At 52.7% G+C, this 122569-nt stretch overlaps 3 protein-coding genes, 1 long non-coding RNA gene and 2 pseudogenes across 7 annotated transcripts; 4 read left to right on the top strand and 2 right to left on the bottom strand.

Moving 5' to 3' along the window:
• Positions 1-5485: 5485 nt before the first annotated feature.
• On the top strand, positions 5486-37954 carry KCNN1 (potassium calcium-activated channel subfamily N member 1). 2 transcript variants are annotated; one of them, XM_037992506.2, is made up of 9 exons: positions 5486-5831; positions 12649-13131; positions 13952-14047; positions 19890-20308; positions 23540-23681; positions 26658-26768; positions 28587-28714; positions 32432-32501; positions 37396-37954. In XM_037992506.2, the coding sequence occupies exons 1-9, from the start codon at positions 5664-5666 to the stop codon at positions 37648-37650; spliced, it is 1872 nt and encodes a 623-aa protein (XP_037848434.2). In that variant the 5' UTR covers positions 5486-5663; the 3' UTR covers positions 37651-37954. The 2 variants fall into 2 exon arrangements, 1 of the variants encoding a protein (XP_037848434.2); XR_012093232.1 differs by having other exon boundaries at positions 5667-5831; positions 28587-28689; positions 37396-37495.
• LOC140711895 (uncharacterized) lies at positions 28682-37400 on the bottom strand. The gene is made up of 3 exons (XR_012093233.1): positions 37296-37400; positions 30511-30630; positions 28682-29347 (listed from the first exon to the last, which is right to left on the bottom strand). It is a non-coding gene; the product is annotated as an uncharacterized lncRNA (long non-coding RNA).
• Positions 37955-40180: 2226 nt separating the features above from the next.
• ARRDC2 (arrestin domain containing 2) lies at positions 40181-52698 on the top strand. Of its 2 annotated transcripts, none has more exons than XM_007995756.3 (8): positions 40181-40872; positions 47005-47071; positions 47265-47412; positions 47878-47980; positions 48069-48325; positions 48482-48644; positions 48861-49018; positions 51527-52698. In XM_007995756.3, exons 1-8 carry the CDS (start codon positions 40614-40616, stop codon positions 51578-51580), a joined length of 1209 nt encoding a protein of 402 aa, XP_007993947.3. In that variant the 5' UTR covers positions 40181-40613; the 3' UTR covers positions 51581-52698. The 2 variants fall into 2 exon arrangements, with proteins under 2 accessions (XP_007993947.3, XP_007993946.3); XM_007995755.3 differs by lacking the exon at positions 40181-40872 and adding an exon at positions 44531-46893.
• A 24647-nt stretch (positions 52699-77345) lies between these two features.
• Positions 77346-82833, top strand: LOC103234163 (NAD(P)H-hydrate epimerase pseudogene; annotated as a pseudogene).
• Positions 82834-84966: 2133 nt separating this feature from the next.
• On the top strand, positions 84967-85796 carry LOC103234164 (small ribosomal subunit protein uS13-like; annotated as a pseudogene).
• A 9394-nt stretch (positions 85797-95190) lies between these two features.
• IL12RB1 (interleukin 12 receptor subunit beta 1) lies at positions 95191-121141 on the bottom strand. Of its 2 annotated transcripts, none has more exons than XM_073016806.1 (17): positions 120968-121141; positions 119160-119219; positions 117551-117665; positions 116600-116769; positions 113214-113353; positions 111987-112017; positions 111441-111560; positions 109709-109791; positions 108295-108532; positions 106416-106583; positions 105245-105382; positions 103014-103169; positions 100921-101055; positions 98950-99046; positions 97858-97933; positions 96594-96785; positions 95191-96315 (listed from the first exon to the last, which is right to left on the bottom strand). In XM_073016806.1, exons 1-17 carry the CDS (start codon positions 121029-121031, stop codon positions 96310-96312), a joined length of 1989 nt encoding a protein of 662 aa, XP_072872907.1. In that variant the 5' UTR covers positions 121032-121141; the 3' UTR covers positions 95191-96309. The 2 variants fall into 2 exon arrangements, with proteins under 2 accessions (XP_072872907.1, XP_072872908.1); XM_073016807.1 differs by having other exon boundaries at positions 96607-96785.
• Between the last annotated feature and the right edge of the window lie 1428 nt (positions 121142-122569).

Genomic DNA, 122569 nt, shown 5'->3' with positions numbered 1-122569 from the left:
GCCGAGGCGAGTAGATCACTTGAGGCCAGGAGTTCGAGACCAACCTGGTCAACATGGTGAAACCCCGTCTCTATTAAAAATATAAAAATTAGCCGGCTCTGTTGGTGCGTGTCTGTAATCTCAGCTACTCAGGAGGCTGAGGCAGGAGAATTGCGTGAATCCAGGAGGCGGAGGTTGCAGTGAGCTGAGATCGCACCACTGCACTCCAGCCTGGGCAACAGAGTGAGACTCTTGACTTAAAAAAAGAAAAAACCCAGAAACCAGTTATTAGATCAGAGCCAGACCTAACCCACTACGACCCCCTCTTGATTTAACTACATCTTCGAAAACCTTATTTCCAGGCCAGGCACAGTGGCTCATGCCTATAATCCCAGCACTTTGGAAGGCCAAGGTGGGAGCCTCATTTGAGCCCAGGAATTTGAGAGCAGCCTGGGCAACATAATGAGACCTCATCTCTACATTTAATAACAAAAAGAAAAGAAAAAGAAACAGGAGGATCTCTTGAGCGCAAGAGACAGGCTGCAATGAGCATGATCGCGCCACTGCACTCCAGGATGGGTGAGAGAGCGAGACCCAGCTTCAAAAACAAAAGAAAACAAAACCCTATTTTCTTTCTTTTTCTTTTTTTTTTTGAGACAGAGTCTCGCTCTGTTGCCCATGTTGGAGTGCAATGGCACAATCTTGGCTCACTGTAACCTCTGCCCCCTGGGTTCAAGCAATTCTCCTACCTCAGCACCCCCTAGAAGCTGAGATTACAGGTACGTGCTACTATGCTCAGCTAATTTTTATATTTTTAGTAGAAACAGGGTTTTGCCATATCGGCTAGGCTGGTCCTGGTCTCAAATTCATGACCTCAGGTGATCCACCCCCCTCAGCCTCCCAAAGTGCTGGGATTACAGGCATGAGCCACCGCGCCTGGCCGAAAAACCCTTATTTTCAAATAAGGTCTGAGGTTCTGGGGAGGACTCAAATTCTGGGGGGACACCATTCAAACCAGTCCACCTGTGTAGCAAGACATTGGGCTTTGGAGTCAAACCTTTGCTCCTCTAGGGGGCTGCCCCAGTCGGGAGAGAGGGGTGCCCTGGAGCAAATTCATGGGATTGGTTGAACCCACTGGATGTGAGCAAGGTAGAGAAAGGAAGCTAGAGCCTTCTAGCCTGAGAGTGAGGAGGGAGGGGGCGCTCATGTCTGAATGGACAGGACAGGACAGTCCCAGGGTGGGGCCCCTGATGGGCATGACAGAGCCTCTCTGACAGCCTTGGATGCTTTTAGGGACTCCTTGCTTAAGATGGAGCTGCTACCCTGCCTGCCTGTCACCCCTGGGCTCCCACCTCCTCCTCTAGGGCTGAGAACACAGCAGGCAGCCCATGGGGAGGATCCGGAAGGATCAGGCCCAGTCCCTCCCCTCCCATCCTGGGGCCCTTTTTCCTCTGTGTTTGTCTGCAGAGCCCTTGTGTATTTATCATATCAAAGCTGGTCTTGTCTTCTGGCCTGAAACTGGGAGTTTGGGGGACTTTATGTGTTTTATCACCACAGTGTCCCTGCCTTAGAGTACAACTCCTGCATACAGGAGGTGCTCAGTAGATGCTGATGGAAGGAATCCCAGGTCCCTGAATCCTGAGAACTCAGGAAGAAACCCTCTGCAACACCTACCCCAGCTCCCACCCTGGTCTTCCCATTTCCCTTCCTGCCCCTGCAGTTCCCAGGAGCCCGAGGGAGCCAGCACTCCAGATGTGGTTTTGTTTTGGTTTGGTTTTTATTGAGATAGTGTTGCCCAGGCTAGAGTTCAGTGGCATGATCTCGGCTCACTGCAACCTCCGCCTCCTGGGTTCAAGGGATCTCCTGCCTCAGCCTCCCGAATAGCTGGGATTACAGGCGCCCACCACCAAGCCCGGCTAATTTTTTTGTGTTTTTAGTAGAGACAGGGTTTCACCATGTTAGCCAAGATGATCTCGATCTCCTGACCTCGTGATCCACCCTCCTCAGCTTCCCAAAGTGCTGGGATTATAGGAGTAAGCCACTGCGCCCGGCCGCCTTTTTTTTTTTTTGAGGCAGAGTCTCACTCTGTTGCCCAGGCTGGAGTGCAGTGGCACAATCTTGGCTCACTGCAACCTCCACCTCCCAAGTTCAAGTGATTCTCCTGCCTCAGCCTCCCAAGTAGCTGGGATTATAGATGTGTGTCACCACGCCCGGCTAATTTTTTGTATTTTTGGTAGAGACAGGGTTTTGCCATGTTGGCCAGGTTGGTCTGGAACTCCTGACTTCAGTTGATCTGCCCTCTTTGTCCTCCCGAAGTGCTGAGATTATAGGCATGAGCCAGCACACCCAGCTCCAATGATTTCTATTCTAAGACACCTCCCCGACCACCCTAACTCAAGTCTCCCCATCCTCATTCTTAGTTCTTTCAACTTTATTGAATCTAAAATTTTTGTACAGACAGGGTCTCGCTATGTACCTAGGCTGGACAGTACTTTTGTGTCTCTAAAATTCTCAGTTTTATTTCTCTTTTTAGAGAGAGTTGTCCCCCTCCTCTAGAAAGCCAGCTTCAAATGGGGCACGGTTTGTATCTCTCTAGGGCGCTGCATTCCCCAGCACCAGGCTCAGAGAACGGGCTACCTGGATATATGAATGAATGAATGAATGAATGAATGAGTGAATGAATGAATGAATCACTGAATAAATAAATGGCTGAATGAGTGAATATCTTACTCACCCTTGCCATCCTTACACTCACTGGAGCCCAGGTTCCAGCCTCCATCCAGGCAGCCAGGGCTGGGTCCAAGATTTCGGTAGATGCACATGTGGAGGGGTGCTGGGGATGGAGGTGTAAGGAGATGCTTGTGTGCCCGGCCACTCCCTGCTCAGGCCACTACCTTTGTGTCCCTCAGCTCCTGTAAACATCTTCCAGTTCTCCTGCACCCAGACCCTCAGCCACTGCCCAGAGATGAGTGGCCCAGCCCTCAGGCACCCCCCAGGTCCCCTGTGGAGGGGCTTGCTGTCCAGCCGCCTCCTCCCTGCCTGACGTTTGCAGAGGACACAGCCTGTGCGCAAGGCAGTTTCCCAGGGCATGAGTCCCGGGGGCGTCTTGGCTGGCTGACAGGCTTACTTGCAAGCTTCTTGGGTCTCTTCCAGCCAACCATGGGCTGGTGAGAGGCTCTGCCTGGAACAGAGACCCAGACGGCCCCCACCAGAAGCCCCACCTCCATTCCAACCTTGATTCCCATTCACACTGCCTGCTGCCGACCTTGTCTCTGAGGGGTGGGATTCCAGCAGGTGGCAGGACTGACTCAGGTGGGAGGCAAGGCCGTTGATCACCAGATTGACTGTCCAAGTTCCACTTGATGGGGGCAGTCCCCAATCCCTCAGGGCAGGTAGATGCACAGGAGAACAAGCAGAGGTCTTTTCAGAGGGAGAAGGTGGGTACAGGGGCTTTAGGGCATGGGCAGGGATGCAGGGGATCGGAGGCAGTGGTGTGCTGTGGCTGACGCTTTTGTGAATTTCAGGACAGTTACATGTTAGACTTGAATTCAAAAAGCGTCAGGCCGATCGCGGTGGCTCACGCCTGTAATCCCAGCACTTCGGGAGGCCAAGGCAGGTGGATCGCTTGAGGCTAGGAGTTGGAGACCAGCCTGGCCAACAAGGTAAAACCCTGTCTCTACTAAAATTACAAAAATTAGCCAGGTGTGCTGGTGCACGCCTGTAATCCCAGTTTCGTAGGAAGGCTGAGGCATGAGAATTGCTTGAACCCAGGCGGTGGAGGTTTGGAGGCTGCAATGAGTGGAGATTGTGCCACTGCACTCCAGCTTGGGTGACAGAGTGAGACTCTGTCTCAAAAAAAAAAGAAAGAAAGAAAAAAAAAGCATCTGATGCTGCAGCCTGTGCAAGCAGACCAGGGTCAGCCTGTGGGCATGGTATGCTTCTCGCGGCTCAGGGACCTGTGTAGGGGCTGGGTTGGGCTGTCAGGGACCAGGAGCATTGAATGTGGTACAGGGATGTGCCCGATCCTGAGGGAGCTGTGGGTGGCTCCAATGTTGTGCTGTAGAAAGGGCTCCTGGTGGTCCAGGCAGGGGAACAGCAAGTGCAAAGGCCTGGAGATGGGAACCGTGGTGAGGGGGGACTGAGGAGGCTTGACTAGAGGCCGGAGTGCTGGTGAGTCAGCAGAGAGATGCAAGAGGGGTGGTTGGTTCTCAGGCGTGGCTGAAAACCCACCGCTTCGGGGTCCCCATGACCCCTTTCTTGCTCTGCAGTGACTCTCAAAGCTGCTTGTGTCTGGTCAGGTCACTTGTAACAGCCCCCTGTTACGGATCCTATCCGGCCCTGCCTGGTACCTCTGTGGATATGACTGGGACCACCCAGGCCTCTATTTCCTGATTGTCACAGCCCTGGGCATTGCCACCACGGCCAGGCCTTGTGCAGAGCAGTCTGGACAGGCCGGGATGAGGAACAGGCTCTCCGGGAGGGAACAAAGGTCCTGTCTCCAACTTTGAGCCATCACCTGGCCCCTCTGTGACTCACCGCCATCCCCAACCCATACAGCTATCCCTCATTCATGCATTCCTTCCTTCCTTCATTCATTCGGTCCAACTGTTTTCTGAGCTCCGCAGAGGAAACACAGAAGACCAGCCTCCCTCAGGAATAAACACTCAGATGTTCCTGACCTGGGCCAAAGCTCTGGGCTGGGAAGAAAACAGATGGAGGGTGTGGGAGAGAGATAGGGGGGTGGGATCTGCTGGCTCCAGGAAACCCCCAGGCTGGTGGGGGACAGAACTGAACACAGTCACCTCAAGCCTGGTGGGAACACAGTGAGGCAGAGGCAGAGGCAGTAAGACTGTCTGGAAGAGGAGGAAGGAAGAGCTCCCTACCCACTGATTCCCCAGGCTCCCTGGAGCCGCCATTAACTTTAATGAATGAGTCGGCCAAGTTCAGTCTGGGTGCTGGGGGAAGGAGCACTGTTTTGGGGACCCCTAGCCCTGGTGATCCCAAACTCCCTGGGGCTCCGGCTTCCTGTCATCCTGGGCATGGGTGTTGGGGGTTAGGACTGGGTGGCCTGATCCAGACGGGCATCTCTCCTTCTAGAGAAGGTGGCCTCTAACCGAGTGCCCCAGCATGTACCCAGTCCCACCCCTGGAAGCCCCTACACAGGGCTCCCAGGCACCGCCCGCACTTGCAATCACCCTAATCCCTCCGAGCCTCCCCTGTGCAGACCTAGACCCCGGAGGAGGTCGTTTGAGGGGCAGGCATTGAGTCGCTTTCTAAGTTGTCTTACAGCTGATGCTAACAGGGAGGACGGTCCCAGGCGTGCAAAGGTTGACAGAGCTGCAAAGGTTGACAGAGCGCCTGAAGTTTGGGACCTAATTTTGGGGAGGGGGTATAGTTAGGAGGTCCGGAGGGCTGTTGGGGGCGGCGGTTGGAGATTCACCAAGGTCCTCTCCGTCGCACGGGGCAAGAGGGGGAGTTCGAGGTCCAGTCGCACGCTGGGGGATTGCAGGGGGCCCCGGGGAATGTGGGATCTTTAAATATGGGCGGGGCTTGCGGGGTCGTCGAAGGCGGTACCAACCCGGGCTCGGCCAATCGGCGGCGGCTCCCGCGTCGCACCGCCCCCTTCTCTCCCGGCCCGGGCGGGCGCTCGCCCCCCGCCGGGCCCGTGGACTGGGCGGCGGGGGATGCGCCTGCTGCCACCGCCCCCGGCCCCGCCGCCCCCGGGCCCCGCGCCCGCTCGCTGCTGCCCGCCCCGTCCGCGACCCCGGCTCCGGTCCCCGACCGGGGGTCCGCGGCCGCGCGGGACCCTCTCCCCTCCAGCCTTGTCCGCCCGCCCGGGCCGAGCCCAGCAGGTACTGGGTGGGATGGGTGAGGGTGCGGGAGGATCCGGGGTCTGCAGCTCAGTGCGCCCAAGGAGGGAGGCACGTCCCGGAGGGGGACGCGGTTTGGGGCAGGGGCCAAGAGGGAGGGTCTCCGTGCGGTCCGGAGCCTAGGGAACAAGGAAAGGGGGGGAATGAATGCATGTACATTGCCCGAGTGAGTGAGGATCCACGCACCCTCATCCTGGGAGGGGGAGGTTGCAGGGTTCACTTTGGGGGAGGGCAGAGCTGTGAGTCTCCAAACTCCATAGATAGGGTGGGAGGTCGGGGAGCTCTCAGGGATGGACAGTGACCCACAATGACTTAGGAATGGGAAGGAGGTGACCCACCACTGGCCCCTGGATCCAGGGGTTGGGGCACTCAGGGAGGGGTCAGGGAGCCGGGTCTTCCAGTTCTCCCCGGACAGAAGTCCCAGACCCAGCTCGGGGCACTGCCCCTGCTGTTCTGGAGGGCTGGCCAGCAGATGGGAGTTCCCGAGGCTGGGGTCTGAGCGGAGAGGCTGATGGAGATGCATCAGAATGGAGGGGCCCCGAGGGAGGCAGCCTCCGGGAGGGCAGGCTAATTGCACCCTGCTGGCTGCTGGCAGGCTCCTGGCGGGTGGTGATGGGGGGATCGGGCCGGCAGCCAGCGCCTTGCTGCACTGGCTCCTGGGCGGCCCATGGGACAGGAGGGCAGGCAGTGCCTGTCTGCCCTGCAGAGCTAGGGCCCTAGGAGTATTGGGGGAGGGGAGGGGTGGTGGTGATGAGGAGAAGGGGGATCCTCGGAGACCTTCCTCAACCTCAGCAGGGACACCCGGACTCTGGCTGCGCCCGCTGGGGACCCACAACAGGCCCACATGTCCCAGAAGTTTCTGTTGTGTGCTGATCTGGTTGTGGTACCCGGAAACCCCTGGGTGTGCATCTGGGGGCCAGGGGCTGTCTGCCTTGGGGATTGAGGGGCAGGGGGCACCTTCTGTTGGTCCAGTTCTGAAGAATAGAAATCAATGGCACTGAGCTCTTACAGTCTGCAAAGCATTTGCCAGGCAAGATCTCACTCTGTTCTGGACACCAACCCTCGTCGTGGGGGTGGGGGGGGCGGCACCATGGGGAACCTTTACAAAGTAGGTGGCTGAGGAGTGGGCAGTAACTTGCTCCCTGGCAGGGGTGCCTGAGGGCCCCTCCTCAGTGGCTGCCTCAACGAACCTGTCATTTGTAAAAATACTCACTGGAGGGCTCTGGAGGCTTGGCTGGGATTCTGTCTCTTCCCATGTCCTGTTGGGTGGGGAATCTAAGGAGCCATCAGCCCTGCTCCCTGCTACCCTCATCCTCTCCTCAAGAGCTCTCTTGGGTCCCCCCAGGCCCACCAGATTCCCCCGGAAGTGTGTGTCTCCAGGGGAAGGTGTGGAGGGGGGTATCTGCTCATCCCCCCTACCCCAGGCTTCAGGGAAGGGAGATCTCATGACTGGACAGAGTAGTCAAAGTAAGGCAATACTTTCCGGCCCAAATACACCCTGTAGGATGTTTTGTTGTTGTTGTTTGTTAGAGATGGGATATTCCTAGTTGTTCAGGCTGGTCTCGAGCTCCTGGGCTCAATCGATCTCCTGCCTCGGCCTCCCGAGTAGCTGGAACTATAGGTGCATACCTGGCTAATAGGGTAGTATTCCTCACTTGGCAAACCCAGGACTGTTACCCAGAAAAACATACGCTTTCATGGACATCCAAACCTTGGCTGAGGGTTCCCAGGGGCTCCTGGGTCTCTGGGAATCCCTGAGGGTCCCAGGGACTCCAATGTTAGGCCCAGATTGCAGTGGGGGAGGGGATGTATACCCAGGAATGGGGAAGGCCCAGGCACTCATCAGTTCTGTGCTCCAAGCTCGTGGCTTCTCAAGGGCAGGACCAGGCTGGTTCCCCTCCCAGAAAGCAGACCCTGCCACCTGCCACACCTGGATGGCACTAATTTAGTCCCTGCCTTTCCTGGCTGGATGACCTTGGGCAAAAGGTGCTGAGCTTCTCTGAGCTCTGTCTCCCGTCTGTAAAATGGGAACGGGAATGCCACCTTGCTCACCAGTGGTGATAGGGATTAAATGTGATCATCCTGATCTCAGGCTCAAAACACAGTAAGAGACCCGTCCACGATAACGTGCTAGATGCTGGGAAAGCCCTCCACCCCTCCACCTTCTTGGAAGCCACCTGCCATTTCTCTCCTCCTCCCCACCCCCTCCCTGCCCAGGGCACCTTAGGACGCGGCTGCCAGGCAAGGAGGAACATGGCAGACACACGGCTGAATTTGGCCCATGCGTCGGGTGGCTGAGTCACATCCCCAAATTGCATCTTCATTGGTGCGTTTCAGAAGGTCGTTTGCAGAGGCCCTCAGAGGCCCACACCCCCTCTGGGTTCTGTCTGCCCTGCCACCCGCTTCTCTTCCCTGTGCCCCCCGTCCCCGGCCGGGGAAGTTTTGCACCCTCAGGGGGATGGTGGAAGGGGTACCTGGGTTTTCCTGGGCTCCCTGGATGAGGGCACGATCTAGGGTCCCTGTGTGCACCCTAGTGCAAGTTCCCAGCCCCACCTGGCAGCCAGCAGACATTTAGGCAGTAGGCAGGGGTTTGAGCCTCGGAGCAGAAGCCCCACCTAAGTATATGTGAGGTTAGGGAAAGATCAGGGCCAAGGTCACAGTTTGAGGCTTCACAAACTGTCAAATGCTGGGCCCACGGGAGGCCAGGTCTTATAAGCTGTAAAGTGCTGGGCCGGCAGGAGTTCAGGCCTGATAAACTATGAAGTACCAGGCCACATGAGGCTAGGCCTGATAAACTGGGAAGTGCTGGGCCTGCAGGAGGTCAGGCCGTATAAGCTGTGAAGTGCCTGGTTATAGGAAACCACAGCCTGATTGATATGATGGATGAGGGTGGGAAGGGGCGGGACAAGTTCTGAGACTTATGAGGTCACCTGACCATCAAAGGAATAACTTTTTTTTTTTTTTTTTGAGACAGGGTCTCACTCTGTCACCCAGGCTGGAATGCAGTGGCGTGATCTCGACTCACTGCAACCTCCACTTCCCGGGTTCAAGTGATTCTTGTGCCCCAGCCTCCCAAGTAGCTGGGATTATAGGCGCCCACCACCACGCCCAGCTAATTTTTGTATTTTTAGTAGAGACAGGGCTTCACTATGTTGGCCAGGCTGGTCGCGAACTCCTGACCTCAGGTGAGCCACCTACCTTGGCCTCCCAAAGTGTTGGGGTTACAGGCGTAAGCCACTGTGCCCAGCAGTTTTTGCCATGTTGGCCAAGCTGGTCTTGAACTCCTGACCTCAAGTGATCCACCCACCTCAGCCTCCCAAAGTGCTGAGATTACAGGCGTGAACCACCACACCCGGCCACGAAGGAATGATTCTTGCACTCCTGTGTGCTGACACCAGTATCTGGAGACACATGGTGAGGGACAGACACAATGTAGGGGGTGCGGGACAAAGGCACAGGTGGTCCTGCAATGTGTGCGGTGACCAAAGTCATCCAGCAGTGTGGCTCCTTTTATGTTTTTTTCTTTGAGACAGAGTCTCACTCTGTCACCCAGGCTCCAGGTTGGATTGCAGTGGTGTGATCTCAGCTCACTGCAGCCCCCACCTTCTAGGTTCAGGTGATTCTCCTGCCTTAGCCTCCCGAGTAGCTGGGATTACAGGTGCCCGCCACCACACCTGGCTAATTTTTGTAGTTTTAGTAGAGACAGGGTTTCTCTGTGTTGGCCAGGCTGGTCTCAAAACTCCTGACCTCCAGTGATCCGCCCACCTCGGCCTCCCAAAGTGCTGGGATTATAGGTGTGAGCCACCGCGCCCGGCCAGTGTGGCTCATCTTGCTGTGTCCTTGAATGACGGTCTCTTAGTCTGTCACCCCCAGTGGGGGTGGGAAGTGTCCTGCCTGTGCACACAGCTGCCCCCCCAACCCTTCTCCCAGGCCTGGCACACAGGGGACCCCCCAGCGCACGCTGTTGTGATCATTTCAAAGGGGATAACACTTGGCCTTCCACGCACCCCTGCCCAGCTTGTTGGGAAAATCTCACTAAACAGCCGGGTCCAGAATCTTCCTTGCAGGGAGAAGATGTGTCTTCAGGCAGATTATTTTATTTTACTTTCATTTTTATTTTATTTTATTTTATTATTTTATTTTATTTTATTTTTTGAGATGGCGTTTTGCTCTTGTCGCCCAGGCTGGAGTGCAATGGCATGATCTCGGCTCACTGCAACCTCCACCTACCGGGTTCAAGTGATTCTCCTGTCTCAGCCTCCTGAGTAGCTAGAATTACAGGCATGGGCCACCACGCTTGGCTAATTTTTTGTCTTTTTAGTAGAGACGGGGTTTCACCATGTTGGTCAGGCTGGTCTCGAACCCCTGACCTCAGATGATTGCCCACCTTGGCCTCCCAACGTGCTGTGATTCCAGGTGTGAGCCACCGTGCCCGGCCCAGGCAGGTTTTTTCTCTCTCTTTTTTTTTTTTTTTTTCTCTTTTTTCTTTTATTTTTTTCTTTTTTTTTGGTGACAGAGTCTTGCACTGTCGCCCATGCTGCAGTGCAGTGGCGCAATGGCTACTCACTGCAAGCTCCACCTCCTGGGTTCAAGTTATTCTCCTGCCTCAGCCTCATGAGTAGCTGGGACCACAGGTGCCTGCCACCACACCCGGCTAATTTTGTTTTTGTATTTTCAGTAGAGATGGGGTTTCATCGTGTTAGCCAGGATGGTCTCGATCTCCTGACCTCGTGATCCGCCCACCTCGGCCTCCCAAAGTGCTGGGATTGCAGGCGTGAGCCACTGCGCCCGGCCCCCAGGCAGGTTCTTTCACAACATCATGCCACAGTTTCCCCATCTGTAAAACTGGCCAAATCCCAGGACCCACTTCTTGGCAGTATTAGGATTCAGGAGAACATTTACATAAAGAATGGAGCCTGGGACCAGGCGCAATGGTCCATGCCTGTAATCCCAACACTTAGGGAGGCCAAGGAGGGAGGATCACTGGAGCCCAGGAGTTCAAGAGCAGCCTGGGCAATGTAGCAAGACCTGATCTCTACTAGAAATAAAAATAAATCATCTACAGCCATACCACCCTGAACACGCCTGATCGCATCTGATGTCGGAAAAATAAATCATTAGCTGGGTGGGGGGGATGGTGCATACCTGTAGTCCTGGCTACTTGGGAGGCTGAGGTGGGAGGATCCCTTGAGCCCAGGAGTCCGAGGCTGCAGTGAGTTAGGATCGCCTCACTGCACTCCAGCCTGGGCTACAGAGCAGGTAGGGAGTGCATTTGAGGGTCTGAGATACTGGGCTGGGCAGGGCAGGGGAGAATCTAGCAAGTTGGATCCAGAGACTCAGACGGCCTCATCAGTGCCTTGGTGAGCATGACTGTGTCACCATCAATTGCGGTCCCTGCTCTCACACATGATGCCACAGGGCATTGCTCTGTAATCACACAGGATGCTCTTCAAACAGCCTGGCAGGGAAACTGAGGCTGGCCTGAGGTCATAGAACCCAGCCAAACATGTCTTACATCTTACAAAACCCTGCAGAATCGCTTCCAGATCTTGGAGTTAAATCCTGCATTGCCACACTGGTCCTGGAATCTGTTTAGAGATTATGGATCCCCTCCTGCCCAGGCAGGAGGGAGCCTCAGAATCGCTGTAGCCACAGCCAGGGTCCCTAATATCCCATAGGCCACAGTGCAGGAGCGTACAAATGCAGCAGGCACAGTGAGGTGAGGTTAACTCATCCAGGAGTCTGAATGTTGGAAGAGGATAAGCGCAGATGAAAACCACTTTCTAAGCATACCATTGACGACCCTATCCTCCCAGGCAAGCCCATTGGTAGATTTCATCTTCCAGCGTTCAGCAAGTGTTTCCTGAGTGTCATCTGTTTGCTAGGCATTGTTCTAGGTACTTGGATACACATAAAGTCAGCAGGTAGGGGTCTGGTAGATAGAGGGGGGCGTTCCAGGCAGAGGGCACAGCCTATGCAAAGGCTCAGAGAAGGATGAACTTGGAATCTGGTGATCGGGAGACCATCGTGGCTGGAGGGATTGGGTCTGGGGAGAGTAAGAAGGATGAGATAGGTGGGAACCAGACACAGAGGGCCCGTTGGCCATAGTGAAGAGTTTAGTGTTTTATTTGTTTTTGTTTTTGTTTTAGAGATAAGGTCTTGCTATGTTGTCCAGGCTGGATTTAAACTCCCAGGCTCAAGCAGTCCTCCAGTCTCAGCCTCTAAGTAGCTGTGATTACAAGCGTGCACCACCGGGCCCAGCTCTGGAGTTTCTTTGTTCTGTTTGTTTTTTTTTTTTGAGACATAGTCTCACTTTGCCACCCAGGCTGGAGTGCCATGGCATGATCTTGGCTCACTACAGCCTCTGCTTCCTGGGTTCAAGCCATTCTTCTGCCTCAGCCTCCCAAGTAGCTGGGATTACAGGCGTGTACCATTACGCCTGGCTAATTTTTGTACTTTTAGTAGAGACTGGGTCTCGCCATGTTGGCCAGGCTGGTTTCAAACTCCTGACCTCAAGCAATCCTTCTGCCTTGGCCTCCTAAGTAGCTGCAATTACCAGAGCTGCACCACCGTGCCCAGCTCTCTGGAGTTTATTTTGTCAATGAGATGGCACTGGGGAGCCATGGGAGGGCTTTGAGCAGGGGAGGGATTCAGGCTGACTCAGATGTTTCTGGGATGGTAAACCCACGTGCCAGCACTCTGGGCCACTCCCAAACTTAGAACGTTCTGGGATGGGTCCTTGCCTTTCTGGTCAGTAAGCTGGACCCTGCTGTGACCACGTCCCTCTGTCCCCTTGCAGGACAGTGCAGGAGCCCAGCCGCTGAGCCATGCCGGGCCCCGGGCGGCCTGCAGCGAGCCCAACCCCTGCACCCAGGTAGTCATGAACAGCCACAGCTACAATGGCAGCGTGGGGCGGCCGCTGGGCAGCGGGCCAGGCGCCCTGGGACGAGACCCTCCGGATCCCGAGGTTGGCCGCCCCCCGCAGCCCCCGCACAGCCCGGGTCTCCAGGTGGTAGTGGCCAAGAGTGAGCCAGCCCGGCCCTCACCCGGCAGCCCCCGGGGACAGCCCCAGGACCAGGACGATGACGAGGATGATGAGGAAGATGAGGCCGGCGGGCAGAGGGGCTCCGGGAAACCCTCAAATGTGGGCCACCGCCTGGGCCACCGGCGGGCGCTCTTCGAGAAGCGGAAGCGCCTCAGCGACTATGCCCTCATTTTCGGCATGTTTGGCATCGTCGTCATGGTGACGGAGACCGAGCTGTCCTGGGGGGTGTACACCAAGGTAGGTTCGGTCCTCCCCCAGGCGCTCCAGGGAGGTTCCACCGGGCCCGCCTGGCTTTCTTGACATGGGGTTGGGGGTGGCAGGGCCCCCCAGGAGGTAGGGAGTGTTAGGGGGCTCCTGGAGGTGAGGGCTCCCTGGCCTTCTGCATACCCACCTCCGGGAAGGTAGCAGGGAGGCTGCACGTGGGGAGGGAAGGTTCCAGCCCATTCCCTGGCCAGGTGGCTTAAGGTGGAGGGGGCTTCCCCCCAGGACAGGGGGTCCCCAGAGTGGGCCTGCTCTGGAGAGCAACAGAACAGCTTCCTCCCCTTCCGAGAGTGAGTGCGTCCAGGTCACAAGCCTGGCTGTGGGCTCCCTCCTGCCACCTGGAGAGAGATCAGGGCTGTGTCAACCTATAAACTGTGCAGTGCTGAGGCTGGATGAGGTCAGACCTTGTGAACTGTGACATGCTGTGCCCATGTGAAGCCAGGCCTTATAAACTGTGATGTGAACTGTGAAGTGGTGTCCCCATGTGAGGCCAGGCCTCATACACTGTGAAGCACTGGACACAGTTTGCTGTCAGCCTGGTCCCTAGGAATAAGGACAGGAGAGCACCACTTCCTGAACACAGCACCTGCTGCACGCCCAGCCCTGATAAGCTGTTTCACACACAGTGGCCCCAGGACTGGGGAACTAGCAGAAATTCGGGGTACAGTGGGAGAAGCCACTGGGAAGAGCCCCATTTGGCTGACTCCCATGCCCAGGAGCCAGGGTAGGGGGATGGGAGGGTCCCCCGCCCGCCGCCTCCAGCATCCATCCAGTTGTGTCCTCTCTTTTTACCCAGGAGTCTCTGTACTCATTCGCACTCAAATGCCTCATCAGCCTCTCCACGGCGATCCTGCTAGGTCTCGTTGTCCTCTACCATGCCAGGGAGATCCAGGTCAGTGCTGAATGCTGCCAGGAAGCAGCTCCTCTCTTCAAACCCCCGACACCAGCCCACCTTTAATTTTCATTGATTATTTACAAAAAAGAACAGGTAGTGAGAAAGTGAGGGGCCGAGCTGGGACTCTGGGACACACGGGTTGTTTCCACGCTGGAGTGCAGTGGCGCGATCTTGGCTCACTGCAACCTCCGCCTCCGGGGTTCAAGCGATTCTCCTGCCTCAGCCCCCCGAGTAGCTGGAATTACAGGCACACGGCACCACACCTTGCTAATTTTTGTATTTCTAGTAGAGATGGGGTTTCACCATGTTGGCCAGGCTGGTCTCGAACTCCTGATCTCAAGTGATCCACCTGCCTTAGCCTCCCAAAGTGCTGGGATTGCAGGTGTGAGCCACTACTCCTGGCCTATTTGTTTAGTTTTTGAGACAGGGTCTCACTTGTTGCCCAGACTGGAGTGCAGTGATACGGTCATAGCTTTGACCTCCTATGTTCAAGAGATTTTCCTGCCATAGCCTCCCGAGTAGCTGGGACTACAGCTGCACACCACCACACCTGGCTAATTTTTCTATTGTCTTGTCGGTGACTGGCCATATTGCCCAGGCTGGCCTTAAACTCGTGGGCTCAAGTGATCGGCCCACCTTACCCTCCCAAAGTGCTAGGACTTTACAGGCGTGAGCCACCATGCCCAGCCGCACATGCATGTGATAACAGCACTGTTCAAAATCGCCAAAAATCACACCTGTGATCCCAGCACTTTGGGAGGCCGAGGTGGGTGGATCACTTGAGGTCAGCAGTTCAAGACCAGCCTGGTCAACATGGTGAAACTCCGTCTCTACAAAAATACAAAAATTAGACAGGCATGATAGCGGGTGCATGTAATCCCAGCTACTCGGGAGGCTGAGGTGGGAGAATCACTTGAACCTGGGAGGCGGTGGTTGCAGTGAGCTGAGATTGAGCCATTGCACTCCAGCCTGGGCAATGGAGCAAGACTCTGTCTCAGGAAAAAAAACAACAAAGTAGCCAAAAAGCAGAAACAACATCCAAGTGACCATCCAGGCATGAATGGATAAATAAAATGTAGTGCATCTATACAATGGACAATTATTCAACCTTTTTTTTTTTGAGACGGAGTCTCACTCTGTTGCCCAGGCTGGAGTGCAGTGGCACGATCTTGGCTCACTGCAACCGCCGCCGCCTGAGTTCAAGTGATTGTCCCGCCTCAGTCTCCTGAGTGGCTGGGATTACAGGTGCCTGCCACCACGCCTGGCTAATTTTTGTATTTTTAGTAGAGATGGGGTTTCACCATATTGGCCAGGCTGGTCTTGAACTCCTGACCTCAGGTGATCCACTCACCTCGGCCTCCCGAAGTGCTGGGATGACAAGCGTGAGCCACCGTGCGCAGCCTATTCAGCCTTAACGAAAGAATGAACCACCACAACAACAGAAATGTATTGTCTGAAAGTTCTGGAGTGTGGAAGTCTGAGATCAAGGTGGGAGCAGTGTTGGTTCCTTCTGAGAGCCATGAGACAGAATCCGTTCCAGGCCTCTCTCCTAGCTTTTGGTTGCTGCTGGCAATCTGGGGGGTTCTCGGCTTAGGAGATGTGTCACTCCAATCTCTGCCTTGATGATCACGTGATGTTCTCCCTTTGAGAGTGTCTGTGTCCAAATTTCCTCTTTTTTAGATAAGAACACCAGTCAGTATTGGATTAGGGCCCACTGTAATTAGATGATTCCACTTTTTTTTTGAGACAGAGTTTCGCTCTGTCACCCACACTGGAATGCAGTGGCTTGATCACGGATCACTGCAGCCTCGGCATCCCGGGCTTACACAGTCCTCCCACCTCAGTCCCCAAGTAGCTGGGATTACAAACACTTGCCATCATGCCCAGCTAAGTTTTAATTTTTTTGCTTTTTTTTTTTTTTTTTTTTTGTGGAAAGGGAGTCTTACCATGTTGGCCAGACTGGTCTTGAACTCCTGGGATCAAGCGATCCTCCCGCCTCAGCCTCCCAAAAGTGCTGGGATTTCAGGCGTGAGTCACTATGCCTGGCCTGATTCCAGCTTAACTTCATTTTAACTAGCTGACCTCGTTACAATGACCTCATTTAACGAGATGACTTCTATAAAGACCTTATCTCCATATAAGAGCACATTCCAAGGTACCAGAGGTCAGGATGCCAACATGTCTTTTTCAGCAGAACACGAATCAGCCCGTAACAATTTCTGATACTGAACATGGACGAACCTTAGAAATACGACGCTCAGTGGAAGAACCCAGGCATAAAAGGCCACAAATCTTATGCTTTCATTTATGTGAAATTTTCAGAAGATGCAAATCCACAGAGACCAAAAGGAGAGTAGTGGTTGCCGGGGAGTGGGAAAGGGAGCGACCGCTAATGGGGACAGGGCTCCCTTTTGGGGTGATGGAAGTGTTCTGAAATTAGATAGAAGTGGTGCTCGCACAACACTGAATGTACTAAATACCACTGAATTGTGCACTTTAAATGGGAGCATTGTAGGGTTTGTGAATTTCATATATGTATACTTGCGGGGATTTTTTTGTTTTGTTTTTTGAGATGGCGTCTTGCTCTGTCACCCAGGCTGGAGTGCAGTGGTGCAATCTCAGCTCAGTGCAACCTCTGCCTGCTGGATTCAAGTGATTCTCCTGCCTCAGCCTCCCGAGTAGCTGGGATTACAGGCACCTGCCACCACACCTGGCCAATTTTTGTATTTTTCGTAGAGAAGGGGTTTCACCATGTTGGCCAGCCTGGTCTTGAACTCCTGACCTCATGATCCACCCGCCTCGGCCTTCCAAAGTGCTGGGATTACAGGTGTGAGCCACCGCCCGGCCTTTTTTTTAAAAAAAACAAAACAAAACAAAACACAGGATCTCGTTCTGTTGCCCAGGCTGGAGTACAGTGGTGCAGTCAGAGTTCACTGCAGCTTCCACCTCCTGGGATCAAGCAGTCCTTCTGCCTCAACCTTCCAAGTAGCTGGGACCACAGGCACAGACCACTATGCCCAGCTAAATGTAAAACCTTATATATATAGATATATAGAGATATATAAAATCATATATCTATAAAGACAGGGTTTTCCTGTGTTACCCAGGCTGGTCTCAAACTCCTGGGCTAGAGTGATCCTCCTGCCTCAGCCTCCCAAAGTGTTGGGATTATAGGTATGAGCCATGGACCTGGTTTTTTGGTTTTGGTTTTTGTTTTTAACTGTAATGCAGGCTGGATACATTGGCTCATGCCTGTAATCCCAATACTTCGGAAGGCCTAGGCAGGAGGATCACTCAAGCCCAGGAGTTTGAGATCAGTCTGGGCAACATGGGGAAACACCGTCTCTGCACAAACATTTTTTAAACAATTGGCCAGGCACAGTGGTACACATCTGTGGTTCCAGCTACTTGGGAGGTTGAGGTGGGAGGATCACCTGAGCCCAGAGAGGTCAAGGCTGCAGTGAGCCATGATCGTGCCACTGCACACCAGCATGGGGGACAGAATGAGACTCCCTCTCAAAACAAAAACAAAAACAAACAAACAAACAAAAACCGGAGGCAGTATGGATGGCAACATAGCAAGACCCCCTCCTCTTGAAAAAAAAAAAAAAAAAAAAAAAGGAAGGAGTTAGAGGCCGCAGTAACCTATGATCCCGCTAGAGCAGGACCACCGCTCTCAAACAAAAAGGCGGGGGGCGGGGGAGGGGGCGTGGCCATATTCCTGATGATACCTTTTGCCTCCAGCTCCAATATGATTGGTCCCGGCTCCGTAACTGACAGATGTTATGTACTTTGGCGCTCGCTCCGCTCACCTCCCTGGACATGGCCAGGGTACCCTATGGAGGGTCCGGGGGAGCAGTGGCGCTGCAGGGTGTCCTTTATGTCAACGCTTTGCGGATGTGCGAGCGGAGGAGGCCCCTAGAACACGCGGCCGCCACATTTTAAGGAAGTGACTTTTTTTTCCTTTTTCTTATTTTAGAATGACTTTATTGCTTCTTATTTTTAAAATGACACGTGAAAAAGGAAAAAAAATGATACTTAGGAGTTATACACACGTTCAGAAGGAAGAGAAAAGTACAGTGAAAGGCTGGGTGCGCACACCTGGAATCTCAACACTTTGGGAGGCTGAGGTGGGAGGACTGCTGGAGCCCAGGAGTTCAAAACCAGCCTGCGCAACAGAGCGAGTCCCCATCTCTGCATAAATTTTCTTTCTTTCTTTCTTTCTTTCTTTCTTTCTTTCTTTCTTTCTTTCTTTCTTTCTTTCTTTCTTTCTTTCTTTCTTTTTTTTTTTAACTCTGTTGCCCAGGCTGGTGTGCAGTGGCGCAATCTTGGCTCACTGCAACCTCTGCCTCCCAGATTCAAATGATTCTTGTGCTTCAGCCCCCCAAGGCTGAGATTACAGGCATGCGCCACCACACCTGGCTAACTTTTTTGTATTTTTGGTAGAGACGGGGTTTTGCCATGTTGCCGAGGCTGGTGTCAAACTCCTGGCCTCAAGCAGTCCTCCTGCCTGGGCCTCCCAAAGCACTGGGATTACAGGCAGGAGCCACCGCACCTATCCTGTTTCCACTTTTGGAGGTTGTGAATAGTGCTGTTGTGAATGTGTCTGTCCAACGGTTTGCTTAAACACTTGTTTTCATTTCTCTTGAGTCTGTCTAGGAGCAGGGTCATTAGGAACTCTATGTTGAACTTTTTGGGGGAACACTCATCTGATATTTCGTTCGAATTGTGGCCAGTGCTGAGAACTACAGAGTTTTGCATATGAGGTCACATTTCTGACTTCTCTTGGAAAAAATTGAAGCTGGCACGGTTGCTCACACCTGTGATCCCAGCACTCTGGGAGGCTGAGGCAGGAGGACACTTGAGGCCAGGAGTTTTAGACCAGCCTGGGTAAAATAGAGAGACCCCATCTCTGCAGGAAATTTTAAAAATTAGCCAGGCGTAGTGTTGCATGCCTGTAATCCCAGCTCCTCAGGAGGAGGCTGAGGTGGGAGGATCACTTGAGCCCAGGAGGTCAAGACTACAGTGAGCTGTGATTTCGCCACCGCACTCCAGTCCAGGCACAGAGCAAGACCTTGTCTCCAAAAAAAGGAAAAAGAAAAGAAAAATCCTCTCCAGGCACAGTGGCTCACACCTGTAATCCCAGCACTTTAGGAGGCCAAGGTGGGTGGATCACTTGAGGTCAGGAGTTCAAGACCAGCCTGGCCAACATGCTGAAACCCCGTATCTATTAAAAATACAAAAATTAGCCGGGCATGGTGGCAGGCGCCTGTAATCCCAGCTATTCGGGAGGCTGAGGCAGGTGAATTGCTTGAACCCAGGAGGCAGAGGTTGCCAAGATCGTCTTCATGGCACCTGAGCCAAGTGAACCAAGATTGCACCACTGCACTCCAGCCTGTGCAACAGAGTGAGACTGTCTCAAGAAAAAGAAAAAGAAAGAAAAGAGGCCAGGCATGGTGGCTCACACCTGTAGTCCCAGCACTTTGGGAGGCCGAGGCGGGCGGATCAGGAGGTCAGGCGATCACGGTGAAACTCCGTCTCTACTAAAAATACAAAAAAGTTAGCTGGGCGTGGTGGTGGGCGCCTGTAGTCCCAGCTACCCGGGAGGCCGAGGCAGGAGAATGGCGTGAACCCAGGAGGCGGAGCTTGCAATGAGCAGAGATCGCGCCATTGCACTCTAGCCTGGGCGACAAGAGCAAAACTCCATCTCAAAAAAACCAAAGAAAGAAAAATCCGAGCCTGTGGGGTTTCAGGCCAGGCTGACGTCACTCTCTGGGGTTGGGCGGGGAGCGCCGCGCGTGTCTGACACCCATGGCTGGTTCCCTCCTGCCCTCCACAGTTGTTCATGGTGGACAACGGGGCTGATGACTGGCGCATCGCCATGACCTGCGAACGCGTGTTCCTCATCTCACTGGAGCTGGCGGTGTGCGCCATTCACCCGGTGCCCGGCCACTACCGCTTCACGTGGACGGCGCGGCTGGCCTTCACGTACGCGCCCTCGGTGGCCGAGGCCGACGTGGATGTGCTGCTGTCCATCCCCATGTTCCTGCGCCTCTACCTGCTGGGCCGGGTGATGCTACTGCACAGCAAAATCTTCACGGACGCCTCGAGCCGCAGCATCGGGGCCCTCAACAAGATCACCTTCAACACGCGCTTTGTCATGAAGACACTCATGACCATCTGCCCCGGCACGGTGCTGCTGGTCTTCAGCATCTCCTCCTGGATCATCGCAGCCTGGACAGTGCGCGTCTGCGAGAGGTGCGACCCCGCCCCGGGAGCCCCCCATGCCCCCAGCCCCCGTCTCCCTGGACCTCCGTGCCCATTCATGATTTCACTGACCCTGGGCTACTCCCGACCCTGGCCATTGCTTCCGTCTCCCCGATTGCAAGACACCCATGGTGCCTCCTGTCTCCCAGTTTGTGGCTTCAGTAATCATCCTCTCTGGGGACCTAGTCCTGTGTCCCCAGCTGCCCTCAACCAGGGAGGGACCCCAGCTCCCTCTCCCTCATCCTCCCCGCCGGGGCCTCCCAAGCCTCCTTCTCCCAGCCCCTCGGCTCCCTGGGAGGCTGACTTCTGATCTCTGGGAGGCTGACTTCTGATCTCTGACCCCAGGGGCGCAGGCAGCAGGCACAGGGGTGCCTCCCCTTCCCCTCTATCTCCCACCTCCCACGTTTAACCAGCTTTCATTTTCCCCTCTGCCCGCTCCACCGGACTTTAGGGAAAACATGTGAGTCCCACCCTTGGCTGAGCTGTGTGCGCAGAACAGCCGCTGCCACCGCTGCTGCCATCCCCGACCCACCAGGAATTTAAGATTAGCTGCCGCAAGGGGAGGGAGGCAGGGAGAATGGGCCAGCAGGGTGGGTCGAGGTCAGTCCCCCCATCTCAGGGACAGGCCGCTCCACTGGGCTTCCTCTCCGAGCCTCAGGGCCCTTGTGTCCGAATGGCGGGGGTTAAGGAAGGGCTTGGCTCTGGTGTCGTGTTTGGGCAGCTGACCGCTGGGAGCTCCCATGTTTCCTCCCAAGACTTAAATAGATCTGGGGTGGGCTGGGCGTGGTGGTGGTGCCTGTGATCCCAGCTACTCGGGAGGCTGAGGCAGGAGAATCGCTTGAACGTGGGATGGGGAGGTTGCAGTGAGCTGAGATTGAGCCACTGAATTCCAGTCAAAAAAAAAAAAAAAAGATAAATAAATGGGTCTGGGGTGAAGGAAAACCAGCTGCACCTTCGGGACCTCCAAACAGGAGAGTCTGTTGTGAATACCCCTAGGAGGTGTTAGGCCATCAACCCGATTTACAGAGAGGGAAACTGAGACTCTGGCAGGCAAAGGGACTTGCCCTGGGGCCTGAGTCTGGCGGTCTCAGAGGCAGGAGGGGCTCCGCCAGGCCTGGGGTGTGAGGGTGCCTTATCTGGGAGAGGGTCTCCCTGCCATGCGCCTAGCTGGTGGAAGCCCCGGAGGGGTCCCTGACTGGACCCCTGCTTGCCCTCAGCACCCCATCCTCATCCCTTCACCCAGCCCCCACCCCCCATGCCCCCACGGGCCCTGCCTGGGCCTGAGGTCTGGCGCTCAGGGATGAAGGGCCCAGTTTCTCCGGCTGTCAAGGCTTCTGGGCATCTCCTTGGGCCCATGATGTTCCCCCATGCAGCTCCTACACACCCCTGATGGATGGGGTCAGAACTAGAGTCAGGGGTATGGGGTGCCCCTCATCAGGTGTCCCTGAAGTCCAAGCTGGGTCCTTGCAGGACTCTGGGGGGGTGGGGCACGGGGCAGGGCCGGCAGGCAGCCAATCCTAAATTCTGAGCCTGGCGACCATGCTTGAAGCTCCCTTGCCTGCCTCGCTCTGACCCACCCCCGCCTCCCGCATGTCCCTCAGCCCTGCTCCTGGGCGGTCCCACGGCACCCCCACCTTATTGCTCTGTCTGGATCTGGGGCTCACCCACCCACCTACTAGAGGGCCCCCCCCGCCCCTCCTGCCCTCTGGGGATCAGGCAGCTTGGGGCTCAGATGTTTTGGTGTAAGATGGGGGTCAGTCAGCTGGGTGCGGTGGCTCACGCCTGTATATCCCAGCACTTTGGGAGGCTGAGGCAGGTGGATCACGAGGTCAGGAGATTGAGAGCATCCTGGCTAACATGGTGAAACCCCGTCTCTACTAAAAATATAAAAAATATATATATATTAGCCGGGCGTGGCGGCAGGTGACTAGTCTCAGCTACTCAGAAGGCTGAGGCAGGAGAATCGCTTGAACCCAGGAGGTGGAGGTTGCAGCCAAGATCGTGCTGCTACACTCCAGCCTGGGCGACAGAGAGAGACACTGTCTCAAAAAAAAAAAAAAAAAAGAAAAGAAAAGAAAAGATGGAGTCAGTCCCTGGGCCTTCACCCATCGAGCATCCTAGAAGCCCAGACTGGAGGTGCCTGGAGTGGCATTCAAGCTCTGCAGGAGTGAAGACCCCCAAATGCCAATCTTTGGGGAGCCTCCATCTCCTTCCCGCTGGAGCCTCTGACTCCAGCCCTATCCTTGGGCTCTGTCACCCACTGCGTCTGGCACAGGCCTCCCCTGAAGATCCTGCTCTGTCCAGGCCACTTCCTCGGTGCTACCCCAGTTGACCTCTGACCTTGAATCCCCCAGAGGCTGGCTTGGGGCTCAGATGATCTAAACCCTGCAAAGGAGTGGGTTAGCTGGAAGCCAGGTCAGAGGGGGCCCAGCCCCCAGAAAAAGGCCAAGGGGATTCAGGGACTCAGAGCTGAGCGGGAACAGATCCTAGAGCCACCCCCAGACCCAGAGAGCCAAGCCCTCAGCGCCCTGGCATGGCTACAGGCAGAACCTCTTTGCAGCCTCTCTGGCCGAAGTCCCCAGCCCGGCTGTGACCAGGACTAAGTTCTGTCAGTTTTAAGGCCTTGGGGCCTGTCTCCCTGGGTCCCAAAATGTAGCCCCAGGCCTCTCCCCAGTGCCAAAGCCAATGCCCCTCTCCTCCCAACCCCCAGGTGTAACATGGGCCTGGAGTTGGGGGACTCATGCTGTCCTCCAGTCTATGTCCTTCACATATGGGCGTCCCTTCTTGCTCGAGCCCCAGGTCGTGATCCTCCAGCCTCCCACCTCCTCCAGTCCTCCTACCTCCTTGGGGCCTCGCTGGCTGGGGAAGTTCTTCCTGGTGTCTGACCCAAATCCTTGCCTCCACCTCCTGCCGCTTCTGGTGCTGTGGTCACCCGTCCCCCTGTCTGTGTGTGTCTGTCGTTGGGAGGGGGATTGTATGTTCATACAACCTCACCTGGGCCCCTCTCTGCCCCATCCAGGGAAGCAGCTTGGGGGGCAGGTGAAGGGAATGTGGAAGGGCTATAGGGGAGATGGTGCACCTGTTCTATACCCATAGGACGTGGCCCCAACACAGCCAGGTGGACTCAGGGCCCTGCAGCTCTGGCGCTGCCCCAGGCAGTGTGATGGAGGCAGAGGGGATGGTGTAGACTGAGCCCTCCCTCTTCCCACTCTGGCTCCCCAGGTACCACGACAAGCAGGAAGTGACCAGCAACTTCCTGGGGGCCATGTGGCTGATTTCCATCACCTTCCTCTCCATCGGCTATGGCGACATGGTGCCCCACACCTACTGCGGGAAGGGCGTGTGCCTGCTCACTGGCATCATGGTAAGGGCGAGGCTCCATGTGCATGATCCTGGGAGGTCTAGCCAGCCGTCCATTCCACCAGCCCTTGCATACCTCTTGCTGACAGGGTGCTCACCCCATCACGAGCTGTGCCTGATCAGCATCCCTCCGTCTGTCAGTCCACCCCTCCTCTGCTCTGCTCTTTTCCTCTGACATCACGTGGAAGCCACACCCACAGGCTTCCTGGGACATCTCCCTGTGGTCCTTCCAGGCCTAGATATGCAGCTCCCACCATGCCTGCCCAGTAAGAAGCTGTGGTCCACTCTGACCAGAGAGTCATTGTCACCCCTTTATTCTCTACAGCCCGATTTATTCACAGCCTTTGGATCCAGGGCAAGGGGCTTGATGCTGAGGTGCCTTAGTTTCCTTGGCTGTGACCAGTGCTACTTCCTCTGCTTTGCAAGGGCTGAGTCGGTTATTTATGTGAGAATCCCAGAACCGTGAATGCCATGGACACGCTATAAATACCTGCTGGGGGCCGGGCGCAGTGGCTCACGCCTGTAATCCCAGCACTTTGGGAGGCCAAGGTGGGCAGATCACCTGAGGTTGGGAGTTTGAGACCAGCCTGTGACCAACATGGAGAAACCCCCATCTCTACTAAAAATACAAAAGTAGCCGGGAGCGGTGGCTCACACCTGTAATCCCGGTACTTTGGAAGGCCAAGGTGGGCGGATCACGAGGTCAGGAGTTCCAGACCAGCCTGGCCAACGTAGTGAGACCCTGTCTCCACTAAAAATACAAAATTAGCCAGGCGTGGTGGCGGGCGCCTGTAATCCCAGCTACTAGGGAGGCTGAGGCATGAGAATTGCTTGAACCCAGGAGGCAGAGGTTGCAGTGAGCCAAGATCACGCCATTGCACTCCAGCCTGGACAACCACAGCAAAACTTCATCTCCCAAAAAAAAAAAAAAAAAAAGAAACCTGCTGAGCTGTGTCCTCTGCAGCCCAAACCCCCTTCCTTGGCTGACTTTCAGGGTGTTCCCTGAGTCCCCATAGTGCAGTTTGTCTTTCGTGACTCGGTGGGTGCAGGCAGCACCCCGTCTCCCCGAAGGATTCTCCAGTCTGCCGTGGGTGCCTGTAAACATCCTTTCATGATCACTGCTTTCTCTTTTCCCTGATTCAATCATCGGGGGCCCTGTCCATCCCCTCTTTCCAGAACCTTCTTTCTCTCCAGACATGTTTTATGCCCATGCCAACAAATGCTTTTCCATGTTTTACTTTATTCAATTTTATTTTTATGTTTTTATGAAGGTGGGGTCTCACTATGTTGCCCAGGCTAGTCATGAACTCCTGGGCTCAAGTGATCCTCCTGCTTGGGCCTCCCAAAGTGCTGGAGTTACAGGCCTGAGCAATTGCACCTGGCCCATGTCCGACTTTTTTTTTTTTTTTTTAATTGAGATGGAGTCTCACTCTGTTGCCCAGGCTGCAGTGCAATGGCGCGATCTCGGCTCACTGCAACCTCCACCTCCCGAGTTCAAGCCATTCTCCTCTCTCAGCGTCCTGAGTAGCTGGAATTACAGGCGCCTGCCACCAGGCTCGGCTAATTTTTGTATTTTTATTAGAGATAGGGTTTCACCATGCTGGCCAGTCTGGTCTTGAACTCCTAACCTCACGTAATCAACCTGCCTCGGCCTCCCAAAGTGATGGGATTACAGGCGTGATGCCAGCACGCTGGCCCCCCTTTTTTTTTTTTGAGATGGAGCCTCACTCTGTCGCCCAGGCTGGAGTGCAGTGGCGTGATCTCAGCTCACTGCAACCTTCCCCTCCCAGGTTCAAGTGATTCTCCTGCCTTAGCCTCCTGAGTAGCTGGGATGACAGGCACCTGCTACCAGGCCTGGCTAATTTTTGTATTTTTAGTAGAGATAGGGTTTCACTATGTTGACCAGGCTGGTCTCGAACTCTTGACCTCAGGTGATATGCCCACCTCAGCCTCCCAAAGTGCTGGGATTACAGGTGTGAGCCACTGCACCTGGTCCATGTCTGGCTTTTTACTGGCAGCCCAGCATGGGTCCCTCCCTGCAGCGTCTGTGCGGTACATCGTGCTGTTGCAGAGCCTTTGTCCATTCCTTTTCCTTGCTGTCTAGTATTCTAGGTGGAGGTTTCCAGCAAGTCACTCTGTCCCAGTTGACAGGGCTTTTCCTGAGAACAGGCTTCTAGGTGCTCTCAAAACCTTTGTCCTGGCCTGGAAACTGAGACAGGGTTTCCTCCGGGAACCTGTGCTTGTGCTCTAGGCCAACCCTGCTCAGGCTCAGGGTGTTGGCATCTGAACTTGCCTGGAGCTGGGCATACTAATGGCTCACGCCTGTAATCCCAGCACTTTGGGAGGCTGAGACAGGTGGATCATTTGAGGCCAGGTGTCCGAGACCAGAGTGGGCGACAGAGTGAGACCCCATAGCTCTACAAAAAAAAAAAAAAAAAAAGGTGAGGGGAGGGGGCAGGCGCAGTGGCTTACACCTGTAATCCCAGCACTTTGGGAGGCCAAGGCGGGTGGATCACCTGTCTGGAGTTCGAGACCAGCCTGACCAACATGGTGAAAACCCCTCTCTAGTAAACACACACACACACACACAATTAGCAGGACGTGGTGGTGCGCACTTCTAGTTCCAGCTACTCAGGAGGCTGAGGCAGGAGAATCACTTGAACCTGGGAGGTGGAGGTTGCAGTGAGCCGAGATTGTGCCACTGCACTCCAGCCTGGGCAACAGAGCGAGACTCCATCTCATAAAAATTAAAAAAAAAAAAAGAATCGTCCTACCTCCTGGAGTTGCTGGGGGTCAAATGAACTAATGTGTGGGACATGGTGGGAAACAAGTAGACCTGGAGTCAGTGAGCTCCACAGATGGAATCCACTCACACTGCTGACTCAGGGAATGGGGAGGCTGCAATCTGGGCAGGCTTCATGGAGGAGGGAGTGACCTCAAGACGGGACGCTGATGTGCCCCCACTCTGCCCCGCACACAGGGAGCTGGCTGTACCGCGCTCGTGGTGGCTGTGGTGGCCCGGAAGCTGGAGCTCACTAAGGCTGAGAAGCACGTGCACAACTTCATGATGGACACTCAGCTCACCAAGCGGGTGAGGACCGCGGTTCCCATGGAGGCCGCCTCCTGGCCTTGTCAGTGAGCGTAGAACTTCCCTGCTTTCCTTCTGTATGTGCCAGGCACGCGCATGTGCCCATGGGTTACCATGCAGCCCCATGTGCTGGCTTTGGGAGGCCGAGGCGGGTGGATCACCTAAGGTCAGGAGTTCGAGGCCAGCCTGGCCAACATGGCGCTAACCCATCTCTACTAAAAATACAAAAACTAGCCTGGCATGGTGGCAGGTGCCTGTAGTCCCAGCCTCTTGGGAGTCTGAGGCAGGAGAATCGCTTGAGCCTGGGAAGCAGAGGCTGCAGTAAGCCAAGATGGCACCACTGCACTCCAGCCTGGGTGACAGAGCAAGGCTCTGTCTTTAAAAAAAAAAAAAGGCCGGATGCGGTGGCTCACGCCTGTAATCCCAGCACTTTGGGAGGCCGAGATGGGCGGATCACGAGGTCAGGAGATCGAGACCATCCTGGCTAACACGGTGAAACCCCGTCTCTACTAAAAATACAAAAACTAGCCAGGCGCGGTGGCGGGCGCCTGTAGTCCCAGCTACTCGGGAGGCTGAGGCAGGAGAATGGTGTGAACCGGGGAGGCGGAGCTTGCAGTGAGTGGAGATTGCGCCACTGCACTCCAGCCTGGGCAACAGAGCGAGACCCCATCTCAAAAAAAAAAAAAAAAAAAAAAAGACTGTGCTTGACTCTGCCACCACACACCCATCTGTGAATAGTGCACAGAGAGACATCATGGCATCTACCCTTGTGCCCAGTCATATCCACCCATGGGCATTCAGCGAGAGGCTTGGGCCAGACTGCAATATGTAATTTGAGAGCTGCCTGACCCTAGCAGGTTGACTGCTCTGTACCTCAGATTCCCCATATATAAAATGGGAGATGGCCGGGCGCGGTGGCTCAAGCCTGTAATCCCAGCACTTTGGGAGGCCGAGACGGGCGGATCACAAGGTCAGGAGATCGAGACCATCCTGGCTAACCCGCTGAAATCCCGTCTCTACTAAAAAATACAAAAAACTAGCCGGGCGAGGTGGCGAGCGCCTGTAGTCCCAGCTACTCGGGAGGCTGAGGCAGGAGAATGGCGTAAACCCGGGAGGCGGAGCTTGCAGTGAGCTGGGATCCGGCCACTGCACTCCAGCCTGGGCGGCAGAGCGAGACTCCGTCTCAAAAAAATTAAAAAAAATAAATAAATAAAATAAAATAAAATAAAATAAAATGGGAGAAATAAAAACACATGCCGATTCACTGAATTAACATCTGCATCATGGCTAGGTGCGGTGGCTCACGCCTATAATCCCAGCACTTTAGGAGGCAGAGGCAGGTGGATCACTTGAGGTCAAGAGTTCGAAACCAGCCTGGCCAACATGATGAAACCCCATCTCTAGTAAAAATACAAAAATTAGCTGGGCATGATGGCAGGCGCCTGTAATCCCAGCTACTAGGGAGAGTGAGGCAGGATAATCACTTGAACCCGGGGGGTGCAGTGAGGCAAGATCGCGCCACGGCATTCTAGCCTGGGCCACAGAGCGAGACTCTCAAAAAACAACAACAACAAAAATACCATAAAAAACATTTGCACGTTTGCAGAGAAGCGGCCTGGCCCATCGTGAGTGATGTGTGTTAGGTATACACACATTGCACAGACGTTGCTGTGCAAGCATGGCCCTGCCTTATAGCCCAGGGACCCTGAGAGGCATTTCCAGAAGTTTGTAGAGGTTTCTGGAAGATTCTAGACATTTCTGCAGCCTTTTGGAATTTCATGCCAACCCTGAGGCATGAAATTGTTCTTTTTCTGGCCCCAGGTAAAAAACGCCGCTGCTAACGTTCTCAGGGAGACGTGGCTCATCTACAAACACACCAGGCTGGTGAAGAAGCCAGACCAAGCCCGGGTTCGGAAACACCAGCGTAAGTTCCTCCAAGCCATCCATCAGTAAGTCCAGCACCTTTCCAGCTCACGTTTCTGTGTCCACATGGCGCGGAGGCAGCCCTCGCAGCTCAGTGTGGCCTCTTCACAGCTCCCTGCCAGGGATGGGTGGTCAGTTGGTTGGGGCCTGTATCTTCTGAGCTGGGTGGATGGGAGGATCTTCAGAGGGAGGCAGATTATGGGTTCTGCTAAGTCATGGACACTACTCAGTAAGTGGCAGGATGTATATTTTATTCTCTGGAATAACCAGGATGATTCTAACCCTTTAGACTTTGAAGAGATTTCCTCTTTTTGCTTTGTCTGCCAGGAAGCTCATAATTAAATCCGTGGTCTGATCCATGGGATCATGTGGGGTAACTAGAAATGAATTGGGCCAGGTGTGGTGACTCATGCCTGTAATTCCAGCACTTCGGGAAGCTGGAAGATCGCTTGAGTCCAGGAGTTCAGCACCATCCTTGGCAATACAGGGAGACCCCATCTCTACAAAAACTAATAACTTAGCTAGGTGTGGTTGTGTGCCTCTGTGGTCCCAGCTACTCAGGAGGCTGAGGTCGGAGGATCACTTCTTGAGTCTGCAGGGTCAAGGCTGCAGTGAGCCATGGTTGTGCCACTGCACTCAGCCAGGTTACAGAGTGAGACCTTGTCTCAAAAAAAAAAAAAAAAAAAAAAAAAAAAAGAGAAAGAAAAGAAAAGAAAGGAAGAAAGAAATTAAGAAATTGCTTGATTTCCTGTGTTGCTTCTTTGCCCTGAGAATTATTTAATAAAGTAACTCTAAATCCTTAGCTGCTCATCGAAGTCACCAGGGGGCTTTTTAAAAATCCCAAGAGCCGGCCGGGCGCGGTGGCTCAAGCCTGTAATCCCAGCACTTTGGGAGGCCGAGACGGGCGGATCACGAGGTCAGGAGATCAAGACCATCCTGGCTAACCTGGTGAAACCCCGTCTCTACTAAAAAATACAAAAATCTAGCCGGGCGAGGTGGCGGGCGCCTGTAGTCCCAGCTACTCGGGAGGCTGAGGCAGGAGAATGGCGTAAACCCGGGAGGCGGAGCTTGCAGTGAGCTGAGATCCGGCCACTGCACTCCAGCCTGGGCGACAGAGCGAGACTCCCCCTCAAAAAAAAAAAAAAAAAATCCCAAGAGCCACATCACATCAATTACTTAGTAGAGTCTGGGTTGCAGCCTGGAATTACATTTAAATTCCTCAAATGGCTGCTTGGTTGGGCATGGTGGCTCACGCTTTTAATCCCTGCACTTTGGGAGGCCAAGGAGGGAAGACTGATTAAGGCCAAGATTTGGAAACCAGCCTGGGCGACATAGTGAGACCCCACTCTATGTAAAAATTAAAAAATAAACCTGGGCGTGGTGACTTGCACCTTGTAATCCCAGCACTTTGGGAGGCTGAGCCAGGAGGATCGCTTGAGGCCAGGAGTTTGCAACCAGCCTGGGCAACAAAGTGAGACCCCGTCTCTACAAAAATAAAAAAATTAGCCCAGTGTGGTGGCACGTGTCTGTGGTCCCAGCTACCCAGGAGGCTGAGGTGGGAGGGTAACTTGAGCCCAGAAGGTCAAGGTTGCAGTGAGCTGTGATTGCGCTATTGCACTCCAGCCTGGGCCACAGAACAAGACCTTGCCTTAAAAATATATATATGGCTGGGCGCAGTGGCTCACACCTGTAATCCCAGCACTTTGGGAGGCCAAGGCAGGTGGATCACCTGATGTCAGGAGTTCGAGACCAGCCTGGCCAACATGGCGAAAGCTTGTCTCTACTAAAAATATAAAAATTAGCCCAGCATGGTGGCACACACCTGTAGTCCCAGCTACTCGGGAGGCTGAGGCAGGAGAATCGCTTGAACCCAGGAGACGGAGGTTGCAGTGAGCTGAGATCACACCACTGCACTCCAGCCTGGGCGACAGAGTCTCAAATACTAAAAAATAAAATATATTACAATACGTAAATAAACAAAATTTCCTCAGGTGACTCCAATATGCAGCCAGTCAGCAAATTTTTTCTGTAAAGGGCCAGATGGTAAATCTTTTAGGTTTTATGAGCCAGTTTCGTTCCACTCTTCAACTCTCTGCTATTGAGGCAGGGAAGCAGTGAGGATAACCTGGTGTGGCCATGTTCCAAAGAAACCTTATTTTCCAAGATAGGCGGCCAGCTAGATTTGACCCACAGGCCATAATATGCTGATGACGATGCTGTCCACTAGAATATCATGTGAACAACTATATAATTTTAAATTTGCTAACAGCCACATTAGAAAAAAGTACAAAAGGCCGGCACGATGGCTCACGCCTGTATCCCAGCACTTTGGGTGGCCGAGATGGGCGGATCATTTGAGGTCAGGAGTTCAAGACCTACCTGACCAACATGGTTAAACCCTATCTCTACTAAAAATACCAAATAATTAGCCAGGCCTGGCGGCACATGCCTGTAGTCCCAACTACTTGGGAGGCCGAGGCAGGAGAATCACATGAACCCGGGAAGCTGAGGTTGCAGTGAGCCAAGATCACGCTGAGACAGTCCCCTGGACTGGCTTAGGTACAGAAGGGATGGCCAGCGGCCACGGTGGCTCACACCTGTAATCCTTTGGGAGGCTGAGACGGGTGGATCACCTGAGGTCAGGAGTTCGAGACCAGCCTGACCAACATGGTGAAACTCCATCTCTACTAAAAATGCAAAAATTAACCGGGTGTGCTGGTGAGCACCTGTAATCCCAGCTACTCATGAGGCTGAGCAAGGAGAATCGCTTGAACCGGGGAAGCGGAGGTTGCAGTGAGCTGAGATCGTGCGATCTCACCACTGCACTCCCGCCTGGGTGACAGAGTGAGACTCTGTCTCAAAAAAAACAAAGGGGTGACCAAAAGGGGCAAGGGCATACACTAACCAACTCCCCCTGTGGCCAGCTGTCCAGAGACCAGGGTCACCAGTGCCAACACCAACACCAAGTAGCAAGTGTGGGTTCAAATCCTGCTGGGGTGCGGGGGGCAGTGGCTTTACCCCTCTGAGCCTCAGTTTCCCCCCAGCAGATGGCGTGGGCATAGTTTTCTGAATGAAACACCACCTCCGGGACAGGAGAGAGGACAGGCGTGTCCCTGAGGGGCTGGCACAGAACCCTCAGAGGCTGGGCACTTCCCCAGAGCAAGGGCAGCCCCTCGGCCATCTGGGAACCCTGCGCAGGGCCCTGGGGTGGCACCCCCGGGAGTTGGGCAGGGTTGGGTGCATGCCGCACAACTGTGCTGAGGTTAAAATTGCCTTGTGATTTTTCTCCTGCTCTGCCTGGTCCTGCCAGGGCTCAGAAGTAAGTCTTCTCCCAGGGGCTTGGTGGGGCTGGAAAATCGGGGGTGCATGGTGGTCACAGACAGGGGCACACCTGGGGTGTGCCAACCCCAGCCTCAGAGGCAGGCAGGGTTCACATCTGCCCCATGGATCGGTGCAGGCTTCACCTTGGTCTGGGATCCAACGTCCTGGGGTCCCGAGTTGGGCTGGAGACAGGACCAGCCAATGGGTGGTGTGGGCGGTGGCCAGGCTGACTCCTGGCCCTGCCGCACCCGCTGTGTGCTGGGAGGGAATAGACCACAGGGAATCGGCCGCCCAGCTCCCACCTTATCCTCTGATGCATGTCCCATAGGTGACCCCAGGTGGATGCATGAAAGTCCCTGCCCCCACTGCAGCCTCCATGGGAACCTGCCTAACCCCCTCTCCCCAACCCTGTGTCCCCACAGGCTCCGGAGTGTGAAGATCGAGCAAGGGAAGCTGAACGACCAGGCTAACACGCTTACCGACCTGGCCAAGGTGAGTGGGTTGGGGCAGGGTGGGCCGGACAGGGCAGGTGGGACCCTGGAGCAGATGGGATGGGGCTCAGCTCCTGCCAGAGGAGGGCACAAGGACCCACAGCGGGCTGAGTGCAGTGGCAGGCAGATCTCTTGAGCTCAGGAGTTTGAGACCAGCCTGGGCAACATGGTGAAACCCCGTCTCTACAAAAAAATACAAAAATTAGCCAGGCGTGGTGGCGGGCGCCTTTAATCCCAGCTACTTGGGGGCTGAGCGGGGAGAATCGCTTGAACTGGGGAGGTTGAGGCTGCAGTAAGCCAAGATGGCACCGCTGCACTCCAGCCTGGGTGACAGAGTGACCCCCTGTCTCAAAAAAATGATAATAATTTTTTAAATAATAAATTTAAAAAGAGTATATAGTTAGGGGCTAAGTGGAGGAAGAGGCATTTCTAGATTTAGGCATACTACCTCAATTCAAGCTCTGAAATTGAAGAGAAAAAAATTCCTTTGCTGTGGGTATAAATTCAAATGATAGCCTTGGGAGAAAGCTTATTTGTACAGCAATTAAATATCTGTTAGGAAATTTAAATTGATTGCAAGAGAAATTGGGGCCAGGTGCCATGGATCCTGCCTGTAATCCCTGTACTTTGGGAGGCTGAAGCAGGCAGATCACTTGAGCCCAAGAGGTTGAGACTAGCCTGGGCAACATAGAGAGACCCCGTCTGTACAAAAAGAATAAAAAAATAAACTAGGCATGGTGGTGAGTGCCTGTAGTCCCAGCTATTAGGGAGGCTGAGGTGGGAGAATCACTTAAGCCCAGGAGGTCAAGGCTGCTGTTGCACTCTAGCTTGGGCAACAGAGCGAGACCCTATCTCAAAACAAAAAAAAAGCAAGAAAGAAATCAGTTTGTGTTATACATGGATCTGTGTGTTGATTCTAATATCAAATCATTTCCCACTTTTTTTTTTTTTTAGCTTTATTTATTTTTTGAGACAGAGTCTTGCTCTGTCGCCCAGGCTGGAGTGCAGTGGTATGATCTTGGCTCACTGCAACTTCCGCCTCCTGGGTTCAAGCAATTCTCGTGCCTCAGCCTCCAGAGTAGTTGGAACTACAGGCATGGACCAGCATTCCCAGCTAATTTTTGTACTTTTAGTAGAGACGGGGTTTCACCATGTTGGCCAGACTGGTCTCGAACTCCTGACCTTAAGTGATCCGCCCACCTCGGCCTCCCAAAGTGTTGGGATTACAGGCGTGGGCCACCGTCCCCAGTCCATTTCCTGCTTTTTGAATTCTTCCACTGGAAGATGTGTTATTGGACCAGCTGCAATTAATCAAGTGCTTGAGATCTTTGCAACACTGATTTGAATTCCCTCCTGACCAATGACATAGTTTCAGAAAATAGCTTTTGCTTAGTGGCTACATCCCCTGATCTACCAGTCAGCCTGAGGCTGATTTCATGTTATCTTTAGAAAATGTTAAGTCCCATTTCTATTTTATTTCTTGTCCCCAGTGCATTTTGGACTCACTTCCCCCATCACTAGGAAGAGAATGCAATCTAGCTTAATATTAACCTACAATAAATTTAATTTGGAAGGGAAATTTTTTTTTTTTTTTTTTTTGAGACAGAGTCTTGCTCTGTGGTACAGGCTGGAGTGCAGTGGTGAGATCACGGTTCACCACAGCCTCAACTTCCTCAGGCTCAAGCAATCTTCCCACCTCATCTTCCCAAGTAGCTGGGACTACAGGTGCACACCACCAGGTCCTGCTAATTTTTGTATTTTTTGTAGAGATGGGGTTTCACCATGTTGCCCAGGCTGGTCTCAAACTCCCGAGCTCAAGTGATCCTTCCGCCTTGGCCTCCCAAAGTGCTGGGATTACAGGCATGAGCCACCACGCCCGGAAAATAATCTTACAGAGAGAAAGACATATTCTAGACCCCTGAAGATATACAGTTAACTCTCGAACAACATCAGGGTTATGGGGTGCTGACCCCTAAAAAGTCAAATATTCCCATATAACTTCTTTTATTCTTTTTGAGACAGAGTCTCACTCTATTGCCCAGGCTGGAGTGCAGAGGTGCGATCTCAGCTCACTGCAGCCTCTACCTCCTGGGTTCAAGGTATTCTCCTGCCTCAGCCTGCTGAGTAGCTAGGATTACAGGTGCATGCCACCACACCTAGCTAATTTTTTTTTTTTTTTTTTTTTTTTTTTTTGAGACAGAGTCTCACTCTGTCGCCCAGGCTGGAGTGCAGTGATGCAATCTTCGCTCCCTGCAAGCTCTGCCTCCCGGGTTCAAGTCATTCTCCTGCCTCAGCCTCCTGAATAGCTGGGACTACAGGCACCTGCCACCATGCCCGGCTAATTTTGTGTATTTTTGGTAGAGACAGGGTTTCACTGTGTTAGCCAGGATGGTCTCGATCTCCTGACCTCATGATCCACCCACCTCAGCCTCCCAAAGTGCTGGGATTACAGGTGTGAGCCACCGCGCGCGGCCTAAGTTTTGTATTTTCAGTAGAGATGGGGTTTCACCATGTTGGCCAGGCTGGTCTCGAACTCCTGACCTCAAGCAATCCACCTGCCTTGGCCTTCCAAAGTGCTGGGATTACAGGCATAAGCTACTGTGCCCAGCCTCATATAACCTTTGATGCTCTCTCATCCCAAATTGAACTACTGATAGCCTACCATTGACCGAAAGCCTTATTGATAAACAGTTGATTCACATGTATTTTGAATATATATTATATACTGTATTCTTACAATAAGGTATGGTAGAGAAAGGAAAATACTAAGAAAATCAGGCCAGGTGCAGTGGCTCATGCCTGTAATCCTAGCACTTTGGGAGGTTGAAGAAGGAGGATCACTTGAGCTCAGGAATTCAAGACCAGCCTGGGCAACATGGCAAAACTCCATCTCTACAAAAAAAAAAAAAAATACAAAAAGTAGCAGGAGACTGAGGCAGGAGAATTGCTTGAGCCCGGGGTTCAAGGCTGCAGTGAGCTGTGATTGCACCACCGCACTCCAGCCTGGGAGATAGAGCAAGACTCTGTATCTAAAAAATAAAATTTTATGGCTGGGTGCGGTGGCTCATCCCTATAATCCCAGCACTTTGGGAGGCTGAGGGGGGCGGATCACCTGAGGTCAGGAGTTTGAGGCCAGCCTGGCCAACATGGTGAAACTCTGTCTCCACTAAAAATACAAAAATTAGCCGGGCATGGTAGCGGGCGCCTGTAATCTCAGCTACTCAGGAGGCTGAGGCAGGAAAATCGCTTGAACCCAGGAGGTGGAGGTTGCAGTGAGCCAAGATCATGCCTCTGCACTCCAGCCTAGAAGACAAGAACGAGACTCCGTCTCAAAAATAAAAATAAAAATAACAATTTTAAACCTCAGAAAAGGCTAAAAAGAACCACCCGAAGGTTGGACGCTGCTCTGGCCTCCAGGTGTCACCCTCTGGCCCTAGGGACTGTGGTGCCTGAGAGAGGCCAAGGTGAGGTCAGTGGTGCTAGGAGGGGCGTCCCCCACGAGATGTCTGCACTCGGAGCGGGGTCTGCCTTGCAGTGATGGAGGGAAAAGGGTAGGGGGCACAGTGGGGGAAGCTGGGAGGAAGAGGCTGGGGGTGAGAGGACAGAGGAGCTGGGGTGGGCACCTCTCTGTCCTGTCTTCCTTCCACCACTACCTCCATCCTCCCGTGGAGGCCGCCGCCACCAGGTGGCAAACCGGTGTCCTCACCCAGCTGCGCTCAGAGCCGTGGAGTGATGGTCTAGTGCCACCTGGTGGCCAGAGTGGCATCTGCACCCAGGGCTGTCCCTGTCTGGCCGGCCTCCCCTGCCCACAGTGGGACAGCGCCAGAACTGGGCAGTGGAGGTGGTGGGGACGCCCCACTGGCTGCTGTAACAGTAATTGTGGCGGTTGTGTTCCCAGTCTGTGATTGTGTCAGATTCTCAAGGCAGTCACCTTACTCATCAGAGCCCTGTCCCCTCCCCAGCCTAATGGGAGGGGTGGCAGTTCACGACCCAACGGGGCTCCCCCTCCTCTTCCTCTTAGGTGGCCATGTCCCCAAGCTCCTGCTGTTCCCCAGCCTGGAGAAACATCAGCCCAAAACAACATCCCCCAGGTCTGTGGGTACCACTTGAGCACCGCCTCTGGCTGTGTGTGCCCTGTGGCCACTGGACCCCCCCATGGCAGCTCTGGCCATGTGCTCCCCACCCCAAGACCTCATTAGGCCTTTCCCAGGCCTGCCAGCCCTGAGCTTGGCTTTCTTTTCTTTTTTTTTTTCTTTCTTTCTTTCTTTTTTTTTTGAGACAGACTTTCTTTTTCGTCACTCAGGCTCACTGCAGCCTCCACCTCCTGGGTTAAAGCGATTCTCCTACCTCAGCCTCCCGAGTAGCTGGGATTACAGGTGCCCACCACCACGGCCTGGCTAAATTTTGTATTTTTAGTAGCGACAGGGTTTCACCATGTTGACCAAACTGATCTCAAACTCTTGACCTCAGGCGATTCGCCCGCCTCGGCCTCCCAAAGTGCTGGGATTACAGGCATGAGCCACCACGCCCGGCTGAGCTTGGCATTGAAGACCTGTCTTTTAGGCTGGGCGCCTCCCGGGAAGAGGAGGTTGTAGTGAGCCAAGATTGGGCCACTGCACTCCAGCGTGGGTGACAGAAGGAGACTCTGTCTCAAAGAAAAAAAAAAAAAGGAGAAGACCAGTCTCTCCCCTCATCCATTCTCTAATCCTTCCCTGGGCCCAGCAAGGGACCTCTGGGGCTGGGGGTGTCCTCCCAGCCACCCCTCACATGGGCCCCATTAGCAGCCGCCACCCACCTGGAGCATGTGAGCTGTCCCTCTGTGTCATTGTCGTGGTATCGTCCTTCTCTCTCTCACTCAGCGGCACCTCTCTCCTGCCCCTCTCTGTCTCCGGCAGACCCAGAGCGTCATGTATGACCTTGTATCGGAGTTGCACGCTCAGCACGAGGAGCTGGAGGCTCGTCTGGCCACGCTGGAAAGCCGCCTGGATGCGCTGGGTGCCTCTCTGCAGGCCCTGCCCGGCCTCATCGCCCAAGCCATACGCCCGCCCCCACCGCCCCTGCCTCCCCGGCCCGGCCCCGGCCCCCAAGACCAGGCAGCCCGGAGCTCCCCCTGCCGGTGGACGCCCGTGGCCCCCTCGGACTGCGGGTGACGGCCCTGCCCGCCACCAGACCCCTAAATCTTGGCCATCGTGTGGCCGCCACCTCCGGGAAGCCTTGTACAGTGGCACCTCTTGGAGTTCAAGAAGCCGACGCTGAGTCAGGCTGAGTGGACTGAGGCCTGCCCCGCCCAGACTGCCCGGGCAGAGGGCAGGGCTGGACCATGGGTGAGGGCAGGGGAGCCCGGAGCTTCCTCTGGTCACCTGGTCCCCCGACTCTCCCCAGGCCCCCGGCGGGCATGGAGCAGCCCCGGGAGGGGTCCGTGCTGGTTCTGAATAAAGCAGGACCCGCCTAGTGGCTGCCTGTGTGCGTGGCTGGGAGGCACTGGTGATGTCCCAGGAGGTAGAACCCCAGCCCCGGGTACCAAGATAAATATGGGAATCAAAACACCTGTTCCCATCACTGGCCTAGCCTAGAACCTTAGCCTAGAAGCCCCCTCTCCCTCTGGGCTGAAGCTCAGTGAAGGACAACTCTCTAGGGACACCTGTGCCAGCCCCACCTGGCGCTGATAATGTGATCCCTCAGAGGGCGTGGCCCAGCCCTGGCCAGAAGCATCTCTCCCTTCAACCAGCCTCGCTGATGGACACCCACTGTGTGCCCGGCCTCAGCAGAGCCCATGGGGGAGGTGACCTGGGTGAGGAAGGTCTTTTGGGTTTTTGTGAGATTTGTATTGAGTACCTGCTGCCTACAGAGAATGTGATGATGTCAATTACCACACTGATTCCTCATCAGAGCTTGATCATGGTGGAATGAGGGGAAACTGAGGCCCAGAGAGGTGAATCTACCTGCCTGGGACCACACAGCGAGGAGGGATGGTGCCAGATTCGAGCTGGAAATCCCCTAGGCCAAAGTAAAGAACCGGACTGGCTGGGCGAGGTGGCTCACACCTGTAATACCAGCACTTTGGGAGGATAAGGCGGGCGGATCACCTAAAGTCAGTTCAAGACCAGCCTGGGCAACATAGTGAAACCCTGTCTCTTCTAAAATTTTAAAAATTAGCTGGGTGTGGTGGTGCACACCTGTAATCCCAGCTACTCGGGAGGCTGAGGCAGGAGAATCGCTTGAACCCGGGAGGTGGAGGTTGCAGTGAGAAAAAAAAAAAAAAGAACCTGGACTTGGTGAAAGGGACTCCATGGAGGAGCCATGGGGACGGCAGGAGGAGGGGGTATTTGGTGACATCCAGGGGTCAGAGAGACCCTTCAGGGGAGGGTTCCAGACACAAGTAGAATCAGAAAGGTCCCTGGAGGACGTGGGCTTGGGTGCTGGGAGCAGCAGGCACTTACTTGACAGATGCTGAGCCCTGGGTGGGACAGGGAGGCCTGGCTCCTGGGGAGACCATGCTGTGCCCAGCCAAGGAGCCCCAGGTCCTGGCAGCCTCTGATAAGACCATCCATCGCCTGGCTCAACGAGATAACTAGGCCATTGCTGGTGCATGAATGACCAGCTTGGGCCCAAGCACAAGAAGGGTATGAGGAGTGCTGGTCAGACCAGGGTTCGAGTCCTGACTCTGCCACTGCTGGGTGACTCTGGGCAGTGGCTGCCCCTCTGGGGCCTCTGTTGTTTCATCTGTAAAATGAGGGTGACAGTCTATTTAACCAGAACTCCCTAAAAAGGGCCAGGCAACTGGTAGGTGCCCAATAAATGCTCCTTCCCGCCTGAGGGATCACATCGGAGTCTTTGGCAGGACTCATCCTTTATACCCTGTTGTCTGGCTGGGGAAACTAAGGCCTGAGAAGGAAGGGGGCCGTCTTTCAGGGTGAGAACCCAGGGTTCAGTTAAGGAACATCCGTGGGTGTACCTTCCGAGCCCAGTGGTAGCTCCCAGGTCTGATGGCAGAGGCACAGTCAACCCATAGTAGTTTAAAAAAAAAAAAAAAAAGAAAAACACCAAAGCCATAAAGTTGTAAACAGGCCGGGCGTGGTAGCTCACGCCTGTAATCCCAGTACTTTGGGAGGCTGAGGTGGGAGGATCAGTTGAAGTTAGGAGTTGGAGACCAGCTGGCCAACATGATGAAACCCCGTCTTTACTAAAAACACAAAAATTAGCTGGGTGTGGTGGTACACGCCTGTCGTCCCAGGTACTCGGGAGGCTGAGGCAGGAGAATTGCTTGAACCAGGGAGGTGGAGATTGCGGTGAGCCGGGATCACCCTACTGCGCCCCAGCCTGGGCAGAGCAAGACTCTGCCTCAAAAAAAAAAAAAAAAAAAGAGAGAGAAAGAGAAAAGTAAACAAGGCAAGAAAGAAAGAGAGAGAGAGAAAGAAAGAAAAGAAGGAAAAAGAAGAAAGAAAGGAAAGAAAGAAGAAAGAGAGAGAAAAAGAAAGAAAAAGAAAAAGAAAGAAAGAAAGAGAAAGGAAAGAAAGAGAAAAGTAAACAAGGCCAGAGGTGGCTAGGGGACTCTGAGGAAATGGCATTTGGGCGTGGGCGGGATGGGTGGGAGAACGGATCTGGCAGCGGAACAGCGCAGTGCGGAGGCGAAGAGGGCTACTCGAGGTGGATTTTGTTTGGGGGACAGCCATGAAGTGACAATGACGGGGAGGCTGAGGCAGTGCTGGGTTCGGGGCGGGGGCGAATTAGACCATAGGGAGGGCTGAGCTCTGCGGCCGCCTTGGTGCCTCCCCAGCCACCTCCGCCCCTGCCTGCCTCTTAATTCAACAGCACCCACCCTACAAAAACAGGGCCCGCCCAGCTCCGAGGATGGCAAAGTTAACAGCGCGGGCACGCGGGCGGCCCGTCCCCGGCGGCCCGCGCGCGTCACAGGGGCGGATGCAGAGGACCAGGAAGTTCGCCGACGACGCGCCCGCCCTGGGGCACCGGCGCCGGCCCAGGTTCGCCGGGGGCGCCCGGAGGAAGCTCGGGGGACGCGACGGGGGAGCGCGCAGACCCCGAGGATCTGCAGGCGCGCCCCGGCCGTGCGCCTCCTCGCCGCGTGTCCAGGCCGTGTCCACCGCTGCGCGCCATGCGCCCTGGGGGCGTGCGCAGCTTCGCGCTGGAGCTGGCGCGGGGCCCGGGCGGCGCCTACCGCGGCGGGGAGCGGCTGTGCGGCCGGGTGCTGCTGGAGGCGGCGGCGCCGCTGCGGGTGCGAGCGCTCGAGGTGAAGGCGCGCGGTGGGGCGGCCACCCACTGGCTGGAGGGTCGCAGCGTGGGTGTCAACGCCTTATCCAGCGACTACGCGGCCGCCGAGACCTACCTGCGGCGTCGGCAGCTGCTGCTCCGAGGTGAGACACTCGTCGCGCCGGCCCCACAGCAGCCGGGACCCCCTCGGCCGGGACCCTCTTCGGGGCCGGAAGCCTCTCAACTTAGAACCTCTGCGGTCGGGTGATCCTTTTCAAGGAGCGGGAACCCCCTTCCCGGGGTCCTGACCCTCCCACAGGTCAGGAGTTGAAGACTAGCCTGGGCGACATGGCGACACCCGGTATCTCCAAAAACTACAAAAATTAGCCAGGCGTAGTGGCGCGCGCCTGGAGTCCCAGCTACAGGCTAAAGTGGGAAGATCGCTTGAGCCTGGGAGGTAGAGGTTGTAATGGGCTGAGATCGCACCACTGCACTCCAGCCTGGACACCCACCCCGCCCTGGTCAGGACCCCCACTAACCGGGAACGTCTACCCAGGGTCTGGGCGTTCCCTTCTCTGGAGTCAGACGCCCTCGACTTAGAGGCTGTGCGGTGGGGAGACCCCTTTCAAAGCAGGGGGACCCTCCTATTAGAGTTCAGGGAACCCCTGGGAAGTGGAGTGGGAGATCTCCCTGGTGGACCCCAGGGTCCCTGTTGATCCCAGGCCTGGAGTCCCTGATTCTCAAAGAAGGCCCCCCAACTCGTGTTACCCAGGGCCCCACCTCAGTTTACCCCACAGGGTCTGCAGCGCTGAGTTCTTCCCTGGGGTAGGGTTGGGGGTCTAGTGGTATTTCCCGGTGAGGAGGTGGAAATGCATCCCAGAGGGGAAGAGATGAAGTGGGGTCACATTCTCCTGGGAGTCTGGGTCTTGGGCAGGTCTCTACTCTTCCCCGAACCTCAGTCTTTCTCGCACCCCAAGCGTCCCTAGGATACACAGCTGGTTACCAGTGAGCCAGGGGCCACAGAAGGAGGCAGTCCATACCCTCACCCCCTACTGTGTGGCTATGGGAGGGCATCATCCTCTCTGGGCTGCCCTGGCTATTCCTCCGGGCCAAGCCAGACCTCACTATATCCGTCTGTAAAATGGGCCAGGAGGGAGGCAGACCAGATTCCCGACAGCCCCACTTTTTCCCAGCACTGCGGGCAATAGAAGCTTTCAGCATGCAAGAGCCACAGGTGCGGGGGACCCTTCCCTCCCCAGCAGTGGAAACAGAGGAGCAAGTGCGGTGGGGCGGGGCAGGAAGGAGCCCAGGAGGCACTTCCCTTCCCTGGCAACTCGGAGAACTATTTGGGGCCGCTTTCACCTGAAGGCTGCCTGGACACTCAACGGCGACTTCCTTAAAACGCTGGAGAGGCAGCCTGGTGCGGTGGCTCATGCCTGTAATCCCAGCACTGTGGGAGACCGAGGAGGGCAGATCACCTGAGGTCAGGAGTTTGAGACCAGCCTGGCCAACATGGTGAAACTTTGTCTCCATTAAAAATACAAAAATTAGCCGGGCGTGTTGGTGGGATCCTGTAATCTCAGCTAGTAAGACAGAAGAATTGTCTGAACCCGGCAGGTGGGCAGAGGTTGCAGTGAGCTGAGATGGCACCACTACACTCCAGCCTCCGTGACAGAGCAAAACTGTGTCTGAAAAACAAAAAAAAACAAAAAACACTGGAGATGCGAGCCTGGTGGGCCTGCCTGCCTGTGGTTCCAGCTACTACAGAGGCCGAAGCAGAACGATCGCTTGAGCCCAGAAGTTCGAGGCCAGCCTGGGCAACATAGCGAGACCTCCCACCCCCCGCCCCATTTTTGTTTCTGTTTGTTTTTGTTTTCGAGACAGGGTCTTACTCTGTTGCTCAGGCTGGAGTGGAGTACTGCGATCTTGGCTCACTGCAACCTCTGCCTCCTGGGTTCAAGTGATTCTACAACCTCAGCCTCCTGAGTAGCTGTGACTACAGATACTCGCCACCACACCCAGCTAACTTTTGTTTGTTTGTTTGTTTGTTTTTTTTTTGAGACAGAGTCTCACTGTCACCCAGGCTAGAGTGCATTGGCACTGGCGCAATCTCGGCTCACTGCAACCTCTGCCTCCTGGGTTCCAGTGATTCTCCTGCCTCAGCCTCCTGAGTAGCTGGGATTATAGGTGCCCGCCAACATGCTGGCTAATTTTTGTATTTTTGGTAGAGACGGGTTTCACCATGTTGGCCAGGCTGGTCACGAACTCCTGACCTCAGGTGATCCACACGCCTTGGCCTTCCAAAGTGCTTGGCTTACAGGCATGAGCCACCGTGCCGGCCCCCATCTCTTAAAATACATAAAAATCGGCCAGGTGCAGTGGCTCACGCCTGTAATCCCAGTACTTTGGGAGGCCAAGGCGGGAGGATCATCTGAGGTCAGGAGTTCAAGACCAGCCTGGCCAACATGGTGAAGCCCCGTCTCTACTAAAAATACAAAAATTAGACAGGCTATTTTTTTTTTCTTTTTTTTGAGGCAGAATTTAGCTCTTGTTGCCCAGGCTGGAGTACAATGGCGTGATCTCAGCTCACTGCAACCTCTGCCTCCCAGGTTCAAGTGATTCTTCTGCCTCAGCCTCCCAAGTAGCTGGGATTACAGGCATGCGCCACCACACCCAACTAATTTTGTATTTTTTTATTTTATTTTTTTTTTTGAGATGGAGCCTCCCTCTGTCGCCCAGGCTGGAGTGCAGTGGCGCGATCTCCGCTTACTGCAAGCTCCGCCGCCTCCCGGGTTCACGCCATTCTCCTGCCTCAGCCTCCCAAGTAGCTGGGACTACAGGCGCCCGCCACCACACGTGGCTAATATATTTTTTTTTTTTTTTGTATTTTCAGTGGAGACCGGGTATCACCGTGTTCGTCAGGATGGTCTCGATCTCCTGACCTCGTAATCCGCCCGCCTCGGCCTCCCAAAGTGTTGGAATTACAGGCGTGAGCCACCGCGCCCGGCCAATTTTGTATTTTTAGTAGAGACAGGGTGTCTCCATGTTGGTCAGGCTGAATTTGAACTCCCGACCTCAGGTGATCTGCCTGCCTTGGCCTCTCAAAGTTCTGGGATTACAGGCATGAGCCACCTCGCCTGACCAATTTAAATTTAAAAATTTTAATAAAAATTTAATTTAAAAATTAGCTTGGGAGGCTGAGGCGGGTGGATCACGAGGTCAGGAGATCGAGACCATCCTGGCTAACACGGTGAAACCCCGTCTCTACTAAAAATACAAAAAATGGGCCGGGCGCGGTGGCTCAAGCCTGTAATCCCAGCACTTTGGGAGGCCGAGACGGGTGGATCACGAGGTCAGGAGATCGAGACCATCCTGGCTAACACGGTGAAACCCCGTCTCTACTAAAAAATACAAAAAACTAGCCGGGCGAGGTGGCGGGCGCCTGTAGTCCCAGCTACTCGGGAGACTGAGGCAGGAGAATGGCGTGAACCCGGGAGGCGGAGCTTGCAGTGAGCCGAGATCCGGTCACTGCACTCCAGCCCGGGCGACAGAGCAAGACTCCGTCTCAAAAAAAAAAAAAAATACAAAAAATTAGCCGGGCGAGGTGGCGGACGCCTGTAGTCCCAGCTACTCGGAGGCTGAGGCAGGAGAATGGCGTGAACCCGGGAGGTGGAGCTTGCAGTGAGCCGAGATCAAGCCACTGCATTCCAGCCTGGGTGACAAAGCAAGACTCCGTCTCAAAAAAAAAAAAAAAAAAAAAAAAAAATTAGCCCAGCTACTCAGGGGGCTAAGGCAGGAGAATCTATGGAACCCAGGAGGTGGAGGTTGCAGTGAGCCGAGATGGTGCCATGCACTACAGCCTGGGTGTCAGTGTGAAACCCTGTCTCAAAAAAAAAAAAAAAATTAAATTAAAATTTTGGCTGGGTGCAGTGGCTCACATCTGTAATCCCAGCACTTTGGGAGGCTCTGGTGGGCAGATGGCTTGAGCTCAAGAGTTCAAGACCAGCCTGGGCAACATGGTGAAACCCCATCTCTTCAAAAAATACAAAAATTAGCCGGGTGTGGTGGCGCGCACCTGTAATCCCAGCTACTCTGGAGGCTGAGGTGGAAGGATCGCTTCCTTCCACCTGAGGTGGAAGGGAGGCAGAGGTTGCAGTGAACCAAGATCGTGCCACTGCACTCCAGCCTGGGCGACACAGTGAGATCCTGTCTCGATAAATAAATAAATAAATAAATAAATAAATAAATAAATAAATTGTTAAACATTTAAGGAAAAAAACAGTGACACTGGAGGCCAGTGGAGCTGCTGTGTGACCCCGGGCAGTGCCCCGCCCCTCTCTGGGCCTCTGGGGTCCATCTGTGAAATGAATTGAGGGAGGCGCTGGCTCAGTAGTCCCTTCAGGGTAACGTCATCCCGCTTCTCCTCCCGGACTTAACGGCCTACTGTCTCCCTTCTAGTATCCACTGAAACCTGGCCTAAGGTCCCAGACCTTCCTTTCAACTCCAAAGACCCATCCTCCCAGGCAGCCTTCCAGGCTGATCACTGTGCCTCCAACCCCTTCGTTCCTGTTCTGACCCCCGTCACGGACTGCGGGTGACCGTGTTTGTTTATGACCGCCCCCTCCACACACACACACCTCACTGAGGTGGTGGAAGTCTCGTGGTCTCCTGAACCGAGCTCAGAGGCGGACAGTCAGGGCAGGGGATGGGTTCAGCAGCAGCGCATTCCGCTGCCACGAGAGGGCGCCCGCGTCCCGCAGACGACGCAGAGGCAACTCCCGCTGGAGAAACTCCAAGCGACTTTTCTTTGGGGAAACTAAAGCCCAGAGAGGTGTCACGTAGTCCCGAAACCACACCGCAGCCGTGGACCTGGGGGTGCCCGAGCGTCCCCTGCATTCAGCTCTGTGAAGGGAAGGGGGCTGAGGATGACTGGAGCAAGCACAAGGGCTGCGGGGAAGGTAGGGTTTGCCAGAGGGTGAAAATTGGGAAAGGAACATCAGGTCGTAGGTACCGCTCCTGGGCGAATGCGCCGAGGCGCGACCGGGTGACGGTATGACGGTATGTCAGGAGCAGGTTGATCACCCGGGAGCGAGGCTCTTGGAGGAGTCCGGCTGGGGCTGCACGATGATCCATGCACAACTTTCTGAGGTGGGGACTGATTTTTATTTTCTCCCGGCTCTACAGAGGTGGAAACTGAGGCTCCAGGAGGTTGTCATTTGCCCAGAGCCACCAGCTGAAAGGGACTTGAATCAGGGAAGGGGTGCAGCAGGCACCAGCGGGGAGGGCAGTCCCACTCACGTCTTCCACTTCTCCCTTTGCATAGCGGGGGGAAAAAGCCTGGAACAGTCATAGGCTCTAGGGCCCTCAACTGGGGCGAGAGCCCCCCGCCCCAAATCGGGCTGGACATGCCTCGAGTCACGTCTACGAGTGGCGGCTGGTGAGCGATTAAGCCGAGAGGCTGAAAGCTCTGCTAGGTGACCTCAGGCCTGGGCCCTGCCTCTGGAACTCTTTTTCCCTCTTTGCTCCCGGGGTCCGCGAGAGACCAGCTTTGGCCGCCTCAGGGCTTCAGTTTCTCCCCGGGGTCCGTGAGGGAGTGGGGCAGCGTGGGGCAGCCGGCGGTGAGCAGGGGCGTTTGTTATTTTGCTCCACGCTAGGGCAGAGCCACGCCCCTTGTCGCGCTATTGGTGGAGTCCCTTCAGGGGGCGGGGGAGAGACGGTGACCCCGCCCCCCGCCCTGCCGTATAAAAGCGGCGCCGACGCACGGCGCGGGGATTTTCTGCTCGGGCTGGTGAGCGCGCCTGCGCGTTGAGGGCGATTTTGCGTTCTGAGGCTGCAGCGTCGGCACCTTGAGCTGCCGGTTCACGGGTTCGAGGCCAGGTTCCGCGTGTCGTGGGTTCGCACCCCGGACGCGATGCTATTCGACAAGGTGAAAGCGTTCTCGGTGCAACTGGACGGTGCAACCGCGGGCGCCGAGCCCGTGTTCAGCGGCGGCCAGGCCGTGGCGGGCCGGGTGCTGCTGGAGCTGGCAAGCGCCGTGCGCGTGGGTGCCCTGAGGCTGCGTGCGCGGGGCCGCGCCCATGTGCACTGGACCGAGTCGCGCAGCGCCGGCTCGAGCACGGCTTACACGCAGAGCTACAGTGAGCGCGTGGAGGTCGTGAGCCACCGTGCCACGCTCCTGGCGCCAGGTACGGATGGGCACTGGTTGTGTGCCAGCCACCACCTGGATGGCGGTACCTTTGTCAGCCCTGGGACGCCAACGCAAGCACTCAGTCGCCTCCTTTTGCTTCTACCTGCAGATACTGGGGAGACCACCACGCTGCCTCCTGGGCGCCATGAGTTCCTGTTCAGCTTCCAGCTGCCCCCGTAAGTCCTCTGAGGTGCAGGGTTGCCCTAAGCCTGCAGCCCCTTCCAGATTTGTACCTCCAATACTGGATATCTGGGCACCTCTGAGCCCCAAGACCCTCCCCCTGGGAGGCCCCTAGAGTGTCTGTGTCTCCTTCTCCCTGCCTGTGTGTCTCTGTATCTTGCCCCCTGAAGTCCCATCCCTCCACCCCAGGAACCTGGTGACATCCTTCGAGGGCAAACATGGTAGTGTCCGCTACTGTATCAAGGCAACCCTGCACCGGCCCTGGGTCCCAGCACGCCGGGCAAGGAAGGTGTTCACTGTCATCGAGCCTGTGGATATCAACACGCCAGCCCTGCTGGTGAGTGGCCACCCTTGGCGGGGTAGGATGGGAGTATAGTGGAAGGGACCTGGCTGCTAGGTGACACCAGTCGATAAGATGGAGGTCATAGGTGGGCCCTGGCAGGGAGGGAGGCAGGTGTGGGAATGCGTGTGGAATCCACTGCTATCTGCACCCATTTGCCGTGTGACTCTGGGCAAGTGTCTTGCCCTCTCTGAGCCTCAGGTGCCTCGTCTGTGAAACAGACCAGAGCTAGGGCTTACCAAGAGCGAATTACACACCAAACACTTGGCTTGTACATTTCATTTCTGGCTTTATAAGATGGGTTGTGTCCCTGGCTCTATTTAACAGATAGTTCCTGGATTGTTAAAAAGACACCAAGCCCTGCCCAAAGTCCTCCCTCAGCTGGGGGTGGTTTGGAAGCTCCACAGCGACTGTGGTTTGCACAAAGTGACTCATCCACGTCACTTTCCTCTACACCGACAGGCACCTCAAGCGGGGGCTCGGGAAAAGGTTGCCCGATCCTGGTACTGTAACCGTGGCCTCGTCTCTCTTTCGGCCAAGATCGACCGGAAGGGCTACACCCCAGGTAGCAGGCGGACGGGACTGGGTCGGGACGGGAGCTGGTGTCGGGGCTGCAGGAGGGGAAACTGAGTCCCCACTGCTCCTCGCTGCAGGAGAGGTCATCCCTGTCTTTGCCGAGATCGACAACAGCTCCACCCGTCCTGTGCTGCCTCGGGCAGCCGTGGTGCAGACACAGACGTTCATGGCCCGAGGCGCCCGAAAGCAGAAACGGGCGGTGGTGGCCAGCCTCGCAGGAGAGCCGGTGGGCCCCGGGCAGCGGGCGCTGTGGCAGGGCCGGGCACTGCGGATCCCCCCAGTAGGTCCTTCCATCCTGCACTGCCGTGTCCTGCATGTGGACTATGCACTCAAGGTAGGGCACCCTGCTGGCCCTGGGGGACAGCGACCACATTCACCTTGTATTCCCTCAGACCGGGGGAAGCTGAGGCCTCAGTCTCCCCAGGCATAGGAGGGAGGTGGGAGTCGGGGAGGTTGCCTGGGGACCCTCCCTCATGGATCCTTCCTCCAGGTCTGTGTGGATATCCCGGGAACGTCCAAGCTGCTGCTGGAGCTGCCACTGGTGATCGGTACCATTCCCTTGCACCCTTTTGGCAGCCGTTCTTCCAGCGTGGGCAGCCACGCCAGCTTCCTGCTGGACTGGAGGCTGGGGGCCTTGCCGGAGCGGCCTGAGGGTAAGCTCCCACCCTGCTTGCGTGCAGAGGGCGGGTGGATACAGGGAGAGGTGGACGCCGGGTCAACTCTCTCACCACGAGTCCCCCCGGAATCCCAACCAAAGGACACACACAGCCTGGCAGCCCCAGAGCTGGCACAAGCCAGCTCCTGGCCCCTGGTCCCTTGGAGGAGGGCTCTCTCTTGCTAAACTCACCCGCCCTGTCTCTCACTTCCAGCTCCTCCTGAGTACTCGGAGGTGGTAGCCGACACTGAGGTGGCAGCCTTGGGACAGAGCCCCTTCCCACTCCCGCAGGACCCCGAAATGAGCCTTGAAGGTCCATTCTTCGCCTACATCCAAGAGTTCCGCTACCGCCCACCACCCCTGTACTCTGAGGTGAGCTCAGGGGTCGGAGAACCACCCACGCCTCTCTGGGCCCTGGGAGGCTCGGGGTGGCAAACATAGTAGATGGGTTTGTTTTTTGTTTTTTTAGACAGGCTCTTGCTCTGTCACCCAGGCTGTAGTGCAGTGGCATAATCATAGCTCACTGCACCCTCAACCTCCTGGGCTCAAGCAATCCTCTTGCCTCAGCCTCTTTGAGTAGCTGGGACTACAGGCGCACGCCGCCACATCCTGCATTTGTGTTTTGTTTTATTTTGCTTTGCTTTTTGAGATGGAGTTTCACTCTTGTCACCCAGGCTGAAGTGCAATGGTGCGATCTCGGCTCACTTCAACCTCTGCATCCCTGGTACAAGCGATTCTCCTGCCTCAGCCTCCTGAGTAGCTGGGATGACAGGTGTTAGCCACCAGCCCAGCTAATTTTCGTATTTTTAGTAGAGACAGGGTTTCACCATATTGGTCAGGCTGGTCTCGAACTCCTGACCTCAGGTTATCACCTGCCTTAGCATCCCAAAGTGCTGGGATTATATGCATGAGCCACCACGCCCAGTCAATTTTTCCATTTTTTGTAGAAATGGGGTCTCACTCTGTTGCCCAAGCTGGTCTTGAACTCCTGGGCTCAAGTGAACTCCTGAACTCCTCCCACCTTGGCCTCCCCAAAGTGTTGGGATTACAGGCGTCAGCCACTGCACCCAGTTGGCAGTGGATTTTAATTGTTGACAGAATTTCTATACATACAGTCGGCTTTCTGCATTAGCTGGTTTGGAATCTGCAGATTCAACCAAACATGGGTCAGAGACATTTGAAAAATAAATACATACATGGATAATACAGATTAAAAATATGATAGGCTGGGTGCAGGGGCTCACGCCTGTAATCCCAGCACTTTGAGAAGCCAAGATGGGAGGACTGCTTGAGGCCAGGAGTATAAGACCAACCTGGGTACCAGAGCAATACCCCCATCTCTACTGCAAATAATACAAAATTACCCAGGCGTGGTGGAGCCCACCTATGGTCGGGAGGCTGCGGCAGGAGGATCGCTTGAGCCCAGGAGTTTGAGGCTACAGTGAGCAATGATTGTGCTACTACACACTCCAGTCTGGGAGACAAAACAAGACCTCATCTCAGTGCTACTACTAATAGTAATAATGCAGCATAACAGTGATTAAATAGCATTTATATTGTGTGTGTGTGTGTGTGTGTGTGTATATATATATATATATATTTTTTTTTTTTTTTTTTTTTTTGAGATGGAGTCTTGATATGTCACCCAGGCTGGAGTGCAGTGGCACAATCTTGGCTCACTGCAACCTCCACCTCCCGGATTCAAGCAATTTTCCCTGTCTTAGCCTGCCGAGTAGCTGGAATTACAGGCGTCCACCACCATGCCCGGCTAATTTTTGTATTTTTTAGTAGAGACAATTTTGTATTTTTTAGTTTTGCCATGTTGATCAGCCTGGTCTTGAACTCCTGACCTCAGGTGATCTGCCTGCCTTGGCCTCCCAGAATGCTAGGATTACAGGTGTGAGCCACCACACCTGGTCATAAAATATTATAGGTAATCTACAAGAGATTTAAAGTACACGGGAGGGCTGGACACTGGTTTATGCCTGTAATCCCATCACTTTGGGAGGCTGAGGTGAGCAGATCACTTGAGGTCAGAAGTTTGAGACCAGCCTGGCCAACATGGCAAAACCAGGTCTCTACCAAAAATACAAAAATTAGCCAGGCGTGGTAGCATCCACCTGTGATCCTAGCTACTCAGGAGGCTGAGGCGGGAGAATCGCTTGAACCCAAGAGGTAGAGGTTGCAGTGAGCTGAGATCATGCCACTGCATTCCAGCCTGGGTGACAGAGCGAGACTCTGTCTTGAAAAATAAAATGAGACCGGGTGTGGTGGCTCACACCTGTAATCCCAGCACTTTGGGAGGCCGAGATGGGCCGATCACGAAGTCAGGAGATTGAGACCGTCCTGGCGAACATGGTGAAACCCTGTTTCTACTGAAAATACAAAAAAATTAGCTGGGCGTGGTGGCGGGCGCCTGTAGTCCCAGCTTCTAGGGAGGCTGAGGCAGGAGAATGGCGTGAACCCAGGAGGCAGCAGAGCTTTCAGTGAGCGGAGATCGTGCCACTGCACTCTAGCCTGGGCGACAGAGCGAGACTCCGTCTCAAAAAAAAAAAAAAAAAAAAAAAGAAATAAAAATAAAGTACACAGGAGGATGGGCTTAGACTATCTGCAAATATTATGCCATTTTATATCAGAGACCTGAGTATCTGTGGATTTTGGTATCCACGGGGTTCCTGGAACCAATCCCCTGTGAATACCAAGGGACAGTATACGCTCCACTCCAAAACCCTCCTTGCACCCCGTCTGCCCTAGACACCACCTCCGGATCGCCTCTTCCCTGGTCAAGGGTGGGAGTTGGGAGATGGCTGGATGGGGAGGGGTATTTCTGAATTTCTGTTTCCAGTGTCCTCTCAGGCTTAATGGTAACATTTCTCTCAGGAGGATCCAAACCCACCCTCAGGGGCCATGAGGCCGCGCTGCATGACTTGCTGAACGGCACAGGGACCCCGTGAGGAACAAGGATGCACACCGGCTTTCAGCCATCGTGACTGTGGGGAGCGGCTGGACCAAGGGCTGACCTCCCCGACTGCATTTAAGCTGGAAAACCACGTCTCAGAGTGAGGCGGGGCCTCTCGGATATCACATGGGACAGAGGAAGAGCCCAGCCGGAGTCTGACTTATCTGAACCGCCACTGTCCTTGTGAGGCGTGGAATGTCCAGCGCAGTATCCCAGGGACTGTTTAATAACCTGTCTTCCCAGCCTGTCGGCAGTGCTGGAGTCCACCAGGAGCCTTCAGTCTGGGAGAAACAGAGCCAGACATAGACAATTCCAGCATCACGAAACCAGAAGAAGAGACCTGCAGCTGTGAGAATCCAGACAGGAAGCAGAGATGGCATCCTTGTGGAAAGGGCATTTTAGCTGAGGCTTTGGAGTACACACAGGAGCTCAGCAGGCAGACGAATGAGGAAGAAAAGTCAGAGACGGTCAGAGCTGAGTGACGTTTGGAATCCACCCCGTTTATTGTAGAACTGGGGGTTCGGAGGGCAGGTGCCTCAAAGTTGAGGCCACACAGTGAGGTCCGGTGGGCGAAAGGACCCAGGAACGAGGTGTTCAGGAAAGCAGGTTGTCAGAGCTATGTGGGGTCTGTGGGTGGCAGGGGCAGCCGCTCCAGCCTTTGAAGACTTTGAAAGCCAGAGATTCCTGGAGCAGGCTTGGACTTCCTGGGAGCTCCTCCAGGTACCCAGGAGCATCAGAGCTGCCTGGGTGTTCCATGGCCCAGGGAACCCAGGTTCAGGGTAGGACAGGCAAGACCAGATACCTAACGTGCAAAGTGAAAACACTGGGGTCCCCGTTAAATGATGAAGAATTACGTCATACCTGGGGACAGAGGTCAGCCTAAGGTGACAGCCAGGGACTACTGTGCTTCCCGGAGGCTCCTTGTGTCCTGGAGGAGAAGAGCACTCGAGGGGGCCGCTGGACAAGCTCCCAACTGCAGGGTGCCAGCGCTGGCTGGGGCAGGGCCCTGACCTGGGACTCAGCATTTCTGATATGCCTTAAGAAATCATTGTTTTGTACAATTTTTTTTTAAAGTAAATGTGTGGAGAAAGAATCCGGGCTTCTTGGTTTATTTTCCGCCCCCGTCCGGCTGCTGAGGGAACTGGGACTGCCATTCCTGGTCACTATCTTGGAGACTAAATTCCTGGCCAAGGAAAGCGGAGGGGCCCATGATTCAGAAGGGGAGACTGAGGCCCAGGACTGGGAGGGGGTTGGCCCAAGGACACATGAGGAGGCTGAGCTGGGGTGGGAGCCAAGCCCTGGGCCCCTTACCTGCACTCCCTGTGGGAGTCTCAGAGGCTGGTGGAGGCTGAACAGTAGAAGCCAAGCAGAGAACTCCTCTATCCTCAGAGAGTGGCGGGCTGGGGCTGGGAGGAGCCGCTTGAGTACAGGAACAACCTGTTACCTGAGTCTAGGTTTGGTTTTTGTAGGTTTTTTTTTTTTTTTTTTTGGTGGTGGTTTTTTGTTTTTAGAGGGAGTCTTGCTGTGTCGCCCAGGCTGGAGTGCAGTGGTATGATCTCAGCTCACTGCAACCTCTGCCTGCTGGGTTCAAGCGATTCTCCTGCCTCAGCCTCCCAAGTAGCTGGGATTACGGGTGCCTGCCACCATACTTGACTAATTTTTGAAGTTTTAGTAGAGACGGGGTTTCTTTTTTTCTTTTTTTTTTTTTTTAAGACAGAGTTTCATTGTGTCACCAGGCTGGAGTGCAATGGCTTGGTGTCGGCTCACTGCAACCTCCACCTCCCAGGTTCAAACTATTCTGTTTCAGCCTCGAAAGTAGCTGGAATTACAGGCATGCGCCACCACACCCGGCTAATTTTTCTATTTTTTAAATAGAGACATGGTTTCGCCATGTTGGCCAGGCTGGTTTCAAACTCTTGACCTCAGGTGATCTGCCTGCCTCAGCCTCCCCAAGTGCTGGGATTATAGGCATGAGCCACCATGCCTAACCCTGGATTTGTTTTTATGGAGGTGAAATTAACATATTATAAAATTCACCATTTGAAAGTGTTCAATTAAGTACACTTTACAATGTAGCATGTAGTATATTCATAAAGTTTCTTTTGTTTTGAGACGGTCTCACTCTGTTGCCCAGGTTGGACTGCAATGGCCCCATCACAGCAGCCTCAACCTCCTGGGCTCAAGAGATCAGCTTGCCTCAGCCCCCCGCAAGTAGTTGGGACCACAAGTGTGTACCACCATACCCAGCTGATTATTTTTTTGTAGAGACATGATCTCCCTTTGTTTCCCAGGTGGGTCTCGAACTCCTGGGCTCAAGCAGTCCTCCTGCCTTAGCCTCCCAAAGCGCTGGGATTACAGGTATGAGCCACCACAACCGACCTGGCTATTTACAATGTTATGCAACCATCTATCATCCATTTCCAGAACGTTTCTATCCCTGCCCAAGGAAACCCCGTCCCCACTAGTGATTAATCCCCATTCCCCCTCCCCTACCTCTGACAACCACTAATCCACTTTCTGTCTCTATGGATTTGCCTGTTTTGAACATTTCACATCGATGGAATCATGCGGCCTTTTGTGTCTGGCTTTTATCACTCAGCATGTTTTTGGGGTTCATCCACATTGTACCGTGTATCATTCCTTTTTCTGGTTGAATAATATTCCATTGTCTGCATAGACCACATTGTGTTTAGCCATTCATCCGCGGACGGACATCTGGGTGGTTTCCATGGCTTCGCTATAGTGAATCTTGCTGCTAAGAACATGCATGTTCAAGGATTTCTTTGAAAACCCATGGAGTCGTTAGGTGGCCCTAGTGGCATGGGGCTGTTATTCTTCTGGAGTTACAGGTGGGGATAGTGAGCTCAAGAGAAAGAGACTAGCCTGGCCGACATGGTGAAATCCTGTCTCTTCTAAAAAGAATACAAAAATTAGCCAGCTGTGGTGGCAGGCACTTGTAATCTCAGCTACTCGGGAGGCTGAGGCAGAAGAATCACTTGGACCCGGGAGGTAGTGGCTGCAGTGAGCCGAGATCGTGCCACTGCACTCCAGCCTGGGTGACAGAGTGAGACCCTTTCTCAAAAAAAAAAAAACAAAAGGAAAGGAAGGAAAGAAGAAGGAAAGGAAAGGGAAAGGAAGGGAAAAGAAAAGAAAGTGGGGCCGGGCGCGGTGGCTGGCCGGGCGTGGTGGCTCACGCCTGTAATCCCAGCACTTTGTGAGGCCAAGACGGGCGGATCACGAGGTCAGGAGATCGAGACCATCCTGGCTAACACGGTGAAACCCCATCTCTACTGAAAATACAAAAATTAGCTGGGCGCGGTGGCGGGTGCCTGTAGTCCCAGCTACTCAGGAGGCTGAGGCAGGAGAATGGTGTGAACCCGGAGCTTGCAGTGAGTGGAGATCGGGCCACTGCACTCCAGCCTGGGCGACAGAGCGAGACTCCGTCTCAAAAAAAAAAAAAAAAAGAAAAAAAAGAAAAGAAAGTGGGGGAGGGAGGCAGAGAGAAAGAGGGAGGAAAGAGGAAGGAAGGAAGGAAGGAAGGAAGGAAGGAAGGAAGGAAGGAAGGAAGGAGGAAGGAGGGAGGGAGGGAAGGAAGGAAGGAAGGAAGGAAGGAAGGAAGGAAGGAAGGAAGGAAGGAAGGAAGGAAAGAAGGAGGGAGGGAGGGAGGGAGGGAAGGAAGGAAGGAAGGAAGGAAGGAAGGAAGGAAGGAAGGAAGGAAGGAAAGAAGGAAGAAAGGAAGAGATGCCCCACCCAGGGTCCCACAGTCAGGACTGAGACAGCCAGCACTCAAAACTGCCCCTTGGGCCAGGCACAGTGGCTCACACATGTCAATCCCAGCACTTTGGGAGGCCAAAGCAGGAGGATCGCTTGAGCCCATGAGTTTGAGACCAGCCTGGGCAACATAGCAAGATCCTGACTCTACAAAAAATATAAAAAATTAACCAGGTGTGGCAGTGTGGACCTCTAATTCTAGCTACTCAGGAGGATGAGGTTGGGAGTATCACTCGAGCCTGGGAAGTCAAGGCTGCAGTGAGCTATGATCGCACCACTGCACTCTAGCCTGGGCGACAGAGCAAGATCCTGCCTCAAAAAATATATATAAACACTGCCCCTTAGATTCCAGTGTCCATGCCCCCCTCAGGCCACATGATACTGTGCCCCTCAAGCTCCCGCTGAAGCTCCACCTGTCCCACCTGAGCCCTCATGCCCCTCCAAGTTTGGGCAAGGCCCTATTGAAACCCTGGTCTGGGCCAGGTGCGGTGGCTCACGCCTGTAATCCCAGCACTTTGGGAGGCTAAGGCTGGCGGATCACGAGGTCAGGAGATCGAGACCATCCTGGCTAACATGATGAAACCCCGTCTCTGCTAAAAATACAAAAAATTAGCCGGGCATGGTGGCGGGTGCCTGTAGTCCCAGCTACTCAGGAGTCTGAGGCAGGAGAATGGCATGAACCTGGGAAGCGAAGCTTGCAGTAAGCCAAGATCATGCCACTGCACTCCAGCCTGGGCAATAGAGCGAGACTCCATCTCAAAAAAAAGAAAACAAAACAAAACCCTAGTCTGATACCCCAGGATGTCGCAGTCAGCCTGCCCAAGGCAGCAGAAATTAACTGGCAGGCTGGAGTGGCCATTGTCGGGGCCAGGAGCCAGGGATGAGGACTGGGGGACCCAGGGACTGGACACGAGGAGATCTGCGTTAGGACTTGGCTCTCTGTGTGATTCCAGGCAGGTCACCTTGTGTCTGAGCCTGTTTTGTCATCTGAGACTCTGGGAGACACCCACCCCTCACACCCTGCCACAGTCGTCAATCACTTCCTTCCTCTGGCCTGAGGGTGAGCCCTCCTTTCCTGCTACCCCTGGTCCTAAGGTCCACCGAGACCTCCTTTGACCTGGCATCGAGCTTGGAGCATGCCATATGTGGGAGGTCCCGGAGGCCCGGCGGAGGGGAAACGTTCCCACAACACAGTCACTAGAACCGAACTGACAGTCTCAGTAGGAAATGAGTTCTTTGTCACGCGGGATGTGCAAGACATGAGATATCAGTTTCCAGATCCATGTTCCCAAACACAGGAGAGTCTACGGTATTTATTCCAGCAAGGGATGTGGGTACAGTGCGACCAAAAGATTCCGCCCAGCGGGGGTGGGAGGACAAGATGCCCGGTGTCCTCAGGACTCCTGAGTCTGCAGCTATGGGGAACTTGATCCCGACAGAAGGAGAACTTTCCGGTTCAGATGATCGACAACCAGGATAAAGCTGGCCCAGGTAGTCCCAATTCAGGCAACTTCCTGAACTTCCCGGGGAGGGGCCCAGGGAGCCCAAAGGCAGGTGGTCAGTTTCTATCAAACACGAAATAAGGCCAGGCGCGGTGGCTTATGCCTGTAATCCCAGCACTTTGAAAGGCTGAGGTGGGAGGATCACGTGAGGTCAAGAGTTTGAGACCAACCTGGTCAACAGAGTGAGACCCCATCTCTACAAAAAAAAAAAAAAAAAAATTATAAACATTAGCCGGGTCTGATGGCATGTGGTCCCAGCTACTCAGGAGACTGAGGCAGGAAGATCATTGGCCCAGGAGGTCTAGCCTGCAGTGAGCTGTGATCAAACCACTGTACTCCAGCCTGGGTGACGCGGCGAGAATTTTTCTTAAATAATAATAATAATAATAATAACAACAAACCCCGCACCTCTGTAGGCCCGTAAGATCCCGTGTCCACCTTTCCCTCCAGCTCCCCATCCCTCCCTGTCTGCTACTCAAACACTCCAAGCTGATTTTTATTTTTATTTTTATTTTTTAGACAGAGCCCCACTCTGTTGCCCAGACTGGAGTGCAGTGGCTCAATCTCGGCTCACTGCAACCTCCACCTCCCAGGTTCAAGTGATTCTGCTGCCTCAGCCTCCCAAGTAGCTGCCACTACAGGTGCGCGCCACCATGCTCAGCTAATTTTTGTATTTTTAGTAGAGACTGGGTTTCACCCTACTGGCCAAGCTGGTCTTGAACACCTAACCTCAAATGATCCACCTGCCTTGGCCTCCCAAAGTGCTGGGATTACAGGTGTGAGCCACCACGCCTGGCCCTCCAAGATGATTTTTACCTTGGGGACTTCTCATGTACTATTTCCCCTGTGAAAAGGCTCTTCCCTCATTGGTGGTTTCTCTTTATCCCCTGGCCTCACGTTTTCAGAGCCACTCCAACCTCCTGGCCAAGGTTGCCACCCACTCCATCACTCCCTCTCTTGTCTCTCTGTTCTGTAGTCTTCCTAGCCCTCATCACGCTCTGAAATTACTACCTAGATGTTCATTTGTTTGTCTGACGCTTTGTGGGCAGGGCCAGGTCCAGGCTGTGACCCCAGCCCCAGCATCATACAGCAGGCATGAGGGTGGTTGACTAGGTGACTAGGGGACTGCTGTTCTGCCTACTCTGATGTGGATGAAGACTCCTCCTTTTTATTTATTTATTTATTTGTTTTGTCTGAGATGGAGTCTCACTCCCTTGCCCAAGCTGGAGTGGAGAGCCTCAATCTTGGCTCACTGCAAACTCTGCGACCCGAGTTCAGGCAATTCTCATGCCTCAGCCTCCTGAGTAGCTGGGATTACAGGTATGCGCCACCGCACCCAGCTAATTTTTGTATTTTTGGTAGAGTCAGGGTTTCACCATGTTGCCCAGGCTGGTCTTGAACTCCCGACCTCAGGTGATCTGCCCACCTTGGCCTCCCAAAGTGCTGGGATTACAGGCGTGAGCCACCGTGCCCAGCTCGGGTGAAGATTCTCATGGGGATGGAGGTGTCACCCCTTGCACTTGCTCCCAAGACCCCCTAGAGTCAGACGTGTCCCCCATGCAGAGAGTCAAATGCCGGGTCTCTATCTCTCAAGGTCTCTGTCTGTCTCATTCTGACTCTGACCATCTTTTCTTTCCCATCTCTGTCTCTCTCTCAATGTCTCTCTCTTTTTTTTTTTTTTTTTTTGAGACGGAGTCTCGCTCTGTCGCCCAGGCTGGAGTGCTGTGGCCGGATCTCAGCTCACTGCAAGCTCTGCCTCCTGGGTTTACGCTATTCTCCTGCCTCAGCCTCCCGAGTAGCTAGGACTACAGGCGACCACCACCTCGCCCGGCTAATTTTTTGTATTTTTTAGTAGAGACGGGGTTTCACCGTGTTAGCCAGGATGGTCTCGATCTCCTGACCTCGTGATCCGCCCGTCTCGGCCTCCCAAAGTGCTGGGATTACAGGCTTGAGCCACCGCGCCCGGCCTCTCAATGTCTCTCTTGCTTACTGTCTCTGTCTCTGTCTCTGTCTTGTTGCCTCTGTACTTCTGTCTCTGTCTCCCTGTCTCTGTCTCCCTCTGTCTCTGACTCTCTCACTATCTCTCTTGGCCACCATCTCTCTATCTCTCTGGGTCCCTGACTCTCTCACCATCTCTGCCGCCTGCCCTGGCCCGGCCAGTTGGGGGACAAGGGGTGACAAGCAGTCAGGGCGCCTGCCGCTTGTTTTCCCGCCCATGCTGGCAGGGAGCCCAGCCCTGCCGGGCCACTGTTCAGGAATCCTCCAGCCTCCCCGCTCCAGCCACCAGGCGCGGCCACCGCCAGCCTCTCCACCCAGCACATTCTGTCCCAAGCAAAGAGCGCCAGGGGTGGGGTGGGGGTAGGGGTGGGAGGGGGACGCATTCCTGCTGAGCTCTAGTTACAAGACAGCTTGTCCTGGTGGCCCCACCAGCACAGCCTCCTGATGGCTCCCCGTCCTGCTCTGGGGTAGGACCTTCCTGAATGAGGCCAAACCCCCTCTGCCAGTTCGTGCCCACCTCAGGGCCTTTGCACCAGCCGTGCCTTCCACCTGGCACTCTGTCTCCCTAGATCTCCCCAACGTCTCCTCCGCCTGCACATCTGAGACCTCACATGACCTTCTCAGCAAGTCCCCTCTGTCCCTAGGCCAGGGCACCCCGAATTCCCCTCCTGCTGCCCCAGTGCATTTAACTTCCTGGTCCTCCCCACCTCCCTGGGGTTACATATTCACTCGTTGGTTGATGTGGTGTCTATTACACCAGGGCCCCACTGTGTCCCAGCACCCCGAACACACAGCAGGCGGCTCAGTGAAGGTTTTTACAATTGACATCTTTTCCTCCCAAAGCTCAGCCCGCCCAGGTTCACCCATGTGGCTCCCCAGTTCCTGACCTACCCCACCCCTGCCTCGCCCTGCCTCCACCACCCCTGCACCCCAATGCACCAGGATTTTCCAAGCCCCCCTGCCTTGGCCCAGGGAGTTCTCTCCACCAGATGTACCTTTCTGAGAGAGGGGCTGGGTGCATCGAGGGGCAGGGGCCGCTGGAGTTCAGACGCACCTTTTGAGCGAGGGGCTGGGCCTCTCTGTCACTGGGCTCCAGGCACAGGGCAGTCATGATGTACACACATACGTGCAAACACACACGCACACTAAGCCTCTCAGCAACACAGAAAAACCAGCCAGTGAACTCGGGCAGAAGCAGCCGGGCATGTAGTGTTGATGGGGTGTTCACATGTGAGGTCCCCCAACTCCTAGGGCGATGCGGTTATGGCCTGGATCCTACAAGTGGGGCCCAGACGTGGGCTTTGAACCCACGCCAGATATGCACAAACCTTTCCAAACACACACGTCTCTGCCCTCGCTTCCCCCACCCGGGAGTCACCCCCCACACCTTGTTTTTGATGTTCAGGAAAGTCCCCAGAAAGCATCGGGCCCGGGCAAGGGGCCAGGAGGAAATGGTGACTCAGCCGGTGGCCATCAGTGCCTGCCACGCTGGGCTGGGTGGCCTGATCTGGACTGGGCGGCCCTATCTGGGAGGATCCACAGAAAACAACAATAAGAGATGAGAGCGTGGGTGCGGGGTAAAAAGGACTTGGCCCAAGAACGATCAGAGAGGGGATGGACCACCCTGTGCTCCAACACTTCAACCCTGCTGGGCCTGATTGACAAGTGGGGAAACTGAGACACAGAGAACAAGTGACTTGGCCAAGGCCCCCCAGCCAAGATGGTACAGGCAAGGGGATTCCCTAAGTCCTTAGCACAGGGGTCTGGGGGAGTGTCTACCTGCCCTACATTTTTTTTTTTTTTGAGACAGGGTCTCACTCTGTCCGTCAGGCTGGAATGCAGTGGCACGATCTCAGCTCACTGCAATCTCCGCCTCCTGGGTTCAAGTGATTCTCCTGCCTCGGCCTCCAAGTAGCTGTGATTACAGGCACCTGCCCCCACGCCCAGCTAATTTTTGTATTTTTAGTAGAGACGGGGTTTCACCATGTTGGCCAGGCTGGTCTCAAACTCCTGACCTCAGGTGATCTGCCCACCTCGGCCTGCCAAAGTGCTCGGATTACAGGCATGAGCCATGGTGCCCGGCTCCCTGCCCTACTTTCTGAGGCTCAGAAAGACCCAGATCTACTTCCTGGTTTCCTGTGTGGTCATGTGACCAGGCCTGGCCAATTAGAGCCTTTTGTTATCACAGACACAGGGATTGGTTCAGGGGTGGGCACGTGATCCTGGCTGGGCCAATCATGTTACGAGTTTGGAGACTCCCTGGAAGAAGGCCCAGAAGTAAGGAAAATCATCTTGGACGCATAATGAGGACAGTGGATCAGAGAGTCTTAAGGACATTGGTGAAGAGCAGAGCAGGACTCACATAACCCCAGATCCCCGTGGAGTCAGGGTGCAGCCAGAGGGAAGGCTGAAGGCTGGAGGGTCCTGAGAGGCCTTGCAGAAAGAGAGGGCATTGGAGTTGGGGCTTTGATGGATGAAGAGGAACTAGGGAAAGGCATTCCAGGCAGAAGGAACCGCCTGTACAACCACAGCAGGCAGGTGGGAGCTAGGCGTGTCCTCAGCCACCCCAGTGGCCCCATGGGGCTGGAGCATAGAGAAGCATCTGCAAATGTGTTTATTTATTTAATATTTGAGATGGAGTTTTGCTCTGTTGCCCAGGCTGGAGTGCAGTGGCACGATCTTGGCTCACTGCAACCTCCGCCTCCTAGGTTCAAGCGATTCTCCTGTCTCAGCCTCCTGAGTAGCTGGGATTACAGGCGCACACCACCATGCGCAGCTAAATTTTTTGTATTTTTAGTAGAGACGGGGTTTCACCATGTTGGCCAAGCTGGTCTTGAACTCCTGACCTCAGGTGATCCACCCGCCTTGGCCTCCCAAAGTGCTAGGATTATAGGCGTGAGCCACTGTGCCCGGCTATTTTTTGAGATGGAGTCTTGCTCTATTGCCCAGGCTAGAGTGCAGTGGGACGATCTTGGCTCACTGCAAGCTCCGCCTCCCAGGTTCAAGCAATTCTCCTGCTTCAGCCTCCCGAGTAGCTGGGATTACAGGCGCCCACCATCACGCCCAGCTAATTTTTGTATTTTAAAAGAGACGGGGTTTCACCATGTTGGCCAGGCTGGTCTTGAACTTCTGACCTCAAGTGAGCTGCCCGCCTCAGCCTCCCAAAGTGATGGGATTACAGGCGTGAGCCACATGCCGGGCTTAGATGTGTTTATTTGTCTTTGTGCTCAATTCTCCCACCTACAAGCCCCCTAAGGGCAAGATCGGGTCTGCTTTGTTGGTGGCCAGCAGTTGTCCGTTAATATTTGTGATACAGGTGAACCAGGCCACGTGAATCCTTGACCCGGGGCTGAGAGCCAGCGCTTTCTTTTAGGGACGCAAACAGGCAGGATGGGCAGGGGGTGGTGAATAGGGAGGATTGGGTACATGAGGCAGAAGAGCCTGGGGCTTTATGACCCCTGAAGCCTGTGACCCAGGAGGGACCAGGCCCAGGCCACAGTCCAGGCAGGAGAGGGCGTGTCCCCATCTGTGAACCACCGCACCCACCCCGCCCCCCCAGGCCCCCGGCCATGGTGCTTAGGAGGGATGCAGGGTGGAGCTCCCAGTCTGGGCTCTGGGACCACCTCTTCCTCCTTGTGTGACCGTGACCGTGGGCAAAGGACCGCGCCCCTCTGAGCCTCAGTTTCGTCATCTGGAGCTTGACTTCGCTGTATGTCAGGGTGAGGACTGGACACAGAGTGGGTGCAGCGTCTGTGGGGTAGCATAGGGGTGCTGAGGCAGCGGGTGAGGGGTAGGCTTGCCTGGAACATGCTGTTAGCAGTTCCCAGCCTCTTTGAAAACAGGAAACTGGCTCTCGTGGGAGCCCCCTGCTGCGCTTCCTGAGTCTCTGCGCGTGCTGGGGCTGTATGGGCAGGCACGTGTGTGTTTGCGTGTTTGCAGGCAGCCTGGAATACAGCTGGACCCGCCTGCGTGTGCCTGTGTGTGTGTGTGTTGGGCCACCCGTGGCGTTGCCCAGAGGCATGTGCACAGACACCCGTTACCTGTGCTAGAACATGGATCTGTGGATCTCAGCCAATGTGGGAAGCAGACAGTGGCTTGATTGGGGCACTTTTGAGTCTGAGTCTAAGTGTTAAGCCTGTGTGACGATCAGCAGCGGCGACTGGTGTGTGCTGGGACTGATTTGGGCCGGCAGAGCCTGTATGGTGGCCCCAAGGCCTCTGAAACCCCGGATCAGCCCTGATTCAGCTGCTGATGTTGGCTTTATTTATTTATTTATTTATTTATTTATTTTGAGACAGGGTCTTGCTCTGTTGTCCAGGCTGGAGTGCAGTGGTGCCCTGATAGCTCACTGTGGTCTCAACCTCCTAGGCTCAAGCTATCCTTCTATCTCATCCTCCTGAGTAGCTGGGTCTACCACCACACACCCAGCTAATTTTTGTATTTTTTTAGACACGGAATCTTACTATGTTGCCCAGGCTGGTCTCAAACTCCTGAACTCAAGCAATCCTCCTGTCTCAGGCTCCAAAAGCTCTGAGATCACAGACATGAGCAGCGGCCCCTTTTTTGTTTTTTTTTTTTGAGACAGTCTCACTCTGTTGCCCAGACTGGAGTGCAGTGGTGCAATCATATCTCACTGCAGCCTCGACCTCCCAGACTCAAGTGGTCCTCCTGCTTCAGCCTCCTAACCATCTGGGACCACAGACACAAGCTACCATGCCCGGCTAACTTTTTTTTTTTTTTTTTTTTTTTTTTTTAGATGGAGTCTCATTCTGTCACTCAGGCTGGAGTGCAGTGGCAAGATCTTGGCTCCCTGCAACCTCTGCCTCCCAGGTTCAAGTGATTCTCCTGCCTCAGCCTCCAGAGTAGCTGGGATTACAGGCATGCACCACCACATCTGGCCAATTTTTTATATTTTTGGTAGAGACAGGGTTTCACCATGTTGGCCAGGCCGGTCTCAAACTCTTGAACTCAAGTGATCATCCTGCCTCAGTTTCCCAAAGTGCTGGGATTACAGGCATAAGCCACCATGTCTGTAATTTTATTTTGTTATTATTTTTATTTTTGTAAAAACATAGGTTTCCCTTTGTTTCCAGGGCTGATCTCAAAATGGGATCCTCCTGCCTCAGCTTCCCAAAGTGCTGGGGTTACAGGAGTGAGCCACCACGACTGGTCTACAACAGGTTCATTGTCACCTCAGGGCCCTTTTTTTTTTTTTTTTTGAGACAGAGTTTTGCTCTTGTTGCCCAGGCTGGAGTGCAATGGCGTGATCTCGGCTCACTGCAACCTCGGCTCACTGCAACCTCTGCCTCCAGGGTTCAAGCGATTCTCCTGCCTCAGCCTCCCGAGTAGTTGGGATTACAGGCATGTGCCACCACGTGCAGCTAATTTTGTGTTTTTAGTAGAAATGGTTGTTCTCCATGTTGGTCAGGCTGGTCTCGAACTCCCGACCTCAGGTGATCTGCCCGCCTTGGCCTCCCAAAGTGCTGGGATTACAGGCGTAAGCCACCGCTCCCAGCACCTCAGGGCCTTTCTACGTATTGTTCTTTCTGCCCAGATAGCTCTTCCCCTCGCTCATTACAAAGCTTGCACTTTCTCTGCCTGAAAATGTCAGTTTAATAATTCCCTCCTTTGAGACCTTTCCATTTCTTCTTCTTCTTCTTCTTCTTCTTCTTTTTTAATTTTTGTGGAGTGCAGTGGCATGATCTTGGCTCACTGCAGCGTCTGCCTCCCAGGTTCAAGCAATTCTTCTGCCTCAGTCCCCAAGTAGCTGGGACTACACGCATGTGCCACCACACCCAGCTAATTTTTGTGTTTTTAGTACAGTCGGGGTTTCAACGTGTTGGCCAGGCTAGTCTCGAACTCCTGACCTCCAGTGATCCACCCACCTTGGCCTCCCAAAGTACTGGGATGACAGGCGTGAACCACCGTGCTCAGCCCCTTTCACTTCTTTCACAAAAGCAGCCCTATTCTGTCTCTCAGTTCCTTTTAATTCCTTGCCTTGCCCTTCTCACGGTTTGTAATTACAATGTATTGACAGGATCACAGCCCGTCTTCCACCTCCCTTCTGTACTGGGAGCTCCAAGTAGGCGGGTCATAGCATGCAGTAGGTGCTTAATAAATTTCCTGGCTGGGTGTGGTGGCTGATGCCTGTATAAAGCGCTTTGGGAGGCTGAGATGGGAGGATCGCTTGAGGCCAGGACTTTGAGACCAGCCTGAGCAACGTGGTGAAGCCCCATCTCTACTAAAAAAAAAAAAAAAAAAAAAAATTAGCCCGGCATGGTGGCACATACCTGTATCCTAGCTACTGGGGAGACTGAGGTGGAAGGAATGCTTGAGCCCAGAAAGTTGAGGCTGCAGTGAGCCGTGATTGCACCACTGCACCCCAGCAGGATGGGACCCTATCTCTAAAATAAAGAAATAATATAAAAATAAATGCACTGTGATAAATGAGAGTGCGGAGCCTGCACAAGATGCAGAGAGCCGGGAATGGGGAGGTGGAAGACAAGGGCCCTCCCTCAGTAACTGCTCAGTCAGTATATGATGGATTAATGAAGCTCGAAGTGAGACCCTGAGCCACTGGTCCTGGGCTCCTAAAGAAGAGTCTTCTGGCCTCATCCCTAGCTTCCTGGCCCCAGGTCACACTGTGTGAGCAGCCCCTGGAGCCTGCTTGGCAGGGGAGGAACAGAAGTCCCTGCTCAGTTATTTGCACACTGGCTTCTCCCACGAAGTCCTAACATCACAACTCCAAGTGCCCTTTCCTTCCAGACCCCAGGCCTGGAAAGGTCTTTATTTTGGCCACCTCAGTCCATTGCACAGAAGGGATATCCAAGGTCAGAAGCAATCCTGTCCCTCTGTCTAGGTTGAGCATGCCCCTCCTCTGCTCACACACCCTCCATGGCTCCCTATTACCCTCAGGGGAAAGTCCGGCTCCTCAGCTCAGCAGTCACAGTCCAGCCTGAGTGTGGCAAGATCTTTTTTCCTTTGTCTAATTCTCAGTCACTCTTTGGGTCTCATCTTGGTTATGTTTCCCAGTGTTGACCATTGACACAGTCCCAGGACACACTAACTGCTGTCAGAAACCAAATGTTTATTGCATTAATTATGTGAGAACATCAGGCTGAATATGTCTTTTATTGTTGTTGTTAAGAGACAGTGTCTGGCTCTTTCATCCAGGCCAGAGTACAGTGGTGCGATCATGGTTCACTGCAGCCTCAACCTCCGGGCTCAAGCGATCCTCCTACCTCAGCCCCCGAGTAGCTGGGACTACCCACACTACCACACTCAGCTAATTTATTTATTTTTTGTAGAGATGGGGTCTCACTCTGTCGCCCAAGTTGTAGTGCAGTGGTACAATCATGGCTCACTGCAGCCTTGACCTCTGGGCTCATGCGATCCTCCCACCTCAGCCTCCCAAGTAGCTGGGACTACAGGCACACAGCACCACGCCTGGCTAAGTTTTTTGTTTGTTTTTTTTTTTCAATTTTTTGTAGAGACAAGTCTCATTATGTTGACCAGCCTGGTCTCGAACTCCTGGACTCAAACAGTTCCTCCCACTCTGCCTCCCACCGTGCTGGATTATAGGCATGAGCCGCCACACCCATTAGGATATGACTTTGTTTGTTTGTTTGTTTTGTTTTTTGAGACGGAGTTTCACTCTTGTTGCCCAGGCTGGCGTGCAATGGCGCAATCTCAGCTCGCTGCAACCTCCGCCTCCCGGGTTCAAGCAATTCTCCTGCTTCAGCCTCCCGAGTAGCTGGGATTACAGGCATGTGCCGCCACGTGCAGCTAATTTTGTGTTTTTAGTAGAGACGGTTGTTCTCCATGTTGGTCAGGCTGGTCCTCGAACTCCCGACCTTAGGTGATCCACCCACCTCGGCCTCCCAAAGTGCTGGGATTATAGGCATGAGCCACCGTGCCCAGCCTAGGATGTGACTTTGACAAAGTAAAAAGACTCACAGTTTGCATTGCATGTGAACACTGTGGACCACTGACTATTAACAGGGTATTAAATTCAATATAAAGAACAGTGACTGCCCAAGAGCTTAGATCAGGAATTGGCAAACATTTTCTATAAAGGGCCAGATAGGAAATATTTGAAGCTTTGCCGGCTACACAGTCTCTTTTGCAATTACTCTACTCTGCTGGTCTTTGAAAGCATTCATACACAGTACACAAATAAGTGAGCATGGCCGTATCCCAGGAAAACTTTGTTCATGGATAGTGAACTGTGAATTTCATGTAATTTTCACATGTCATGAAATAGTCTTCCTCCAGTAGTTTTTTCAGTCATTTTAAAACGTAGGCCAGGCACGGTGGTTCTCGCATGTAATCCCAGTGCTTGGAGAAGCTGAAGTGGGAGGACCATTTGAGGCCAGGAGTTCAAGACCAGCCTGGGCAACAAAGGGAGACCCCCCTCCCCCATCCTTACAAAAAGTTTTAAAAATTAGCTGGGATGCCTGTAGTCTCAGCTATTCAGTAGACCGAGGTGGGAGGATCACTTAAGCCCAGGAGTTCGAAGCTGCAGCGAGCTATGATCCCACCACTGCACTCTAGCTTGGGTGACTGAGAGAGATCTTGTCTCTAAAAAAAGGAGGGAGCCAGAGCCAGCCATGGAGACCAGCCTGGCCAACATGGTGAAACCCTGTCTCCACTAAAAAAACAAAAACAAAAACAAAAAAACACTAGCCGGGCGTGGTGGCAGGCACCTGTAATCCCAGCTACTCCAGAAGCTGAGGCAGGAAAATCGCTCCACCAGGAGGTGGAGGTTGCAATGAGCTGAGATCGAGACACTGCACTCCAGCCTAGGAGACAAGAGTGAAACCCATCTCAAAAAAAAAAAAAAAAAAAAAGGAACTGGGAATGGTAGCTCACACCTGTAATCCCAGCAGCACTTTGGGAGGCTGGGGCAGGCAGATCACTTGAGGTCGGGAGTTCTAGACCAGCCTGACCAACATGGTGAAACCCCGTCTCTACTAAAAATACAATAATTATCTGGGTGTGATCCCAGCTACTCGGGAGGCTGAGATGGGAGATTCGCTTGAACCTGGGAGGCAGAGGTTGCAGTGAGCCGAGATTACGCTGTTGCACTCCAGCCTGGGCGACAGAGTGAGACTCTGTCTTAAAAAAAAAAAAAAAAGGAAAAAAAAGTGAATACTGTTTTGGGTTCATGGTTAAAGCTGAAGTTTGCCAAGCCTGATGGATCATAAGTGTCATGATTTGTGTTTACAGAGTATCAGAACTTTGTTTAAAGTTACCAGATGATAAAATATGAGGACAAGTTTATGGCTAATAGCATTTGATCATTGGCAGGTAGCAAGTATCAGGATTAGTCTTTTTTAACAAAGTATCAGAACACAGCAAGCGCTGATGGCTAATCAGGTGTCAGGACCTGGGTTTAAGTCCAACCCTGCCTGGGGGCCTCGGCACTGCACCGCGCTAACCATCAACTACTGTCCGCTCTCAGGACACTGTTTACTAAGTATCGAGTGACAGGCTGATGGCAAAGTATCGGGTCATGGAGAAGTCACACTGCGAGTTGGGCACTGTGACAGTGTCTCCAGATGCCAGCTGTTTACAGTGACAGAAGACCGGCTGTTTACAGGGGATGAGTCAGTCCCACTTCCAGATACCCAAATCCAGATGGCAGATGGGACTGGAACCTCTCTAGGTGTTTACAGGATTCTGAGGTCCTGGCAAACTGGGCTTCTCTCCTGCAGCCACCTCTAGCTAGGGTGGGGAATGAGGCAACCCTGAAGGCTCTGGGACCCATCTCCTGCTCATCCCTGGCTGTGCTGCCTCAACCACGTTACTTAACCTCTCTGGGCCTCTGCCACCTCATCTATAAAATGTGCATGATGAGGAAGCTAGGTTGCCAGATAAAATATAGGCTACTTGGCTAAATGTGATGTTCCGATCAATATTGAATTTGGTTTTAGTATAAGTATATCCCATGTAACATTTGGGATATACTTATACTAAAAAAAAAATTATGGGTTGTTGCTGTGGTTTGCATGGTCCCCCAAAGTTCATATGTTTGAAACTTAATCCTCAAAGCAATAGCGTTGAGAGGTGGGGCCTTTACGAGGTGATTCGATCTCTGGAGTGGGTTCGTCATTGTGGGAATGGATTTGTTATAAAAGTGAGATTGGAGGCCGGGCGCAGTGGCTCACACCTGTAATCGTAGCACTTTGTGAGGCTGAGGCAGGTGGATCACTTCAGGTCAGGAGTTTGAGACCAGCTTGGCCAACATGGTGAAACCCCGACTATACTAAAAATACAAAAATTAGCTGGGTGCAGTGGCAGATTCCTGTAATCCCAGCTACTTGGGAAGCTGAAGCAGGAGAATTGCTTGAACCTAGGAGGCAGAGGTCGCAGTGAGCCAAGATCGCGCCATTACACTCCAGCCTGGGGGATAGAGTGAGACTCTGTCTCAAAAAAAAAAGAAAGAAAAGAAAAAGTGAGATAGGAGGCGGGGCACGGTGGCTTATGCCTGTAATCCCAGCACTTTGGGAGGCCAAGGCAAGCAGATCACCTGAGGTCAGGAGTTCAAGACCAGCCTGGCCAACATGGTGAAACCCCACCTCTACTAAAAAAACAAAAATTGGCCAGGCGCACTGGCTCACACCTGTAATCCCAGCACTTTGGGAGGCCGAGGCGGGCAGATCACAAGGTCAGGAGATCGAGACCATCCTGGCTAACACGGTGAAACCCCGTCTCTGCTAAAAATGCAAAAACTTAGCCGGGCATGGTGATAGGCGCCTGTAGTCCCAGCTACTTGGGAGGCTGAGGCAGGAGAATGGTGTGAACCCGGGAGGTGGAGCTTGCAGTGAGCCGAGATCGCGCCATGCACTCCAGCCTGGGCGACTGAGCGAGACTCAGTCTATAAAAAAAAAAAAGAAAAAAAAATTACCGTGGTATGGTGGCACATGCCTTTAATCTTAGTTACTCAGGAAGCTGAGACAGGAAAATTGTCTGAGCCAGGGCGGCGGAGGTTGCAGTGAGCCGAGATCGTGCTACTGCACTCCAGCCTGGGTGACAGGACGAGACTCCGTTTCAAAAAAAAAAAAAAAGTGAGATTGAGTTGGACACAGTGGCTCACACCAGTAACCCCAGTGCAAGGCAGGAGGCTCACTTGAGCCCAGGGGTTTGAGAATAGTCTGGGCAACATAGTGAGAGTCCATCTCTACAAAAAATTTAAAAATTAGCTGAGTGTGGTGGTATGCACCTGTAGTCCCAGCTACTCAGGAGGCTGAGGCAGGAGGATCACTTGAGCCCAGGAGTTCAAGTCTGCAGTGAGCTATGATTGCACCACTGCACCCCAGCCTGAGAGACAGAGCAAGACCCTGTCTCTGTTTTAGAGACAAATGCATGTCTCTAAAATATATGTATAATATATGAAAATATATATCATACATATAGATACATGCATATGTATTATATATATAATATATATATATGTATAGTGAGACCCCATCTCTACAAAAAAGAACAAAATTAGCTGGGTGTGGTGGTATGGGCCTATGGGCCCAGCTACTCAAGAGGCTGAGGCAGGAGGATTGCTTGAGCCCGGGAGGAAATCAAAGCTGCAGTGAGCTGAGATTGCACCACTGCACTCCAGCCTGGGCAAGAGGGTAATAACCTGTCTTTAAAATTTTTTAATGTAAAAATAAATAAAAATGTAAAAGAAAAGGCTGGCCAAGTGCTGTGTCTCTTGCCTGTAATCCCAGCACTTTGGGAGACTGAGGCAGGCAGATCACAAGGTCAGGAAATCGAGACCATCCTGGTTAACACGGTGAAACCCTGTCTCTACTAAAAATACAAAAAATTAACCAGGCATGGTGGCACACACCTGTAATCCCAACTACTCAGGGGGCTGAGGCAGGAGACTAGCTTGAACCCAGGAGGCAGAGGTTGCAGTGAGCCAAGATCATACCACTGCACTCCAGCCTGGGCAACAGAGCGAGACTCCGTCTGACAAAAAATAAAAGAAAAGCAAAGGCTGTTTGGGGCTTCCCTTGCTCTCTGACATGTTTCTCTTACCACGTGATGCCTGTACCACGTCATAACACAGCAAGGAGGCCCTCGCCGGATATGGCACAATCTTGGACTTCCCAGCCTCCAGAACCACAAGCCAAATAAACTTCAATTGTTTATAGATTACCCAGCCTGCGGTATTCTGTTACTGCAAAGCAGAAAGCTGACTAAGACAGTTGTTTCTCTGAAATTCAAAGTTAACGGGGTGCCTGGATGTGTATTTGCTAAGCCTGGTCCCCCTGTGATGAAGCCTCCCTCATCACAAAAAAAAAAACTTAGAAATTTAAAATTTAGCCAGGCATGGTGGTGCACGCCTATAGCCCCAAACTCGGGAGGCTGAGGCAGGAGAATCCCTTGAGCACAGGAGGTCAAGGCTGCAGTGAGCCATGATTGCACCACTGCGCTCCAGCCTGGGTGACAGAACAAGACCTTGTCTCTGCCATATTTTTTTTTTTTTTTAAGACAGAGTCTTGTTCTGTCGCCCAGGCTGGAGCACAGTGGTGCCATCTTGGCCCGTTGCCACCTCTGCTTCCTGGGTTCAAATGATTCTCCTGCCTCAGCCTCCCGAGTGGCTGGGATTATAGGCATGTGCCACCATACCTGGCTAATGTCTGTATTTTTAGTACAGATGGGGTTTCACCATGTTGGGCAGGCTGGTCTTGAACTTCTGACCTCAAGTGATCCACCTGCCTCAGCCTCCCAAAGTGCTGGAATTGCAGGTGTGTGAGCTACCACAACCAGCCAAGACCTTTTCTCTAAATATATATATAACCTAGACAAGACCTACCAAAGGGAGATGCTCATTACCAGGACCCTGTCCCCATTTATTCAAATGAATGAATTGTGGGGTCAACCCAAGAGGGCTTCCTGGTGGAGGTGATTCCTTATTGAGTCCTGAAGGCAGAGGTTTCGTAGCTACAAGCAGGAGACACAGCATCCCAGGCAGAAGGCACAGCATGTGCTAAGGCCCTGGGTGGGAGGCATTGTGACGATTTCCGGGGCTGTCTTCATGCCACCTCCACCCATCTTCACAATTTGCCAACTCACAGTTGATGAGGCTGAAGGTACGTTTGGGATGGCCTGGATCACCTGGCAAGTCAGGCGGATGTGGCATCGTCACTGCCCACTCTGGGGGAAAGGACGCAAGGCCCCACTGCATTCTCGGCCCAGGCAGAGGCAGGATGATCAGTGAGGCTGCAGAACCAGACACCACCTCTGCCCTGGAATTTCCTGAGCTGCTGGCCAGGTATATCCTCCTCTTCCACATTGCAGAGCAGGAGGAACGAGACTTGGCCTCGGGCTGCTGGGCGGGGCGGGGAAGCAGAAAACAGAGCTTCGGGTCACCTGGCTGAGCCCACTCAGGACCAAGAACCAGGACTGGGATGACAGTCATAGCAACGAAAGCCCCACCAGGCTGGTTCTGTAAACATCCCCATTTTACAGACAGGGAAACAGAGGTCCAGAGGGACAAAACTGCTGGCTGAGGACTCCTGGTGACCCATGAACACCACCTTTTCCCTTTTATCCTTACTTCTTCTTCTTCTTCTTCTTCTTCTTCTTATTATTATTATTATTATTATTATTATTATTTGAGATAGAGTCTCTCTCTGTCGCCCAGGCCGGAGTGCAGTGGCGTGATCTTCGCTTGCTGCAACCTTCACCTCCTGGATTCAAATGATTCTCCTGCCTCAGCCTCCTAAGTAGCTTGGATTACAGGCACACACCACCATGCCTGGCTAATTTTTGTGTTTTTAGTAGAGACAGGGTTTCACCATGTTGGGCAGGCCAGTCTTGAACTCCTGGCCTCAAGTGATCAGCCCGCCTCAGCCTCCCAAAGTGCTGGGGTTACAGGCGTGAGCCACTGCGTCTGCCTTCACCTTTCTCTTTTATTCTTACTTTTTTTTTTTTTTTTTTTTAAAGACCAGATCTTGCTCTGTCTCCCAGGCTGGAGTGCAGTGGTGTGATCGCGGCTTATTGCAACCTGGACTTCCCAGGTGCGAGTGATCCTCCTGCCCCAGCCTCTCAAGTAGCTGGGACTATAGGTACATGTCACCATGCAAGGCTAAAACCTTTTCTTTTTTTTTTTTTTTTTTTTTTTTTTTGAGACAGAGTCTCGCTCTGTCGCCCAGGCTGGAGTGCAGTGGCCGGATCCCAGCTCACTGCAAGCTCTGCCTCCCGGGTTTACCCTATTCTCCTGCCTCAGCCTCCTGGGTAGCTGGGACTACAGGCACCCGCCACCACGCCCGGCTAGTTTTTTGTAATTTTTTTTTTTTTTGAGACAGAGTCTCGCTCTGTCTCCCAGGCTGGAGTGCAGTGGCCCGATCTCAGCTCACTGCAAGCTCCGCCTCCCGGGTTTACACCATTCTCCTGCCTCAGCCTCCCGAGTAGCTGGGACTACAGGCGCCCGCCACCTCGCCCGGCTAGTTTTTTGTATTTTTTAGTAGAGACGGAGTTTCACCGTGTTAGCCAGGATGGTCTCGATCTCCTGACCTTGTGATCCGCCCATCTGGGCCTCCCAAAGTGCTGGGATTACAAGCTTGAGCCACCGCGCCCGGCCACTTTTTTTTTTTTTTTTAAACAGATGGGATCTTGCCATGTTGCCCAGGCTGGTCTCAAATTCTTGGGCTCAAGTGATCCTTCTGCCTTGCCTTCTCAAAGTGTTGAGATTACAAGCGTGAGCCACTGTGCCTGGCCGTATCCTTGCTTTTGAGGTGAGAAGATGGAGGTCTAGCATCCATGGCCAGATTTGAGCCCACTGGGTCATTTGTCTCTAGCCTCAGTAGCACTGGCCATGAAATGAGACTTTAGCCAACCTTGCATCTCAGGCTGCTGGGCCCCTCTGAGCTCAACCCCGGGGTCTTGTTGCAGGAAGGTCCCTCACTTTTATTTATTCCCACACCCCCATTGTGTATGTAACTGTCTAAAACTCACTGTTATCCCCATAAGGAAAAATGTGCTTGGCTGGGCACCATGGTTCATGCCTGTAATCACAGCACTTTGAGAGGCCGAGGTGGGAGGATCACTTGAGGTCAGGAGTTCGAGACCAGCCTGGGCAACATGGTGAAATCCCGTCTCTACTGAAAATACCCAAATCAGCTGTACATGGTGGCATGTGCCTGTAATCCCAGCGTCTCGGGAGGCTGAGGCAGGAGAATTGCTTGAACCTGGGAGGCAGGGGTTGCAGTGAGCCGAGATCACATGACTGCACTCCAGCCTGGGTGACAGAGTGAGACCCTGTCTCAAAAAAACAAAACAAAACTCATTCACCTGTACTTTATTGGATATAAGTTATACCTTAGTACACTTGACTCAAGATTTATGTATTTAATGTTTTATTTTGAGAATGTGAGAAAAAAAAGTAACTTAAGAATAAAATCCAGGCTGGGAGTAGTGGTTCACGCCTGTAAACCCAGCACTTTGGGAGGCCGAGGCAGGTGGATCACCTAAGGTCAGGAGTTTGAGACCAGCCTGGGCAACATAGGGAGACCCCCTTGTCTCTACAAAAAAAATTTTTTTTAATTAACCAGTAGTGGTGGTGGACACTGAAGTGTTACAGAATGGTTCTTATGACTAGGCCTTTAGTCACAGCTACTTGGGAGGCTGAGGTGGAAGCATTACTTGAGCCCAGAAAGCTGAGCCTGCAGTGAGCCGTGATGGTGCCACTGCACTCCAGCCTGGGTAACGGACTGAGACTGTCTCAAGAGAAAAAAAGAAGGCCGGGCGCAGTGGCTCACGCCTGTAATCCCAGCACTTTGGAAGGCCGAGGCAGGTGGATCACCTAAAGTCAGGAGTTTGAGACCAGCCTGGCCGTCATGGTGAAACTCCGTCTCTACTAAAAATACAAAAATTAGCTGGGCATGGTGGTGGGCACCTGTCCTACCAGCTACCTGGGAGGCTGAGGCAGGAGGATCGCTTGAACCCAGGAGGTGGAGGTTGCAGCGAGCCGAGATCGCTCTGTTGCACTCCAGCCTGGGTGACAGAGCGAAACTCTGTCTCGAAAAGAAAAAGAAAAAAATTCAAATGGTTTATACAAAGTCTTCTGTTTTGGAAAACTCGTGTTATTAGTTCTAGCTCTGGAAGGAAGAGTGGTCTCTTGCTACATACCCTAGCTATCCAGATGTGTCTGTTCATGTTCTTTTTCTTGCTTCAAAACAAAAACACATCTGTGTTTTAAGTTATAAGTATTAACTTGCTAGATTGAAAGCATTCATGAAACATATGTGACCACACCATTAAAGAAACACAGAAAAAAAGGAGAAAACAGTCCATTTATTTATTTATTATCGAGACAGGGTCTCAGTCTGTCACCCAGACTGGAGGGCAGTGGCGCAATCATGGCTCACTGCAGCCTCCCAATTGTACAGATGAGGAAACTGAGGCACACATCTGTATGTCTCAGACTGATGAGCAGCATGGCTCACACCTGTAATCCCAGCACTTTGGGAGGCTGAGGCAGGAGGATCGCTTGAGGATCCAGCCATAAAGCAGTCAGTTTAGAAGCGGAGATACTATGGCGGTTACAGCCATACTGAATCAGGCACCATGGCTCCGGTTCCATGCATAACAGTCCTAGAACTATCAATCTGGATAAAATGATTCTTTTTATTTATTTCTTTTTTGGTAGAGATGGGATCTTGCTATGTTGCCCAGGCTGGTCTTGAACTTGTGGGCTCATGCAATCCTCCATGCTGCCCATCAGTCTGAGACACACACATGTGTGCCTCAGTTTCCTCATCTGTACAATTTTGTAGCGACGAGGTTTCGCCACGTTGCCCAGGCTGGTGTCGAACTCCTGGGCTCAAATGATCCTCCCATTCAAATGCAAGGTTCATCACCCCCTTGCGCATGGGGTCATTGTGAGGACAGGGTGGGTTGGGCCTGGTGCAGTGGGCATTGTCAGAGCAGGAGAAATAAGTCCCAGGTTGGATTTAGTGTCTTCTGTCTTCTCAGCTGCCTTCACTTGTTTACGCTGGTGTGAGCCAACCTAACGTCTCACTCTGACACATTGTCATCATCCAAATGGCCAACTGCTAATCATCAAGCACTTCCTGGCCACCGCAGCGAGGCAGTAGCAGCAATGTCCCAGGATCTGCCAGTTCCTGGTCACATCCCATTGCACAGCTGCCCCTAAGCAGTCCTGGGGCTGCTTAGTTCTAGAAAAATCTTGGGAGCGAGGAGCCCAGGGTGGCATCCTGTGGTCTTGATCCCAATACCATGCTCTCCCAGGGTCACTTGGAAGCTGGACTCAGGGTCCCAGTCGGGGAGCTGGTGGCTCAGGCAAAGAGACGCAGAGGAACCCCCCTGGGGACTCAGCAAAGTGGCCCTAAGGGAGCTGGGTGCAGTGCAGTGGCCCACACCTGTAATCTCAGCACTTTGGGAGGCCGAGTGGGAGGATCACTTGAGCCTAGGAGTTTGAGACCAGCCTGGGCAACATGGCAAAACCTCGTCGCTACAAAACTACAAAATAGAGCCGGGCGCCGTAGCTCACCCCTGTAATCCCAGCACTTTGGGAGGCTGAGGCAGGTGGATCGCCTGAGGTCAGGAGTTCGAGACCAGCCTGGCCAACATAGTGAAACCCCGTCTCTACTAAAAATACAAAATATTAGCTGGGCATGGTGGTGGGTGCCTGTACTTTCAGCTACTCCAGAGGCTGAGGCAGGAGAATCGCTTGAACCCAGGAGGCGGAGGTTGCAGTGAGCTGAGATAGCACCACTGCATTCCAGTCTGGGTGACAAAGCAAGACTCTGTCTCAAAAAAAAAAAAAATTAGCCAGGCGTGGTGGCATGCACTTGTAATCCCAACTACTCAGGAGGCTGAGGCAGGAGAATAGCTGGAACCTAGGAGGTGGAGGCTGCAGTGAGCCATGATTGCGCCACTGCACTCCAGCCTGGGAGACAGAGTGAGACCCTGTCTCAAGAAAAAAAAAAAAAGGCAGAAATACCAGGTGTGAGAAAATCGAGAGAATCTAGTAGAATCAGGAACATAGTGGAGAAGAAATCATCTGGTGCCGTGGAAGCTCAGGGCAGAGCCCTGCGTCAAGAAAGAGGAGATTGTGCCACTGCACTCCAGGCTGGGTGACAGAGTGAGACTCCATCTAAGAAAAAATAAATAAATAAATAAAGGCCAGGCACGGTGGCTCACGCCTGTAATCCCAGCACTCTGGGAGGCTGAGGCGGGTGGATCACGAGGTCAGGAGATCGAGACCACCCTGGCTAACACAGTGAAACCCGTCTCTACTAAAAATATAAAAAATTAGCTGGGCGTGGTGGCGGGCATCTGTAGTCCCAGCTACTCAGGAGGCTGAGGCAGGAGAATGGCGTGAACCCGGGAGGCAGAGCTTGCAGTGAGCCGAGATTGTGCCACTGCACTCCAGCCTGGGCAACAGAGCGAGACTCCATCTCAAAAAAAAAAAAAAAAAAAAAAAAGAAAGAAAGAAAGAAAAGACGAATAAAGGAATCAAAAAGTGTTTTCAACCCTGTAGGGAAACAGACACAAACTGTATTAAGAGAGATTAATGATGCAAGACGGATGTCCAGGACCCACCTGCTGGGGGCCACAGTGGCTTAACTCCACTGGCTCTGGGAACTCGGAGGTCATGGCAAGCAGAGCAGTGAAATTCCTGCACCAGGAGGGGGCCCAGGCCATGCATGAGGAGTTGCTTCATGAGTACCAGCATGGCCCAACTTACAGAACTGGCTGGGTTCAGCTGTTCAACGTCATTGCCAAGGCATATCCTTCCATATCCATGTCCAGGGCCCCTGCTGCTGTCCCAATCATCCGTGGCCCAGGGAATAATGGAGAAGGGAGCCTGCTCTGTGCTTGGCATCTCAAACATTTTGGTCACCAGCCAGTCATCTCTGACCCCAAAAGACCCAACAAGCCACTCTACACTATACTGGTGACCCACCATCAGGAAAGGGTCATTCTTTTTCCTGGTGAAGTGCCCCCAGAGCCCACACTGATCAATGAGCTGTATGGGCTGGGGGTGGATGCCATCTTTGGCTTCAGCTTCAAGGGCAATGTTTGAAAGCCATTCTGTAACATTCTGAGTGTCCTGAATGGACTCACTGTGCCACTGCCAATGCTGACATTCCCTTGGGATGGGACATGGAGAAGGAAAACTCCGGAGGGATCCAGCCAGATCTGCTTCTCTCCCTGATAGCATCCAAAAAATCTGAAACCTAGTTTACAGATTGCTACCACTAGTTGAGGGGTTGTTGACTGCCACTTGCTTTGGAAAAGAAGTACCAGCTAAAACCTGCCATTGTACCCTAACACTGAGTATGTCTCATCATCTGCAATGAGGGAAGGTGGATGGACATTCTTGCCAATAAAGACTTAGTGTCTCTGTCTCCCAGAAAACACACACACGCACACAAAACGCAGAGAGAGACTACTAAGGCTAAAGAGACGGTGGGCATACCATGTTCATGGACAGGAAGGCTGAGGCTCATACAGATGCAGATTAACTCATTTAATAGTCCCAACCCACCAGAAGGTGGGTTGCAGATACCTTGATTTCAGACTTCTAGCTTCCAAAGCTGTGAGAGAATAAACACATTAAATTAATTTCCCCCTTTGTCATTTCAACACAATCCCAATTAAAGTCATGTCACAGCTTTCCCTGGAACTCAATATGATAATCGAAACATTTAACTGGAGCAGCAGAGGGTTGCAAATACTTGGGGCATTACTGCAGAAGAACAGGGCGGTCCTACCTGACATACCAGATATTGGAACCCATGGCAAAGCCTGTAATTAAGTCAGCAAAATACTGGCACAGAAAGAAACACATTGACCAATGGATTAGAATTAAATGCTCACAGACAGCCCTATGCAGGTCAGGAATTTTGCTTCAAGAAGGAGAGAGTCTGTCCCAGCAGTGGGGAGGGGAGGCTATCCCATAAAAGGATCTGGGAAATGGGAGACCATGTTGAAAACAATATTGGTTCTCTACTTCACACCATATGCAAAACAAAAATCCACATGGGTTAAGGAGTTACACACAAAAATATAACAAAATTACCCTTTTTATTTTATTTTTTTAGACAGGGTCTTGCTTTGTCACCCAGACTGGAGTACAGTGGCATGATCATAGCTCACTGCAGCCTCAGACTTACAGGTGCACATTACCACGCCTGACTATCCTTTTTAAATTTTTTTGTAGAGAAGGATCTTGCTATGTTGCACAGGCTAGTCTTGAACTCCTGGTCTCAAGTGATTCTCCTGCCTCAGCCTCCCAAAGTTCTGGGATTACAGGCATGAGCCACTGTGCCTGGCCCAAAAGAAAGCTTTAATGTCTTGGTAGAAAATAGAGGTGAACTTGAGGGCAAGCCTTGGTGCCTCATGCCTGTAATCCCAACATTTTGAGAGGCCAAGAGGGGAGGATCATTTGAGCCTAGGAGTTTGAGACCAGACTGGGCAACATAGGGAGACCCCACCTCTACAAATTAAAAAATTAGCTAGGCATGGTAGTGTGTGCCTGTAATCTCAACTACTCAGGAGGCTAAGGCAGGAGAATTGCTTGAGCACAGGAGTTTGAGGCCGCAGTGAGCTGTGATCATGCCACTGCACTCCAGCCTGGGCCATGGAGTGAGACCCTGCCTCAAAAAAAAAAAAAAGAAAAGAAAAAAAAGGCCAGGTGCCAGGGGCAGTGGCTTACGCCTGTAATCCCAGCACTTTGGCTGAGGCAGCCAGATCTCTTGAGGTCAGTAGTTCGAGACCAGCATGGCCAACATGGTGAAACCCCGTCTCTACTAAAAATACAAACATTAACTGGGTGTGGTGGCGGGCACCTGTAATCCCAGCTACTTGGGAGGCTGAAGCAGGAGAATCTCTTGAATCTGGGAGGTGGAGGTTGCAGTGAGCCGAGATAACACCACTGCACTCCAGCCAGGCCACAGAGGGAGTTTTCACCTCAAAACAAAACAAAAAGACTAGTTACAAATTAGGGAAAGATATTTGCAATATACTCAACAGATGGAGGAATACTATCAAACCTACATAAATAATTCCTATAATGACAGCCAGGCACAGTGGCTCACGCCTGTAATCCCAGCACTTTGGGAGGCTAAGGTGGGTGAATCACCTGAGGTCAGCAGTTCAGGATCAGCCTGGCCAACACGGTGAAACCCCATCTCTACCAAAAATACAAAAATTAGCCAGGCAAGATGGCAGGCACCTGTAATCCCAGCTACTCAGGTGGCTGAGGCAGGAGAATCACTTGAACCTGGGAGGCGGAGATTGCAGTGAACTGAAATTATGCCACTGCACTCCAGCCTGGATGACAGAGCAAGACGTGGTCTCAAAACAAAACAAAAAGATAAGTGACAAATTAGGGGAAGATATTTGCAATATACTCAACAGATGGAGGAATACTATCAAACATATATAAAGAATTCCTGGCCGGGCGCGGTGGCTCAAGCCTGTAATCCCAGCACTTTGGGAGGCCGAGACGGGCGGATCACGAGGTCAGGAGATCGAGACCATCCTGGCTAACACGGTGAAACCCCGTCTCTACTAAAAAATACAAAAAACTAGCCGGGCGTGGTGGCGGGCACCTGTAGTCCCAGCTACTCAGGAGGCTGAAGCAGGAGAATGGCGTGAACCCGGGAGGCGGAGCTTGCAGTGAGCTGAGATCGGGCCACTGCACTCCAGCCTGGGCGACAGAGTGAGAATCCGTCTGAAAAAAAAAAAAAAAAAAAAAAAGGAATTCCTATAATGAACACCACAAAGAACACAGAGTAAGATTTCATGAAGGAGGAAATCTTCTTCGTGTGGCAAGTGGCACATGAGATGGCAAGGAGATGATCATCTATTGGGGATCAGGAAGATACAAATTAAAACACCAGGTAGATGCCATTTGATTGTCAAAAGCTACAAAATCCACCAATACCAAGTGTTTCCCAAGATACATTCATAAGAAACTCACAAATGGCTGGGGGATGGTGAGTAGTGCTGACACTTGGGAAAAACCTCTGGAGTTTCCAAGTGTCTCTAAGTCTACAACCCACATGCTCCAGAAATCCCCAAAGAGAAACACACACCTTCCTGCTCCTGGCCAGAGTGCAGGAGGTAGGCACTACCCTCTCAGACCTGGAGGACCTGCAGGAGGACAGGGGAGTTTTTACTTGGGGTTGGAGAGGGGACTGTCTAAGTTTCCTGGGGCTAATGTAACAAATTTGCACAACCTGGGCGGCTCCAGACAACAGAAATTTATTCTCTCCCAATTTTGGAGAGAAGTCTGAAATCAAGATAATTGCCAAGGTTGATTCTTTCCAGTGGTTTGAGATGTTTAAATGAGCTAATATCTGGTACACACTAAACACTTAGTATATGCTTGCTGGGAGAATAATAAAATGCAGGAATACAGCACAGCATAAAATAAGCATCGGTTGTTGATTGGATGCGTGATTAAAACTAAGTGAAGGGCGGGGCACTGTGGCTGATGCCTATAATCCCAGCACTTTGGGAGACCGAGGAGGGTGGTTTGGCTGAGGTCAGGGGTTCGAGACCAGCCTGGCCAACGTGGCAAAATCCTCTCACTACCAAAAATACAAAAATTAGCTGGGCATAGTGGTACATGCCTGTAATCCCAGCTACTCAAGAGGCTGAGGCAGGAAAGTCACTTGAACCTGGGAGGCAGAGGTTGCAGTGAGTCGAGATTGTGCCACTGCACTCCAGCCTGGGCGATGGAGTGAGACTCTGTCTCAAAAAAAAAAAAAAAAAAAGGTGGTGGCCGGGCGCGGTGGCTGATGCCTGTAATCCTGGCACTTTGGGAGGCTGAGGCAGGCAGATCACTTGAGGCCAGGAGTTTGATACCAGCCTGGGCAACATGGTGAAACCCTGTCTCTGCTAAAAATGCAAAAAATAGCCAAGCATGATGGTGTGTGCCTATAGTCCTAGCTACTTTGGAGGCTAAGGCTGCAGTGAGCTTGAACCCGGGAGGCAGAGGTTGCAGTAAGCTGAGATCACGCCACTGTTCTCCAGCCTGGGCGACAGAGTGAGACTCTCTCTTAAAAAAAAAAAAAAAAATAGACAAGACTAAGTGGAGATGAGGGTTCAGTGCACCCCCATCCCCTGGCCCTGCTGCCCACGAGCCAGACCCTGAGCTGACAGATTGATTGCCCATTTCCTCTTATGGATTGATACGGGTCTCTTACCTCTGGGTTTGCTCAGCCCAGCGGCAGGCAGTCAGAGCCAGAAGCTGTTTGCAAACCGAAACCGGTCTGTGGCTTGGGCCACCTACTTGTGAAACCAGCTGTCACTGTTTCCTCCCTGTGAGAAAGTCCCCCAGTAAAGCTGCGCGGGGGAGGAGAGGGAGGGTGGAGGAGGGCAGAGTAGCTTCCCAGGAGACCTTGGGGCGTGGCGGCACTGCTCTGGACTTTGCTTTGCCCATCTGCAACCGGGCACCGTGCGGAAAGGGGATTGCAGGCTCCTGGCTGGGGAGTTTGGATTTGGGGACGCTGGACAAGTGACTTCACCTCTCTGAGCCTCAGTTTCCTTATCTGTGAACCAGTGAGAAACACATGGCCACGGGAGCTGCTGCAAAGGGGCATGTCCCTCTCTTCATTCAGGCCTGGGCCCCAAATGTCGTCTATTCCAGGAAGCCCTCCAGGACTGCCTGATCAGGCAACGTGCTCCCCCTGCTGCATCTGGTCATGTATTCTACTTTATTCATCGCACTTTTCAACACCTGATTCCACATTACAGATGCATCGCTTCAGGTGCATAATGTCCTCTGGGTCCCACCTTTGTCCCCAGACCATGAGTCTTACAAGGGCGAGATTGCTCTTGTCCCCAGATAAAGGGCGAGATTGCTCTCAGTTTTCCCCAGCTGTGTCCCCAGACCACAGCCCAGGGCCTATAGCACAGCAGGCATCTGGTATTATCAGCGCATGATTATCTGTGAGCACAATCATTAGGCCCCAGCTGTGTAGAGGAGCCGGCGACACCACCATGAATGAGATACAAATTCTTTTTTTTTTTTTTTTTTTTTTTTTTTAGATGGAATCCCATTCTGTTGCCCAGGCTGGAGTGCAGTGGCACAATCTCGGCTCATTGCAACCTCCACCTCCCAGGCTCAAATGATTCTCCTGCCTCAGCTTCCCAAGTAGCTGGGATTGGTAGCTGGGACTACAGGGTCCCACCACCACGCAGTTAACTTTTGTACTTTCGGTAGAGATGAGGTTTCACCATGTTGGCCAGGTTGGTCTCGAACTCCTGACCTCAAGTGATTCGCCCACCTCAGCCTCCCAAAGTGCTGGGATTACAGGCATAGCCACCACACCTGGCCAAGATACAAATTCTTGATGGCAGAGGAGGGACAGAGAGTGTGGTTGACAATGATATTTGAACCGAGACCCAAAGGAGGTGGGGGAGACATATGGGCGTCTATGGGAAGATGGTCCCCGGGAAAGCACAGCCTTTGGACAGGCCCCGAGGCAGGAGCCTGTCTGACTCACTGGAGGAGCTTGGAGGAGGCTGAGGTGGCCAAAGTCGATTAAGCAGGGTGGGGAGGGAAGAGGCAATGATGCAGTGAGACCAAGCAGGGCTTTGTGTCTGGGAGAGAGCTCTGGCTTTTGTTCTGAGGAAGGTAGGAGCCATGGAGGTTTCTAGACAGAAGAAGGACTAGCTGGACTCAGGATACCAGGGTGGGGTATCTCTGGGGGATAAAGGGAGAAGCGAGGAGACCACAGAGGGGTGCCTGTGCTGGTCCTAAGACGCAAGGATAGTCTGGACCAGGGAGAAGGACCTTCATGAGAAGGAATTGGATGTGGGAGCAATTTTGATGGTGGATGAGTGGAAGAAGAAGATTCAGGGGCGCCAGCGTGAGCCCATCTCAGAAGGGAGGAGACTGAGACTCTGGGGGCAGAGGGATCTCAGTAAAGGAAAAACTGGAAGAAACCGGTGGGACGCTCAGAGGTGGCCAGGGTCCAGGAGGGAGCCCCCCACCTCCCTCAGTCACAGTGGTTGCCAGCTTCCTCCTGATGCAACCTGACCTTCCATCTCTCTCTTTATTTTTCCTTTTTTTTTTTTTTTTTTGAGACAGAGTCTCACTCTGTCACCCAGGTTGAGGCACAGTGGCACGATCCCGGCTCACTGCAACCTCCACCTCCCATGTTCAAGCAATTCTACTGCCTCAGCCTCCAGAGTAGCTGGATTACAGACACACACCAGCACGCCCAGTTAATTTTTGTATTTTTAGTAGAGACGGGGTTTCGCCATGTTGGCCAGGCTGATCTTGAACTCCTGACCTCAAGTGATCTGCTTGTCTTGGCCTTCCAAAGTGGTGGCGCATGCCTGTAATCTCAGCTACTACAGAGGCTGAGGCAGGAGAAATCGCTGGAACCCAGGAGGCAGAGGTTACAGTGAGCCGAGATCTTGCCACTGCACTCCAGCCTGGACAACAGAGCAAGACTTCATCACAAACAAATGAACAAACAGAACTTATTTATTTATTTTCTAGAAACAGGGTCTCACTAGATCAGCCAGACTGGAGTGCATTGGCATGATCATAGCTCATGGCAGTCTCAAGCTCCTGGACTCAAGCGATCCTCCTACCTCAGCCTCCCTGAGTAGCTGGGACTACAGGCACTTGCCACCATGCCCAGCTACATTTTTTTCAATTTTTTGTAGAGAAAGGATCTCACTATGTTGCGCAGGCTAGTCTTGAACTCCTGGGCTCAAGCAATCCTACAGCCTCCGCCTCCGAAAGTTCTGGGATTACAGCCTTGAGCCACCAGCCTTGGCCAGATTTCGATTTGTATGGCCTTACGTTCCTGAGTTTGTAAGACTATATACGATTCATTTGCTCATTCGTGTTCATTCCTGGCCATCTCCAGGTGCCTGCCTTATTTGGGGCGATGCTCGAGGCCCCAGCTTGGGAAGGTCCAGGCTGGATAGAGATATTCTGGTTCCCATAGGGTCAAGGCTAGGCTGGAGGGAGGTACCCAGGGCTGGGGGTCTCCAGCGATCCAGGAGGTGGGGGGGCTTCCTGAAGAAGGGAACCTCATGCCAAGGGCCTGGGTCCCTTCCTCTTCATGCCCCCCAGTCCCATGACGAAAGCCAGAGAGGATGAGGGCAATGTGGGGCTTCCAGACCCCAAATCTGAGCCTAGTGCCTGGCGTGGAGCCCCAGAGCCTGCCACCGTGTCTCTAATGATCCCTGAAAAATTCCAGCATATTTTGCGAGTACTCAACACCAACATCAATGGATAGCAGAAAATAGCCTTTGCTATCACTGCCATTAAGGGTGTGGATGGAAGATACGCTCATGTGGTGTTGACCAAAGCAGACATTGACCTCACCAAGAGGGCGGGAGACTCACGGAGGATGATGTGGAATGGATGATCACCACTATGCAGAATCCACAGCAGTACAAGATCCCAGACTGACTCTTGAACAGACAGAAGGGTGTAAAGGATGGAAAATATAGCCAGGTCCTAGCCAATGCTCTGGACAACAAGCTCCGTGAAGACCTGGAGCGACTGAAGAAAATTCGGGCCCATAGAGGGCTGCACCACTTTTGGGGCCTTCGTGTCTGAGGCCAGCACGCCAAGACCACTGGCTGCCGTGGCCGTACGCGTACCATGGGTGTGTCTAAGAAGAAATAAGTTGTAGGCCTTGTCAGTTAGTAGTTTATGGCCGGGTGCGGTGGCTCACGCCTGTAATCCCAGCACTTTGGGAGGCCGAGGTGGGCGGATCATGAGGTCAGGAGATCGAGACCATCCTGCTAACACAGTGAAACCCTGTCTCTACTAAAAATACAAATAATTAGCCAGGCGTGGTGGCACACGCCTGTAGATCCAGCTACTCTGGAGGCTGAGGCAGGAGAATCTCTTGAACTCGGAAGGCAGACGTTGCTGAGATCTGGCCACTGCACTCCAGCCTGGGTGACAGAGCAAGACTCCATCTCAAAAAAATGAGTAGTTTGTATACCAAAAGAAGAAAAGAAAAAAAACCTGAGCCCAAAGCCTCGCCCTAAACGTCACCTCCAGTCCCCATTCCTGGCTTGCACCAGGCAGCAGCCAACACCACGGGCACGTGGCCTGGGCTTCCCGGCAGACTGCCTGCTGGAAAACCAGCTCTGGGAGGTGGGGGTGTCACCGTCCAGTATGTCGGGGTGGAACCTTCTGGGCTGACCATTTATGGGACAGGCCCCTAGAACGGGAGGCCCAGGATAGCCGGAGAGCCACAGAGCCCAGCAGCTGGACCAGGGTGACCGTGAAGCCACTGGGGCTGGGACACCTGCACGAGACTCTTCGGGAACAAGGCCCTATTTCCCCACCTAAAAATGGAAGTGAGGCCGGGCACAATGGCTCACGCCTGTAATCCCAGCACTTTGGGAGGCGGAGGCAGGTGGATCACTTGAGGTCAGGAGTTCGAGACCAGCCTGACCAACATGGTGAAACCCCATATCTACAAAAATACAAAAATTAGCCAGGCATGATGGTGGGGGGCCTGTAATCCCAGCTACTCAGGAAGCTGAGGGAGGAGAATCACTTGAACTGGGAAACAGAGGTTGCAGTGAGCAGAGATTGCACCACTGCCCTCCAGCCTGGACCACAGAGTGAGACTCTGTCTCCAAAGATTAAAAAAAAAAGAGACAAAGAAACAGAGAAACAAGGAGAGACAGAGGCAGTGAGAGCCAGAGACACAGAAAGATAGGGAGAGACAGAGACAGGTGAAACAGAGACAGAGAGAGATGAGACAGAGACACAGAGAGACAGAGACACAGAGAAAAAGGGAAAGAGAGAAAGGGAGACACAGAGAAACAGGGAAAGAGAGACAGGGAGACAGAGATAGAGAGAAAGAGACAAAAGTGAGACAGAGAGATGAGACAAAGAGACAGAGAGAGAGACAGGGAGACAGATGAGAAATGAGACAGACAAAGATAGAAAGATGACACAAATATTTTGGGAAGCTGAGGGGGAAGGATTGCTGGAGGCCAGGAATTAGAGATCAGCCTGGGCAACATAATGAGACCCTTATCTCTACAAAAAGAAACAGAAAAAAAAAAAAAGATGGCATAGAAAAAGACAAGGAGAGAGACAGAGAGACAAGAGACAGAGAGAGAGAGGCACAGGGAGAGAGACAAAAAGAGGCGAAACAAGCCAGGCATGGTAGCTCACTCCTGTAATCCCAGCACTTTGGGAGGCCGACGAGGTTGGATCACCTGAGGCCAGGAGTTCAAGATTAGCCTGACCAACGTGGTAAAACACCCTCTTGGCCGGGCGCGGTGGCTCAAGCCTGTAATCCCAGCACTTTGGGAGGCCGAGGCGGGCGGATCACAAGGTCAGGAGATCGAGACCATCCTGGCTAACACGGTGAAACCCCGTCTCTACTAAAAATACAAAAAACTAGCCGGGCGAGGTAGCGGGCGCCTGTAGTCCCAGCTACTTGGGAGGCTGAGGCAGGAGAATGGCATAAACCCGGGAGGCGGAGCTTGCAGTGAGCTGAGATCCGGCCACTGCACTCCAGCCTGGGCGACAGAGCAAGACTCCGTCTCAAAAATAAAAAATAAAATAAAATAAATAAAACACCCTCTCTACTAAAAATACAAAAATTAGCATAGTGGAGTGGTGCACGCCTGTAATCTCAGCTACTTGGGAGGCTGAGGCAGGAGAATCGCTTTAACCTGGGAGGCGGAGGTTGCAGTGAGCCGAGATCGCGCCATGGCACTCCAGCCTGGGCAATAGAGACTCTGTCTTAAAAAAAAAAAAAAAAAAAATGGCAAGACAGAGATATAGAGACGGTCAGAGAAAGACAGGAAGGTGAGACATGAAAGATAAGGAGAGACAGGGAGGGAGGAAGGAAATAGGAAGCTGGGGGTGGGGCCGGGGCACAGTGTCCCATGTTTGTAATCCCAGCACTTTGGGAGGCAGAGATGGGAGGACTGCTTGAGGCCAGGAATTTGAGACCAGCCTGAGCAGCAGAGTGAGTGCTCTTTCTACAAAAAATTCAAAAATTAGCTGGGCTTGGTGGCACACACCTGCAGTCTCAGCTACTTGGAGGCTGAGGTGTGCCTGAGCCCAGGAGGCTGCAGTGAGCTATGATCACACCACTGCACTCCAGCCTGGGTGACAGACAGAGACAGTGTCTCAAAATAAAACAAAATGAAAATTAGCCAGGCATGGTGGCGGGCACCTGTAATCACAGCAACTTGGGAGGCTGAGGCAGGAGAATCGCTTGAACCCGGGAGGCAGAGGTTGCAGTGAGCCGAGATTGCACCACTGCACTTCAGCCCGGGAAAGGAGTGCAAAACTCCATCTCAAAATAATAATAAAATAAAATAAAGATCACTGCTGTTCAGTTGGTTAAGAAAAAAAAAAAAAAAAGAGGTTAGGGGTACAGGACCAGCCACTGGGAGAAGAGGGCCCTCCTCCCCAGCCAGAGGAGCCCCTGGCTGGAGCTCCTGATCCCAGCGCATAAGGTTTAATATTATTAAAGGTGATGATATCTTGGAGGGTTGGGCACCCGCTTCACCTAGCTCCCTCTCACCTCTCATAGGCCCCCCGGGGGGTTAACTACCCCATTGCACCGATGGGGAAACTGAGGCTCGGAGAAGCCCTGGCTGCACAACTAGTTGGAGGCAGAGCCAGGACTCGGCTGGATCCTTGAGACGTTTGTCGACTGTGTGATCCCTGGCCCCTTCAGTCTCCAACCCGGAGGAGAAACCCGCCCCTCTCCCCCTCCCCCACCCCCGGCCGCCTGGCGGGTGTTTTTTCCCCCTCCTCCTGGGTATTTTGGTTTCGGCAGGAACCGCACGGGGTAGCAGGCCGTTCCTGCTGGCACGGTCAGCCCAGGGCGGGGACCGGAGCCAGGAGCAGCTCCAGGCCAGGGAAGGTGGGGAGGACTCGGGGAGGGAGCCCGGCCGTGGCCCCGACCACTGGGACCAGGCAGGTCTCGTCCCCATCTCAATCTTCCGGTGCCTCAGTTTCCCCACCTGGAAAGCAGGGCCCTGCGTGATCGCGGCACGGCCCGTGGGGACGCGTAGCGCATGGTGCCGGGCGGGGTGTCTCCGTCTCCGCCAAGGTTCCGTCCGCTCAGTTATTAAACATTGATGGAGGCCTCCGATTCGGGGACTGAGCTACAGGCCACTGCCCCAAACTGGGGCGGGAGGTGGGGAGGGGAGGAGGGGAGGAGGGGTGAGCGACCCGCCAGAGGTGGGGGCTGGGGGCGGGGAGGATGGGAGAGGTGCCTGCAAGAGGGGTTTATCAAGATCAGGGGGATACTTAAGTAGCGCACCCAAAGCACAAGCCAGCAAAGGAAAATAGATCAACCCGACTCCATGCAATGTAAGACTTTTCTTCTGCAAAGGCCACTATTAAGAGGGGCCGGACACAGTGGCTCACACCTGTAATCCCAGCACTTTGGAAGGCTGAAGCAGGCAGATCACTCAAGGTCAGGAGTTCAAGACCAGCCTGCCCAACATCGTGAAACCTCGTTTCTACTAAAAATACAAAAATTAGCCAGGCATGGTGGCTAACACCTGTAATCCCAGCTACCCAGGAGGCTGAGGCAGGAGAATCTCTTGAATCTGGGAGGCGGAGATTGTGGTGAGCCAAGATAGCGCCGCTGCACTCCAGCCTTGGCAACAGAGCAAGACATCATCAAAAAAGAAGAAGGAGGAGGAGGAAAAGGAGAAGGAGGAGAAGGAGAACGATAAGAAAAAGGTGGCCAGGCGCAGTGGCTCACACCTGTAATCCCAACACTTTGGGAGGCTGAGGTGGGCGGGTTACTTGAGCTCAGGAGTTCCAGAACAGCCTGGCCAACATGGTGAAACTCCGTCTCTACTAAACATACAAAAATTAGCCAGGCTTGGTGGCAAGAGCTTGTAATCCCAGCTACTTGGGAAGCTGAGGCATGAGGATGATCGCTTGAACCCAGGAAGCAGAGGTTGCAGTGATCCAAGATCACGCCACTGCACTGCAGTCTGAGTGACAGAGCGAGATCCTGTCTCAAAAAGAAAAAATAAAAAGGAAAATAGCAAGTGTTGATGAGGATGTGGAGAAATTTGAACCCTCATGCCTTGCTGGAGGGAATGTGAAATGGTACAGCTGACGTGTGGAAAAGTTTGGCAGATCCTCCAGAAGTTAAACACAGAATTACCATGTGACCCTGTGATTCTACTCCTAGATATATACGGAGAAAACTGAAAACAGGTGTTTATGCCAAAATTTGTACACAAACGCTCAGAGCTCCACTATCCACAATAGCCAGAAAATGGAAACCACCCAAATGTCCATCAATGGCTGAGTGGATAAATGAGTAGTGACACGTCCACACAATGGAATGCTATTCAGCCATCAAAAAGAATGAAACCCTGACACGCACTATAACGAGGATGGGTTTCAAAAACATCTGAGTTTCTTTCACAAAAGAACAGACAAAAAGGCCACATATTGTATTATTTCATTGATATAAAATGCCCAGAACAGGCAAATCCATAGAGACAGGAAGCAGATTAGTGGCTGCCAGGGGCTAGGGGAGGGGAATGGGGAGTGGCTACTATGGAATGAGGTTTTCTTTTTGGGGAGATGAAAATGTTCTAGAACCTGTGATTGTACAAAAACCACTGAATTGTACCTTTTTTTTTTTTTTTTTTTTTGAGACAGGGTCACACTCTGTCACCCAGGCTGGAGTGCAGTGGTACAATTATGGCTCACCGCAGACTCAACCTCTTGGGCTCAAGTGATCCTCCCACCTCGGCTTCTCAAAATGCTGGGATTGCAAGCGTGTCAACTGTACTCTTTAAGAGGGTGAATTGTACGGTGTGTGAATGTATCTTTAAAAAGGAGGAATGGCTGGGCGCGGTGACTCACGACTGCAATCCCAGCACTTTGGGAGGCCGAGGTGGGCAGATTGCCTGAGGTCAGGAGTTGGAGACCAGCCTGGCCAACATTGTGAAACTCTGTCCCTAGCAAAAATACAAAAATTAGCCATACATGCATGGTGGTGGGTGCCTGTAGTCCCAGCTACTCAGGAGGCTGAGGCAGAAGAATTGCTTGAACCCAGGAGGCGGGGTTGCAGTGAGCCGAGATGGCGCCACTGCACTCCAGCCTCCTGGGCAACAGCGTGAGATTCCATCTAAAAAAAAAAAAAAAAAAAAAGAAGGGAGTAAGTCTGGGCTTAGTGGCTCGTGCCTGTAATCTCAGCACTTTGGGAGGCTGAGACAGGAGGATCACTTGAGCCCAGGAGTTCAAGACCAGTCTGGACAACATAGCAAGACTGTCTCTACTTAAAAAAAATTTTTTTTTTAAAGAAAGAAATGAGTTAAAAAGAGAGAGAGAAATGGGCAGAGGGCAGATTTGGAAGAAGGGGCTTCTTGGCCGGGCGCGGTGGCTCAAGCCTGTAATCCCAGCACTTTGGGAGGCCGAGACGGGTGGATCACAAGGTCAGGAGATCGAGACCATCCTGGCTAACATGGTGAAACCCCGTCTCTACTAAAAAAATACAAAAAAAAAAAAAAAAAAAAAATTAGCCGGGCGAGGTGGTGGGCGCCTGTAGTCCCAGCTACTCAGGAGGCTGAGGCAGGAGAATGGCGTGAACCCGGGAGGCGGAGCTTGCAGTGAGCCGAGATCGCGCCACTGCACTCCAGCCCGGGCGACAGAGCAAGACTCTGTCTCAAAAAAAAAGAAAAAAAAAAAAAGAAGGGGCTTCCTGGGCAGAAGGCTTGGCATCTGGGCACAGATAATAAAGTATCAGGGGCCAGGCCAGGAGCTACCCTGAGTCCAGGGGTCATCTCCTGCAGCCCATGGTCCCCAGAAACCTCTGACACCTCAGTCCCATCCTGGCTCAAGGGCAGAGGCAGAGACAACATCTGTTTCTGACCAAACCCAGAGGCTACTGGAGAGATAGAGAAGGAAGGTACCTGGGGAGGTAAACTGAGGCAGCTTATCTCCCTGATGGAGACAGGCTTCCCACCTATAGGTGGGAGCGTGAAGAAGGGAAAAGATGGATCAGGAAAGACAGAGACAGAGGAGGGGAGGTGGGAAGAGGGGCAGAGACTCTGGAGAGGCTGCCTAACCACATCCATTGTATGGACCAGAAAACTGAGGCTCACAAGATGAATCACTTACTTCCAGCTGAACCGCAGCCAGAATAAACTCTGAACATCTCACCAGTCAGGCCCTGACTCTCCAGCTTCAGGACCCCACAACCTAAGAAGAAAACCCTAGCCCACGGGTGCAGTGGCTCATGCCTGTAATCCCAGCACGTTGAGAGGCCAAGACAGGAGGATCACTTGAGCCTAGGAGTAAGAGACCAGCCTGGGAAATATGGTGAAACTCTCTCTCTACAAATAATCAAATAAACTAAGCTGAGCGTGGTGGCACATGTCTGTGGTTCTAGCTACACAGGAGGCTAAGGAAGGAGAAACAGTTGATCCTGAGAGGTCGAGGCAGCAGTGCACTGTGGTCACGCCACTGCACTCCAGCCTGGGTGAGAGAACGAGACCCCATCTCAAAAGAAAAAAAACAACTCTGGCCCAAACGCTCCCAGCCTCATGTGGGCTACAACCTCTTCCCCCATCCCCCATCCATTCCCCACTAGCCACCTCAGGGCCTTTGCATTCCCTCTTCTGGCCCCTCTTTACCACCTTAGTCAAGCATTGCCTCCTCCAGGAAGCCTTCCCTCACTCCCTACTCCTCACATCCCCACTCGTCACTCTTACGGTTTCTCATAACTCTCTGTGTGATCACTAGATTAGTGTCTGCCTTCCCACCCAGCTAAGAGTCCCTCATGATCAAGAAGATCCTGACTTGTGCAAGATGGGGCCTGGTATACAGTAGGCACTCAATGCTGACTTTTTTTTTTTTTTTGAGACAGGGTCTCACTTTGTCACCCAGGCTGGAGTCCAGTGGTGTGATCTCAGCTCACTGCAACCTTGACCTCCCCAGGCTCAGGTGATTCTCCCACCTCAGCCCTCAGCCTCCCAAGTAGCTGAGACTACAGGCGTGTGCCACCAAACTTGGCTAATTTTTGTATTTTCAGTAGAGACGGGGTTTCACCAGGTTGGCCAGGCTGGCCTCGAACTCCTGAGCTTAAGCGATCAGCCCGCCTTGGCCTCCCAAAGTGCTGGGATTACAGGTGTGAGCCACCACGTCCAACCCTGATTTCTTAAATGAATGAATGAAACTGAGCTGTGAAATGGGGGCTAACATTGTCCTGACCCCGGAGCTGCTGGGAGAAGCTGAGGCATGGCTGCTCTGAGGAGCCTTGGAGTCATAGTTGTATAGCAGCCCTTGCTCAATATTTACCAGGCCAGGGCCCTGCTAAGCAAACTTGCTGAACCCATTGAGAAAAGGACTCCAAACCCCTTCCTATTTTATAGATGGGCAAGCAGAGGCCCAGAAAGAACCTCCTGTTGGTCATTTTCTAGGGGCAGAAAAAGGACTCAAAGTGGCTTCATCAAAACAGGGAACTGAGGCCGGGTGCAGTGGCTCATGCCTGTAATCCCAGCACTTTGGGAGGCCAAGGCAGGTGGATCATTTGAACTCAGCAGTTCGAGACCTGCCTGGGCAACATGGCAAAACCCCGTCTCTACTAAAAATACAAAAAAATTAGCTGGGCATGGTGGCTTGAGCCTGAGGTTGAGGCTGGAGGATCACTCGATCCCAGGAGGTGGAGGTTGCAGTGAGCCAAGATGGCGCTACTGCACTGCAGCCTGGGCAACAGAGTGAGACCCTGTCTCAAAAAATAAATAATAAATAATAAATAAAAATAAAATATTTATTTATTTGTTTATTTATTTATGTTTGAGACCGAGTCTTGCTCTGTCACCCAGGCTGGAGTGCAGGGGCACAATCTCGGCTCATTGCAACCACCACCTTCCAGGTTCAAGTGATTCTCCCGCTTCAGCCTCCTAAGTAGCTGGGATTATAGGCACTTGCCACCATGCCCGGCTAATTTTTGTATTTTTAGTAGAGACGGGGTTTCGCCATGTTGGCCAGGCTGGTCTCAAACTCCTGACCTCAGGTGATCCACCTGCCTTGGCCTCCCAAAGTGCTGGGATTACAGGTATGAGCCACTGTGCCCAGTCTAAATTATTTATTTATTTATTTATTTATTTATTTATTTTTATATATTTTTTTGATATGGAGTCTCGCTCTGTCACCTAGGCTGGAGCGCAGTGGGGCCATCTCGGCTCACTGCAAGCTCCGCCTCCCGGGTTCACGTCATTCTCCTGCCTCAGCCTCCCAAGTAGCTGGGACTACAGGCGCCCACCACCACGCCCGGCTAATATTTGAATTTTTAGTAGAGACAGGGTTTCACCATGTTAGCCAGGATGGTCTCAATCTGCTGACCTCGTGATCTGCCTGCCTCGGCCTCCCAAAGTGCTGCGATTACAGGCATGAGCCACTGTGCCCGGTAAATATTTTTTTAAAAAGAGGAAACAGATAGAAAATAACGGGTTTCAGGTAAGGCTGGATCCAGGAACCAATGCTTCATCTCAGTGCTGCTGTCCTCCCTGCAGACTCCTCTCTCAGGCAGGCGTCCCCACGGTGGGAAGGAAAAAGGCTCCAAGCTCCAGGCTTCCCTCTGTCCAGCTAAACCTCCCACTAGCGGAAGCAGGGTGCACATTTTCCCCATGCACTCTGGCAAAAGTCCCAGCTGCTACACAATAAACATTGCCTGTCTCCTACTTTTCGTATCCAAGAGACTGTGCATAGGGGTGGGTTTGTGGCCAACTCCAGGGGCCTCCAGGGCTCACACCTGCAATCCCAGCACTTTGGGAGGCCAAGGCGGGTGGATCTTGAGGTCTGCAGTTCGAGATGAGCCTGGCCAACATGGTGAAACTCCATTTCTACTAAAAACACAAAACATTTTTAGCTGGTCATGGTGGCGGGCACTTGTAATCCCAGCTACTTGGGAGGCTGAGGCAGGAAAATCACTTGAACCCGGGAGGCGGAGGTTGCAGTGAACCAAGATTGTGCCACTGCACTCCAGCTTGGGCAACAAGAGCGAAACTCCGTCTCAAAAAGAAAAAAAAAGGAAGATAAACGCTCAAGGGAGAGCAAGCCTGGTGGAGGGAACGGCTTGAGCAGAAGCTGGGATGTGGCAGATCCGGAGCAGGGTGGGGGGCATCTGCAAAGCTCTGAGCAACCACTGTGTGGCTAGGGCACGGGAGCCCAGGCCTCTGTTTCCCCATCTGGATACATCCATGGGGAAACGGAAGTCCCCCCACCAAAGGGTCGGGGCCTGGGACTCTTGCCTCCTGGCCCTACTGGCTGCAAGAGGTCTCTCCCCGAGAGGTCTCATCCTTTTTTGCCACAAAATTCAGTAGTTCTGGGCTTTAATCCCCCTCCTCTGAAACCGGAAAAGTCTGTTTAGCAAACACGGTAGGAGGAGGCAGGGCGGGTCCGGCCGGGGAAGCGCGCGCCGCTGTTGCCACCTGGTGGCCATGGGGGGAATCTGAGACTACCGGCTAATCGCCGGGACTGGGGTGGGATTTCAGGAGCCCCCCAACACCTCGGCTCAGACCGCAGTGGAGATCAGGGGGAGGCGGCCGCAGAGCGTGGGCAGAAAGAGGGAGGATTCAGGGTGTGTAAGGGGGCAAGGGTCCTGCTGTGAGTTGCTGGGCGTGAAGAGGAAAGAGCGTAGGGGCAAACCACGGTTCCTGTTACGGGAGTGCCTGGCTGCTCCACTCCCCCTAGGCCGTCCCTTCCCCTGCTCAGTCCCAGCTTAGCAGGGTTCCCAGCTCTCATCTGGCTCTGTCTCCCCCAGATTAGGTGCTCCTGGAGGAGACCCAGAGGAAGAGATTAATAAATATATGTGGAATGAATGAATGAATGAATGAATGAACTCAAAGGCTCGCGTTTTGAGATTTTGAGGACATTCAAGCTTCAAACGGGAAAAGATACCCAATAGGAGGCTCATTTACGATGATTGTGAACAGCTGTGTAAGGTCATTATCATCACCCCCATTTTCTAGGGGCGTGGGGGTGGGATGGGAGGACCATCATTTTTTCCACAATGTTTACAGTCCCCTTCCCCCATATGCCTGGATCCTCCGAGCTACAAGACCCCCACAATGCTGCAGGGGCCCTTGAGTCCAGACTCCCCATCCAGTGCTCCTGGGGGTGGATGCCCAGCCCAGGGTCCGGGGATCCGTCTGAGTCCCCTTTGCCCCCATTCCCAGTCTATTCTACTCCAGAACAGGTCAATGGCAGGGTCTGCTCCTGCTCCACGGATGCCAGGCCCAGCAGGGTGCAGCAGCTTCTATTTCATGGCAGCATCTAGGGTTCCCCCACTGGATGTGTGGCAACAGGTGCCGGGCAGAGAGGAGGCAGGTGCACTGGAGCCTGGAGGAGCTCTGGGTTATCTGGGTCCAAATTTGACTCCTGTGTGTGCTGCGTAGCCTCAGGCGAGTCACTCACCCTCTCTGAGCCTCAGTGATCACATCTGTAAAATACAACATTTATGGTTCCTTTCAGGGGGTGGTTGTGGGAATTTGGTAGGGAATCATGTGAGTGGATGGAATGGGCTGGGTATGCCATAAATACTTAATAACCAGCCGTTGTGATTGAGATAGTCGCTCTTCCTGTCTGTAAGACAAAGTGGATGTTCCCGTTTCTCCCTCAAGCCTCCAGGCCCTGATCTTCCAGGAGCGATGGACATCTAGCCCCCCACCCCCGGGCAGGGTTGCACCCCTGACCGTCTGGCCCATCGGGCCCCAGGACCTTGGCCTTGCACCTGTCTCCATCCTCCAAGGACAGCTGTGTATCCAGGGCCAGCTCAGGGGCACCCTCAGGTAGCTCTGCCTTCTCAAGAAGCTCATTCCTCTCGCCTTTGTCCCAGGACATCTCCACCACCAGGGCCTCCTGCAGGGATGCCTCTTCCTGGAAGTCCACTGGGTTGATCCACTGCCAAGTCTGCAGAGGGAGGGTAGGGCCACAGCTGTGAGCAGAGTTCTACTTCCTATCCACAGCAGGATGGAACGGACCGGGTCTCTGCTGGCTAAATTCTCTAAAATCCTGAGACCTGGCTGGGCGCACTGGCTCACACCTGTCATCCTCGCACTTTGGGAGGTTGAGGCGGGTGGATCACTTGAGGTCAGCAGTTTGAGACCAGCCTGGCAAACATGGCCAAACCCCATCGCTACTAAAAATACAAAACTTAGCTGAGCTTGGTTGTGCACGCCTGTAATCCCAGCTACTTGGGAGGCTGAGGCAGGAGAATCATTTGAACCCAGGAGGCAGAGGTTGCAGTGAGCCGAGATGGCGCCACTGCACTCCAGGCTGGGTGATATTGCAAGACTCCATAAAAAAAGAAATATATATATATATATATATATATATATATCCTGAGAGCAATTTGAGGATGAACTCTGCCTCACTGACCCCCATTCAGCCCCTCTTAGGAGGAGCACTTCCCTCTCTCTTTGGGAAATTTCCCTCCCCTCTTTTCACAGATGGTGTGGCTGACAGTGCAGTGGCCCCACCTCAGCTCTAGCACTGGTCATGTGACCCTGGCCAGCTCACCCTTCAGACCCTTCCCTAACCCTCTGGTTCCAGCCATAGGCTCAGGGAAGAGCCTGTGAACCAAGCTGGACCAATCAGTGATGGCCCTGAGACTTTTGCCCCAGTTAATGGGGAGAATGGACACCCTGCTTCCAATCAGAGAAGGCTCAGCATGCCTGGGGGAGAACCCTGAATGGGCAGCTCTGAGATAGACCCCAGTCGCTGGATTCAGCCATATCTAGAAGCCCACTCCCTTAGGATTTTTCCATCAGGTGTCCTTTATAATAAAGCCACTTTGAGTTCTGTTTCTAGTGCCAGGAAATGGACCTCTGCTTGCCTGTCTTTAAAATGGGAAGGGGTTTGGAGCACTGGTTTTGGAGTTCTTACCTTGATGGATTGGGGGAGAATAAAATGAGCTATACGCGACCCTTGTCCAGTGTGTGCACCCAATAAAAAGACTTAGGATTAGAAAAGGAGTCCTTACCTCCTTCCCTGCAGGGAACTGAATGGCGGAGCTGGCACAGGGTGTGGGCAGCGGCGGGCACAGGTGCCGTGTGGCCCTGAAGAGGAAAGGGGGACGGTGAGAGGAGCTGAACCCCCTTTTTTTTTTTTTTTGGAGATAGAGTCTCGCTCTATTGCCCAGGCTGGAGTGCAGTGGTGCGATCTAGGCTCACTGCAACCTCTGCCTCCTGGGTTCAACTGATTCTCCTGCCTCAGCCTCCCGAGTAGCTGAGATTACAAATGCGTGCCACCACACCCGGCTAATTTTTGCATTTTTAGTAGAGACAGTTTTCACCATGTTGACCAGACTGGCGTCCAATTTGTGGCCTAAATCGATCTGCCTGCCTCAGCCCCCCAAAGTGCTGGGATTACAGGCATGAGCCGCTGCGCCTGGCTTGAAAGCAGCTTTCAATCAGACATGCCCACCAGTGTCGCCGCCCCTTTCCATGGGAATGACCCAAGGACCCAAAACTTACTACCCTTCCCTAGAAATTTCTGCATAGGATCACTTGAGGTCAGGAGTTCAAGACCAGCCTGGCCAACATGGTGAAACCCTGTATCTACTAAAAATACAAAAGAAATAGCTGGGTGTGACAGCACGCACCTGTAGTCCCAGCTACTTGGAAGACTGAGGCATAAGAATGGCTTGAACCTGGGAAGAGGAGGTTGCAGTGAGCCAAGATCGTGCCACTGCACTCTAGCCTGGGTGACAGAGTAAGACTCCACCTCAAAACAACAACAACAACAACAACAAAAGAAAATAAAAGAAAAAAGAAAAAGAAATTTTGCATAAACTGCGCTCTTAATCTGTATGTAATTAAAAGTAAGTATAAATCTGACTGCAAAACTGCTCTCAGTGGCTAATCTCCGCCTACAGGGAAGCCGTGCTCTGCAGAGGCAGTCACGGAGCTATAACTGCTTCTTCAGTAAAGCTGTTTTCTTCTACCTCTGGCTTGCCCTTGAATTCTTTCCTAGGCAGAGCCAAGAACCCAATCAGTGGGCTAAGCTCCACTTTGGGGCTCCCCTGCCTGGCATCATTACCATTGCTATGGTAACGGTAAGTGGTGTCAATTACCTGTTCAGGCCAAGGTAGCCAAGGACGCCCACGAGAAGGATGCTCAGGAAGCTCCCCAGGGAGGCGAAGAAGATGAACCAATCAGAAACCTGCACTTCTGGAGTGGGAGAGCGTGGGTTGGCAGAGGGCTACCTCCTGCCTCTTCCTCAGGGAAGGAGCTGGGAGGGCCTGGCTTCTCCATGAACTTGCTGCTGACCCTGGTGCACATACCACAAGCTTCTCACTGGGAGACCACAGAACCCACCTGCCCGGTAGCTATCAAGGAATAAAGGCCTGGCATGCAGGAAGTGTTCAAGACTCTGTAATTCCAGGCCGGGCACAGTGACTCATGCTTGTTACCCCAGCACTTTGGGAGGCCAAGGCGGGCAGATCACCTGAGGTCAGGAGTTCGAGACCAGCCTGACCAATATGGTGAAACCCATCTCTACTAAAAATACAAAAATTGCCGGGCGTGGTGGCTCACGCCTGTAATCCCAGCACTTTGGGAGGCCGAGGCGAGCGGATCACAAGGTCAGGAGATCGAGACCACGGTGAAACCCCGTCTCTACTAAAAATACAAAAAATTAGCCGGGCGTGGTGGCGGGTGCCTGTAGTCCCAGCTACTCGGGAGGCTGAGGCAGGAGAATGGCGTGAACCCGGGAGGCGGAGCTTGCAGTGAGCCGAGATCGCACCACTGCACTCCAGCCTGGGCGACAGAGCGAGACTCTGTCTCAAAAATAAAAATATAAATATAAATAAAAATACAAAAATTAGCTGGGCGTGGTGGCGGGCGCCTGTAATCCCCACTACTCGGGAGGCTGAGACAGAAGAATCGCTTGAACCCGGGAGGTGGAGGTTTCAGTGAGCCGAGATCGCATCATTGTACTCCAGCCTGGGCAACACGAGAGAAAATCTGTCTCAAAAAAAAAAAAAAAAAGACTCCGTAATTCCAATAGCCTACACATAGGGCACATGTGACTGCCCCTGGACCCAGGCCTGCCTGCCCCACACCAACCCTGACTCTTTTGTTCTCTGGGTTCTAGTTGGTTCTCTTGGAACTGAAAGGACACCGTGGCATGTACAGGGATCATTTGATCTCTGAATCTCTTATAACCATGCACCCCAGACAACAGAGCCTGCGTTGTTCTCTTCCTTCTCCTCCTTCTCCTCCTCCCTCTTCTTCTCTTCCTCTTCCTCTTCTTCTTCTTTCTCCTTCTTCTTCTTCTTTTTTTTTTTTTTTTTGAGACAGGGTCTTGCTCCGTTGCCCAGGCCAGAGTGCAGTGGTGTGGTCACGGCTCACTGCAACCTTGAACTCCTGGGCTCAAGCCATCCTCCTACCTCAGCCTCCTGAGTAGCTGAGACTACAGGTGTGTACCACCACACCCCACTATTTTTAAAATATTTTTTTTGTAGAGATGAGGTCTCACCATGTTGCCCAGGCTGGTCTTGAACTCCTGGGCTCAAGCAATCCTCCAGCCTCAGCCTCCCAAAGTGCTGGGATTACAGGCGTGAGCCACGGCACCGGGCTTCGCCTGCGTCCTCCTTATTTTTGCATTGATTTATTTCTCGCTCAATGAACAGATTCCTGCACCTCCCTCCTCCCCAAGAGCCCCCAGATACTTTGACACATCTACCCCCAACCCACGGTGTCAGACCAGGGAGGAGGGACAGTTGTAGACAAGGGCATGGCCAGAAGGAGGCAGAGAAGGCTTGCTGGAGGAGGGAACTTTTGAGCTGAGTTTTGAAGGATGAATAGGAGTTGGACCGTGGGGAAAACAAACACTCTAGGCAGGAGGGAGGGAAGGGCCTGCATGGGCAAGGCTCCTGGAGTGTGAGAGGAAGCTGCAAGAGAAGGCAATGGGAGCAGGTTGAGCTGCTGCTTTCTCCTGAGGGCAGTAGGGAGCCATGGAGGGAATGAGGGTGAGGGCAGGGCTGCTAAGATCATTATGGGAAGCGCAGTGCAAATAACTGGGTCCCACCCCCTCCACTCACTGATGCTGAAGCGCTGGGGCTGGCTCCAGGCACCCCTCAGCCACGCCGTGTCTGCTCGCACCTGCACTGTGTAGGCTACACCAGCCCGCAGGTCACTGAGGGTTACTTGGGTCTCTGTGGGCTGCACGGGATGCTCTGCAGTGGGAGAGGCAACCCTGAGTCCTGGGACCCCTGGAGGCAGGGCTTGGACACAGGATCAAATTGAGGACTAGCTAAAACAGGTGCTGGGCTTTCCATAAGACACGCCCACCAGTGTGCCATGTCAGTTTACCATTACCATGGCAATTACCACCCCTGTCCATGGCAATGATCCCACAACCCGGAAGTTACCACCCTCATCCTAGGTATTTCTGCATAAACTGACCTTTCATTTGCATATAATTAAAAGCGGGTATAAATGTGAGAGGTAACTACCCTGCCTGTGGGGTGTTCCCGCTCTGCAAGGAGCAGGACTTCTGCTGCTGCCGTACATGGCCACTTCAGTAAAAGTTTCTAACACCACCGACGTGCGCTTGAACTCTTTCCTGGGGAAAGTCAAGAACCCTCCCAGCCAAACCCCATTTTGTGGGCTTTCCTGTCCCTCATCAGATCCCCCCTCCAGGCCTCGGTTTCCTCATCTGTGGCATGGAGATAAGTCATCCCTGCCTGATGAGAGTCCAGCTGCTGCTACATGTGAGGGGCAGCCTCCCATGGATGAACCCAACACACCATAAGCACTTAGCTGGTGCCCACCCAGCCTTCTCCAGGGTCTGCAAGGGGTGATCAAGACCCTCAAGTTCAGCTGGGTGCAGTGGCTCATGACTAATCCCAGCACTTTGGGAGGCCAAGGCGGGTGGTTCACCTGAGGTCAAGAGCTCGAGATCAGCCTGGTCAACATGGTGAAACTCCGTCTCTGCTAAAAATACAAAAATTAGCCAGGCATGGTGGCAGGTGCCTGTAATCCCAGCTACTTGGGAGGCTGAGGCGGGAGAATTGCCTGAACCCGGGAGGCGGAGGTTGCAGTGAGCTGATACTGTGCCACTGCACTCCAGCCTGGGTGACAGAGCCAGACTCCCTCTCGAAAAGAAAAAAAAAGAAAAAAACCCTAGCCTGGGCAATATAGCAAGACCTTGTTTCTACAAAAAATAAAATATTAACTGTGCACGGTGGTGTGTACCTGTTTCCAGCTACTAGGGAGGCTGAGGTGGGAGGATCGCTTGAGCCCAGGAAGTTGAGGCTGCAGTGAACTATGATGGCACCACTGCACTCCAGCCTGGGCACAGAGTGAGTCCCTGGCTATAAAATTTAAAAATAAAAAAGGCCGGGCGCAGTGGCTCACGCCTGTAATCCCAGCACTTTGGGAGGCCGAGACGGGCAGATCACGAGTTCAGGAGATCGAGACCATCCTGGCTAACACGGTGAAACCCCGTCTCTACTAAAAATACAAAAAATTAGCCGTGCGCGGTGGCGGGCGCCTGTAGTCCCAGCTACTCGGGAGGCTGAGGCAGGAGAATGGCGTAAACCTGGGAGGCGGAACTTGCAGTGAGCCGAGATCCGGCCACTGCACTCCAGCCTGGGCAACAGAGAGAGACTCCATCTCAAAAAAATTTAATTTAATTTAATTTCAAAAAAAACCCAAAACCCTGAAGTCTAATTATCTTGTTTTTGTTTTTTGTTTGTTTTTGTTTTTGTTTTTTTGAGACAGAGTTCTTACTCTGTCGCCCAGGCCGGAGTGCAGCGGTGCAATCTCGGCTCACTGCAATCTCCGCCTCCCGGGTTCAAGCGATTCTCCTGCCTCAGCCTCCCGAGTAGCTGGGATTACAGGCATGAACCACTATACCCGGCTAATTTTATATTTTAGGAGAGACGGGGTTTCTCCAAGTTGGTCAGGCTGGTCTCCAACTCCTGACCTCAGCTGATTGACCCGCCTTGGCCTCCCAAAGTGCTGGGATTACAAGCCCGAGCTACCGCGCCCAGCCAATTCTCTTGTTTTAAGGGTCTGATAACCAAGGCTCAGAGAGGGACAGCAAGGTGCCCAGGGTCACACAGCAAAGGAGATCTCAGGCTAGGATCCTCCCTTCTTACCTGAGCCACATCTGCACTGCCTCACGTACCTGACACCTGGTTGCTGTCTTCATCTCGGCAGCGGACAACATACTCCTTTAGGACGCCGGGACAGGTGCTCAGCAGGGATGGTGCCCAGTCCACAGACACTGAGTCCAAGCTATGATTCTTCACCGAGACGTGGTGCGGTGTCCCAGCTGCTGAGGCTGCAACCAGTACCATTGTCATAGTAAACGCCAAGAGTGCTGGTCGAGGCCTGCCACAATGACTCGCTCCTGTAATCCCGGTACTTTGGGAGGCCGAGTTGGGTGAGTCATTTGAGGCCAGGAGTTCAAGACCAGCCTGGCCAATATGGCAAAACCCCTTCTCTACTAAAAATACTAAAATTAGCCAGGCATGGTGGCGGGCACCTGTAATCCCAGCTACTCAGGAGACTGAGTCAGGAGAATCACTTGAGCCCAGGAGGCAGAGGTTGCAGTGAGCCTAGATGGTACCACTGCATTCCAGCCTGGGCGACAGAGCAAGACCCTGTCTTAAAAAAAAAAAAAAAGCCCGCCACAGCGACTCATGCCTGTAATCCCAGGACTTTGGGAGGCCAAGGAGGGCAGCTCACTTAAGGTTAGGAGTTCGAAACCAGCCTGAGCAACATGGTGAAACCCTGTTTCTACTAAAACTACAAAAATTAGCCGGGCATGGTGGTGGGCGCCTGTAATCCCAGCTACTCGGGAGGCTGATACAAGAGAATCGCTTGAACTCAGGAGGCAGAGGTTTCAGTGAGCCAAGACCGTGCCACTGCATTCCAGCCTGGGCCAGAGAGTGAGACTCTGTCTCAAAAAAAAAAAAAAATGGAGTGCTGGTTGAGCACTTCCTGAATGCCCAGCCTCCCACTGTCCAGAGACGGGGGTAGCACTGGCACAGAGTCAGGTGGGCTGGGTTGTAATTCTGGTTCTGCCACTCAGTCACTGTCATTTTCCTTCCCTGGGCCTCAGTTTTCCTATCTATAAAATGGACAATGCTGGCCAGGCGCAGTGGCTCACACCTGTAATCCCAGCACTTTGGGAGGCCAAGGCAGGTGGATCACGAGATTAGGAGTTTGAGACCAGCCTGGCCAACAGGCTGAAACCCCGTCTCTACTAAAGATACAAAAAATTAGCCAGGCATGGTAGCGCACATCTATAATCCCAACTACTCGGGAGGCTGAGGCAGGAGAATCGCTTGAACCCGGGAGGCGGAGGTTGTAGTGAGCCAAGATTGTGCCACCATTGCACTCCAACCTGGGCAACATGGCAAGACGCTGTCTCAAAAAAAAAAAAAAAAAAAAAAAAAGGACAACGCTGTTAAGCCAGACAGAATGGCTCACACCTGTGATCTCAGCACTTTGGGAGGCTGAGGCTGGTGGATCTCTTGAACCCAAGAGTTCAAGACCAGAAGACCAGCCTGGGCAACATAGCAAGACCCTGTCTCTACAGAAAGAAAACAATTTGCCATCCATGGTGGCCTATGCCTGTAGTCCCAGCTACTCAGGAGGCCGAGGTGGGAAGATCACTTGATCCCAGGAGTTCGAGGCTGCAGTGAGCTATGATTGCGCCACTGCATTCCAGCCTAGGAAATAGAGCAAGACTCTGTCTCCAAAAAAAGAAAAATATGAACAATGCCACTCAGAATGTCTTTGTCCACTGTCCTGACCTCCATATGTCTGGCCTGACGTGCTGCAGGTGCCTCTAAATGCTCATTCTCTTCTCCTGACACTGAAAATTCCTGCTGAATCCTCCACAGAGATAAACCCGCAGGTGGCTGAGTGCAGCGGCTCACACCTATAATCCCAGCACTTCAGGAGACCAAGGTGGGAGGATCGCTTTAGTCCAGGAGTTTGAGACCAACTTGGGCAACACAGCGAGACCCTGTCTCTATTTTATTTTATTTATTTATTTTGAGACAGATTCTTGCTCTGTCGCCCAGGCTGGAGTACAGTGACACGATTTCGGCTCACTGCAACCTCTGCCTCGTGGGTGGGTTCAAGCAATTCTCCTGCCTCAGCCTCCCGAGAAGCTGGGATTACAGGCACCCACCACCACACCTGGCTAATTTTTGTATTTTTAGTAGAGACAGTGTTTCACCATGTTGGCCAGGCTGGTTTCAAACTCCTGACCTCAGGTGATCCACCCACCTTGGCCTCCTAAAGTGCTGGGATTACATGTGTGAGTCACCACGCCCAGCCTCTATTTTTTTTAATTATTTAAAAAGAAAAAATAATGTAAACCTGCAGGTTTGGGTCACTTACCATTGCCCCCAAAGTGGTAGGTGGACAGGACCGTAGACCACAAGGTGAGCTTCTTTGGGTGCGCAGAGGCAAAGATAGTAATGTGGTAACACTTTTCCTGCCCCATTGTCCCAGACTCTCGACTCCAGCTGTAGGTTGCTGGAAGGATAAGCAAAGACCAGGCCATTCAGTAGATTGTGTTCCCACCTCTGCACCTTTGCATTGGCTGTGCCATCTGCCGGGAACCCCCAGAAAATTCCTACTCATGCTTCAAAGCCCTTGCACCAATATCCCCTCCTCCAGGATCTCCTCTCTATGCAATGCCCCCAACCCCATCCCCATCCTCCTCTAACCCAGCCCTTACTCCATGGAACCAGGGCTTCTTTTTTTTTTTTTTTTTTTTTTTTTTTTTTGAGGCGGAGTTTTGCTCTGTTACCCAGGCTTGAGTGCAATAGTGTGATCTTGACTCACTGCAATCTCCACCTCCCGGGTTCAAGGTATTCTCCTGCCTTAGCCTCCTGAGCAGCTGGGATTACAGATGTGCATCACCATGCCTGCCTAATTTTTATATTTTTAGTAGAGACAGGGTTTCTCCATGTTGGCCAGGCTGGTCTCGAACTCCTGACATCAGGTGATCCACCTGCCTCAGCCTCCCGAAGTGCTGGGATTACAGGCGTTAGCCACCTTGCCAGGCCAGTGGGGTCAGGGGTTCTGTGTCCAGTTCTGTCTCCTCAGGCTGTGAATTCCTCAAGGAACAGGCTGAGGTTGAGGCTTTCTGGGGCTCTGGCAAGGCCCAGAGCAGGAAGCAGGAGAGTGAGAGGCTACCTGAGCCTCACAGTCCCCCCTTTCCCTAAAGACTCCTCATTAATTTGCCACCAGCATCTCACGAACTGCCACCTTCCCTGGCGCAGTTGAATATTTAACAAACACCTTAGAATGTGAGATTCATTACCTGCAGGTGTGCGATCTGCCTGGAACTGAGCTCAGGATGCCAGCAGGAGGTTCCAGACCCATATGGGTGAGAGGCTCTGAACCTCACCCTGTCCCTACCTCTGTGTGACCTCAAGTAAGCAGCAACACCTCTCTGGGCCTTAGACACCCGCTATGTGCCTTCCCTGCAGGTTTGAACCCACCAGGAGCTAAAAGGGAGGGCACAGAGGAGGAGCAGAGGCAGGCCATTCCAGGCCATTACCCATTCCAGCTGGATCCGGGTCTTGCGGCGCAGTCAGGTTGCAGGTGGCAAGGCTTCCGTCCTGGCCCACGGGCTGCCATTCAATGCAGTACGTCGTGCTCTGAGCCCGGGCTGGCCAAGACATAGTGGTTCCGTTGGTTCCGACGCTGATATTCAGAGTCACTGGTTCTGGAAGGAGAGGGGAGAGACCCATCAGACAGTTGCCGTCCCTCTCCCCAGCCCCCTTCTCTGGCTCCTGCAGCCTCTCTCCCACACTTTCGTCTATACCTCTGACCCTACAGACCAGGGGTGTCTGTGTTTGGCTGTTTCCCTGCACTGGAGGCTGCCTGGGGAGTCAGGCACAAAGAGGGTAGCAGATGGCGTTTTTTTTTTTTCTTTGGAGATGGGGTCTTGCTCTGTTGCCCAGGCTGGAGTGCAGTGGCATGATCTCGGCTCCCTGCAACCTCCTCCTCCCGGGTTCAAACGACTCTCCTGCCTCAGCCTCGAGAGTAGCTGGGACTACAGGCACGTGCCACCATGCCCGGCTAATTTTTTTCTTTTCTTTTTTTTTTTTTTTTTGGTGGAGGCAGGGTTTCACCGTGTTGCCCAGGCTGGTCTCAAACTCCTGACCTCCAGTGATCCACCTGCCTTGGCCTCCCAAAGTGCTGGGATACAGGCGTGATCTGCCGCATCCAGTCAGCAGATGGTGTTTGAATGAGCTGAGTCCTCCTCCAGCCTAACTGCTGTCTCCTTGCCAGGATATTCACCATGAGGCCTTCCTGTACTGCCATTACACCCACCTCCAGCCTTGTAGGCGTCTCCGGCTGCGGCAGATACCTGGCCGCCCACCGCTTGCCTCGCCTGGGCGGAGAGTGAGGTGCAAGACCAGGCTCCCCGGCCTGTCTGGCTCCACTGGTGGTCTCATGCCAAACTCAGAAGCACGAGCACACACCCACTCAGTCCCTGGGCAAATCTCTCCCACTCCCTCCCGCCAGGGTGTCTGCACGAATGTCAGGGACGGATACTGCTTGCAATTCTGGGGATAGCAACAGCCGTTTATTGAGTACCGACTGCATGTGCCAAGCCAATGCTGAGAATTTTACAGGCACCATTTCACTATGATATGGGACCAGGCTGGGTGTGGCGGCTCACACCTGTAATCCTAGCACTTTGGGAGGTGGAGATGGGTGGATCGCTTGAGCCCAGGAGTTCGAGACCAGCCGGGGCAACATAGGGAGACCCGTCTCTACAAAAAATAAAAATTAAAAATTAACCAGGTGTGGTGGTGCACGTCTGTAGTCCCAGCTACTCCGGAGGCTGAGGCGGAAGGATCACTTGAGTCTGGGAGTTCATGGCTGCAGTGAGCCATGATTGCACTCCAGTCTGCCAACAGACTGAGAACCTAGCTCAAAAATAATAATAATAGTAGGTCGGTCACGGTGGCTCACACCTGTAATCCCAGCACTTTGAGAGGCTGAGGCAGGTGGATCACCTGAGGGCAAGTGTTTGAGACCAGCCTTGGCAACATGGTGAAACTCCATCTCTACTTTTTAATACAAAAATTAGGCTGGCATGGTGGCTCATGCCTGTAGTCCCAGTGCTTTGGGAGGCCAAGGCAGGTGGATCACCTGAGGTCAGGAGTTCGAGACCAGCCTGGCCAACATGGTGAAACCCCATCTATACTAAAAATGATCCACCTGCCTTGGCCTCCGAAAGCGTGGGGATTACAGGCATGAGCCACTACACTCGGCTGATTACTGATTTTTTTGATATACCCCTAAATTAGGCACTGCTTTAAAATTTTCTGCTTCACTCCTCTCACCTTGGTCTAGCTGAGGCTCAGAGTAGGTGCTCAGCTCTGAGGGGCCCTCATACCACCCTCCCCACCCAGAGGAGGCACCTGTGTGGGTGTCAGCAGGAATGTGCCACGTCTGGTTTGGGCCAGGACCAAATCGGTTCGAGGAGATGATGGCCACGTTGTAGGCAGCACCCGAGAGATAGGGCATTTTCTCCAGGGGCAGGATCCTGGTGGCCTTGGCCTTACACGGACAGGACAGCATGTGGAGCTGTAGTTGGTAGGTGACCTCCGCTCCAGGTGCCGGCCCTTGACAGCCTTCTGGAAGCTCCAGCTGGGTTGGCTGTCAGGAGTATGAAAGACAGCTTGTGGGGACCTGATCACATTCATCATCCCATAGGGAGACAGCAGGACACAGCCTATGAGGACAGACTTGGCCAAAGGCCACAGTTGATAACATGCATGAAAAATTAAAAAAATAATAAACCTCAATGCTGGCAAAGCTGCTGTGACATAGCCATTCACCGCCCGCACACATCTAGCTTGGGGGAAGTGGGAAACTGACAAAACCCACTGACATTCAGGAAAAAAAAATGTTTCCATCTTTTAACCCAGTTACCTCAAGCAGAACATTGTTCCTTAGGAAAGGAATTTGAGTTAGAGGAACATAGGAAGTAAAGGATTTTTGCTACAGCCTTATAGTAACAGCCCATTAGGGACCTGGCTAAGATGACTATGGTAAAGTCAATGAATGGAATATTTGCCAGTTTTGTCTCAACAGAAATAATCCCTCTGTGCCTCAGTTTCCCTCTCTGTAAAATGGGGCTAATCAGACTGCACTTAATGGGTTGTTTTGGGACTTTTTTTTTTTTTTTTTTTTTGAGACAGAGTCTCACTCTGTCGCCCAGGCTGGAGTGCAGTGGCACAATCTCAGCTCACTGCAAGCTTCGCCGCCTCTGGGGTTCACGCCATTCTCCTGCCTCAGCCTCCCGAGAAGCTGGGACTACAGGCGCCCGCAACCACGCCCGGCTAATTTTTTTTTTTTTTTTTTTTTTTGTATTTTTAGTAGAGATGGAGTTTCACCGTGTTTGCCAGGATGGTCTCGATCTCCTGACCTCGTGATCCGCCCGCCTCGGCCTCCCAAAGTGCTGGGATTACAGGCGTGAGCCACCGCCCCCGGCCTGTTTTGAGACTAAAAGCAATAACCTGCTACCCAGGCAAATGCAGTCATCATTGTCTCCTTCCTGGCCTTCTGGCTTCTGTGCAATTCCCACACACTCTGTTTCTCACACGGGAGCCAGGGAAAGCCTGTGAACATCTGAGTCCAGTCATGTCCCTCCCCTGCTCACACACACTCCATGGCTCCCTATGACCTTCAGAGTTAAACCCACAATCTGCCTACTTACTGCCACCTCTACTTCTCTTCCCCCTCCATCTCCCACTTGCTCGTCGGCCTCCAGCCTTTTGCCTCCTGCTCCCCATCCCAGGCCACCCCACAGCCCTGTGACAGCCCCGTTACCTGCTCTTTCAGGGTCAGCCGCCTCCTCCCGTCCCGGCCCAGCTGCTCCACTGAGAATCTCACCTGAGGCTGTGGGGGGTTTTCTGCAATCAGAACCAAACCAACCAGACGAATTGGAAGGAGAGAAAGACTGATGGATGTTTTCTTTGTAAATGATGGATTCTCCACATTCACAAAGTGAAAATCCCTTGCTGCCCCAAATTGTAGAAAAGAGAAAAAACTGGAGGAAGAAAAATTAACACCGTTCGCATCCCCAGGGATAACTGCCACCTGTAATTTCATGTTGTCTAAGGTTTTTTGTTTGTTTGTTTGTTTTTTCGTTTGTTTTCTACTGCCCGGGCTGGAGTGCAGTGGTGCGATCTTGGCTCACTGCAACCTCTGCCTCCCGGTTTCAAGCGATTCTCCTGCCTCAGCCTTCCGAGGAACTGGGACTACAGGCATGCACCACCACGCCTGGCTAATTTTTTATTTTTAGTAGAGACGGGGTTTCACCATGTTGGTCAGGCTGTTCTCAAACTCCTGACCTTGTGATCTGCTTGCCTCGGCCTCCCAAGCTGCTGGAATTATAGGCATGAGCCACCTCGCCTGGCCTCTGAGTTTCTCTTTGAATGCAAATGTACTTCTCGGCATGGTTTTGTTGTTGTTGCTGTTGTTTTATAGACTAGAGACAGGGTCTCGTTTTGATGCCCAGGCTTGTCTCAAACTCCTGGCCTCGAACAATCCTCAGGCCTCAACCTCCCACAGTGCTAGGATTACAGGCATAAACCACAGCACCAGGCCTTTCTGCATGGTTTGAAACCCTCTCACTCATTTCCCTGTTGCCCAGGGTCAGGGCAGCAGCCATTTAGTACACCCTGCCACCTGCAGGTGACATTGTCCTTGAGACACTGTGAGGTTCAGCCTGATGATTCTCACTTGATAAAGCTCTGTAGCGGGCGGAGTGCAGTGGCGTGTGCCTGGAATTCCAGTACTTTGTGAGACCAAGGCGGGACGATCACTTGAGGCCAGGAGTTCGAGACCAGCTGGGCCAGCATGGTTAAACCCCATCTCTGCTAAAAATAAAAAAAATTAGCTAGGTGAGGGTGCGGTCACCTGTAGTCCTATCCGGGAGGCTAAGGCAGGAGAATCACTTGAACCCGGGAGGCGGAGGTTGCAGTGAACCAAAATCGCACCACTGCACTCCAGCCTGGGTGACAGAGCAAGACACTGTCTCAGAACAAAACAAAAAACCCTAAAGTGAGTGTAGCAAGACCAGATGCCGCATTGTCAGGGTTTGAACACCCATTTCTCCCTCTGCCTTATTTCTAACACTTACCACCTCGTTTCCAATACCTGCTGCCTTATTTCTTTTTCCATCTTATTTTATTATTATTATTATTATTATTATTATTTTACTTTTTGAGACAGAGTCCGGCCCTGTTGCCCAGGCTGGAGTGCAGTGGCGTGATCTCCGATCAATGCAACCTCCACCTCCCGGGTTCAAGCGATTCTCCTGCCTCAGCCTCCCAAGTAGCTGGGATTACAGGCATCAGCCACCACGCGTGGCCCCATTTTATTTTATTTTTTAGAGATGGGGTCTCACTATGTTGCCCAGGCTGGTCTCAAATCACTGGCCTCAAGTGATCCTGCCTCAGCCTTCTGAGCAGCTCGAACTACAGGGGTGCGCCACCACCTCCAGCTGCTGCCTTATTTCTAACGCTTGCCCCTGTTCCTGTGCCCGGAGTGATCTTACCAGGGGGAACACACACAGGGCTGCTCCACTTGCTCCAGGAACTCCCCTGGCTCCCCAGCCGCCGTCGTCGGAGCTGGAATTCCTGGGCCACATTCATCTCCAGGGGACAGAGGCAGGACTCTGGGGAGAAGCAGGTCAAACATCAGGCTGTAAGAATTGTCCAGGACTTGGCACCAGTCACTTAGCCATCATGCATTTATCAAGCTCCAACTGTGTACAGAGCCATGTGCTGGGTCCTGGGGGCTCAGCAGAAGCAGGCCAGGCCCTGTCCTCTTAGGGCCTCCAGGATCACCCACATCCATCCCTGCCCTCAGTTCAAGTCCTGGCCATGGCCATCCCTTGGGTCATGACCTTGGCCAAAGGCTTCTCACCCCCTCCAAGTCTTGATTTGTTTCTCCACTTGGAATATGGAAATAATCCAATACTGAACTATGAGGCAGGGTAAGAGGCATACGAAAAATTCAGCATTGGACCTGGCATACAGTAGGCGCTCAATTAATGCCAACTTGTTGCAGCTGTTGTTGTCATTACTATTATTATTCTCACCAGTATCATCATCCTGAGGTCCACAGTCGCCCTAGAATAAGAATGTATTCATATATTGTTTTGCGTTTTAATGCTGAAAAATATTTGCTGTTTTACAATTATTTATTTATTTACTTATTTATCTGAGACAGGGTCTCACTCTGTCATCTAGACTGGAGTGCAGTGGCGTAATTATGGCTCACTGAAGCCTCAACCTCCCAGGGTTCCGTGATCCTCCTGCCTCAGCCTCCTGAGTAGTTGGGACTACAGGCACGCACCATCACACCTGGCTAATTTTTGCATTTTTGGTAGAGACAGGGTTTCGCCATGTTGCCCAGGCTGGTCTCAAACTCCTGGCCTCAAGCAGTCCCACCCCAGCTCAGCCTCCCAAAGTGCTGGGATTACAGGTGTGAGCCACCGCACCTGGCTAAATTTTTTTAAATTAAAGACTATACCTTCAGGGATTATTTCTATAGTTAATTACTAGAGAACCTTCTCTAGGTTCAAATCTTCTTTAGAAACATATAAAGCAGTAAAAAATTATTATAACTAAATTTTAAAAATTAATAATTATTTTTTCTAAACACAATGTGGGATCCTGGATTGAATCTGGGAACAGAAAAAAGACATTCCTGGAAAAATTGGTGACATTCAAATAATGCCTGGAGTTTACATAAGACATTAACATTTAGAGGAGTTTGGGTAAGGGGTATATGGGCATTCTCTGCACTAGTTTATATAGTAACATTTCTGAAAATTGAAGATTATTCCAAAAGAAAAAAATTATTTTAAAACATTTTAGTGGGAGCCAGGCGCAGTGACTCGTGCCTGTAATCCCAGCACTTTGGAAGGCCAAGGTGGGCAGATGACCTGAGGTCAGGAGTTTGAAACCAGCGTGGCCCACATGGCGAAATCCCGTCTCTACTAAAAATACAAAAATTAGCTGTGCGTGGTGGCAGGTGCATGCCTGTAATCCCAGCTACTCGGGAGGCTGACGCAGGACAATCGCTTGAACCTGGGAGGTGGAGGTTGCAGTAAGCTGAGATCGTGCCACTGCACTCCAGCCTTAGCGACAGAGCAAGGCTCCGTCTCAAAAAAAAAGAAAAAAGAAAAAGAAGAAACCACCTGAGGGGCTAGAGTGGGGGTTAGTTGGGAGTGGGGACAGACACAGTGATGGTGAGACTGATTTGGGGGTGAAGGTGCCCTGGAGAGGCCCGTGTCCACCCTGGACTTGGGAAATAAACTCACCAACTTCCATGAGCTGCTGGGCGTCCGGTGCCGGAACTGCACCTCAGCACCAACCTGGTCATCCGGGGTCTCCCACTCCATACGCAGCTGCCCAGCCAACTTGGACACCTTGATGTCTCCCAGAGGAGGCTTATATTTAACTGGAAGCAGAGGCAAGGATTGGCGAGGGGCAGCCCACACATATGTCAGTTAATGGGCCCTGAAAATCTACCCGGTCCAGGGTAAGCAACTGAATCCCTAAATATGAATTAGCGGACACCTTGCAGGTCCCAGCTAAGCCTGGTATACTATGATTCAAAGAGTCAAGATTTATACACAAGCCACATATGGTGGCTCACCCTGTAATTCCAGCATTTTGGGAGGCCAAGGCAGGAAGATCACTTGAGTCCAGGAGTTCGAGACCAACCTGGGCAACATAGTGAGACCCCCATGTCTACATAAAAATTAGCCGGGCATGGTAGTTCATGGCTGCGGTTCCAGCTACTTAGGAGAGTGAGATGGGAGGATCACTTGAGCCTAGGAGGTTGAGGCTGAAGTGAGCCCTGATCGCACCACTGCACTCCAGTCTAGGAGACAGAGGGAGACCTTGTCTCTAAAAAATCAACAAATATGGCCAGGCACAGTAGCTCATGGCTGTAATCCCAGCACTTTGGGAGGCCAAGGAGGGTGGATCATCTGAGGTCAGGAGTTTAAGACCAACCTGGCCAACATGGTGAAACACCGTCTCTACTAAAAATACAAAAATTAGCCAGGCATGGTGGTGGGCGCCCATAATCCCAGCTACTTGAGAGACTGAGGCAGGAGAATCGCTTGAACCCGGGAGGCGGAGGTTGTAGTTAGACGAGATCGCACCACTGCCCTCCAGCCTGGGTGACAGAGCGAGACTCTGTCTCAAAAAAATAAATAAGGCCGGGCGCGGTGGCTCAAGCCTGTAATCCCAGCACTTTGGGAGGCCGAGACGGGCGGATCACGAGGTCAGGAGATCAAGACCATCCTGGCTAACCCGGTGAAACCCCGTCTCTACTAAAAAATACAAAAATCTAGCCGGGCGAGGTGGCGGGCGCCTGTAGTCCCAGCTACTCGGGAGGCTGAGGCAGGAGAATGGCGTGAACCCGGGAGGCGGAGCTTGCAGTGAGCTGAGATCCGGCCACTGCACTCCAGCCTGGGCGACAGAGTGAAACTCCGCCTCAAAAAAAAAATAAAAATAAAAATAAAATAAAAAATAAATAAATAAATAAGTTAAATTAAATTAAATTAAAATTTAAAAATAAATAAATAATTTTTCATAAAGATTGATACACAGGATCCTGCTAAGTGAAGATAACTTTAAAATATTAACACCCATTGCTGGCAAGGCTGTGAAGAGACAGGTACTTTTGTGAATTGCTTGGCAGAGGATAATTGATTCTGACAAGCAATTCACAAAAGTGCCTGCTTTTGAGGGTGATCCGCCCGCCTCGGCCTCCCAAAGTGCTGGGATTACAGGCATGAGCCACTGTGCCCAGCCAATTCTTTTTTTTTTTTTTTTAAGAACTCTCAGGGAAATTGTACTTAGTTTTTAGATCCGTTTCAAGGAACCTGACCTAAGGAGAGACATAAATTAACATAAATTAGTCTTGCTGCACTGTGGCCATACCCTGCCTGATTCTTTATTATATCATTGTATAAATTTAAGGGGTATGATGGTTTGATGTACATATCCATAGTGAAATGATTACTACAGTAAGCAATGTAACACGTCCATGGCCAGGCACAGGGGCCCACGCCTATACTCCAAACACTTCGGGAGGCCAAGGCGGGAGGATCATTTGAGCCCAGGAGTTTAAGACCACCCTGGCCAGCATAGCAAGACCCCATCTCTTAAATATATATATATATACACACACACACATATCCATCACCTTCTATAATTACTTTTTTGATGTGTGATGAGAACACCTAATTTTTTTTTTTTTTTTTTTTTTTTTTGAGACAGAGTCTCGCTTTGTCACCTAGGCTGGAGTGCAGTGGCATGATCTTGGTTCACTGTAACCTCCATCCCCCAGGTTCAAGCGATTCTCCTGCCTCAGCCTCCCAAGTAGCTGGAATTACAGGTGCCCGCCACCACACCCAGCTAATTTTTGTATTTTTAGTAGAGACGGGGTTTCACCATGTTGGTCAGGCTGGTCTTGAACTCCTGACTTCAGGTGATCCTCCCACCTTGGCCTCCCGAAGTTCTAGGATTACAGGCGTGAACCACCACACCCAGCCCTAAAATCTGTTATTTTAGCAAATTTTCAATATACAATATGCTATTTTTAATTATAGTTCTCTACTGTACATTGGAACTCTAGACTTATTTATGCTGCGTAACAGCCAATTTTATTCCTTTGACCTACATCTCCCCCATTTCCTCCTTCTCCCCATCCCCGGTAACCACGGTTCTACTTTCAGTGTCTAGATATTCGACCTTTTTTTTTTTAAAGATTATACATGTCAGTGAGATCATGCAATATTTTTGTTTCTGTGCCTGGCTAACTTCACACAGCATAATGTCCTCCAGCTTTGTCCGTGTTGTGGCAAATGACATGATTTCCTTCATTCTTTTCTTTTCTTTTCTTTTCTTTTTTTTTTTTTTTTTTTGAGACAGCGTCTTGCTCTGTCATCCAGGCTGGAGTGCAGTGGTGTGATCTCGGCTCACTGCAACCTCTGCCTCCCAGATTCAAGCCATTCTCCTGCCTCAGCGTCCTGGGTAGCTGGGATTGCAGGCACGCGCCACCACACCAGGCAAATGTTTTGCCTTTTTTGTGTGTGTTGCTATTGTTTTTTAGATGGTGTCCCGCTCTGTCGCCAGGTTGGCGTCCAGTGGCTCAATATCGGCTCACTGCAACCTTTGCCTCCTGAGTTCAAATGATTCTCCTGCCTCAGCCTCCCCAGTAGCTGGGACTACGGGCGCGCGTGGCCTGCGCCTGGCTAATTTTTATATTGTTAGTAGAGATGGAGTTTAACCATGTTGGCCAGGATGGTATGGATCTCTCGACCTCGTGATCCGCCCACCTCAGCCTCCCAAAGTGCTGGGATTACAGGCGAGAGCCGCCGCACCCAGACAAATACATGGTGTTGAGTCATGAGAACAGATATTAAGAACCCAAGCAGCTCCTGGTAGCATTATGGACAGCAGAGAGAAACCAGAAGCAGCCTAAGTGCCCAGGAATAGGGGATTGGTAAGAGGACCATGAAAGACTGCTTTGCCACAATAGTGTTTGTGTGACACTACATGAAGTGACAATGGCTAGTAGTATCAAGTCTCTTGCCAGGGGCCAGGAATCCCCCTCCAGCTCCATCCAGCCTTGCAGCCTGATGGCCTCTGGGTATAAAAGGGACAGCGGGGAGAACAAGGTGCTAACCTGACGTGTAGAGCTGCAGGGTCACCTCAGGAGACTTCTCTGTCTGGTTCCTGGCCCAGGATTCCACCCAGAGTGTGACGGTGTGCAGCACAGACACCCCGGCCTGGTCGGAGAACTGCAGCCTGGTGGCTGAGCCTGCGGCGAAGTAGCAACAGCGCCCGGAGCTAAGGCTGCAGCAGGAAGGAGCGTGTCAGTGCCAAGTCTGGGGTCCTGGTGGACCCCACAGCCGACTTTGTGCACCAAATCCCAGCATCATTTTATGGGTGTTTGTTTGTTTGTTTGTTTGGAGATGGAGTCTCGTTCTGTCGCCCAGGCTGGAGTGCAGGAGTTTAAGACCAGCCTGGCCAACATGGTGAGACCCTGTCTCTACTAAAATATACAAAAATACAAAAATTAGCAGGCGCGGTGGCGTGTGCCTATAGTCCCAGCTACCCAGGAGGCTGAGGCAGGAGAATCACTGTAACTCGGGAGGCAGAGGTTGCCATGAGCTGAGATCATGCCACTGCACTCCCGCCTGGGCAACAGAGCAACACTCCATCTCAAAAAAAGAAAAAAGAAACAAGTAAGTAGATGCATGGATGGATGGAAGGATGGATGGATGGATGGATGGATGGATGGATGGATGGATGGATGGATGGGAGGATGGATGGAAGGATGGATGGATGGATGGATGGATGGATGGATGGATGGATGGATGGATGGATAAGTGAAAGGGTGAAGAAAAAAGGAGGACTAGAGAGACCCTCATGGCCACCCACCCTGGGATGCCTACCCTCGCTGACCATCCCCCACCACAATCCTCCAACCCTTTCTTCTTAGATGAGAAACAGAAGCCCAGGGAGGAGTGTTGACCCAGCCAAGATCACGCATCCGAGAGTAGGGGCACCAGAAGGGGTTGGAGCAAGAGTGGGATGGTGGGTGAGGGTTTAGGAATGGTAGAGGGGTCCTCACCAGCACCGCAGGAAGTGGCTGACCCCAGCTGTGGGACCCTCATACTGCCAGGAGCACTCGTAACCAGCGCTGGATATCCGATAGCAGCTCAGGTCTCTAGGGCCTGAGGCTGTGCCTGGAAGAGATCCTGTAGGCTTGGGAACAGACCAGAGTCTGGAGGGGTCTTTGTGCCCAGGACAAATCTTTGTGATGCTTACATCTTTCAGTGTCACCTCAGCCTAAACCCTCCCTGCGTCCTTCCTACCTCATCTCCCTCCATCTCTCGCCTCAACCTATTCGGAATCCTCAGCCTTCGAACTCGTCCTCAAAGAGGCCAGATGTCCTGCCACCTCCCTCTCTATTCCTCACCCTCCTTCTGGTGTTGTTTTTTTTTTTTGTGGGGGGGGGTGCCCTGGGCCCCAGCTTCCCTCCTCTGGTTCTTCAAAACACATCATCACATGCAGTATAGACATTTGTTTGCCTGTTGTCTATCTCCTCCACTAGGCTGTGGTCTTGGGAAGTCAGTTGAGCTCACAGCCCCCTATGTCTAGATCCACGTGCGCACATAGAAGGTGCTCAGTAAATCATTATCAAACAAGAGAATGGACGGTGTGTCTGCTCAGTGTCAGACCCTTTGCAGGGTGCACTATGAGCATAAATGTTCCAACAATATGGCCGGGCGCGATGGCTCATGTATGGAATCCCAGTACTTTAGGAGGCTGGGGCGGGTGGATCACCTGAGGTCAGGAGTTCGAGACCAGCCTGGGCAACATGGTGAAACCTCGTCTCTACTAAAAATACAAAAATTAGCCGGTTGTGGTGGCGGGCACCTGTATTCCCAGCCACTTGGGAGGCTGAGGCTGGAGAATGGCTTGAACCTGGGAGGTGGAGGTTGCAGTAAGCTGAAATCAGGCCACTGCACTCCAACCTGGGCAGCAAAACAAGACTCTGTCTCAAAAATAAATAAATAGGCCAGGCGAGGTGGCTCATGCCTGTGAGCACCCAGTACTTTGGGAGGCCGAGGCGGGTGGATCATGAGGTCAGGAGATCCAGACCATCCTGGCTAACATGGTGAAACCCCGTCTCTACTAAAAACAATACAAAAAAATTAGCCGGGTGTGGTGGCGGGTGTCTGCAGTCCCAGCTACTCAGGAGGCTGAGGCAGGAGAATGGTGTGAACCCCGGAGGCAGAGCTTGCTGTGGATCTGGATCATGCCATTGCACTCCAGCCTGGGTGACAGAGCGAGACTCCGTCTCAAAAAGAAAAAACAAACAAACAAACAAATAAATAAATAAATAAAATAAATGTTCCAATAATTTATTGGCGGGGGGGGGGCTTCAAAATGCTTAAAAGGTACTTTCTCCCATGTACCAACCAATCTGAACGGACATAGACACCAGCCCTGAGACCATGCTAGGGAAGTGATGAGGTCAGAGAGGCGGCTGGCTGCTCCAGGGCACCTTGAACCTGTTGAGAATGGGCCAGCAGGTGGTGGGGTGGGGGCTCCCAAGACCACAGGCAGGGCTGGGTCTTCGGCCGGGTGGCAGAGGCCATGGGAGGGGCTGCTGTGGATGGGGTCAGGTAGAGCCCTACGTAATCCTCAGCCAACAATGAGGAACTGCTTCGAACCTGAGTCTGCATCCGGATATGGTGGGTCCTGAAAACAGCACTCACTGGTTCTGCAGGCAGCTGCAAAGGCAATGAAGACATAATGACATCCCTGGCCTTGCACTGTGTGGGGAGAAGGGCTCGGCCTTGGGGTCTACACCCAAGTGATCATCAGCCCTCCCACCCACCCACCTTCCCATCTATGCACCCACTTACCACCACTCATCCATTCATCTGCCCATGTATTCATCCACCCATCTACCCATCCATCCATGTATTTATTCGTCTATCCACCATCTACCCATCCAAATCCACCCATGAATTCATGCATTCATCCATCCATCCATCCATCTATCCATCCACCCACCCACCCACCTACCATCCATCCATCCATGTACTCATTCATCTGTTCACCCATCTACCCATCCATCTATCCAATCATCCATGTATTCATTCATCCATCCACCCATCTACCCATCTATCCATCCATCCACCCACCATCCACCCATCTATCCATGTATTCATCCCTCCATGTATTCATGCATCCATCCACCCATCTACCTATCCATCTATTGATCAATCCATGTTTTCATTCATCCATCTACCTATCTACCCATTCATCCATCCATCCACCCCACCACCCATCCATCCATCCATGTATTAATCCATCCATCCACCCCACCATCCACCCATTTATCCATCCATACACCCACCCATCCATCCATTTATCTAGCTACTGATATATCCATCCAGCCACACATCCATCCATCCATCCATTCATCCATCCATCCATGTATTTATTAATTCATCCATCCATCATTTACCCACCCATCCACCTGTCTATCCATTCATCCACCGCCCTTTAGTCCTCAGAGGTTGAGATGCATATTTGGGAGACACTCTCAGGAGGTCCCCCAGCAGGAAAGAACAGTAAGACCAACAGTCTGGAGGGCAGAGAGAAGTGGGGGTGTGCCCGGGGTGGCACCAGTGTCTGAAGCCAGCATGGGGAGAGACAGTAGAGGGTGCATGGCAAGGAGAGGCCTGCCAGGGCTGGCCCAGGCAAGCACACTTGGCCCACTAGCAGTTGGGGCAATAATTAATAACATTTCCCCAGGAGGCAGCGACCTCCTTCAGCCACTGGGACCCTGTCTCTGTAAAAAGTACGCGCCAAAAAAATTAACCTGCACGGTAGTGTGCGCCTGCAGTTCCAGCTGCTCAAAGAGCTAAGGCAGGAGGATCACTTGAGCCCAGGTGGTCAAGGATGTAGTGAGCTATGATCAGGTCACTGCACTCTAGCCTGGGCAACAGAGTGAGACCCTATCTCAATAAATAAATAAAAAGGGTATATGGAAGGATGTGCATAGGTTAAATGCAAATACTTCACCATTTTATATCAGGAACTTAAGCATCCTTGGATTTTGGTATCTGCAGAGGGTCCTGGAACCATTGCCCCATAAATACAGAGACAACTGTATACATTATATTATGTATGTCTATCTATTGTAAACTACATACATAAGATACTATACTATGTATCCCTATTAGATACATACTTGCTTTTCATTCCTTCCTTAGTCTTTTTTTCTCACTGAACTCGGGGAGGTGGTGGAAAAGATTTAGTGCATTTCACAGAAGAGAAAATCAAGACCAGAGGAAAGATGTCTAAGTTCGATCCCAGAAGCCATGACTGCCCATCTCCCATTTGACAGCAGGAAAGACTGAGGCACAGAGAGATGAAACCAACCCGCACAGCAGGCCCACAGCTCTCCACACATACACGTGCCTCCCCCAAGCAAGACGAGCCGCCATACAAGGGTCGGGGGACTCACCACCCTGCCTGGACCGCAGGAAGAGGAGGAGGAGGGGGACCACCCAGGTCACCAGCGGCCCCATTGGATCCACGCAGAGCCCCACAGCCCCAGGGGAGCCTCTCTGCCACCTGCGAGGTTCAGCCACCCCGTCCCCACTCCGGAACACATTGAAGCTGAACAAGGGAAAAAGACCAAAAAAAAAAAAAAAAAAAAAAAAAAAAGGTGAGTGTCACAGCCCATCCCTAGGGCAAGTCAAAGCGAAAGAGAAACCCAGGAAGTCAGCTCCGTGGTGGTGGTGATGGTGGTGGCCACAGACTAACCTTTGGAGCAAGTCAGGGTTCTAGGGGTTCTGCCCTGCTGGCCCCAGACCTGAACTGAACACCCAGATGCCAGCCCCATGGGCCACCTGTAGTTTCATGCACTTGACCAGGTCCCTGGCCCTCTCTAGCCGATTTTTTTTTTTTTTTTTTTTTTTTTTTTTGAGATGCAGCCCTGCTCTGTCACCCAGGCTGGAGTGTGGTGGCATGATCTCCACTCACTGCAACTTCCACTTCCCGGGTTCAAGCGATTCTCCTGCCTCAGCCTCCCGAGTAGCTGGAATTACAGGCAACTGGTACAACACCCGGTTAATTTTTGTATTTTTGGTAGAGATGGGGTTTCACCATGCTGGCCAGGCTGGTCTCTAACTCCTGACCCCAAGTGATCCTCCTGCCTCAGCCTCCCAATGTGCTGGGATGACAGGTGTGAGCTACCGTGCCCAGCTGCCAAATTCTTTTTTTCCTTCTTTTGAGACAGGGTCTTGATCTGTGACCCAGGCTGGAATGCAGTGGCCCAATCACGGCTCACTGCAACATCAACCTCCCCAGGCTCAGGCCATCCTCCTACCTCAGCCTCCCCAGGAATTGGGACTACAGGCGTGCACCACCATGCCCAGCTAATTTTTGCAATTTTTTTTTTTTTTTTTTAGAGAGGGGGTTTTGCCATGTTGCCCAGGCTGGTCTCAAACTCCTGGGTTCAAATGTTCCATCCGTCTTGGCCTCCCAAAGCGCTGGGATCACAGGCGTGAGCCACCGCACCGAGTGGCTCACCAACTTCTGAGTCTGAGACTCAAGAGCTGAAGGAGGGCAGTGTTCTTGGATGGCCTGAGTTCATCCTTCCAACAAATTGTTACAAAGAGCTTGCAGCATGCTGGCTGCTGGCCCCCCAAAATGCCCACCTCCCCATATGCCAAGCTCCAGTTTTGTGCACCTGGACTCACCCTTCTAATCCCAGCACTTGGAGAGGTCGAGGTGGGAGTATCACTTGAACCCAGGAGTTTGGGACTAGCCAGAACAACATGGCAAGACCCCATCTCTATAAAAAATAAAAAGGCCAGACGCAGTGGCTCACGCCTGTAATTCCAGGAGGCAGAGGAAGCCGAGGTGGGTGGATCACGAGGTCAGGGGATCTAGAGCATCCTGACCAACATGGTGAAACCCTGTCTCTACTAAAAATACAATAATTAGCCAGGTGTGGTGGCGGGCACCTGTAATCCCAGCTACTCGGGAGGCTGAGGCAGGAGAATCGCTTGAACATAGGAGGTGGAGGTTGCAGTGAGCTGAGATCGCACCACTGCACTCC

The sequence above is a fragment of the Chlorocebus sabaeus genome, chromosome 6 (assembly GCF_047675955.1).
Source record: "Chlorocebus sabaeus isolate Y175 chromosome 6, mChlSab1.0.hap1, whole genome shotgun sequence".
Taxonomy (NCBI): Eukaryota; Metazoa; Chordata; class Mammalia; order Primates; family Cercopithecidae; genus Chlorocebus; species Chlorocebus sabaeus.
The sequence above is the reverse complement of the archived record's forward strand: the minus strand, read 5'-3'. Positions and strand labels throughout refer to the sequence as shown.

Coding starts and splice junctions, on each gene's coding strand:
- KCNN1 (XM_037992506.2), top strand. CDS start 5,664: ATGCGCCTGCTGCCACCGCCCCCGGCCCCGCCGCCCCCGGGCCCCGCG. Junction 14,048..19,889: donor ACCATGCCAGGGAGATCCAG/GTCAGTGCTGAA, acceptor TGCCCTCCACAG/TTGTTCATGGTGGACAACGG. Junction 20,309..23,539: donor ACAGTGCGCGTCTGCGAGAG/GTGCGACCCCGC, acceptor CTGGCTCCCCAG/GTACCACGACAAGCAGGAAG.
- ARRDC2 (XM_007995755.3), top strand. CDS start 46,620: ATGCTATTCGACAAGGTGAAAGCGTTCTCGGTGCAACTGGACGGTGCA. Junction 48,326..48,481: donor ATGTGGACTATGCACTCAAG/GTAGGGCACCCT, acceptor TCCTTCCTCCAG/GTCTGTGTGGATATCCCGGG. Junction 48,645..48,860: donor CTTGCCGGAGCGGCCTGAGG/GTAAGCTCCCAC, acceptor TCTCACTTCCAG/CTCCTCCTGAGTACTCGGAG.
- IL12RB1 (XM_073016806.1), bottom strand. CDS start 121,031: ATGGGGCCGCTGGTGACCTGGGTGGTCCCCCTCCTCCTCCTCTTCCTG. Junction 109,792..111,440: donor CCCTGTGTGTGTTCCCCCTG/GTAAGATCACTC, acceptor TTCTGATTGCAG/AAAACCCCCCACAGCCTCAG. Junction 97,934..98,949: donor GGCTACCTTGGCCTGAACAG/GTAATTGACACC, acceptor TTTCCTCTTCAG/GGCCACACGGCACCTGTGCC.